The 143408-nt window shown below is 43.6% G+C and overlaps 4 protein-coding genes and 1 long non-coding RNA gene across 6 annotated transcripts; 3 read left to right on the top strand and 2 right to left on the bottom strand.

Annotated features, from left to right (window-relative positions):
• Nucleotides 1–25090: 25090 nt before the first annotated feature.
• On the bottom strand, nt 25091–39252 carry HIF1AN (hypoxia inducible factor 1 subunit alpha inhibitor). Its single transcript, XM_022569048.2, has 8 exons — nt 39061–39252; nt 38520–38770; nt 35759–35907; nt 33279–33424; nt 32381–32487; nt 31897–31960; nt 31559–31669; nt 25091–30706 (listed from the first exon to the last, which is right to left on the bottom strand). Exons 1-8 carry the CDS (start codon nt 39235–39237, stop codon nt 30662–30664), a joined length of 1050 nt encoding a protein of 349 aa, XP_022424756.1. The 5' UTR covers nt 39238–39252; the 3' UTR covers nt 25091–30661.
• Nucleotides 39253–39376: 124 nt separating this feature from the next.
• Nucleotides 39377–46098, top strand: NDUFB8 (NADH:ubiquinone oxidoreductase subunit B8). 2 transcript variants are annotated; one of them, XM_089898052.1, is made up of 5 exons: nt 39377–39535; nt 41315–41441; nt 42930–43029; nt 43482–43637; nt 45915–46098. In XM_089898052.1, the coding sequence occupies exons 2-5, from the start codon at nt 41335–41337 to the stop codon at nt 46005–46007; spliced, it is 456 nt and encodes a 151-aa protein (XP_089754178.1). In that variant the 5' UTR covers nt 39377–39535; nt 41315–41334; the 3' UTR covers nt 46008–46098. The 2 variants fall into 2 exon arrangements, with proteins under 2 accessions (XP_089754178.1, XP_022424758.1); XM_022569050.3 differs by lacking the exon at nt 39377–39535 and adding an exon at nt 40921–41050.
• Nucleotides 46099–49624: 3526 nt separating this feature from the next.
• On the top strand, nt 49625–83835 carry SEC31B (SEC31 homolog B, COPII component). Its single transcript, XM_089897361.1, is given in 26 exon segments — nt 49625–52184; nt 52509–52647; nt 58581–58776; nt 58979–59074; nt 60042–60185; nt 60542–60684; nt 61540–61566; nt 61568–61622; nt 61742–61903; nt 62450–62584; nt 65521–65684; nt 65686–65749; nt 67916–67990; nt 68241–68344; nt 68457–68487; nt 69696–69926; nt 70640–70813; nt 71326–71403; nt 71405–71494; nt 75452–75629; nt 76052–76360; nt 76598–76656; nt 76946–77092; nt 77391–77507; nt 77963–78029; nt 78243–83835. Coding segments are annotated over 26 exon segments (3234 nt in total). The 5' UTR covers nt 49625–52120; the 3' UTR covers nt 78428–83835.
• On the bottom strand, nt 83212–112418 carry WNT8B (Wnt family member 8B). Its single transcript, XM_089898056.1, has 6 exons — nt 110765–112418; nt 86812–86845; nt 85914–86052; nt 84963–85088; nt 84063–84205; nt 83212–83852 (listed from the first exon to the last, which is right to left on the bottom strand). Exons 1-6 carry the CDS (start codon nt 110830–110832, stop codon nt 83307–83309), a joined length of 1056 nt encoding a protein of 351 aa, XP_089754182.1. The 5' UTR covers nt 110833–112418; the 3' UTR covers nt 83212–83306.
• LOC111172390 (uncharacterized) lies at nt 95504–136666 on the top strand. Its single transcript, XR_016388148.1, has 4 exons — nt 95504–108818; nt 109340–109450; nt 110382–121612; nt 134875–136666. It is a non-coding gene; the product is annotated as an uncharacterized LOC111172390 (long non-coding RNA).
• The last annotated feature ends 6742 nt before the right edge of the window (nt 136667–143408 follow it).

Raw genomic sequence — 143408 nt, 5'->3', positions numbered from 1 at the left:
AAAGGTGAAGTCTTAACCACTGGACTTCCAGGGAAGTCCCCATGCTGTTCTTTCAACCAGAAACTCTCCTTTCCCTACATGTTCCCCTTCCTTTTTTTTTTTTTTTTTTTGCCTTGTAACCCCTACTCATTCTTCTCAAAGCTCAGGCATTGTCTCATACACAGAAGCCTTACTTCACTGTGAGTGCCCCGCCCTCCCCAGCTCAGGTAGGTGCCTTGGTGGACACTATAATGTGCTGTCTGATTCCCTTCAATGAAGGACTTACCCCAGTTGCTGGGAGTGCTAGCAGACAGTCTTCAGCTTTCAGCTCCTGTGGGGGAATGGCCTCAGTTGAAGAGAGCTGCCCAGCCTAAGGTCACACCCATTTCTGGGGCTACTTGCATTCCATGACCCACCAACACAGGGGTATGAAACCTCTGGCCCCAACTTGGGGAAAAACTGAAGGGCCATTCTAGCCTCAGAGTGACCCAAAGGGCTGGGCTCTGCCCAATCCTGATTCTTTCCTCTCCTTCCACAGGTTTTGATCCCAAGAGCTTCCTGATAACACTCTGAGCATTAATCTCTATCTCAGAATCTGCTTCCTGGGGAAGCCCTCAGTACTTATGTCTCCCCAGCTAGGCTCCCTGAGGACTCAGTGATCCAGGGCTAGGGAACTACTGGAGAAAATCAACAGTCTTCATAAGCCCCAGCCCGAGGGGTGCAGCTCTTTAAACGCAGGGCAATAAGTGACAAAACCCTCTCTCTCCATTGATCCACCTGGTCATGGCTTCTTAACCAGATAATTCATCTCCAGGTAGCCCAGGACTTCCTGACCCCAGGTAGCCCTGGACTTCCTGACCCCAGGCAATTTGGTGACTCTTACTGTCCTCCAGTACTCACCTGACCTTCACCCCCCGGAAACCCCCAAACCATAGTGTGAGGCCAGAGCATGGATTTCAGAAGGCAGAGGGTGGGGATGTATGGCAGTGAGGTTGCACTCCCCTGTCACACACTATAACCACTCTGAAAACAAGTTACTCATACTCCAACTGCTCTCAGTCAAGGTAATGTGGACCCCCAAAGTACCAGCACCCTGAGACCTCATATCCTTGAATTGCTAATTCCAAATCCTAAACTCTTGATCCTCAAATTAAAGAAACAGCTCAGTGTCTTGGAAAAGGCACAGCTTTGGAATCAACTATATCTGAGTTCAACTCCTGAATCTTCCCTGTCTTGGTTGTGAGCCCTTTTGCAAGTCACTTCAGCTACCTAAACCCTCATTTCCTTGTTCGTTAAACAGATGTGGTGACAATCCCACCTCACAAGGTTTTTTTGTTTTGAGACACCGCATGTAAGACACTCAGCACACAGGGGCTGCTCAGTAGTTTACAGTTCTCCTCCTCTATACTTGAGAATTCTGAATCCCTAGAGTCAGAAGCAGAATAAAATGAGAAGCAGAACTCTCACTGTTATAGTACCATGTGTCAGGGACTGTTCTAAGCACCCTACTCATACCAAATCAATCCTCTCAACAATCCTGTGAAGCAGGTACCATTATTAATCTCATCTTGCAGATGAGGAAATGTGGCACAGAGAAGTAATTTGCCTGAGGTCACACAGCTAGGAAGAGGTGGAGGCAGAATTACAACCCAGGCAGTCTGGCTCCAGATCTACACCCTGGGGGTGTGGAATGAGCTCACACAGTAGGCTCTCAAGGAAGCTTGTTGACGTTGAGAAGGAAGAGGAGGAGGAAGGGCAGTGGAGGGGAGGAGGAAGGAAAGGTCACTGTCTGGGCAGATAATGAGGAAGGCTGAGGGAACAGGTCAAGGGCCATAACCCAAAAATCATATCAGGGCCTGTCTGGCAAGAGTGGGACCAAGAATATGAAAGGTCTTGGGGATGGGCCATCCATGAGCCTGGAGGAGCCTGGACTTTGACCAGAGCAGGGTAGAAAGCACAAGACATGGTGGTGAAACGTCTACATGATGTTGTCAACATTTGTAGTTGGAGGTCAGTGTGCGTGTATACAAGGGTGTATTTGGTGCCTGTGGTCTGAGCTGGAGCCTCTTGCAGGGGGCGATCAGGGAAGGTTTCCTCAAATAGGTGACATCTGAGTGTGGCTTTAAAAGATGTGGAATGTGGTTGGTGGAGAAGCAGGAAACTGTGGGCCTGTCAAGGAAGGTGGCCAGTCCTGAAGGGCTTATGGGGGGTGGGAGTGAGGGTGTTGGAAGGGGTAGGTTGGGGCCCATTGTGAAGAGCTCTGAATGCCATGCTGAATTGTCTTGGTCAGTGGAGTACTTGCTCAGAGTAATGCTTCAGAAAAAATAATTAGGCAGCAGGAGATGAAGGGCAAAGATGAGGAAAAGGAATACCCTGGGGACCACCCACCCCCTGCATCCCTGTGAAGTCATCTCCCCCCTCCCCTGGTCCTCTGACAGACTGGTTATCCTGGGAGAAAGGAGAAGCGGGCCGCCACAGAGTCATCAATCCCCTGTGTCTTCTGTTCTTGGAAAGTGCCTGCTCCACTTGCTGTAGCCAAAGTGGGCACTGGACCCCGAGAGTGCAGGTGGGTGTGGTGTGGAAAGAGGGCAGAGCTAGAGGAGAGAGAGATGGAATGCATGGCAGATAGTGGCTCCTTTATGATAATTTCTTGATCTACTGACTAAGAGAAAGACAGAGACACCCAAAGAGAGATACACATAAAGGGAAGAAGAAAAACAGAAGATGCCTCCAATAGAGGGACTTACCTTCTTTCCCATTTGTCTCCCACAGCACCAGGTGGCACCTTGTACGCCACAGGAGCTCAAGAATTATTTGTTGAAATAAGAGACTCAAAGGATATTCAGAAAGTGGCCAGTGACTGAGATGGACACAAAAGGTGGAGAGAACTGAGGTTTGGATTGAGGAGCTTGGTGGACCTCCCTTCCCTTGTTGCGTCTATATTTGCCACCGTTTCCTTGCCCCTTAACAAAAAAGCAAGTCCTGAGTCTGCTCCCTTCCCTCAAGCCTTCAAAGTGAACAGATCTCAGAGGAAGACTTCAAAGGCCTAACCCCAGGTTCTTGGAATCTCTGGCAGGGAGCAGGGAGGAAGAGGGGAGTGGCGGTCAGGAAAAGAACCCTAGGCCAGGACTTAGCTGCTGCCTGGGGCTGCCGAGGGTAGGGTGGGAGTAAAAGGAGGTTCTCTGCCTTCCATGGTTCCCATGCTCCTTCACTGTGCCCAATCCAAGCCTTGCTCAGCGGCAGCCTCTGTCACACAGGTAACATGCCTTCTCATGAGAGGCAGAGAGTCAGCTGTGAGTATGGGGACACTTAAAGACAGAAGCAAGTAAGGCACAGGAAGAAAGCAGAGGGGGAGGACATGGGAAAAAGGGAAGGAGAAGACAGGAAAAGAGGGAGAGAGGGAGAGAAAGAGAGACAGAGGGGAGAGGGAAGAGATGGGAGAGAAGGTCAGGGGAGAGGGAGGGAGGGAGGGGACAGAGAGACGGAGAGAATTTTTCCCCAAAATGAACATTACATAGTTAATAGAAGTAAGTAGTCATCTAACAGGTGATAAACATAAACACTGGGGTCAGAGTCTGATTGTCTTCCCAACTGTCTGCTGCCCAGTTTGTCTGTTTATCTCTCTGTCCATCTCTATTTATCCATCCATTCAGTTACCCATTTCTTTTTGCTTTTAAATTTGTCTAACTAGCCAGATATCTACATGTCCTAGGTTTGACTACCTGTCTGTCTTTGCCCATCTGCCTATTTGTTTTTCTACCTGTTTTTGATCTGTCTGTCTGCCAATTTGTCAGTTGATTTGGGTAGCATTAGGATGTTTTTGGCTGCAAGTGACAGATGATCCTACCTACCTGGCTTAGGTACAGAACTGGAACAAAAAATTTCACAATTTGTATGGAAACACAAAAGACCCCGAATAGCCAAAGCAACCTTGAGAACGAAAAATGGAGCTGGAGGAATCAAGCTGACTTCAGACTATACTACAAAGCTACAGTAATCAAGACAGTATGGTACTGGCACAAAAACAGAAATATAGATCAATGGAACAGGATAGAAAGCCCAGAGATAAACCCACGCACATATGGTCACCTTATCTTTGATAAAGGAGGCAAGAATATACAGTGGAGAAAAGACAGCCTCTTCAATAAGTGGTGCTGGGGAAACTGGACAGGTACATGTAAAAGTATGAGATTAGAACACTCCTTAACACCATACACAAAAATAAGCTCAAAATGGATTAAAGACCTAAATGTAAGGCCAGAAACTATCAAACTCTTAGAGGAAAACATAGACAGTACACTCTGTGACATAAATCACAGCAGGATCCTTTTGGATTCACCTCCTAGAGAAATGGAAATAAAAACAAAAATAAACAAATGGGACCTAATGAAACTTAAAAGCTTTCGCACAGCAAAGGAAACCATAAACAAGATGAAAAGACAACCTTCAGAATGGGAGAAAATATTTGCAGATGAAGCAACTGACAAAGGTTTAATCTCCAAAATTTACAAGCAGCCCATGCAGCTCAATATCAAAAAAATAAACAACCCAATCCAAAAATGGGCAGAAGACCTAAATAGACATTTCTCCAAAGACGATATACAGATTGCCAACAAACGCATGAAAGGATGCTCAACATCACTAATCATTAGAGAAATGCAAATCAAAACTACAGTGAGGTATCACCTCACACCGGTCAGAATGGCCATCATCAAAAAATCTACAGACAATAAATGCTGGAGAGGGTGTGGAGAAAAGGGAACCCTCTTGCACTGTTGGTGGGAATGTAAATTGATACAGCCACTATGGAGAACAGTATGGAGGTTCCTTAAAAAACTAAAAATAGAACTGCCATATGACCCAGGAATCCCACTACTGGGCATATACCCTGAGAAAACCATAATTCAAAAAGAGTCATGTACAATGTTCACTGCAGCTCTATTTACAATAGCCAGGACATGGAAGAAATCTAAGTGTCCATCAACAGATGAATGGATAAAGATGTGGCACATATACACAATGGAATATTACTCAGCCATAAAAAGAAACGAAATTGAGTTATTTGTAGTAAGGTGGATGGACCTAGAGACTGTCATACAGAGTGAAGTCAGAAACAGAAAAACAAATACCGTATGCTAACACATATATATGGAATCTAAGAAAAAAAAAAGGTTCTGAAGAACCGAGGGGCAGGACAGGAATAATGACGCAGATGTAAAGAATGGACTTGAGGACACAGGGAGGGGGAAGGGTAAGCTGGGACGAACTGAGAGAGTGGCATGGACATATATACACTACCAAATGTAAAACAGATAGCTAGAGGGAGGCAGCCGCATAACAGGGAGATCAGCTTGGTGCTTTGTGTCTACCTAGAGGGGTGGGATAGGAAAGGTGGGAGGGAGACGCAAGAGGGAGGAGATATGGGGATATATTTATACATATAGCTGATTCACTTTGTTATATAGCAGAAACTAACACACCATTGTAAAGCAATTATACTCCAATAAAGATGTTTAAAAAAAAAGAATATTGGGACAAACCAAGGTCATGTGCCTCCTGATATAATGCACTGAGAAGAACACAGCATCATTCCTGCCAAAAAATGCATAACATGAGGAAATATCAGATAAACCCCAATTGAGAGATACTCCTAAAAAAAAACCTATTCTGTATTCTTTAAGATTATCCAGGACATGAAAGACAAAGAAAGACTGAAGACCTGTTCCAGCTGGAAGGCAACTACAGAAACATGACAATTAAATGCAATTGTGACTCTGGAGGGGATTCTGAACCAGAAGGGGAAAAAAGGTATCAAGGATATTATAGTACCAATGGGCGAGGTTTGAATGGATCGGTGGATTACGTGGTAGAATTATATCTATGTTAATTTTCTGATCTACATGATTGCATATGACTATGTAAGACAGCATCCTTATTTTTTTTAGGAAATACACATTGAAGTATTTAAACTGGAAAAAAAAAGTGGCTTAGGTGGTAAGAAAAATATTATCTCACATAACAAGAAGTTTGGGGACAGAGAGATTCCTAAATTGGTCAATGTGGCCCAGGGGCATCATTTGGCACCCAGATTTTCACAGCTATCCTCTACCATCCCTGGCATGTCAGCTTTTAACTCAGAGGAACCTCAGGGTTTCAAAATGGCTGCAGCAACTCAGCACATTACATCTTCACGTAGGAAAGTCCAAAATCCAGGAGAGAAGAGGGCACATCTCTTCCATCGGTCCTTTTATAAGTTTGAGGTAAAATTTCCCCAAAGTCTCCTTAAGAGACTTCCTCCCACATTTCAGTGGTCAGAATTGTACCACATATCCATTTGTAAATCAATCTCCAGCGAGGGGAATGGAATTACCATGATTTTCCTGGACCAACTAAGATTCACCTCTGGGGCAAGGGAGAGGTTCAACCTTCCCCAAATCACTTGGTCTCCAAACACCAAACAAAAGAACGGGTTCCGCTAGCAAGAAGGGAGGACAGAATGTGGGGCATGGCTATTGGGTAGGCCTATTCTACATGCTGAGCTATACATCCATCTTCTCTGCGCAATCAGCTGTCCATCTAGCTGTCTATCGATGGGTCTGCCTGTCTGTTGGTCTGTCAGTCACTCCTGGAGACTGTCTGCCTACATGACTATCCATGTCAGGCTGTGTCTCTATCTGTATACCAATTTATCTGTGTCTCTATTTGTCTTTTGGTCTGTCTATAAATAAATCTATTAATGAGTTTGTGTGTTTACTCAATATGTCTGTCTGTCCATCATCCATCTTGAACTTCTGTCCACTTCTGCCCGTCTCTTCCTCACCTATTCCATATTTTTTTAATGGATAGCTCATTTCTTTTTTTTTTTTTTACCACAGAATAGTCCGAAATAACTCTTGAAACTCATCACTCTGGACAAAGCACTGACCAGAGGGCCCACATCTCCTAACAAGAGAGACAGCAGCAGGGAGAGACTGCCAGAGTTCCCACCCCACCATCTCATTGTGCACCATCTCCCCTCTTCCCAGGTCCTGCCCAGAGGCTGGGTTGCTCATGGTCTCTACCTGTGACGATCAGGCCCTCCCTAAGCTATCTGAGCTTCCAGAGTGACTTTGTTCATTCATTCATTCTTGAATGAATATTTACTGAGTACCTACTATGTGCCAGGCCCTTTCTTAGGTGATGGAGATACAGAGAGGATACATGGTTCCTGCCCCTATGGGATTTACAGTCTATGCATAGACACAGCCACACATAGCCACACTTACACAGGCTTATACACCACAATGGATGCTCCCATGTGTGTGCACACACAGGTTCTCAAATATACATTTAAAGACCCACACAGCCACATCCGGGCCCTGCCAGCCTCTGCAAACATCTGTTGAGCCTAATATGTATGTGGCACTTAAGTTAGTCCTGTACAAAAGCACATCTTACACACACACACACACACACACACACACACAGTTATATATTTTACTGCCCTGGGACCCTGATAATAGGGCGCAGGGAAGTGGCACAGGATTCTTATTTCTGTCCCCACATCTAGGCTTGACTCCCGTCATGACCTTGAGTAATTACTTCTTGACCATACAGTATCCCCTTGTACAAAAGGGGCAATGCCTGGCCCAGGGATGATCAACCCCCTCTCATTTCCTTGAACTACTCTACTCATGTTCCTTTATAGCATAAAAGTTGCTTCTGACCTGTCACTGGGAACATGTCTCTTTCTTTCCTCCCCTCTCTGCCTGTCTGTTTCTCTCCATGTCTCCGCAGGGTCTCCCCCAACAGTGCTCCTGCTTTTGTGTTTCCCATCAGAGTGTGATTGTGTCTGGGTCTCTGTCTTTGTGTGGTGTTTGAGTATTAGGACAGAGTGTTTGAATTCATGTCTGAGTATATGTTTGAGCTGCTGTGTATTCCTATGTGTGTCTGCCGTGGGTCTCTGTGTGTTTTTATCCAAGAGTGTGTGTATGGATACACACACACAGGCGCGTGCACGCGAGCACATGCTCGGCTCCCCTAATATGTTGAATGGGCCATTACGCCTCTTGTATGTGGGGCTGGGGGTGGATGGGGAGGGGGAACAGAGGGAGGCAGCAGGATTCTGTAAGAACATTAAATCCCAAATAAAGTAGAAAATACTTTTTAAAATCACCAACTTCCCGTTTTCTCCGAAATGGAGTGAAACGCGGCTGGTCCCGAGGCAGGGGCTCCGCGGGGCCAGCCGCTGGAAAGGGGCAGCGCTTTATTTTTTATTTTTGTAATAAGAGGAACTGAATTAGAAAAAACGGGGAAGGAAGAGCAGAGTCAGATTGTTAAAGGATTCAATGAGCTGTGGCCAATGTATTCGAAAGGTGCTTAAGGCAGCAGAGCCGCTCACCAAACATACACTCACGCGCACGCACGCATGCACACACACTGTCATACACAGCCACACCAAGGCACCACATACCGCCATCACACTCACATGACCGAGACAAAGCCACATTCAACCACACTGGCATTGGGACACACACCCAGAGAAACACAGACACACAAACCCATCCCCACACATCCCCCACATGGCCAGTATACACTCCAAGATGCACGCGTCCATCTCAGGTGCCAGGGCAACTAACTCAGATACACCCTGAGACACAAAATCATCTACTGCAAACAGATACACGCAATGATGCAGACACCCAAAGACAAAAACACACATTCACAGTCACACACAGACACTCACACTCCCTACACTTGGATCCACACAGATATTTTCGTATATTTTACGACAACTACCAAATTCACTTCCAACACCTGTATACTCACTCACACAACAAACTTATTGCAAATAAAGTTCACACTTACTATGATGCTTGTTCTCTCACCCATGCACCCACTATGGCTGATACACAAAGACGCTCAGGCCTCCGGACACACCCACACCTTCACACACAGTCGCCCAACGCACCCCATGTGTAGTTATTAATGATACCAAACGTTTATAGGGAGATTTACAGTTGAAAATGTATTTTGGTCTACTTAGGCCCCATAATCATCCTGTGAAACAGATACCCTTATCCTTACTTTAGAGATGAAGCAACAGAGCTCAGGGAGGTTAAATGACCCGCCCAACACCACACACCAGCAACAGGCCAAGCCAGGACGAGAGCCCCCTGTTTAAAAATTTAAATTGCCAACTGCAGAGAGCTGAACAAACACAAACACATAGGGTCTTGGTCTTTCACACGTTCTCATGAACACAGCCTCACACTCATTTACATAGGCAGGTTCAATTTCACACACACACCCCACCCTTGCCTGGCCTGACAGTAACCTGCATGTGCTGTGCCCACATTCTCACACACAGTCACCCCCTTCTACCTCCCTTTCTCGTTTTCTGTTTCTCCAGCTGCTTCCTAATCCTGCCAACCCCTGGTTAGCCTGAGCTAAGGTAAGTTTTCAGGGGACAGGGATGGGGCATGAGCCAGGCTCTTCCTCTCAGCTACACCTATGACCGCATTCCTCCCACCCCACCAAAAGCAACCCCACCTCGTGGCTGCCCCAGCCCCCTCCCCCAGGGCCTGGGAAAGGTGAGCTCCAGCTTCCCTCGCCCTTCTCCTCCCACACACTCTAACCAAGGGGACATTAAAAAGTGCTGACAGGGCAGGGGAGAGGCCACCTGCCTGCTCGCCAGTCGGGCCACTTTCATCTCAGCTGCCTCCTGCTGCAGCCGCCGCCGCCCTGGCCTTCCCTCCCCCGGGTCCCTCTTTATTAATCTGGCCCGTCTGGCCAGCCCAGACCCACCTAGTCGCCCCCATCACCCCTTTCCCCTCCAGCGCCAGCAAGGGCGGTTCCAGCTCCCCAACATCCCAGGGCCGCGCCAGGTGGAGGCTCCATTCCCTGCATCGATCATCCCAGGGGCCACGAAGAGTGCCTCCAACAGTCCGGGGAAGCTCATTCTCCTCCAGATTTACAGCAGGAGATGGGGGTCTCCCGTGCCCCCCACTGACACACAGACACATCACACACCGAGTCTCACCTGCACAGGACATGCGTGCCACACACTGACAGTCCTATATTCACACTGCACAACAACACACCCACAACCTCAGGCACACCCACTGTTGTTCACTGAGTTACACATAACACCCACAATGACAGTCACACACAAGGACCCCAAGGGGAGACATACAACAGCCATATGATAACACAGCCACCCGTAGTAACCATCATTTAGAGCACACGGTCAACACCATCACACACAAGCACCCACACATGACACAGCATCACACACTAGGACACGCTATCACCCAGCTTGTTGTTGCCCATAATGATAATCAAATGGTACCTGGCTCTTAGTGGCACTCAATAACTTAACATTTATTGAATGAATAAATGATACAGTCGCAGTACATTCACACACTACACTGCACATATATACCTTAGAGCCAAAATGCATATGCCATAAAGAGTGGAAACAAGCCCTGCTAAGAACACCCCAAGCAGCACGTGACTGATGTCAGAAAAGCAGACAGAAGGTGATGGAATGAAAGCAACCCAGCTGGGACAGGGTTGGGGACAAGGCATTGTTACCTTTTGGAACTGGAGACATCTTTCTGAAACACAAATCTAGTTCCAGAATAAAGCCCCAGCACTCCTCAACAGTCTGCACAGCCCCGTCTTGTACACACCTGCTGCGTGCCTGCCCAGCCATGGTCCTACTCCCTATGCTCCAGCCATACTGGCCTCCTCTCATTCCTCATCCCACTCTGCTCCCTCCTGCCGCAGGGCTTTGCATATGCTGCTCCCTCCACCTGCAACACTTTTCTCTCCTCTGTTCTCCCAGTTTACCTTTAGCTCTTGGCTCCAGGTCACTTCCTAACTAGGTTAAATCCCTCATGCTATAGACCGAATGTTTGTGCCTGCCCCCATTCATGTGTTGAAACCTAATCCCCAATGTGATAGTATTTGGAGGTGGGGCCTTTGGGAGGCGATTAGTGCCCTTATGAGAGGGACTCCAGTGAGCTCCCTTGTCTCTTCTGCCGTGTGAGGACCCAGTGAGAAGATGGTGATCTATGAACAAGGAAGCAGGCCCTCACCAGATACTAAATCTGCTGGTGCCTTGATCTTGGACTCACCAGCCTCTGAAACTATGAGAAATAAATTTCTGTTGTTTATAAGCTACTCAGTCTATGTGTTTTGTTCTAACAGCCCAAAAGGACTGACATTCCACTTATAAGCCCACCTTATCAAACCGTTGATCTCTCCTTTATGGCACTTTTCACAGATGCAGTTTTTCTGTCCCCACCACTAGACTGAAGGCCGTATGAGGGCAGACAGTGTCTGCTTTTGCTTCCACCAACTCACAGGACTGCTACCTAACAGTCCTGAGGGCCTACTCTGTACACATCGCATAGTAGGTACTCAATAAACATCTAAATGAATGAATGACAATGACGAGGTACACAAAAGAACACTAGAGGGACAGCTTGGCTAGAAGTTAACAAGTCCTAGAATGCCAAAACTGGGAGGGATATCGGGAAACCCTGAGTTTTTGCCCTTGCTGTGTGACTCTGGGCAAGTCTCTTCATCTCTCTGGGCCTCATTTTCCTCACCTGTAAATGAAGGCATCAGAATGTATTCTGTGGAGCTCTAGGGGCTCAGGAGCATCCAAGCTGCTGTGGGCAAGGATGGGAGCAAAGGAGAGCAAGCTTCAGCCACAGCACTTCTGCTTTTATCTGTGTGTGTGTGTGTGTGTGTGTTCAGAATTGAAGGTTCTAAAGTTTAAAATATTATTTGAAATTCCTGAACTAGGTGATCTCTAGTTGTCTTCTGGAATATTACAATTCAACAGAAGCAGAATAGTTCCAAATCAGTAAGATGCCAGAGCACGTGCTACTTTTTATCTGCAAAGTTATCTAAGTGGGTCCTCAAAATCGACAGAGGAAAGGAGCAATAAGAATTGAATGAGCCCAACTGGAGGAGGATTCCTCGAGGAGAGGAGTTTTCAACATCCTCTGCTGATTCCTAACTCTGGTGACAGACTCAAAGAGACCAGGGAGCTGGTGGGGGAGGGATCAGGGAACCACTTCCCAGAAGGGACTGTGACCAAAGCAACAGACTAAAAAAGGTAAGTCCTGCCTGAATATGAGTAGGAGAAGACAATGGGTGGGTGGGGTAGTGGGGGAGAAGGGCACAGGGTGCTCCACAAGCTTTCTGAAAAGGCCACATGCACTGAGGATGGCAAACAGGAAAAAACTCTACAGTCAAGTCACCTTACAGGAACTGAACTTTATCCTGGGAAAGGGAAGGCTGAGGGCGCAGGAGTTGAGAATCACTGAGTATGGAGGGCAGGGTAGGAAAGCCAGATAAATCAGGATAGTTACAGGACACGGGCTATCTGTTTTTCTCTGTGTTCCTTGAGGGGGGCAGAGGAAACAACAGCCTAAACTGGGGGTTAAGAAGGCAGGTGGGGCAGAGAAAGGCCAGAGAATGAAGCCTGGAGAAATCTACTACTTTGTACCTAAGGTGGGGATGGTTCCTTGGGAACCCCTTACCTAAGTGAAGAACTTCTTCTCCTACTCCATCCCCTCCATCAGCCTCAATGTTTCCTCTCTCTCATATACACCCTTTTCAACCTGCCTTGGGAACCTCAATTGTCTCCCTCTTTCCTTGAACTCCCAAGTTTCTCCAACCCACAAGCCATCTTCACCCACTGCCTCCTTCCTGCAGTGGCTCCCCTGCCTGTCTCTGGCCTCCACCCTGCTGCTGTCCTGAAGTCACTTGTTCTGGAAGCAGCCAACCCCTAGGCCTATTCTCTGGGGTACCTGGCGCTGGTGATGCTCTTCTGGAAGCTCTCTGCCCTCTCCTAGTTCTCCAACCTCTCTGATTCTCTCCCAGCAACTCTTCTTATCTGCAGAAGGGGCCCAGGCTCAGTCTGAAGGTTTTCAGTGCTTTCCCCTCCACACTCTCTCCCATGACCAACTTATCTACAAGCAGGACTTCAAATTCAACTAGCAACCCCACAGGAAAGACCCTCAAAGGGGCCCTCTTTTATATGTGTATTGAGTGTACTCAATAGATTTGGCTTAATGACTCCCAAATCGGTACTTCAGTCCACCAACTGGCATCCCCAATTCCTCACCAGATATCTCCTCCCAGATTCCCCATCACTACATTAAATTCACTGTGATCACCTTGAGTCCCAAACCAGCCCACATCTCCCAGAATTTCCTCTCAGGTCATGTGCCTGCTAGATCAGGCCCAGCCCACTCTCAATTCATGAATCTTCACACTGGGAGTTTCCCTTCAAATGTCCCTTAGTATTGCTGCTTATCTGCACATTTTAACCCCAAACCCAGTCCAACTCATGTGCCTTTCCTCCAGGGTTTGGTCTAGATTGGTCCCCCTCACCCAGTGTCTTCCCTGACTGCATGAGTGGTCTTCCTAAATATGCCATGCCCTCATCCAGAACCCCACAGGTCTCCATTTCTCTGCTCAGTGTCCAGAGCTCTCAGTTTGACCTTCTGGGATGTGCTCCCAGGCTCCTCTGCAGCCCTAAGCCTGCTCTTCCCTCCAGGAACACTTGCCTCCAACAGAGTCTAATTCTTCCCAGCCAGACAGGTCTTCAAGCTCCTCCCGACATTTGCTCAAGCTGCTCCAATCTCTGGGATTGCTACTCTTCTGAGGAGTTAAATCCCAAGCATCCTTTCTAGCTGAGTTTCTCCTGCACATTATCAACTGGGACATGACTGACCACTGTTACCACTCCTGGCTCCTGCCCATCAAAAACCAGTAGCTCCTGCCGGCCACATCAACAGAAATATCCCTGGTTGAGAACCACTGGTTGTATACTGTTCTCTCACCTTCCTCCCAACTACTTGATCGTCTCTAAATTACCAGTATGTTCCAAGACCTTCTTTCAACTTCCTCAAAGTCCTTAGCTTCTGGCTAGAGGCTATGAGGATCAATGAGAAATAATAATAAGGGCAGCATCCCCTAAGTAAAACTTTCTATGTACTAGACACTGTTTTAGGTCCTTTACATATATTTACTTAATCCTCACAAAAATCTATGAGCTAGCATTACTATTATCCCCACTTTTCAGATGAGGAAAGTGAGGAAGAAATTAAGTAATTTTTTCAAGGTCACTTACCTAGTAAGTAGTGATAAAAAGGCATAGCAGAAAGCATATGCTTTGGAAACAGAAAAAACATTCAAATACTTAACTCTGACACCAACAGGCTGTGTGACCTCAGCTAAGTTACTTCCCCTCTCTGAACCTTGATCTCATATGTAAAATAATAATAATAGCAGCTACTTAATTCACAGACGGTCCTGTGAGGATCAGTTAATCTAGAACAGTGTTTGGCACAAAGCAATGCTCCCTTTCTGCATCTCCTTATGTTCTTTTCTCCACTCAAATCCTACCTCAGATACTTAAAAAGAGTAACAATGATAATCCTTCACAGTTAAACTCAGGCTCTTGGCCCCCCTACACTGCATGGCCCTGCACTGTTCAATCAAGCCTTCCCAGGCCTGCTCTGGCAGCTGTTCCTCTCTTCCCCAGCAAGGCCCCTCCCTGCCTTCATAGTGTCCTGGCCTCTAGGCTCCTGAGACTGTTGTAATCTGGTCGCACCACGGCTCGCTTGCCCCATCCTGCTCCCAGAAGCAGAGCGTCAGACCTGACCCAAGAGAAAACCAAGCCCGGATCTTCTGCTTCCCAGGTCTGCTGGGCAATATGTCAGATGTCCAGACCACTCCTTTGATTCCACCCCTTCCTCTGTATCCCTCCAGCCCAGCCCCACCCTGGCCACCCTTACTTGAAGGAGCCTACTTTAGGAGGTCAAAGTCTGGGTCCAACCAGAGCTCTACGACTTCACCCCTTTCTTCTCATCTGCGGCTTTGACCTCTTCTAGGCCCTGGCTCCCTTCCCTTACTTTCCTGTCTATAACTTGGCTCTTCCCAGTGTCTGCTCAATCTCTTCCTCTCCAACAGCTCCTTCTCCCCTGTCCTCTGTCCACAGATTTGCTCCTTTCCTCCAGGCTAACAAAGCTTTTCTGTGGCTTCTTTTTCAAACTATAACCCATCTCCAGTCCTCTGTGTATTTCTCAAAGGATAACCTACAATGGTCTATACTTGCTGCCTCATTTCTTCTCCACCAACTCACTCTTTAACCCCTACCATTCTGCTGACCTCTTAATCACCAACTCTAATGACCTTCACTGGGTCCTCACCCCCGCCTCCTATACCAAACAACTCTTCAGAGTTTGAGCTGGTGTGACTGCCCCTCCTGTGTTCTCTCCATCTCAATGACCTCCACTCTCTGGGTTCCACTCCTGCTTACTTGGGAAGTGCTTCTCTGGATGTATGTTCACACTTGTCCCTGGAACCCTCTTCTCTCCTGTCTCCTGGGTGCTCTCATTTGCTCAAGCCTCAACCCTCACCGTCCCTACTGTGAGCCCAACCCTGAGCTTCTTTCCTCTCTCTTCCACCTCACCCCTCCCGCCACAGCCACAGCCCTCTCTCCTTCTCACTTACTCTGCCCTGACAGTGGTCCCAGCCCTCTAACGAAGCTGGTCTCTCTACGGTCCTCCAAACCTCAGATGGATTCAGGCCTCTATAGCTTTGCTCCCCTGCAGACAGAAGAAGACGCCTCACCCTCTCATTCCAGTGTTTTTTCTTTCCTTCATTTTCATAAAATCATAGTCAGAACAAAAGTAACTAAAAATAATTCTACCCATTTTAAGGTGCAGCTTCAGCTGCCCTGCTCTAGGGAGCCTTCCGTAGGTGCTCACCTAGCTCTGACCTCCTAGGTGTTTACTGGCAGAACCCACAAACCCCTACCTGACTCTACTGAGTCTCCCTTTTCCCTAGGTAATGTATGAGTCTTGTCATCCACACCAGGCTCTGGGATCCCCAAAGGCTTAGAAAGCAGGGTGTCCTCACAAGGTCCTCCCCAGAACCAAACTGAGGGAGACTGCATCAGATGGCACCTAAATTCTCGTCCAATTCCAGTTTTCAAGGATTTGAAATTTGAGGATTCTTTCTAGAATGTTCCTCCGGGAAGATCTTCAGAGTTTCTGGAAGGTGTTTTCAGTTAGCAGACATCCACATGCTCATGCTCATGAGCTGACAAGAGTGCCAGCTTTTGGAGAGTTGAGCCCCAAGAGAAACCAGGCAGGTCAAACGTTATTTTGTATGTGAAGGTAGGGGAGAGGAATCCTGGAAACTGACTCCCTCTCCTCAAGTCAGTGAGGAAATCCAGAAAAGGACTTTTTAAAATCTCAGTGCATAAGCTTGCCTTCCCCTCCCCATTCACACACACACACACACACTCTCTCTCTCTCCTCTCTCTCTCTCTCTCTCACACACACACACACTCTTCACCTATACCCTCTGCGACCAGGAAAGTTCCCCCAGAAGCTTAAGGAGCATCCCCCTCCCCTCTTACACCAAAAAAGAGAATAGTCAGAAGCATGGGTTCAATGTCTCACCACAAAACACAAAGCATGGCTGCCCCCGTGGGGCTTCACTGAGCATCGCAGTCTCCACCACTTCATCTTCATGGCCCCATCATGATATAACAAACCTTCATCTCCAGCCCCTCAAGAAGACGCCAGTGTACTCCAACCCATCCTCTCAGCTCCTTCCCCTCCCAGTACACTCTGCCCCTATTTCCTTCAACAACACATTACACTCAGCACTCCAATGCACCAACATACCCCCATCACCCCACCAGTAGCCCCATCCCTGGTGCCAGCATCCCAATTCCTTTATGGCCCTCAGTACATCCAACCTCCCCAAGTCTCAAAACATCCATCTTGGGCTTAAATATTGTGTCCCCATCTCCAGACCCATCGTCCTCCTCCGAACATCTTGGCTACAGGTATCTGGAGAACAAGCCTGTGTACTCTTGATCGCCACACTGTCCTTCATGCGTGCTCTGAGAAACAGAACTGATGCATACTAGGTAGTCTTGTATGTCCTAGGTCAGTTTCTCAAAATGTGGTCAGAGGGCCATGGACATCAGAATCACCTGGGGAGCTGGTTAAAAGATTCCTGAGCTCCATCCAGAACTACTAAATGACTGGTGGTGGAGCCACAAATCTGCACTTTCTACAAGCTCCTCTGGTGATTCCTGTATCAGTTCAGAATCACTGCCCTAGATGACTCTTTCAATCCTAACAACTCTATGAACTTGGCAGTGTTATCCTGCTTCAAACAGTTAAGGAACCCAAGACAAACAGAACTTAGTTTAGGTAAACTGGTGACAGTCATTCAGCCAGCCAGGGGCAGGGGATTCGGGTTGGTCCATGAAATGGAGCTCTCGGTGCAGGGAACCCTCCTGCCATAGGAGCAGCCCTCTGCACCCTGAGCTCCGTGCCAGCGCAGAAAAGAGGCCACGTGCACAGTAGCTCAGGCAGGAATGCTTGGCTGTAATAGGAGACACACCTGAATTCCATGTGTGTTTGTGCTGTGAGTCTTCTTGCCACCCAGAAGTCCCAGGCCAGCCGCACCTAAGCCGAGTGGCCCCGTGGGCTCCCTGCAGTGGGGAGTGTGAGAGAAGTGCAGCCGCAGCCTGGCCGTCCACTGGGCTCCTGCTGTTGACTCAGGATCCCCACATGGAGTGAGGGCGCCACGCTCTGACCGAAGTGGGGACTACGTGTCCTGGGGGAGGGCGCTGGGGAGGTGGTGCTTGAGGTCCAAATTTGCAGATTCCTTCCTACCACACTGCCCCATTTTTCTACCCACTCCCACACTGATCCCCATCCTAGACCCCTTCTCAGTAACCCCTAATCACTCGACTTCAGGAAATCCTGGGATGAAATTCACAGGTCAATGCCTCTGGGTACCTACAGGAAGTGAGAAGTAGGTCCCCCTATTTTCTCCCAAGCACCAGAAGAGTGCTCCAGATACAACTGTCTTTGCCTGGGGTCACTCCTGCCCTTCATCCCAGAACCTCAGCACCATAGAATTTCTGGAAAGTTTCTGGCAGTATTCCGGCCTAATGCCATGCTGGCTGCTTGTCCAAAATATTTTCTCATTTGTCACTGACCTCCTTAAAAAAAACGGACCTCAGAATGGGCCCAGTATTCCAGAGGTGGCCTGACCATCTCAGAAAGGAGTGGGGTAAGTACCTCCCTTGATCTGGCTGCTCCTTTTCGGTTAATGCAGTTTGTGATTGTATTAGAGGTTTTAGCAGTCGCATCACACAGTTGACTCATATTGAGCTTGCAGTCAACTAAACCCCCAGGTCTTTTCTTCATGAACCGCTGTCAAGCTTGGCCCACCCCGCCACCGGGTATTTATGTCATTGATTTTGTTTTAACCTAAGTGCAGGACTCTACATTTATCCCTGTTAAATTTAATCTTGTTGGTTCCAGCCCAGTGTTCCAGCCTGTTGAAATCGTTCTGAATCCTGACTCTTTCATGCAAAGTATTAGCTGCCCCTCCCACCTCGATCACCTGCAAACTTGATGAGCCTGCTGCCTCAGTCAGTTGTCAATAAAAATGTCAGACAAGACACAGGCCCAGACTGAGCCCTAAAACATACTACTGGAGACTTTCCTCTAGTATAGGCTGACATGGATCCATTAATCAACTCTCACTGGGTCTGGTTTTCACCAAGCTTCATGACCATTTGGTTCAGATGTTTCTACTGTGTCTACAGATACTGTGAGAGGCTGTTGGCTGCACTGCTGGAAATTTCTCCTGCCCCAGGCTGTGGCCCCAACACCATGGCCATGCCCCTTTCTACTCTCCAAACCTCCAGTATCATTTACTTAACCCTCACTCTAGGGGATTATAGACTTCCAACAGTGCCCACTCCTACATCTCTGGAGGTGTTAAGATGTTTCTGAGCTTCAGAATCTCCCTGGGAGTCACCAACTATTGCTATTTCCTATCCTATCACCCTATGCCTCCTCTGAGGCCTTATTCTCACACCTGAATTCTCTCTCCGGCTGCCTTCTCCTCTGCCTACAACTATGCTCAGTTGCCTCCCTCACCTAAAAAGCCTTCTACTGGTTGCCTCCTTAAACTGTGATTGGCTTCTGCCTCCATGCTTCTCTTGAAAATGCAAACACTTCCAACCTCACCTCCCATGTCTCCTGAATCTTCAACAATCTTCCATCCCTCAGCTGAGTAACCACACTGCCCAGAGAGTGAGCAGTGATGGTGGAGATGGGGTTGGGATTTGGGAGTCTGAGTCAGAAGATTCAAAACCAAGCCTGACAGACCAGGTATAATCAGGTACAGGAGCTTCATAAAGCAGAGCCTGGGAGCCCTCACACACATGAGTGAGGCTGTGGTCAAATTACGAAGGAAAGCAGGAAGTTCACAGGAACTGAGACATGAGGTCAGAGCCCAGGCAAACTGTCTGGGCAACAGAATCTCTGGAACCAGTGTGGTTATAGACAAGAGCAGCAAACACAGAGAAGTCTGAGCCTGGGAATGTCTTGCATATTTCCTCTAGTGGCTGAAACCAGCCCTGGGGCCAGGTGGCTGGGAAAAGACAGCCTGGACAGAGGGGATGATGAGAATAGAGAGGAGGGCAGGGACTGCACTTTTCCTGAGCCCTTCCCCCAGCTATCAATCTGCTGTTAGGAACCTCAGAAAACCTCTAGTTCAGGGGTCACGTGCAAAAATGTGGGCCAGACAGGTCACAGAGGTGAGATAAACCAGGTATTAGGTACCAAAACGAAGAGTGGTGACTGTGGCAAATGGGAAGGACATGCCCAAAGGGGTGGCAGCTACTCAGCTCTGGCCAACGGCTGTCCTATGGGAAATGGGATCTTACTGTTGCCAGATCTTCTAATTTTCCAGAGAAGCCAAAAGCTTTTGTTTTTATTTAGTTTTTATTTTTTTGGCTGCGTTGGGTCTTCGTTGCTGCGTGCAGGCTTTCTCTAGTTGCGGCGAGCGGGGGCTACTCTTCGTTTCAGTGCGCGGGCTTCTCATTGCGGTGACTTCTCGTTACGGAGCACGGGCTCTAGGCACGCGGGCTCAGGAGTTGTGGCTCGCGGGCTCTAGAGCACAGGCTCAGTAGTTGTGGCGCATGGGCTTAGTTGCTCCGCAACATGTGGGATCTTCCCGGGCCAGGGCTTGAACCTGTGTCCCCTGCACTGGCAGGCCGATTCTTAACCACTGCACCACCAGGGAAGCCCCAAGCTTTTGTTTTTAAAGTTTATCATATATGTTGCCAACCAATTTTAAAAAGTTTCAAAAACCATGCCTGTACCTATGATTTGACCCATGGTGGCCATCTTAACTGCTGCCAGTGCCTGGAGAGCGACTGCTACCTAGAGAGGATGAGTGACTGGGTCTGTGGTAATACTATATGCAGAGTTTCCCCGGGAGGTGTTTGATATCCATGAGGGATACTTTTGTGTGTAGAAATAACTATCCAGAAATTACTTTGGCTTTAAGAATTATATTCAGTTTTCGAAGTTACATATTCAAAATCCTAGTTCTTGTCTAAGCTGTTAAGTTCAGCTTACAAACCTTATTATTTTGTTTATAAAACAAAAGAGTAATGTGAGGTTAATATATTTTATTTCTTAAGTACTTCATTTACCTGACTAAAACAAACTTTCCCAAGTACTTAATTATTATATCGCCAATAGATTACGTTCATAAATACAGCAAATCTCAAATCATTTTAAATGTTCCAAAACAATATAGAGACTTGGCGAGATTTTGACTTAAAATTCAAGTCTAAATAAATTATTCAACACTCTTTAGTTGGTATTACAAGGTAAACCTATCAAACTAAAAGGCAAATTCTCCTCCGTATGTTAAGGATTTAAAAACAAACTGCATAGATTCCTTAGAGCAAATATAGTAGTGCTGCAGGTTCCATGTTCTTAAACATGCCTATCCTTCATTCTAAGTTCTCCAGAGTTAAAAGATGCTTACCTATCAAGGAAACAATTGATGCTGCACATATATTTTGGAGGTTGCCTTCTCAGATGGTTGAGATGGTAAAACAACCAGAAACATTGATTGGGCTACTGACTGGATTCTAAGAAGGGACCCATAAATTCCTATTTGTTGTCTCTGAAAGCCCTATCATGGGGCCTCCATTACCTAAGACCTAAGAAGGTGGTCACCCAGCTCATATCCCTGAGTTTGATGCGCTTCAATACCCAACTACATTTTCTCAGACACCTTGAACCCCACCTAGGCTGTCAGATACCTTGATTAGGTTGTGCATTTCCTTGGCTCTGAAAACACTTAAAAAGTCTTTCCATCTTGAAGATTTCTGCTTTCTTTTTATATTCTTCCTTTCTGGGACGACCACAACTCTCAGAGGTGTTAAGATGACAGCTGGCTGAATGCAGGACTTCTCTCACAACTTTGATTTGTAGTCACAATTCCTAAGGTTCCCCTGGTGGGACTCTGATCTCATCCATAGCTCATTGTCCTGTCCTCCACTCCACACAACCCCTAGACTGGCCTTTCCCTCTAGCACTCAGCACCCACCTTCTTTCTTCAAACTCACCTCTCAACATCACGTGTTCTTCACTCACCCCCACACCAACTAGATGACCAAAGGACCCCTACTCCAGCTCCAACACAGTAGAGTCCTGCCGCCTTCTCCCATGATTCTTCCTCACTCACACTCACACTCCTTAGGACAACCAATCTCACCCTAGACAAGAAGGGAATTCTGATATTACTTGTTCACACTAAGGCGTGGACAACTGAGTCCCTTTTAAACTGAGTAAACTAGCTGCTTCCTAAAGGGAAAAGAAATGAAAGAAAGGGGACTAATATTTATTGGGCACTTACTAGGGAGGCACTAGGCACTGAGATGTTTCACTTGAGCTGTCTCATTCATTCCCAATAGCCACTCGAAGGGGCCTGTTAAGAAAGCAAAGTTCAGAGACGATAAGTAATCTGACCATCTCAACATTGGCAATGGTGAATACAAGATTCAAACCTAATCCATGGGACTCCAAAACTTATGCCCTTTCTCAGCACACTGCTTTTCCTTCTTAAACCAAAACAAAAACCTGACCAAATATTGGCACAGTGAAAGACAGTGTTTGGTGAGAAAAGCTGCTTTACTGCTTCCTGCTGGAAATGTGGGAGGCTCTTATCTGTGAACTCCTGCAATTCTATGACCCACCCACTCCAGGAAAGCTCTCCTAAACCACCACCCAGCAAGTATTACATAGCGCTCAATTTAGACAGCATTTTCACGTATGTTGTCCCATCAGCCCTGTAAGGGAGGTGGTGATAGTACTGACCACTTTTAAAGATGAGGGGACTGAAGCATGAAGACAAATGTGCCCAAAGTCACCCAGCCTGAAAAAACGACATCTAAGATTCACATAGGGGTTCATGGCCCCTGAACCTTGTGTCCTTTCCACTTAGACACACCATGTCCCCCACAGACACCCTCCTGCCCTATTTCCTTCATTCTGGGGATCTGATGGTAAACCAGAGCCTAGGTCTCTGCTTCTGCTCCTTAAGACACCATCCTAGCAAGACCACCTTTGTCCCCATATCTGCCTTTCACAGACTTTCAGTCTCTTCCACAACCTGGTGATCTCTTCCATTTTGCTTCCCCACCCCAAGTCATCTCTTCTGTGATTCCACTTCAAGTGTCATTATCTTGAGTCAGAGTAGGATCAAAAAAGCCCAGCTCTTCAAGCACTAACTAGACACTGGGTCTTCATAATAAACCGTTTCCTGAGTGCCCATACTGAACTGAGTGTTTTTAAAACATCATCACAAACGCTCATAACAATATTGCAAGCCATGCGCTATTTTCCACCCCTCACAGCTGAAGTTGCGGAGGCACAGACTTAGCTTAAGAGGTTATAGTTAGGAAGTGGCCAATAGGGATTCAAACCCAGGAGTCACATCCGATGTCTCCATTCTTGTCAAAACATCACATAAACCCTTGTAAGAACAATGACTATACTGACTGTAAAATGGGTGGGATTTTGCTCAGTCAAAAGCTCACTATTCAAAAACTTGGAGGGAAACTTCACAAGCCTGGGGCCCTGCTGCCTCTAGACTATTGTGTGGCCTCTGTGCCCATCTCCTTGTCTCCTGTGTCCCTGCCTGCTGTGCCTCCTTCACACCTGTTGTGCCACCAGCTCACACACACTTCCAGTGCTTCTTATTCCCGTGGCGACAGCAGGTCTGATGTCTTCTATTTTCACTGACAGTGTTTCAGGTATTTTTAATATTATAAAAAAGAAATTTTAGATCATTCCTCAGCGATGGCAGCATAGTAGATTAGAGTCCTTGTGAGTTGGAGGTCACCGAGAAGGGGTAGGGGTAGGGAATGGTAACATGAGCAAGAAATTTATGCTCCTATCTCTGCTCATGACCTGACAACTAGACTTGCTCTGGGAGCAGACACAGGACCTTTGTCAGAAAGCTACATGGACGAGAAGTAAAGGCTTTAAAAGAGACACGGCTGGGGCCATTAGAAGCCAATGACCATCAAGCTTCTGCTATGGAGCAGTCACCCTGCTGTGCCTTTCTTTACATGCCTTATTCCACATAACCCTGACAAGGTAGTAATGTTATCCTCATACATATGAAGTTGAATGTCAGGTAGTTTGTCATCTGCCCAAGGTCACACAGGATGACAGATCTAGGATTCAAAGCCAAATATGCAAAGTCCTCATTTTCAACCACTACCCTATATTGCACCATACACTATACATTCAAGAGCTTGGATATGGAGATAAGCAGCAGAGCTTCTCTGAAGGGTAGGATTGACCTCAATGACCAAGTAAGTCTTAAGCAAACTGAATAAAACACAGCAACATTTTCTGGGGCCAGAGGGAAGGCTTCCAAGGCCCAGAGCAAAAGAAACCTAGAAGTGGAGAGGTGACTGTAAAGTGACTACAGAATGGCCTGAAGCCCAGAGACGGCTTGGCACCAGCTAGAGGTCTTCTACATCCATGGGGCTGGAGACCAGGGTCAGACCCAAGAGGATATGAGTGGCTAGAGGGGCACTGCAGAGAGGCGTGGCTCATAGTGGGGAGGAGGGGAGTGGCTGAGAGTGGGGGAAGAACCTAAGAGATCAGCCGGATATCAGTGTGGAAGAGGCTGAGAATTCCAGGCAGCCAGAGTACATCTTGGGCTGATGTCTAAGTAACTGGACCAGCATTGCTTCCAAGTAGGGCAGCAGGGTGAAACTCCAGAGGCCAGAATGAAGTCTTTTGCAAAGCAGTCAGGGAAAGGGTTACAACTGAGCAAGTCCAATCCATCTGCACTCCAGGACAAACCTGGGCTGACAATCAAAATGATTTTCAAATGTTTCTGTAGCTAACCAAAGGGTTTTCTTCTTTTGGGGGTCCACTGTCTGGCTCTTTCCTACAAGTGATTCTTAAAACCCTTAAACATGGAGGAACAGAGTGTTTGCTTTGGGACTGGGAGAAGCCAGAGAAGAAACATGCCTTTTACTCCTCCCCAATCCCTGGTTATCTTCCAGGTATCACCTTAGACTATGTGACTTCTTGCAAGAAGCCTACTGTGAACAAAGGAGCTTGTCAGGTGCTTCTCCTCTGCAGACCTGTTAAGTGCCTGCTTGACGCCCCCGATGAACTGAGAGCACATGTGTAGAGACTAGAACTGGGCCTGAAACAAATGCTCCAGGGGCTCCACAGATGGTAGCTATTAAGACTCCAGTCTTATATTTTTCTGAATTCTCTTCGGAATGCCCCTCTGTGCTAAAATAACCTTAACACATATGTAACTTAAATACATGGAAGAGCATGCAATAAAATTGAAACAAGCGGGCCTGATTTGACTGCTGTGGTGTTTCATGGTATGAGGTTGGCAACAGCTTCTCCAGGTGTAATGGGAACTCACCCAGCTGCCCTCACCCCTCACACAGCGAAAGGAGACCGCACACCTGAAAGCTTCTCATGCCGGCCCTGGGCCGATGAGAGCGGTAAAGTCTGGCTGACCAAGTAGAAGGCATCAGACTCTTCCCTGTTTCGCTCCCTCTAGGGTGGATTTAGATACCAAGGCTCTTCTGTCTGTTCCCATCTCAATATGAGTTTCTCCAGCATAATTTCCTTATTCTTCCTTATGCTCTTCTTGAGAGGGAAGGAATCACTGAAATCAAGTTTCTGAATAAGTCACAAAATAAATATAACAACCACTACCACAGCCATTTATTAAGTGCTTGCCAGGCACTGTGGTAAAGCTTTACAAACATTGTTTCGATCAGTCCATCAGCCCTGAGGTAGATATTTACAACACCCACCTTCCCCTACACACATACCATTATAGTTGAGGAAACCTGAGGCTCAGAGAGATCAAGTCAATCAACAAGGTCAAGCCCAGCTGATTAAGCAGCAAAGCTAGAAATCTGAACAAAATACATCTAACTCCCAAACCCATGTTTTTATACACTATACTAGATTGTTAGGTTGTTTCTCATTGGAAGTTAAAGGACACATGCTCCTTCCCAAAATATCACCTAAAGGCTAGATTTCAGGTGGGGAAGAAGGCAAGGCCCAGTTTTTTTTAAACTTCTTTAATCAGCTATTGTACTAAACACCTGGAGGAGTGAAGTGACAGTTGGGGTATATAAGCTGACCACTGGGTCCCCGTCTCCTGCTACCCCAGCTTCCAGGGCGTTTCTCATCGAAGACCTCCACTCCTGACACATGGCTACTCAATATGCTGTTTCCCTTCCAGCAAACACTGAAACTAAGAAGTCAGCCAAATTTGGTGACTCAGAGCATCACCAAAGACACCTGAGAGAAATTAGCAGACATTCCCAAAACACCCACCATCCCTGAACTGCTGGACCCTAAGGCACAGAGATGCATGTATGTGGAAACACAAACTTCAGTTCTTCCCTCCAGGCTTGCCAGGCCCAGCTCCACTCCTGGGGAGTCTCCTGCTCAATTTCCCCTCACTGGTTCTCCACTGTCCATGATTCTCTAGGTTCCCTCCTCTCACCCATCTCCGGAGGCCTCACTAACCACAGACCCCTGGTCCTCAAGGTTGCCAGTGTCCGAGGCTTTGTCCCCCAGAAATGCACCAAAAGTGCTCAGCAGGGCTCCGCTGAAGATTCTAAGTTCTATGAAGATTAAACAGAACTGGCTGAAGACTAGCAGAAAGGGCTCCCAGAGTGAAGCTAAACCAGGACGTACAGAAGTGACAAAGGAATGGCAAGAGAACAGAGCAGACACAGAACAAATGGACTAACCGTGTGTGAACAGAATTATTGCAGATCAGAAATGGAAGATCCTAGAGAAAGTCAATCCAAACACCTGCAGCCAGGGAGCTTCTGAGAAAGCAACTGTTTAGGAAAAAGGACCTTGGTGAGGGGCTGCTGAAGAGCCTAGGCAGGGAGAGTATAAGTAGGAGAAACTGGGGGGACTATGGAAAAGGAAGCTGGAACAGCTCTTTAGAGCAGGCAATTTGAGAGGATACCAGAGAAGTAGGCAGGGACTGGGGGGGCAAGAACTGGAGGTTCCGGAAAAAGGGAAGATGACATGGGCAGAAAGGCCAGGGCCTCTGGAAGCCCATGAGTTCTTAGGAGCATCCCAGTATCCACCCTGTTTGGGTAAAACTGGTCCCTGAGGGCCACTCTCTGCAGCCCTACTAAACCCTGCATTGGAGTTTGAAGGGTAGACAAACCAGAGATAGGAAAGTTACCAAGGAGAGAGACACAGCCCTACCCATGGGAAGTTCACATTCTGACAAGACAACCAACCACCACCATCACCCCTGCCTCCAATCCTTGATGAAGCCACTGATCTAAGGAACCCACCAACATATAAGCCACAAAACTGAGAAACAAGTAACTGGTGCAAATCCTGTCCGTGGTGTTTAAAGAGACAAGAGAGATGAGGTGACACGGAGACCTGAGAAGATCCAAGTTGGGACTCTCCACACCTTAACACTCAGCCTGTTAGTTCATCTCATCACCTGCTCACACATCTGGGCAGGGATCTCAGTGCCTTCCACATAACTACAGCTGCAATGACGTGTGAGGGGGGAGGGACAGAATCAACCTTGCTGGGAGCCTAGGATGAAGAGTCCTCCCTGGGGAGCCCAGGGGCTGGGAGGAGCCTGGAGGTTGAGGTTTGCTCTCTACTGATCTTCCTCCTCTCTCAACAGTCTCTAACCTTGTCCTCATAGGGTGCACCACACATGGCTTCATAACCTCTGGGTGTTTCATGCAGTTTCCTCTCCAACTAAGCAGAGGCTCCTGGAGGATAAAAGAGCAGGTTTTCTCCACACCCTGCAGTGCAGTAATGTAACAAATGCATGTCACAGGTGGGGTATCTAGAGTGTCGATTACAAAAACATTTTCCACAAACAGCATACACATGTCAAAACCATTCTATTTGCTATTCTTTGCCCTATCACTTGCATTTGACACCCTTTGTTGGTTCATGCCTCTAGATGTCTGTTCCTGTATCCACCTCAGCCTGGGGACTGGGCCCACCTAGACTTTGCTAAGAAAATAACAGCTCAGCTTATGGTGGGAACAATGAAAGGGTATGTGGCCCAAGAGTCTCTGGGGGGCAGAGGGAGGGTCTCCTCATTTTGGGTTGGCCCACTAAGGATCCTTCCCGTCTCCTAACAGATTCAGATTAATGATCGCTCATTCCTAATTGTCAAATTTCTTTTCCTTCATCCTGTGTCTAATCACCAGTGACAGAAACCATTACGCAAATGAGAGCAGACGACTTCCCCCAACTGTTCGCATTGGTAAAAACCTTGTAATTTAGAGCTCTGATTTGTAGGGGAAGTTGGTCTCCCCCAGGCATCCTGGGCATCTGCTCAACTGATGCCCAGAACAGCCCCTCCTCCACCCCCCAAACTTCAACCCCCCCAAATATTTGACTTTACAAAAGAGTAGTTTCCTCTGTACCTGCTGGTGTAAAAATAGGATCTTGCAACATGGCTGACCCTCATACAGGCCCAAACCCCCATCTTCCCCTCATGTGTCTGCCTTCACACTGCCAGCTAGGATAGGAGTAAGCAACAGAGCAGAAACGTTCTACTCTGCTACGAGTAGAATTTGAGCCTGAACAGCCCTAACCTAGGTATGTGAAGCGAAGAGCCTCAATCTCTTCACTGGGGGAAACGGAGGCAGCAGAACATGAATCAAAGTTCTTAGTGAATATCTAGATCTTCAATTCTACAGATGCAGAAGCATGCTGGGAAAAGTTATGGGACCTATTCAAGGACACACAAGTAACCAAGGGGATCTAGAACTCAGTTTCCCTGTAACTTCTTCCAGAACTCTTAACTCATAATATGGCTTCCTGGCAGTTTTCCCAAGAAGTCTTTAGCTGGAGCCCAGAAGAGCTTTCACCCTGAGCTGTATCTTCTGTATCCTTTTGGGCTAAGCCTGTCTGTACTAGACACTGCCTGCTGCCTGTAGTCCAAAGGAGGTACAGTAGGAGAAACAATGTAGTTTGGTGGAAAAGAACAGCAGGGGGTTTGCAGCCAAACAGTACTAGGTTTGAATCCTGATTGCCACTAACTGCTTATTCTTGAACTGTAAAATGAGAATACCTACCTTGCACTAAAAGCACCAGGCACACATTAGGTGTCTAATAATCAGGGATCACTATTGGACATGAACCCAGAGACATTACCCAAGGATCAGGACCCAACCTGTGAAGGTCCCTCCCCCTCATGCAGACCTGGGTCAGCACAGCACCCAGAGAGGAGCAGCTGAGAGACCACGCCTCCCTGCTGCACATCACCCATACCTTTAAGGAATGAGCCAGGGATGCAGCAGAGCTGCTGAGAAGGAAAATAATGTGCTGTATTTCAAAGTGTCTTTGTGGTCAATTTATCTTCTGTCTGCCTTGTTTTCTTTGCTGCGTTCCTCTTTCCCAAAAGAGATGGAGGGATGGAGATCACTGCAATCACATTTTCCAGCATTGGCTATATTTGAAAGAACTACACTTGAGAAGGTACCATGTTTGAACACCCACACTGCATCAGAGAACCCCAGAATGGGGTACTAAAAATAAACACCCCTCCCCAAAATACACACAAGTGCGCTCATGCACACACACACATATGCATCCTCTCAGTCCATCAGTGCACTGTAACTGTAAACTGAGCTCTGGGGGTGAGAGCCGTAGCTCGGACACTGGAAGTAAACCTTTGGCAAAAAAAAAAAAAAAAAAAGGAAAAAATGAACCCAGAGACTTCCAACTCCTTTTTCCTTCCAGAGAGAAGGGGCGTGGAGATGGGAGTGGAGGTGAGCAGACGCAGGGCCATCACACTGCCCAATCCCAGGGGCCCCACTTCCATTATACAGGTGTGAATGATGGCCCTTCGAGTTGTGCAGTGCACAGCTGCCCAGCTGTAAGCTGCAGCCCTGAGAGGGGTTCCCAAGAAAAGCTATGAACAGAAAAGGAAATTCCTCTCCATGCTCCACCAGTTGCCCTGACTTCTGAGGGTGTTTGTGGAACATTACAGTGGGGGTCTGGCAGAGGCGCTGGCTTTAAGAGGCAAGGCTACATTTTTGCCCTTGCCATGAGGTGGATGACATGTGGTGAGTTAGCTGCCTAGGCTTGACCCCATTTTGTCTCCTGAGCCAAGAAGCTCCGCAGACACAGAGGACGGGGCCTGGGCAGGGAGGGTCGGTCATAGGACCTGGAGGCTCCAGCCAGTCGGCCTCAGGCAGGTTGTAGCGAGGCCTGACCAACATCCAATGGCTAAAAATGAGTTTAAAAGCTTTAGACCAGGTCAGGCAGCACTGCCTTGGGGCTCCTGCTGTTATGTCCCACTGGACAAGGTTAAGCAGTAGAAACTTGGTAAGCAGAGAGGCAGGCCAGTGTGGACACACATGCACACACACAGGCACAAACATCCACACACACAACCACACAGAGGCTTGCACCCCTAGAACCTAGAGAAGCCATTGCTAGGATGACTCCCCTGGCACCCAGGACAGAGAACAAGAGCTGGTGCTGAAAGAAAGAAGCTGTATGTGTCTGTAATTTGTAAGTTATGCACAATCCTTGGTTCCTGTGTCCCAAGGCTCTTTTCTGTGTATGGCTTGAGCTTGAAGGTTCAAGTTGGAACCCTGTCTAATTTACTCTCCTAGGAAGCTATTTAGGCTCTCAAAGGCAACCCTCCCCACTCTCCCTCTCCCCATTAGAGTCTCAGTAGCCATTCCCAACAGCCTAGAGCCTCTCTGTGAAAACTGGGAGGGGGCAGACTGACCTCACGGTTAGGATAGCTGTGGCCCTGTTGCCCAGATGCAATGGGCGTCCAAGAACATCTCCTCTCTCTCAGGCTGAGGCACTGAGATTGCAGGAGACAGAGCTCAGAGCCAGAGGTGGCATCCTGACCCAGAAGGAGGGAGCAAGGAACAAGTACATACACGCGTGTGCAGGCATACACACGCACACACATCCCAAGGTTGACAGACTAACACACGACATGATGACAACCAGAAGCTGGGGACTCCACACACTGAATGCAGGACTTTAGGGGGCAGAGAGGGAAGGTGCTGGGGCACAGAGGCAAGGGTAAGAAGTCCCTCCGAATGGGAGTGGAGTGCCAACCACCCTGCCTTGCCCCAAACACCTGCCTCCAGGGCCATGGCAAGAGTCCAGTCCATTAAGTGCAGCGTGCAATACTAGCGTTTGGAGTCTCCTGTCCTCATCAATGAAGCGGTGTGGACGGGCTAGCAGTCACCTGGCAGGAGGCCTCGACTCCTGGCAGGCTAGTTGTATCGGCCCTTGATCATTGTGTTCAACAAGGGCCCCACCTGTGAAAAGACATGAGGAGCCAGTCAGAACTGCCTGTCCCCTAGCCCCGGAGCCAGATGAGGTGTGTCTGGAGACATCGATGTCCAGCCAAGGGCAAGGACAAGGCTTCCATTCAATCTTGTAAACCCTCTAACCAACTCTCTTCCTAGCGGTCAACCCAGTATCCTGGAGCATGGCCCTCTCCTCTGGGTCCATCTTGTATTACCTTCCCTCTCACAATACCCTACATTTGTAAGCAGAACCAAACTGACAGACAGAAGGTCAGAGGAGCTAATAATCCCAGACACCCCGAGTGTTTACGTGCATGTTTTGTAAATGTGACTTAAGAATCTTAAGTGATTCTATATCCTGAAAAGATCATTTGTAATCGGGGCTGGTGCGATCTCCCAAGCCCACAGGTGCTCTGAATGCTGAGGCTATCCACAGGACAGAGGTAGGAGCATTACAAATAGAAACCTCCCCCATTTACCCAACGGGCCACTGGCACACCTGCATGGGAAGCAGGTCTCAACATTACCTAGAGCAGTCTTGGCACGGCTGGGAGCGTGTGAGTAGATGCTTTACCGCTCGCTTCCCATTCCAAAAGAATCCCCTCGGGGGTCCCCAGCTGGCACACAAGCCCCATGCGGAACATTACTACTAGCATGGAACAGATTATAATTGATCCGCCAGTCAAGCCCAGCTCTCATCAGAAAACAAGGATTTTCTGAACATACCCATAACCTCTATGAAGAAACAGGACAACAGATACTGAAACAGAAGAGCTACAGAGACTGTGACACCAATCCTGACTTTCCCTGGTCACTCTGCCCACTGAGTCACAGGAGTGCCACCTTGGGGCAGCCACATACCTCTTGTGGGTTCCCCAAGGCCTCTCCAAGCATCTTCTCAATGTTTCTCATTATGGCCACTTTCTGATGGGCTTTGAGAGGATATTCAATTCTCTTAGGGGTGGGGGCCCCCTGCAAAGGAAGCAGCAGCTCAGGAAATGTCTATAGCAGGCTTCAGTGTCACCCACTGTTCCTCGCACCATCCTCCCTTAAGAAACCCAGTTCAACCCCACCCTCTCCAGCTCCCCCAAAGATCCAGGAATCACTTCCAGAGATAGCCAACCTCCCCACCCTGCCCCTAAATAATTTATTACACCTACCTCACCCCACTCCCATCTAGGGAAAAAAACCATATTCACCTTATACCAGAAGTTCACAGTGATGGTAATCCCCCCATTTAGTAATGACTCTATGTGATGCCACCTGCAAGAAAATAAACAGGCTCCTGTTTGCTACCAGTACTTCTCAGGAGGGATCCTCTGAAACTAGGTAGAGTCCTGCTAAGGGATATAATGAAGACAGTATCTTCACACTCATCCTATCAAACACACCCTGGGGCTAGAGGGAGTGGTGTTCACCCTTCAAATACCAAAGAGTCAAGAACAGTTTCTCTAGCCTCAAGCCTCTGGGATCTCTTTGGACTTGAGGAACTGTCATCTTGTCTAGAAACAGTATTGCCATTTCCCCCATGTTCAGTAGGCTCATCATCTGGATATGCCAACCTTCCTGTATATCACGTAAGTCCAATCCTGCCACAGCTCAAAAGAAGAGACATGGATAAGGCTTTCCAGGGAATGGCAAAGAACGCTCCCTAAAAGCCCCCAGTCCTAGCCCCATCCTCACCAGTACATTGGGATGTAAAGAACATCACCAGGGCCAACCACTGTTTCGTAACCAACCACGTTCTGGAAATTGGGGAACCTCTCGTAGTCAGGATTGTCAAAGTCCACCTGAGAGGTTCAAGAGAAAAAAAAAAAATCAGTCAATCACCAAATTTTTATCAGTAACTTTGGTAGTCAAGAAAGATGCCTTAAAAAAGTCTTTAGAATTTATATCCAGCAGAAGACACAACACACATTAAACATACACAAACTCTCAGAGAATGACCTAAGAAGATGGGCATTGCTGAATGTTAAATGATAAAGAATACTAGGCCTCAGTGCTCCTGAGGTCAGAAGCCAATCATCACAGTTTAAAGGTCAGAAAACCTACTCATGGCCTGCAGATCTGAGGAATTAGGACTCATCCTTCACCCAAACCTTCAGAAAATTTTCCCCAAATACATATTCTAACCAGCAAAGATTTCTACACGAGGTAGCTAAGCGGTTTTCTCAAGAAAGGAGAGGCGCTCTCTGGTTGGCCACAAAGTCAACCACACACCTCACTGAGATCCAGAAAAGACATTAAGTGACATATCTTAATTCTATTCACCCTTTTTTTTTATCAAAAAGAAGTAGCAACCGTGACAAAAGTAAACAATTATTAAATCCAATGGAGACATACACATTTTGTTCCATGAACTTATAATTCAAACAGAATAACCAGAGTCCACCAGCATCAGTGATGGGGTCTGCCCTAAATATCTGGGGACCACCACAGGGACCTGGAATATATAAACTACATTGTGAAATTGTCCTCTGAGTTTGTCCAAACCTGGCATACCTCCACAAAGAAGGGGAAAGACATGCCAGCCTCGGATCTCAAAGGAGTTCTACACCCTCCTCAGACCACATGAGCTCACCTGGCTCTGTCTGTCACATGGATGATGAACAGGATATGGGTAGAGGCACTCAAACTGATCCGGAGGGAACAAAATGCATCGCTTGTAGCCTTTTATCTGAGCAAAGAAGTTCTGTTGCTCATCATAGTGAGCAGGTGTCACATTTCCTGTAGGAAGACAGACATTTTCTTATTCAGAGCAGTAACTCTATTGCACAGGATGGAACACAGGCCCCAGTGCTGGAGAGAAACCCAGCCTGCCCTCTCAGCAAAGGGTTCCAAATCAAAATTTCAGGCAAGATCAGGGAGACTGTAATTACAACTCTCAGCCAATCAGGTGCTACACTTTTAATGGGTGATAAGTCTAGTAGCAAACATCACTGGCTAAGAGTTCACCATCAATTAGCAAAGCAGACTTTCTTAAATGATGACTGCTGCCCTTATTGGAAGCAACTGCACATCAAAGTGATACAAGTACGGCAAAATAATACGCTCTGCACAGGTACACCCCACTTTTCAAAAGTTAGCTTTACGCCATTTTGCTTTTACAAAAGACCTACATTTGTACCTGTTTTTGCTAACCGAAAGAAATCCAAAGAGGATTTTCATTTTTATGAAAAAAAAAAAGCAAAAATATCATTCAGTGTTTGTTTTGCAGCGAGTCATCACAGAGGCAGCAAGCACAAGCAGTGAGAGTGGCACTGCCAATCTCCTCCCCTGGAAACTACACTCAGCATCTCAGCATCAAGCCACCATAGCTCTGAACTGTGTCTGTGAGCATCTGTGCTTTATCTCGATTTACTTTGTGCAGCCATTAGCAAGATGTGTCCTGAAGTAATTGCTTCTTTGTTTTACATCATCTCGGCTCATACAAGGTTTCACAGGAATGCTCTGCTTTTAGACAGCTGAGGGGAACCTGTACTTGTACTCTTCTCGACTATGGCACGAATTCAAGGGCAGCAAAAAAACGAGAGTTAGAACAACTGAAATGACTGGTATCAGCAACGCATGCATGATCTTCTTTGATGGAGTTAATCAGTCATTTTAAGTTGTACGAATATGTACTTGCTTTGGGTAGCTCTTTTGGAGCTCAAAGATTCTCAACCTCTGCTCCCACTTCATCACACCTGTGGGATTGCAAAACTTTAGATCAACACTGGAGCTGCTGATTCTCATTGAGGGAAGCATATCAGATTCCTGAAGAGAGTTGTATACTTTGAATAAGGCAAATTATTTAAAATGCCATCCTGAATTAGTTCTGCCCTAGCGTATGTATGCTCCATCTACTCTTTGTAAGCGGGGCTGCATCTGATGTTTATCCTTTGCCCAATCCTTGAGAGATCAAGGGACCTCTGTAGGGAATGGAGTTTAGAAAACATTCCCCAGGTCTGCCTGGGTGAGCCAAGACAGCTGCTTTCCTAAGTGCAGAGATCCATATGCATCCTCAGAGGAGACTTGCTCTTTCATCTCTACCTGAGGGATCTGTTTCCCTGCTCTCTACACCACAGGATAGGAAGGCAACATAAAAATTCAGTCAAGTAAACAAGAACTTGCTCCTGGCAGGTCAACCAAGAGTTGGTTTCAAAGGGTCAGGTTAAGGGTCAATTCATAAGTTGCACTGCTGGAAACTTTTATTAACACTGGCAGCAAAAGACCCAAATCTGAAGAAAGGACAATCAAAGGGGAAGAAGAGACTTCAGAGCCTAGTGGTGAATGACAATGAGTAATTACTCTGCTTCCTTGTTCAACCCTATTTACCCATCATTTACTAAGTACCTACTATGGGCCTGGCACTGAGCAAGTGACAGAAATAAAAACAAGAATAAAGAAAAAAAAATTAAAAAAAAAAAACGAATAAGACAGTGACCCTGGCTGGTAAGTAGCTCTCTTTCTCCTGATTGAGTTTAAAGGTTCTTCTTTTTATTTAAAAAAAAAAAAGTATTAATGTATTTGCTTATGTACATGTAAAATCCACTAGCAGGATACACAAGCAACTAATAACATATGGTGCCTCCGGGGAGGGAAGGATACTGAGAGGCTGAGAAATAGAAATGGAAGAGAGATTTATCACTACATACCTATTTACACCTTTTGAATTTAACCCCATTAATGTATTATCTGTTCAAAAGATAAGGTTCAATTTACATTGCAAAAACGTTTCCCTCTTCTACTGGGATAAAAATCTTCTGAATGTAGACAGATCCAATAGAAAACAGCAGAATTTTAGAGATCCCTAATATCTAAATATATATACTCACACAGCAACCAAGGGAATAGGGAACTTTCTTTTTAGAGTACCTGACATAACATACGTTATCTCATTTAATCTTCATAGTTAATTAATTATAAGATATTACTGTGTTCATTTTACAAATTAGGAAACTGAGACTTAAGAACGTTACGTGACTTGTTGAAAGTCATGGAGCGAACAAGTGGTAGGGAAAGGTTTAGAAATCACTTCATACGACCCCAAGCCATGCTGCTTTCTGAAAGATTTCTTACCTTCCATGCCAATAAGCAGCAGGTTAGAGGTCAGCTGCCCCCAGCCACGCTTTCCCTGTTGCTTATTAATCCAGTTCCAGTTAAAACCCAAGAAGTCCATGACAATCTTCCTGCCCACAGTGTCATTGAGTGTTTGCTGCAGATACAACCTATGTTCCCCAAGAAGAAAATCCCATTAGTGCATGTACACACTGTCCCTGGCATGGCCTCTCATACCTGGAAATCCAAACCCAAACCCATACCAACATCTCCCACAAAGAACAGCTGCAGTCATGGGACTCTCACAGAACTGAATCCTTACCTATCCTTCTCTGAGCTCTGTTCAACACCAAATTTTATATTTTAGAGAAGTGATTCTTAACTTCTTCTGGGTCACAGTATGACTCCTTTAAGAATCCAAGAAAAAAAAAGAATCCAGGCAAGGTTCCCCATAAAAATGCACACACTGAACTTTAATATAATTTCATAGATTTCCTTGAAGCCTACCCAGAGACCCTAGAATGATGACTCAGCCTTGTTCCAGAAACTCTCGGGGCGTGAGACATCCCCTTTGGCCCTTGATGGCCATTTCGGCAGCTCGTATTATTGTTCACCAAGAACTAGTTCCCTCCCTGTGAGAGAGATTCTTCCTCACCTCCTTGAAGCAAGGCTTGCTTATATAACTTGCTTTGGCCAATGAGATGTCCACAGAAGTGACTGGTACTACTTCCAAACTGTAATTTTAAGAACCAGTACACACTACCACATCACTTTCCCTCTGCCACAGCAATTGCAAAGTTTCCAATGGCAACTGATGGAGCAATCTGTGTCCCAAAGTGCAAAAGATGATGTAAGTAGAGTATCCAGGTGACCTGAGATGGACATGTAGCATGAGTGAAAAATAAACCTTTGTTGCTTCAAGTCGCTGAGCCCTGGACTGAAGCCTAGTTTATCTTAACTGATTCAGCCACCTATCTGTAGCAGCCATCTATAGCTGAAGAAAAATACCTCACTAAGCTTTCCACAGACCCAGGGCTCCTAACATGCCTGAGGAAGGTAAGCAGTTACTTAATAGATATGAAAAGCCAAACACACTTGATCAAGCCCCGAAAGAAACATTATTTAGGGGGCAAACATGAAGAAAAAGAAGTAATGGTCCTGAGAGCATTACTTCAAAAGCTCAAAGGTATCCCAGTGCCTGGAATCACAATGTTTAAGGCAACATTAATTAAAAATCTTGATAAGTTGGCAACAGCTACCTGTTTGGGGACATGGAAACCTCAAGACTCCAATGCAACCTTGGAACGTTCCCCAGAGATTATGATGTACATATGTTCATACAAATATTTCTCAAGTAACTCTGAAAGAGTCAGGAACACTCCCCAAACAGGAATCTAAGCAATTCCTGTGAAACCTTAACAGTAAATCCTCAAAAGAGCTCAAAGAGGATCCTAACACCCTTCACCTTAGAATCATAACAAGCTGTACAATTATACAATAGAGTTGGTTGGTGCTAAAGTCAGCTGATAGGGCAAATCTTGCAAATAGTAAAAAATTTTCCTTAAATCACCCATAAAGTACAGACTACACTCATAGTTCAGACTTAGGCAAAATGCTCTCACTACAGGAAGCAAGAAACTTAAAGTGACTGAGGAACCAGAGGACTCATGTGTCTTATCTCACGCTCGTTCCATGCATATGTTCAATCAATAGCTTTACACTCCACAAGCATCATTTAAATCAATCTCTCTTCTCAACGTTGGGTGTATGTGTGTGCGCACGCGCGCAGGCACTGTGGTAAATTTGAGGACATCATGCATGAGATGATTCAACTGAACCAGTCTCTATAAGACATAAAGAACAAATCAACCATAGTTCAGATTCTGGAAACTCTTCCGGTCAAAGTTCCATCATTATGACAATAGCTAAGAGTCAAAAGCCAAAAAAAAAAATTAAAAAGTATGTTTCAAATCCTTTCACTCTGCCACATACTACTAACAGAGTCAAGACGAGAACTGAGGCTGGAGAGTGAAGAAAAGCCCAGGGGTGGGCACCAAATGTGAGACGGAGATAGTCATTCACCATCAAGTACTCAATGACAGCAATTCCCCAGAGGCAACGTTATTCTGTGGGACTGAATGTTGTCTGGGACCTACCTAAGAGGCTCTCTACCTAAGGTAGAGAGAAAGAGTCACTCCCGTGTGTGTGTATATCTTGTGTTTGCTATCATCAATTCAACGCAACACATCAATATTCTCCCCACCCTCACCTATACAACTTTTTAGCCTGCACTGCCCCCATTCAAATATTTTAGGACAAAGGCTGCAAACCCATAATCTCAGGAAATCTACTAACACACATTTTAAATTGGCCTCTTGCAGCATTTTTAAAAATATGAATTAGCTGCCCACATTTAAAACTCAAAAAGATTTTAAATAAAAATACTGATTTCTGGTTTCTCTTGAAAAAAATCAGACTATCTGGCAACCCTGGGTCTGCACTCCAAAATGGAAACAAGAGTCAAGTAATGACTTCGCACTTTGAATAAGGCATATGCCTTCAGCTTCATCATAGCTTTCACCCAAACAACTTCACTCACTTCATTCACCTACCTGACTCTGCTAGGCAAGTGTGACTCTCACTTTATGAAGACAACAAACTTGAGAATCACAGTTCAAGTCTAGTCATTCCATCATTCCTCAAGCTAGAAAACTCATCCTCAGATAAGGAAAGGAAAATAGATGCCCTAGATCCAACGGAAAACCACGACCTGGGAATTTACCTCTCTTCACCTCCTCGCTCCTGAATATCCTGCAGTTTCTCAACAAACTCATGGAATTTCATTTCTTCCCTATTGGACCTCGGCTTAAAGTTCTGGAAATTAGCCATCTTCTTCTCATCATAGTACAAAAACTTGTGGGTGCTGGCACTGTACACAGAGAAGTCTCCATTGCCAATATTTTCTTGCAGGTATTCAAGGTCCCATTTTAGGGCAGGATACACAAGATTTGTGTCGGTCAGCACCACAGGCTCCTAAGTGGAAAAAACAAATGAAGTCGTCCCAAGGAGCTAGTGGGTTCTTGTCCCAAGATTCCAATACTTCCCAACTTCAAAATTACTTCTCCTGTTAACCAGCACGAACCTCGCAAGTTCCATTTTTCCTTGCTTCCCTCTCCATCTCCCCTTAGGCCCTAGTCCACAACCCGGCCTAATCCACAACCCCTCCCTTCCATCACCACTCGCCTTTGACCTCTCCTCCCAATCTGGTCCCTTCCCCCATCCCCCACCCCCCACCCCCTCTTCGACGCGGCCCCGCCCCCTACCTCATTCTCGATGAGCTCCTCCGCCCGGGGGTCGCTCTGACTCAGACGCGGGATGGGCCGGGTCGGGAAGATATAACTGCGCAGTTGGGACTCATCCCAGGCGGGGCCGGGGGCTTCAGCCTCTTCCCGGGGTTCTCCAGAGCCCGAGGCCGCAGCCTCAGCCGCAGTCGCCGCCATCTCCGCCGCTAGGGACGGCCCCACCGGAAGCGGAAACTCTGCGTATCCCGGGGAAAACACAACGGAAACCATAGAGCTAGGCTGCGAGAGAGAGAGTTCCAGACACTAAGAACGCGGGGCCGAGCCTTGGGCGAGCGCCTCCTAATGGTAACCTATAGCTCTACACCCTACGCTCCGCCCCCCGAAGACCCGGGACTAGACTTTAGTCCCACTGAATAGGGGTGATCATCGGGTTAAGCAATTCACAAATTATTGCTGCCTCAGTGTGCCCAGGCCTACACAACAGGCAAAGAAGGAGGTAAGTTTAGTGGGGCATTAAATTTTACACTGATGAATGGGGAGAGACGCAAACTTGACCCACCTAAGGAAGTCGGAAGGAAAAGCAACTGGCCGATAGATAGACGTTGGGTAAAGATTGCTCCGAAAGCCTCGGCAAAAGATATATGGCAACTTGAGTTCTTTCGAAATCAAAGACGGTTTTCTTTTGCTTGGCACCATTTGATTTTTCTGCCTGTGTCACCATCTTACCTACTTAAAGGCATTTTTGTCTATCTTGACCGAATTAGATCAGTGTTTGCTATTGATTGAATGCAGATGTTGTCCAACCATTCTGAACACCCATTCGACGTTCGTTTACAAGAGGGCAAGTTGCTGTAAAGTAGTTCTCCCCAAATTCATATACTGAATAGTATATATCAGTTTTTATTGCTCTGATATATATTTGGTAATGTCTATAATAATGGATTCTACTCCAAAACAGTGATCACCCTAAAACTTCCTGGAAATATGTGTATATTTGTACTGTAAATTATTCAAATCATACTTGTGTAAATAAAATGAACACATATTCATATGCGAACAATAATGCCCCCCCCAATTCTTTTGTTAGGCTAGTGTTCGCTAATTGTGGTTCGGCTTGAAATGTATTTATCCAAGTCCTAGTAAATCTGAGAGAATTCTAGCAAATCTGAGGTGGGTTCAGATGATAGGATTGGTTTTACATTTGTTGGGTTGAGGTGACTGGGACATTCGGATGTAAACACGAGGCTGAAACTGAAGAACCAGTTTGGGGGAATTCCCTGGTGGTCCAGTGCTTGGGACTCAGCGCTTTCACCGCCAAGGGCGCGGATTCAATCCCTGGTCGAGGAACTGGGATCCCGCAAGCCGCGCGGCCAAAATAAAACAACAAAAAAAGAACCAGTTCGGGGTCAATTTGTGTGTTGCACCGTGCATCTAACTGAAGGAGCTAACTAATTTGGAAAACAAAACAAGAACAAACAAGACCAAGGGCTGAATTTGAAGAATGATCACGTTTGCGGATGGAAGGAGGAACTGCCAGTGAAGGAGAGGAAAAAGGCAAGCAGTCAGAAAAGAGATTGACAGGCTCCTTTTACTTGTACCGGTCCTGGGGTAGGTGGGTCAGCTGTCCACCTGAGATGCTCAGGTTCTGAGTGCCCGTTATCCCTGGATGCGTCTAAGTCATTTGAGGTAGAAAAGGGACATAACGATCTGAAATGTCAAAGCAGTGACCTGCTTGTTTTTCTCCCCTTCCCGCTTTCCCTCTCTGCCTCTATCCAACCGCTCATCTTCCCTCTGGCTTCCTAGCACCGTTTAAGCCCCGCCCTTATTGAACCTTTAAGACTTTTCTCCCTTGTCGCGTTTGGCCCGGCTCGGCCGCCGTGACAAGGTCTTTGCGCATGTGCGGGGTGAAACGAGAAGAAGGTGAAGATGGCGGCAGCCAGGGCGGGGGTCTTGGGAGTCCGATGGCTGCAAAGGGCATCCCGAAACATGGTGCCGATGGGTGCACGGACAGGTCCGCGAGAACGGGCGAGGCCTCAGTGTGGGAGAGGGGTGCCGGAGGTTTGGTATGTCGGACGGAGGGTGGGTATTGTGGATACCGCGGCGGGCGAGTCCGGGCAAGGGCAGAGGTGGAGTTGGTGTATTCAGAAAAACAGGTGGAGGGTCTGTTCGTCCCTCGAAGCCTCGGGCTCCGGTGTCTGCAGCCACCGCAGCTTGAAGCCTTCAGAGTGGAAGGAGGAATGGGGTCGCTTCTGACGTGCCCTCATCTGCTCTCCAGCCTCCCACATTACCAAGGACATGCTCCCGGGACCCTATCCCAGGACCCCAGAAGAACGGGCTGCCGCAGCCAAGAAGTATAATATGCGGGTGGAAGACTACGAGCCGTACCCAGATGATGGCATGGGGTGAGATAGGGTCTGCTCGCACCTGGGTAGTGATGGGAGAAGTTCGGCTGGGTTGGGTAGCTCAACTCTGACCCTTTTCCCCGAACCTTTTCGTGACCCCTCAGAGTCAACGGTGTGGGCGCTTTTCTCCGTGGAGGGAGGTGGGAGGGGATGGGTGAGCAGCTGCAGCCGAGAGGACTTCAATTTTCTCCTTGGCTCAGGCTGTTTCCTCAAATGAAGAAGCTGAGGTTTTAATAGCTCCCTTGAGGACCCCTGAATAGCAGGAACCTTCTTTGGCTCCATCCAGAGCGCAAGGTTTCATTTAGATTGAGCATCTGCTGGGCTCAGGTGCTGTCATCCAGGCACGTGACCAGGCTGGAGCTGGATTCCTGTCATGAGAACCGTATTTTGTAGATGGAGTACTCTATATCATGTATATCTCTCTTTTAAGAAATATTTTGTTGTTAGCACTGTGGAAGTCGTAGTAACTTTAAAGCAGATTAAATAGCCAACTCCCTTAACTCCAGTTGATGGTTTTGCCCCCGCACCCCCGTAACATCCCTGTGGTTAATTGTCTGAGTTGATTACCATCACCCTCATTTTCTGTCCTAGCATCACTCTTTCAGCCGCGGTTTCAGCAGCTCCTATTCGTCTTGTTGTTTTCCAATCACTTTCTGTGACACATGTCTAGTTGTCATCATTTCCTATGTCTTTTATTGTGTTGTGGACAAGAGCAGCCTCGGTAGCAGTCTGTATAAGTTGAACCTGGTTTTGTTGGGGAAAAATCCAGCTTATCATGAAGACCCATGAGGTGTTTGAGACTTGGAGTTGTATGTCAACTCTGTGGTTGAGAAACACAGTTGCTATGAAAAGTGCTTTTCTAATCTGTACCCTTTTGTTTTTATTCCAATTAACTGGGCGATCTTAGGTTCAGACTCTAAACTTCAGTTTCTTTTTCCGTCTAATGGGGGAAACAGTGATTGATTGTTAAATTCCCTTCCAGCACTAACATTATAACATTGCATGACTTTTCTTCTTTCTGTTGAAAGAAGATAAGAAAAGCTTACATATGTTAAAATGTTTCAGAGTTTGACATAAATTTTTAATGAAAATTTGTGGACTTCCTCGGTTATTCTGTGCTTAGTGAGTAAAAATTGAGATTTTTTTTCACTTATCAAATAACATTTTATTTTATTAATGATAAATTTGGTATTGGAAGGCATTCAGGAAAATGGATCTCTTTTATACCGTTTGTAGGAATGTAAACTGGCACAGTCTTTTGGGGGGGGGAAATTTGGGATATTTACCAGTGGCCCTTTAACTCAGCATTTCTCAATATGTACACCTCAGGGAAAAAAATTGAGATCTTGATTTGAAGGTCAGTTCCCCTGTCCTTAGGGGAGGCAGTTATCTCTGTCACTTGGTTTTTCATCTCTGAGATGAGGAGACTGTGAATTGTCTGAGTGAGGCTGCTCAGAGCCCTGTCCAGAAGTTCTTGCTGTCTCTCAGGTATGGTGACTATCCAAAGCTCCCTGACCGCTCACAGCAGGAGAGGGATCCATGGTATGACTGGGACCACCCAGAGCTGCGATTGAACTGGGGTGAACCGGTGAGAGAACCATATCCCATTTCACCTTCCTTCCTTTTCCCTATGTCTTCTGTAGCTCTAATGGCACTTTTCTGCCCAAGCAACACTAAAGTTTTTCTGCCCAAGGAAGCGAGGTCCAGCAATCTGAGATCTGATGTTCCCTGTGTGGTGTGTGGAATGGGATGTCTGGGAGTAATCAAAGCTCTGTATTGTAAGAGTCAAAGCTCTGTATTGTAAGAGTTGTGAACTTCTATGATTGAGCTGTCTCTGGTCAGCAGAACCTAGACATAAGCCAGCCTCCAGTCCTGCGGGCCACAGTATCTCAGATGTGGCTCTCAGAATATTGCCCAGGACAGTAGAATGCCTTTGCAGTAGAATGCCTTTCAAGCCTTCTATGAGGCTCTAATCACTCTGGACTGCATGCCTTTTGTAGGAAGAGCAGAATGTGACAGTGATCTGCCTTTTTGTCTCAGATGCACTGGGACCTAGATATGTATATCAGGAACCGTGTGGACACATCCCCCACTCCTGTTTCTTGGAATCTCATGTGTAAGCACCTCTTCGGCTTCGTGGCCTTCATGCTGTTCATGTTTTGGGTGGGGGAGACTTACCCCACCTACCAGCCTGTGGTGAGTATCTGAGAAGTGCTCCGTCAGCCACACTTACTTAGCCTTGTTTCCTGAGGGAATGAAGTCTCTGGAGTAGGGATCCAGCCAATACCAAGCTTGACTTCCTGGTAAGGCCTATAGAGGGTCTTACCCACTGGCCTGGTACAAGTACCAGAGCATTGCTCCTGCCTGCATCTTGGATCAGTCTGAGTGAGAAGAAACTGTAGGACTAGGTGAGGAATGAGAATGGAGAAGCCAGCTAGTCTTTAGAGTTGCCATTTTGGGAACTGTACTTAACAATATTTCAGCAAGTGATCGTTTAAGGTAGAGTCAAGGAATCTCGAGTTGAAAGCTTATCCTTTGTTGGTGTGAAGGGCACTTCCTGTAGGGTACTGGAAGCAATTAAATGTTTACTGCAAGCATGGACAGTTAGATTTTAGAGAATGTAAAGGACATAGAAAATATACTGTCTGTAGAGAACAGACTTGTGGTTGCTAAGGGGGGTAGGGGAGGTATGGATTGGGAGTTTGGGATTAGCATATGCAAACTAGTATAAATAGAATGGATAAACAACAAGGTCCTACTGTACAGCACAGGGAACTATATTCGGTATCCTGTGATAAACCATAATTGAAAAGAATATGAAAAAGAATGTATATATATGTATAACTGAATCACTTTGCTGTACAGCAGAAATTAACAAACAATGTAAACCAACTATACGTAAATAAATTTAAAAAAAGAAAGAAAATATACTGTCTAGCTTTAAGGACATTTAATTTGGATAAGAAGAAAATTTAGATACATGACATGAGCAACATTGGAACATACATGTAGGAATTTGGCACAGTTTTTGTGTATATATGTGTGTAGTGAATGTGTATGCTGGGGGTATCAGGTGCTGTTAAGGAGAAGGATTATGCTAGATGCTAAAATACATATATTTTAGATGGCGGGGAGAAGTTGAAGAGAACATTTGGGGCAAGAGAAAATAGAATAAAGGAAGAGGACAGTGAGTTAGCTGGAGTGGAATAGGCTTATAAATAGTTCCTAGATAACCAGCTGCATTGGTTACCTGGAGAGCTACTAAAAATTCAGATTCCTGAGCTCTACTGCTTGGAGAGCCTAATTCAGTAATTCCAGAATGGGGTTCTAGAATCAATATTTAACAAGGTCCCAGGTAATTCTGATGTCCTGGGAAATCAGTTGTCGAAGCTGTGTTAAAAAAAAATATGGTGAAGTGAGTTTGATCAGTTAGGTTGCGTGGCTAAGGGATCTGGACTTGATGGCATAGTAATACACTAATTCAGTAAATATTTATGAAGCCCCTATCATGCACCAGGTACAGAAGGTGCTAAGGGTTGGGGGTACAGGGATGACTTGGTCTGCCTCTAGGCAGCAGGGAGCCATGTTGGGTTTCTGAACAGAAGAATGCCATAATGAAGCCTAGGTTTTTAGGAAGATTAATTTGGGAGTAGTCTACAGGATAGATTGTGAGGAAAGGAACTGAAAGCAGGAGGCTGGCGTGTTTGCAGTTGGCTGCACAGTGCTACCTGTGCTGAGATAATCAATGTCCTAACGGTAGCGTCTGTGTCTGTGTGCACTGACACAAGCCTTCCTACCAAGCCCCCAGGGGCCCCAGGCTGGAGAGTGCACATAGGGCTGGTGTGAGCGCTAACTTCACTTCAGGAGAGCAAGAAACACAGTGTGGCTCTTCCATTTTTCAGTTCTGTAAGCACATCACCCTTTTCTCCTCCCCTTGAGCTGTGTTCTCTGACAGCTGTTTGTTGGTAAAGCCAGCAGCCCCTAAAGCACGTCCGAGCCGTGTCTCCTCTGTGCTTTCCCCCACTGTTGCTCCTGCACGCCTCATTTGCTAGGCCACTTTAGTGGTGGAACCATTAGAGGCTGAGTGACTTAAAGGAGATTGAGTCTGTCTCGACCCCGAGAGAGAGTGGGATGGATGGATGCATCGTCTCATTTAGAAAGCTCTCCCTCACACTCTCCCTTTCTCCCTCTCTCTTTCTCCTTTCTCCCTCTCCCTCCCTCCCTCTCTCTCTCACTCTCACACACACACACAAACAGTTTAGGCACCACTTCTCTTACAATCTAGGCTTTCTCTCTGCCTTGGGCTGAGCGGGGAAGAGGAGTGGTGTCCCTGCTGTTCTAGCCCAGCTGGGTCTGACCAAAGGCTACCGTGTACCCATTTACTGTGTGTGATTCTTCACTCAGAGTGGGGTGTAGCCAGGTATTGGCTACATAGATATATGTTGTTCTTGCTGACCTGTGTTTTTTTCTTAGGGACCAAAGCAGTATCCTTACAATAATCTGTACCTGGAACGAGGTGGCGATCCCAGCAAAGAACCTGAGCCGGTGGTTCACTATGAGATCTGAGGAGGCTTCGTGGGCTTTGTGCCCCCTAACTGACTCCCTCAATCCTAGAGATTTTACCTTAATGAAATCGCTAATAAAACTTAGTACTGTGGTATCTGTGCCTCATTTCCCCAGGAATAGCCATTGCTTAAGCACAAGAAGATGTTGATTTGCTAATTTCACTGGGAAAAGTAGTTGAGGGTTCCAGTTGTACAGCAGGTGGTAAGGGTAGCTCCTTTCCCCATCTACAGGGTTGTGGAAGAAGGAGGATATGTTCCTGACTTCACAAGTTGGAACAAGATTTATTTCCCATAAAAAACCTTTTTAATAATAAGTGGTTAGCTAAAAAACAATCCTCTAACATGTTTCAAGTATATTATAGGATAAATAGGTGTTTTGGGACTGGCCTAGGGCTGTGATTGCCTCTAATCTTATATCTCTTATAAGAATATGTATTTGGGACTTCCTTGGTGGTGCAGTGGTTAAGAATCCACCTGCCAATGCACGCACAGGACACGGGTTTGAGCCCTTGTCTGGGAAGATCCCACATACCACAGAGCAACTAAGCCTGTGCGCCACAACTACTGAGCCTGCACTCTAGAGCCCGTGAGCCACAACTACTGAGACCGTGTGTCACAACTATGGAAGCCCATGCACCTAGAGTCCGTGCTCTGCAACAAGAGAAGCCACCGTGATGAGAAGCCTGCACACCACAACGAAGAGTAGCCCCCGCTCGCCGCAACTAGAGAAAGCCCGCATGCAGCAATGAAGACCCAGCGCAGCCAAAAATAATTTTTTAAAAAGTATGTATTTATTAAAAAAAAACATTGTAAATCAACTATACTTCAATTAAAAAAAGAAAGAATATGTATTTATTCCAAAGCAACTTCTGAATCCTAGACTCTTATAAATTGATAAATTGACATTACTTATGTTTATTAATTAGAGGATAGTCATTGACTTATTACTGAACCTATACATGGCTTTCACTACCTTAATGATTCATCCAAGCTCCTATAACAGCCTTAGAAAGAGAAAAACCATGTTTCTGAGGGTCTGTTTCCTTTTTTTTTAAATGAAGTGTTTTTTTTAATTAATTAATTAATTTTTGGCTGTGTTGGGTCTTTGTTGCTGTGCGTGGGCTTTCTCTAGTTCTGGTGAGTGGGGGCTACTCTTTGTTGCGGTGTGTGGGCTTCTCATTGTGGTGGCTTCTGTTGCTGAGCACGGGCTCTAGGCACGCAGGCTTCGGTAGTTGTGGCACGTGGGCTCAGTAGTTGTGGCTTGCGGGCTCTAGAGCGCAGGCTCAGTAGTTATGGCACACAGGCTTAGTTGCTCTGCAGCATGTGAGATCTTCCTGGACCAGGGCTGAAACCCGTGTCCCTTGCATTGGCAGGCTGATTCTTAACCACTGGGCCACCAGGGAGGCCCTGAGGGTCTATTTCAATGCACCTGTTTAAAAGAGAACCAATTTATGTTCTTTTCTTCCCTTTAGGGACATTTTCTTAAATTACAATGATATTGCCTGAAAACCTGTCTCAAAAAAGCATACATTCAACGTGATCTGTAGAAGCAAGTCCATTCATGCTAGATAAGGGGTCCTTTAGTGGTATTCAGGCAGTGAAAGACCTTTATGATATCAGGGAGTGGGTACTTCTACTGAAATGCCTCTCTTAGAAGGTCTCCACTGATTTTTTTTTTTTTTTTGTGTGTGTGTGGTACATGTTCCTCTCCCTGCTGCGGCCTCTCCCGTCGCGGAGCACAGGCTCCGGATGCGCAGGCCAGACGGCCATGGCTCACGGGCCCAGCCGCTCTGCGGCACATGGGATCCCCCCGGACTGGGGCACGAACCCGCGTCCCCTGCATCGGCAGGCGGACTCCCAACCACTGCGCCACCAGGGAAGCCCCTCCACTGCTTTTTATATGTTTTCATTCTCTGTCCTTTAAAGCATTTGATAATTATTTAACAAACGTCTGTCTGCCTAATATATATCAGACACTGATAGGTCCTGGAGATATAAAGTTGAACAAGAAAATAATTGCCTTCAAAAAGTTACCTAGAAGAGAAGACTGGCATTTGTAAAACGAGGTGAAAAGAATTTCAAAGTGTCTGAGTTGAGAGAAGGGTGCACTTTTTTACTTTACTTTTTTTGTTTGTTTGTTTTAATCATGTCCTACTTGAAACTGTGACCTTATGCCTTTGGTTCAGATTTCTTTCAGAGCACTCCAGTGACACCTCGGCCTCATTCCCTACTTCGAGGTGTTGCCTGAAGTTCAGTTTTCAACCCTGTTTCTCATCCACTGTTGTGCTAAGAAGTTCAAGAAATACTTAGTACGTAGAGTGGGCAGGCACCACCAATGCCCTAAATTCTTTTCTGTCCTGAGTTCAAAACTCCCATGTCCACGTGAAAAGGAAATCTAGAGCTGTGTCACAGTGACTTGGGGCCACGTCATAAGTCATAAGATAACCAGCTCACCATCTTTGGGGGTATATCAGGCTGGAATATGGTGGTAGAACTCATGCATTAAATTAAAATTTTAAATCAAATAACTTAGGTCTAAGATCTTCAGCTGCCTACAGAACATTTTATTTGGAAATGCCATAATTCCCTCAATCAATATGAAAAATATATATGATCACCCCCCCCTCCAACTTTTTATCAGTCACAAGAGCCTGTCCAGCTTTCTTTTACAATCATTGCCACTATGTTAATCCAGGCTTTCATCACCTGGTACCTGGATTGTTCTCTTAGTCTAATTTGATTCCCTGCCTCCAGCTCTGTTCTCTGTGCATGGTGATCCATATTGCTAGTCTGATGTAATCTTATTGCATATCTGCCCATAATTTTCAGTAACTCCCAATTACCTGCAGAGTTGAATTGGTATTCCACAATCTGAATCCAGCCCACTCCCCCAGCTGTAGTCCCTTTCATTCATGGTATGGGAAACACCAGGGCGCTATTAGCCGGTTGGGCCCCTTCTTCCTCGCTGGGAGTCCACCTATCTTCTTGAAGCCCCAACGTATGACACCTGTCTCGTCCCTGAAACCTTCCAGGAAGCCCCTGGTACCTTGCCCCCCGCCCATCTATAGCTTTTAATTAGTTCAACCAGCGGTTGGGGGCACCAGTTGTTGCTGGGCTGCAGAAAGTCACTCACCGCTCTTTATGGCCTAGATTGCTTTTTACCTTTTCAACTAAGTGGATTCCACTGAGAGCACCTGGAGCTAGGTCCGGGTCTTCTCCGCTTCAATAAGCAAGTAATGAGTTATTTTCCCTTTTCAGAGGCTGCCCACGGAGCCTGACTCAAATTGAATAGACCAGAACTTACTGGTCGCGGGATCTGACCCACTGCGCAATCACAGGACAGGTGAGGGAGGCCTGATTAAAAGCTCTAATCCTATTAGGGAACGTTCTCCGTGGGTCAGCGGGGTGCTGGGCCCTGCGCCTGGCGGCGCGTGTGGGAGGTGGGGCCTGCGGGCCAGGAATACTTTTGGTCCTCCTCAGCCGCCATCCACGGCGCCCCGCTGAGCTCCGAAGCCCTGAGAGCAGACCGGCTCCGGCTCCGGCTCCGGTTCCGGCTCCGGCTCCGGCTCCTGCTACGCCGCGCCAGACCCCTGGCCTGGGCTCTCTGCGCAGGTTGGTTTTCCCCGCCTGTACGGGGCCGCTGAGAGGGGAGGCCGTGCCGGGGACCCCGAGCGCCGCCCTTCTCTCGGGAGGGTGCCGGGGCGCGCTCGCCCTCCGCTGGCGCTGCGGCCCGCCCCGCCCCCGGGGCTCCTGCCGGTGTGCCTCTCAGGGGACCCTACGATGCCTGCCCTGCTCTCGGCCGCACTCGGCTCGTTCTCCCTGCCGCGCCTGGGTGCCTCAGCCCGAAGACGGTCTCTCTCCAGCGCTGCCCTGGCGCCTCCCCCATGAGCCCTGGACCCTGACCTGGCCTGGGCCCAGTGTCGGCAACGGGTCTCTGCGTCTGGCCTGGGCGGGAAGGCCTGTCAGTCCTGACGCCGGCGCGCCGCGGGGGAGACCGACCATCCTCCGGAGGGACTGGACAGCCAAGGGTAGCTGGCGTCCTCTTTCACTGCACGAGCGTGTCCAGCTCTTGGTTGAGTGGTCATAGCTCTCCCACTTTTAACGCCCCCGGCATTCTGACCGCAGCGGGGACCTTTTTTGTGAACAGATGTCTTTGAACAAAGTGGATTAAAAGCCCATCTTCCCAATTTGTAGGCTGGGGTTTAAACACTTCATGGAGTTTAGACTGGTGTAATGGTTAAAAGCACTGGGCTCTGGAGGCTGTTGGTGTGCACAGCTTGGTCTAGCCAGTTTTCTTCTCTGTAAAATGCGGATAGTATCAGTACTGACCGCCCAGAACCATTGTGAGAATTAAATGAGATATGCATGTCAAGTGCACACGGCTAATTGCAGCTCCCGCTTAAGAGACCTTTCTCCAGAAACGTGAAAATGGTATTGACCAGCAGGTGGCACTGGTGACCGTGTAGTATGATGTACAATCTTGTCCGAATATTCCTCAAGTGTTTAGAGGTCCCCGGGAAATCTCGGCTGAGTTGGCAGCCTTAAACTTTCTTCAAGCTGGAGAGTACATTTGATATTATTAAGTAATAAAACTTTTGTTTTGGTAAGTCAAGACTAAGCTGGCTGTGGCTTGCTCAAGCAGGTCACAGTGGTCCCAAGTTTACTCCATCAAGTTCAGTGTTAACTTTTTTTTTTTTTTTTAACTTCCCTGCCGCTTTAGCCTGTTGGGATGACACCTTGAGTATGTGTTAGAATTGGTTTGGAAACTACCGAGTTAAAATAGATGTCTGCATTCATTCATAAAGTATTATCGAGCACTTACTATGTGCCAGACATTGTTCTGATGCTAGTTATAACATGGAGAACAAAGCAGACACAGTGCTAGCTCTCATGGAGTTTACTTATTAGTGGACAATGTAGATGTAAGTAAATATATAATTATAGATTGCTAAGAAGAAAAAAAGGAGTCTGTTTTTGATTGGGTGGATGACCTCATTGAGGTAAGAAGCTGAGCCCTGAAAGATGTGATAAGGAACCAGTCATGCAGAGAACGAAACAAAAAGCCATCAAAGTATAGCAAACAGAATTTACAAAGCTCTAAAGTGGGGAAACGCCAGGAAATGAAAAAAGGCTAATGCAGCTGTAGCACAATAAGTAAGGGGGAGAGTAGGAAGAGATGAAGTTGAAGTGGTAGGCTAGAGCCTTTGAGCAGGGATCAAAGGGGTTCGCATTTTATTCTGAGTGTGATAGAAGCCACTGAAAAATTTTAAGTGTGGAATGCCAAAATCCAATTTTTGATTAAAAAGTTTACTCCTGCTGCTATGCAGAGAATGAATTGGGTGACAGGGATGAGTAGCAGGGAGAAGACCAGTAATCTAGGTGATAGATGACAGTATCTTCAGATAGAGCAGTGGTGAAGATGGAGAGAAATAGACAGATTAAGGTATATTTTGGAGGCAAAATTTGGAAGACTTAATGATGGATTAGAAGGGAATAAGGGCGAAGGAGGGATCTACTGTGATTTTCAGGTTTGGGGGTTAAGCAGTTGTCTGGGTGGTGGTACCATTTACTGAAATGAAGAAAACTGAAGGAAGAACAGATGGGTGGACGAGATGGGGAAATAGAGAATTCTGTTTTAAACAGACTAACTTTTAGGTATCTTTACTATATTCAAGTAGAAATATTTGATTAGCAGTTGTATATAAGAAACTTGTAGCTCAGAGGAGAGGTTTGTATTGCCGATATAAATTTGGGAGTCATCGACATATGGATGATGTTTAAAACCAAGGGATTGGATAGGGTCACTGAGAGATTATTTGGTTTGATGGTTATCATCACCCTCGGGCCTGTGGCAACTAGTGTATTTGAATATCTTTTAGGGTTTAAAGCATTAGATTTCAGTAACTGGGAAAATGAACTGTCATTACAGATCTGCAGACGGTCATGTATTTGTTACCCTGTGTTGCCCCAAAATGCCCCATTCTTTGGTGGTGAGAGAGAAACAAGCTCTCATGTCTGCAGGTGTTCCCCTTGATCTGGCCCTTAAGCTTGCTGGTTTCTATTTTCAGTAGGCTGAGGAAAAGGGTCACTTTTCTGCCACCTACAGGACAGACCATGAAGCTGAAGGAACTTGAGCGGCCCGCTGTCCAAGTGTGGAGCCCAGCTAGCCACTACTGTGGATAAGGATCCACTGAGTACATAGGTTGAAGGGAAACATAGTATCCAGGGCTCTTTATTGTGCTTCAGAGAAAGTTTTAGAGTCATGGAAATCTGGGGTTGGCTAGCAGTATATGCAAAGGGATATTAGGAGTTTCTGGTATCTGGGGGCAACCTTGGACTCTGGCTTAAGGCTAAGCACCTCATGCTTTCTTGTTTTCTTTGGAGCTACCATTTGAAAAAGGGTATATCCAGCCCTCTCCTGTTCCTCCTCTTCTCTACTGCTTAACCATTTATACCCCAAATCCATGCATATATTGTTGCTCATATGCTGCCTCTTCCTGACTTTTCTTGTGCCTAGGAACATCTGCCCAGCAGCTAGATGCCTCCTTTAGTACAGATGGCATATTGGAAATCTTTGAGGTTGATTTCAGGGACCCCTCTCTGGACTTGAAATGCAAGGGAGTCCTTTCTCCCTCCAGCAGGTACTATGTCTGAACTTTTGATGGGTATGCAGGGCAGATCCTGATGTAGACCCTGGTGGGGAATCCCGGGAGTAGTATGTGCTTCTCAGGGCTCATGAGGAGACAAGTGAGGGGAGAATGGTCTTTTAGTAGGAGAGAAGTTAACTCTGGGTTTATTTTGCAAGAGGATTTTGAAAACACCCACTCCAACCTTTGTGGTCAGCAGCAGCAGCGTCATGCAGAATCATGTGATAGAGACGCCTCACAGAAGCCTGGACCCACAAGTACCTGATCTGTCTCTGAACGCAGAGGAATTGGCTCCTTCCTCCCTTGGCTCTTGTGAAGATAACAGCCTTACACAATATTTCCTTGTCTGCCAGTGGGAGGTGAAAGAATGATCCTCTCCTCATTGCTGTCAGGCACCGATTGGGCACTCATGGATTTCATGGCTCTGGCAGGCTTACAGGGTTGGGTACTAGCATTCACCAAGCACATGTATACATTCCAGGCACTATGCTAGGGGCTCTGTATAATATCTTATTCATTCCTCAAAACGAGCCTAACCAAAAAATACCATTATTCCCATTTTACATAGGAGAGAACCAAAACTCTGAGAAGCTAGGATTTAAGTCTAGGCCTGTCTTACTCCAAAACCTACCTTCTTTCTATTATTCAACTGTTCTTTTACAGGTTGTGTAAAGATGAGGCTTACAGTCTGAATCAATGATCTCTAAATTTTTGTACAATCAGGAAAAATGTGAATATTCACTGTACTCAAGTGTATATTTAGTATAAATAATATACATGTATTACTGTACTACTATTTAATATTAAAAATATAAATCTTTTTCTTACAGCCCAGAGGATTATCTTGCCCATCCACTTTAGAGATTGCTGGTCTAGAATGCAACTCTCCATCTTCTTGTGCATTTTTTGGTCCATCTGAGTGATTAGATTAAGATATTTAGACAGAAGTACCCTCTTCTTTCTTTTCATGGTTTAACCTAATAATGAAAGTTAGTTTTCGTTCTCCTTTTCTTGAGCTCCTATATCACTTTGTTACAGTATCCCTTATTTTGCAGTTTTTAACATGTCTTTGTATTTCCAGTACCTTTACCTTTTGAAGAGCAGGCCTTGGCGGGTTTACCAGTAATGATGAGATATTCTTAGCCTCTAAGCAAGCATTTCAGAAAGGGCTGCTGAAAGGAGTGAGCTAATTTAATAATGTTTATACTCCTGAAGATAAGAAAAGGGGCAGTGAGCGCAAGGACTCTTTTCTTTGACCAGCCAAGCAGCAGCTTCAGCATAGTAGTGGCTCCTTAGGGCTAGGAGTTCCTAAGAAAGAGGCAATGTAATTGCTTAAGAGACCTTGAAACTGAATCCTGAGATCCATGTAGGCAGAGATTTTTGTCTGTTTTATTCACTGCTGTATCTTTAGCATCTAGAACAGTGCCTGTCATAAGGTGGTTAAAAAATATCTGTGGAATAAATGAGTGATATTAGAACCTTCTGGATTTCCAAACGGAGCATTCACGTCCACCAGTTCAGTTAGTTATAGTTAGTCTTCAGTTAGTCTTAGTGCCTTAAGAGCTTTTCAGGGGTAACAATCTGTTTGTTTGGCAGCCAACTAGGTTGAAGGGACACTTTTTGAAATGTTGGTACTGTATTCAGGAATCATGAAGCATCACCTCACACCCTGCTCTACCCTGCAGGAATTTGGGGACTATAATCAAAACAAATATAGTACAGTTAGCTTCCTTTTTCCACCTCTATAATTGTGTCTAAAGATTGAGTCTTATTCTCAAAGACCTAAGGGATTACTTTTGACACAGTTCGGTTGGGGCCTTTCTGAAGAAATCATCTTAGACCCTCCAGGGTTTAAGACACCCACTTCTTTCCGTTCCAGCCTGGGTTAGGTCACTTACTCAAAAGTCAGCATCACAGACAGTTGACCAAGATGATCAGGGTAGACGAAGGGCAACCCATCCTTTGCTTTATGCTTTCCTCTTTTCTGTATCATCTTCTGCTTGGTTTAATGGAAAGCACAGTTGTGTTGGGTTGCTACCTTGGCTAAAACTATGTGACTTTGGGCAAATTGAATTCCATCAGTGATCTTAGGTTTCCTCACTTATATGTAAAGAAGAGGTTGTACAAGATGACTTCTAAGAATCTGCTGAACTCCAAATTTAAGTCTTCAATCTCTCCTTCCCTTTTTCTAGTTTAGTCTCCTTCCTTTTTTCCTTTTTTTTTTAAACAAATGCCTCTCTGTATCTCTTTATTCTTAACTAAACATACTCTTCAAAGTCTTCCCCCTTCCATTGCCTGCCCTTTTTACCAGACCCATGCCTCAACCACATTTGAATCCTGAAGATCCCCTTATACTCAACCCGTGATGTATCAGAGAAATATTATCTATTTAGAAATACCTGACTGAAAGAGAAATGTTCTGAAACACTGGTATGGGTGTAGATAAGGGACAGCCTTAAGCTATAAATAGAGTGAACAGAGTGTGTGAATTAATGCCGCTGGATGCAATCAGAATCAATATGGATTAGCATGTGCACTGAAGCAAGTGATGTTTGGTTTGTTAGGTGAATCTCACTCAAGAAGAAAACTATCTGGGAGAATAATACATTGTTTATGTATTGACTTTTGAGTTGAGGACATAGCTGCTGTGGCTGAGTGAGTTCAGGGGTCAGTGGGTGATTTGCTGCACTCTACCTCTGTCTACACTGATGTTCTAGATCTCTGAGTGGCCACTGTAACCTATGTCTGACCCATCCTCTAGTAACATGGAGGAAGTAGGTGATCTATCTTCCAATACCTTTATCTCAGTTCTAGCTACTTGGGGAGCACTGTGACCCCTCTTTAGGTGCCTTTGTAAGGGACAACACTAAGCAGTAAAAGATCGTTTTGGTACTACTCCTAATTTTCTTGTTTCTAAGACTTGCCTTCTCTCTAGAGACATTAAGATCACAGAGGAGAGAGCATGGGCTTTGTTGTTGGACAGACTTTGGTTCAAACCCCAGCTTTGCCATCTACTGTCCTATCAGACACATTATTTAACTTCTCTGACCCTGTTTTCTCTACTGTAAATTTGAGTAACATAATTGGCACATAGTAGCCTTGTGCATACTAGGCATTCAGAAAAGTAGTTCTCCTCTCAGACAGCCATCGCTCCACCCCAGTGTCTTTATTCTCCAGCTTGGAGCACTGCCCTCATCTCTCTGACTTTTAAGGAAACTTGGATTTCCTCAGTTATTTTGGCCAGGATGTGGACAAACTCATTTTCACTTAAATCCACTAACATGAGGTTGGGATTTTTCATAAGGAACTTCACTAAGCAAATAAAATCAAAATCCAAAACAAAGAAGTACAGAAATCATGGGAGCAAGAATTTATACAGCACATATTCCTAATCATAGGGTAGCTGAAGCTTGGCCTCAGATGAGCTTAGCTGGTGCGACGTTCTGATCTCACAGGTCTCAGTTTATTCTCTCCAGCCTTGTTTTTCTCTTTTTGCCAGGAGCATAGCCATGAGTTGATTGTTGGGGCTGGTTCTATCTTTATGCATTCAACTTCTTCCCATTGTTCTATGCTGGTGTGCAGTCTGATGTATCTAGTACAGAGGTTCCTAACCTTGGCAGCTTATTAGAATCACCTGGGGGGCTCTTATTAGAAACGTAGATTCTGAGGGCCTGTCTCTGGAAATTCTGCTTCTGGGTCTGGGTGGGAATCCGGAACCTGTATTTTCTTTAGGTGCCACCCCTCATTCTGTGATGCCATGTGGTCTCCATCATTATCCTGAGAAGCTCTTTAGCAGAGAATTCCACGTGTATCCTTATGTTTTCAAAGTTCCCACCTTCCTATACAAACTCGTCTCCCTATACCTTCTACTTAAATCTCTTAGTTCCTATTTGCAGGCCAAAGGCCATCTTTTTTGTTTTATAACTTTTTATTTTTAAAATATTCGAACACAGAAGTTGCACAATAGCACAGTGAGCAATCATACCTTCATTTAGACTCATCAGTTGTTAATGTTTTGTCACATCTCACATGCTTGTGTGCTTTCTCTTTGTTTACACACACACACACACACACACACACACACACACACACACACACACACACACACACACACACACACACACATGACTGTCCATTTGCAGGGCAGAGATGATTGATCAAGTCTCCTTCCTTGCCTGACTCGTCCCAGGTGTTCCCCCTCTCCCAGGTGTTGTCTATCACAGCTATTCGGGCTCCAGTTTCACCCTTACTAGTGAAGTGTTAACAATAGGAACATACTTTCTGCATGCTTACACAAAGAAAAATCATTTTGTCACACCCCGTATTCTGCATTTCAGCCACTCTAAAGTAACTGGGCCCTCTTCTCCGACCCTTTGGTGACTCCCATGTGGTCTCAGGTACCTTTTACTCTGATTTTATATGTCATGTGCTCTGACCATACCGCGGTCACTGCATTCCCATGTGAGTTTCCATGGCCATACCTACCTCTGCTTCCTGTGTGACCTATTAGAGGCTTCTCTGGCTAACCTATTGACTTGCCCTCTGCCCATGCTGAGCTCTAGCCCCTGGATGACATGGCTGGCAGCCTCTGGAGCCAGCGTGGAACACATTCTTCTGTCCTGTTAAGGTCAGCGCAACCTTAGAAAATATAGCCTTTCTGACAGTAGCTTTAGACCCACCGTTTGTTCAGCTCTGCTGTTTTTGTTCAGATGCTGACCTGGTCTGAACTAGTGCTCAGCTCTTCACTTTTGACAGGTTGGCTCTGCTCTAATGACTGGCCAAACAGGTTCCTGCCTGGTTACCCCATTCAATTTCTTTGCTGATTGTTCCCAGGGTGTGGGAACATTTAATTTCAGTTGGAGATCTTACGACATCATTCAATGTGAAATCTGGCTTCTCGGAAGGCTGCGGAAATATCCTTGTCTAGTAGGATAGCCAAGTGAAATGGAGGACAGACCGCCTGTGAGCCTTTGGGGATTTCACATGCCTTCCCTAGGGGCTTTGCAGGGGACCCATACTTGTGTGCAGGGAGCCCAGGGTCCATCTCTTTCTTGTATGAAAGATGCTCAGAAAGCCAGAAAAGTGTTCCCCAAACGGTGCATTTATTCTTTGTGCCTCTGTGTCTCTAGGGCTGGCCCACTGAATCCACATGGTAGTTCCAGTGGACTAAACACATGGGAGAGGCATGGGATGGGAAAGTCCTTAGATCTTTTCTCACTTCCAGTTTAAGAGGGAAGAGGGGACAGCAACTGTTGGCCTAAGGAACCTGCTTCTATTCAGGTGCAGAAGAGTTTGGATCTTGCTCTAAATAGAAGACAATATTTTATGATGGTTAAGAGCTCAGGATTTGGCATAAGATGGGCCTAACTTTGAACCTTGACTCTGTCACTTCCTAGATGTCAAATGGGAGTAAAATTACTAACTGTATATACAGAAGTTTCACAACTTCTCTGTGCCTCGTTTCCTCAATTGAAAATGGAGTTAATACCTCATGGGGTTGTTGATCAGCTAAAACATGTAAAGCACTTAAAACGTACTAGTGCCTAGTACGTTGGAAGTTATCAAAATAAGCGTTAGTTGTTATTTGAGTTGGGAGGATTAAGAAGTAATTTATTTGAAGTGTTTATCACTGGGTTTATATTAAACCCAATAATGTTAACAAAAACATTAAAAGCACCCCTCCCCCAGCTCCGTGGCAGTGGCCTCCTGGCTTCTAGTGTAACATAGACGGAACATTTTTTCAGCCAAAGGGCAGGAGGACCAGGCAGAGGAGACCTCTGTTCTGTGTCTGGGAAATGAGGGAGACAGGCAGGCCCTGACTAAGGGTGGGGATGCCTGCGTAATGTCAGAAGCTGGCAAAGATGCCCATTCTCTACTTACTGACGTGGACCTGAGTTGGTGCTGATGCCAGTTCCTCCTCTTTGTAGGTTTCACAAGCTGATCTGGGGGAGCTTTGGCAACGGGCTTCTGGAAGGCTCCGGGGTTATTGCAGGCAGCGGGGATGATGGCATGCTTACTCTATACAATGTGACCCACATCCTGTCTTCGGGGAAGGAGCCTGTGATTACCCAGATACAGAAGCACATGGGGGCTGTCAGAGCCCTTGACTTTAATCCGTTCCAGGTACTACATTTCAGTTAATCAGACACGGCTGACAGATCTGAAGGGAAGCGTTTGCTTGTGACCTGTGGTCTCTAACTCTGAGCCCTTCCCAGGTTGTTGTGGGGGTGGTTTTGGAAGCCCTGCATGTGGGTCTCCTTCCCCCTTTTCTGCTCTCATCTCTTCCTGGGAAGGCGTGTCTCCAAAGGCCTGTTCCTTCATACAGGGCAACCTCCTGGCCTCAGGGGCCAATGATTCAGAAATCTTCATTTGGGATTTGAATAACCTGAGTGTGCCAATGACCCCAGGATCCAAGTCACAGGTGAGGAGCCTTCTGGTGCTGCTGCTAAGAGTGTGCACCTGATTTTCCCAGGGAGTGTTGGATTATGGAGGCAGCCAGCACACAGGAGATTTCCGTCTTCACCACTGGAGGGCACTAAAGCTCCACAGACTAACGTGCTGCCTACCAGCCAGATAATAGAGAGTTGGAGTCGGGTGGGGACGGGTTGGGGGTGGCTTGTGGTCATTAACTGACCCAGGGGTTTCTGGAAGGCAAATGAAGAAGGGTGAGGGGAGTAAAAGACATTGAGAGAAGGCATGAACGTACTGTTTATCGTAGTATAGCTTAGGCAAGCTTGGGCCCTGAGCTTAGCTGAGCAGGGGCAAGAGTAGGACACCCAGATACACCCTTGTCCTTTTTGTGGGAGGATCAGCGGCGTTGTCTTTGTATCTGGTTTCCCCATGTGGTTGGGGGACTCGTGTGTCTCTGTCTCTGAGTGTACCTATCTTGTCAGTCTGTAACGGGGCCCATCTTTTTCTTCCTCACTTTTGTTTCTTATGCTTACAGTATCGTGAGGTAAGTTCAGTATGAATTTGATAGCACCTTGTGCCCTAAAAGTATCAATGGCTTTTCTCTCTGCTTCATTCTCTCTGGGGGTCTTGGGTGTCTATATTTCCCTCCCTCCCTCCCTCACCTTTTTCCTCTCCCTCTCTCTCTTGTCAGAGACGAGAGGGCTGTTTTAAAATCTTGACTCTATCCTCTCAGGAGCACTTTGGGATAGGAGTAAAACCCAAGTGCATCTGTTCTTCTCTCAGCTTCTACACCAGTTTCCTAAAGCATCCTCTCTGGAAAACTCCCCTCCCAGCTTCCCGAGACTGGCTTGGTTTGGATAGCCCCATGTCTACTCTTGGCCTTTCTGTGGGTGGTTGGGAGCAGTGGAAGAGCAGCTGTCTCTTGGTCCAGGGGTGACAGGTTGTCCTCAACCTGCCCCCCACACATCCTGCCTCAGCAGCCCCCAGAAGACATCAAGGCACTCTCTTGGAACCGTCAAGTTCAACACATTCTGTCTTCTGCTCACCCCAGTGGCAAGGCAGTCGTGTGGGATCTCAGGAAGAATGAACCTATCATCAAAGTCAGTGATCACAGCAACAGGGTGAGTTGAATACAGGCAGAATATAGGCTCGGGCTCTGCTGTCTCTCTCAGGCCTAGTGTTGGAGCTGCTCTCCCCCAGGCGAGGGTTCTGTTTTCGGCTGTTACACCTGTGGATTCAGCCTCAGCAGATTTCCATTTGAGAGTGAAAGCTTAGGGAAGCTAAACTGAGCTGATCTGGAGGCTTCTGGTGCTCCTTGCTATGGTCATCACTCATTCCCCGATGGCTGTGGTGTTCCCAGTCACATAGGAGAGACACAAAACCTACCCTCAGAGAGGTCCCATTTCAGCTGGACAAAAAAGGTTCATAACCAGAAGAGTCAGGTTACATGGCCCATTGGGGTCTGCTTTGTTCACAGATGCACTGCTCAGGCCTGGCCTGGCACCCAGACATTGCCACCCAGTTGGTGCTCTGTTCAGAAGATGATCGTCTTCCAGTAATTCATCTGTGGGACTTGTGCTTTGCCTCCTCACCCCTGAAGGTGCTGGAGAGTCACAGCAGGCAGCATCTCAAACCCCATCCACATCCTTGTTGGAGGGCGGGGGCATAAATGACCTGGGTAGAAGGCAATGCATGCCTCACTTTGGCTACCAGACATTCTCCCTGGCTTCAAAGCTATCCCAGTGAACACATAGTTACCCAGTTCTAGTTCCAGGTCCAATCAAGAGGAATTCCTTTAGACCCAGAGGTTATGGAAAAGAGCCTGAGTTTCCATCTAACTTCCAGAGATGGGAGTGGGGATAGGGTATGAGAAATACTGGAGCCAATGTTTAGTCCCCCTGGGAGAGTCCCCAAGCTCTGATCTGAGGACAGTACTCATTTCTTTAGGTGATTAGGTTGCCTCCTTCAAGAGTTCTTAATAAGGGAACCTTGGCTCCTGTCTTTTCTGTGAACAGGCCTGCCTCTGAAGCTGTAGCTCTTGGGCCTACAGCAGAGAAAACAGCCCCATAGTCTGTTCTTTCTAACTCAAGGGCCATGCCCCGTGGGGACTTTTGAGCGTTAGGTCCTCACTACCCTCCTGGGCTAAAAGCACCCATAGGGATGGGTGCTTGCCTGATTCATGTTGATTCATAATTCCTACCCTACAATCAGGGAAGAGAAGCAGGCCATCCTTCAGTGACCTGCAGGAGGCAGAGTGGTATAGTGCATAGTGCACAGGCTCTGGGATTTGACTTGGGTTCTGCCTGCTTGACTGCTGAAAGTTCCTTAATTTCCTCCAAAGCCTCATTTTCCTCATTTGTAAAATGAAGCCAGACTGCTCATTTTTGGGGGATGAGATTTATCCAAGATACATAAGGCACCCTGCTCACAGTAGGCATTCAGCAAACGTTAGTTCCTCTTTCCTTTCCTTTTTAGGGGGATCCTGCCAGTGTCATGGAGTCAGGCTGAGTAGTGCCAAGGACAACCAGATCTTGTGCTGGAACCTGGAGAGCAGCGAGGTAGGCTGGCCCTTCTGTGGGCATGCTGGGATGGTAGGGGAGTCCCGGCTGCACCTATGTGTTCTGGGTTTCCTTACCTAAGTCAAGGTCTCCTTAATGGTTGTGTTCCCTCATGTTAGGTGGTGTATAAGCTGCCCACACTGAGCAGCTGGTGCTTTGACGCGCAGTGGTGCCCTTGGGACCCTCCAGTGTTCGCTGCCGCCTCCTTCGACGGCTGGATCAGCTTATGCTCTGCGGCGGGTAGGAGCTGGGAAGTCCGGCAGATGAGGCAGGCTGACAAGGCTTGAAGGGCTTGGTGGAGAATGCTGGAGGGAAGGGACTGCCTCTGTTTGGCGGGAGAGGGAAGGACATAGCCTGGGAAGAAGTGGGGACTATTGGAGACTTGGGAGACCAGAGCCCTGGGTTTGGGAAGGCTGAACCTTTGCTCCAGTGCCCATCTTCCCGGAAGGATGTCTGTTCCTGCCCAATATAAAGGAGGCCTTTACCTTGACTCTTGCTCTTGGATGTTCCCAGCGGTACTTCGGGGAAATTGGACCTCCATGCTAGGACCCTTCACTATTTTGGAAGTATGAGCTGTCTTTCCTCCCTGCCTCCTATAGATCCGTTTTGTGCCACACTCCACTGTAGACGTTGGATGCAGTAGGCTTTCCAAGAGCCTTATTGCATGGGAGTCCCATCCTCACTACCAGTCCCCTGGAATATGAGAGTCCTGCCTTTGTGGGCCAAATTGGGTGTCTCAAGGATCCCTCCCAAAATGGAGTTTGTAGGTAGAGTTCCTGGCTAACCACCACTCCACACTGGTGATGCAGGTGTCCTTTTGCCCTCAGACCTCTTCTTCCTTTAGCAAAGTCCAGCATCTCCCACCATTGCAGGTGCCAGAGCAAGTGGCCCAAGCATCATTGATATCTCCCCTGAAAACAAACCCCAAATGGATGAGAAGGCCAGCAGGTGTCTCAGTTGCTGTAAGTGTAGTGTGTGTGTGTGAAGCCTACTGTGTGCCCAGCATGGAGCTGTGTTCTGTAAGAGGTTTATTCTCACTGCCTGTGTCTGAGATCAGGTCCCACTTTACTGGTCAAGCAGAGAGTTGCTGTAGCTTCCCTCTCTACCCCTTCACCCTGCTTGCTGTGCCAGTCCTGTCTGAAAGGAATTGATTGCTTTAGAACTCTCATTTATGGAGAACTGCCTGAGATTCCATCTGATTTTTCTCCACATCTACATACCTGGACTGGTAGTGAGTCCAGGCATAGTTAGAATACAAAAAGAACAGGATAAATACAAAGGAGGAAAGAAAAAAAAATGTAGATTTCATCCTCTCCCTCCTCTGCTCAAAACCTTTGACCCCCCCGCCATTGCCTTATAGACTCAAGGCCAAATGTACACAGCCCCATTTACCTCCAGGTTTTTTTGGGGGGGTGGGAGCACTGCCTTAAACATCAAGTTTATTGTGCCGTTCTCACATTCCAAACCCAAACCCCACCTCTCCCCAGTGGTGGACAGCAGAGGGAAGGATTTTCACAGTACCTGCAGACCTCCCCATCAACATTCCCCTCTTAACCCTCAGTCCCTCTATCTGTGGTCCACTGAGACACAGCTAGGACAAGGGCCGAGGAGAAATGGGAATCTCTCCTTGGGACAACAGGAGCAAGAGGCTAGAGAACTTGATACCCACCACCTCCCATGCCCCAGGAGAACAGAGGTCAGCAAACCGTCCATGCCATCCAGCCCAGTGGAGTGCGGGAGAGGAAGATGATGGTGACTCCAGCACAGCCGGGCTTGCTGCTTAGGTGCCAGAGATGTAGGGAAGAGGCTGGGGCAGCAACACAGGAAAGGCTTTCTCTGCAGATCCAAGAGAGGAAACTATCTTTGGAGCCAGAAAGAAAAGACCTTGGGATACTTTCCTCTTCCCCCAGGTCCTTTGTAGCAGCAGGCAGCTTCTTCACACTGTCTGTTCAGGAGGCCACTTAGTGGCTGGGGGGATGGGCCTTGTGGAACAGTTACAGGGCAGGACACTGGAAGTCTTTGAAGGTGTTGTGGGGTGTGGCCACAGGCTCCTAGCTGGAGGACCCCGCCTCTGGGGATGTCAGGTAGGAAGTGAACTGCTCTGGCTTCAGCTGAATTTGATGATAGTTCTCGTAGATTGGTTCCATGAGAGTCTTTCTCTTGCTGTAGGATGACCAAGGCTGGGGCTCCAGGACCAGGATGCCCCTAGGATGTAGGTGCCAGTAGATCTGGCAAAACACGCACTTCAGCCCCTCGTCTGTCCAGTTGAAACGCACCACCTGTTGAGGCCGAGGCAGAGCACCACGTCTTATGTGAGCGTTTGGGCCTGCACCAGCTCATCTCGATCCAGCGCAAAGTTACCTGCCCTGGAGAATTCTCTGCTGAACTAAAAAAAAAAAAAAAAGACACTAAAACAGGCGATGTTGTCCAACTTCCACTTCCCCCAAAATGGCCAAGTCCTGCTCCAGTTTTTGTTCCCACCTTATTCTCATGTGTTCGCTCTACTCCAGTTATATATGTCTACTTTCTGTTCTATGAATAACTCAACTCTGCTGCCTCCACCTGTACCTTACCCTTCAGCTTCTCTCCTGAACATTGAATCCTACTGCAGCCTTTCAAGGTCGCTTGCTTAAATACCACCCTCCTCCATGGTGCCCGTCTTTAGCCCCATCAGAGGTGAAGAACTCTGAGGTCAAGGGGCCTGAATTCTTATCATAGCTCTGTCTCTTACCAGCTGGGTAACCTTGGGCAAGTCACTTAACTCAGGACTTCAGTGTTCTTATCTGTAAAACAGGGATAGTAGGACCTGCTGAGCTTCTATTTGTGAATTGACATGAAACTCAAATAAGAATATATGTAAGCACTTTGTAAAACTGTCGAGTATTATACAAATCAAAAGTTAAGATGGTTCTGTTTAGCACAATCTGTAATGTAGATTTTGTGCTGTAAGAGTGGAGAAGAATTCTGGCTGGGAACATTCATTAAGGAGGGGGTAGTAGTGAATGGTTGGGGACTAGAGCAGTAGTTGTCAAGCATGGCTGCAGTTGGAATAACCTGAAGAACTTAAAAAAAATACTGATGCCCAGTACCACCCCCAGAGCTTCTGATTTTTTTGTCTGGGGTACAGCCTGGTGACTTTGGATAGCTCCCCAGGTGGTTTTAATGTGCAGCCAAGGTGAAGAACTGCTGGAGTAAAGGAACTTTCCTGGGCTCTGCTTTTGTTCCAGGTGCTTTATATAAAGTACCTCATTTGGTGAGAAGGATTCTCAGGTGGGGTTGTTGTGGTGGTTGAAGGCACAGAAGCAGGAATGAACTGGGCACTTTGGAGATGCGGAGTGATCACATGAATGAACAGAGAGAGAGGTGCCAGAGACGCAGGTCTGGCCCTGATTTTGAAAGATTTTGTGCACTCTAGGCAGAGGAGCTTAAGCTCTCTCTGGGGCCTTGTGAAACCAGTACAGGCTCCTGAATGGCAGCAGGGATAGGGTTGTAGTCTAAGGCTTGGAATGGAGGAGGAAAAGACCAGTGCTAGCACTGGGCATGGGAGACATTGAACAAGAAGAGGGAAGGAAGACTTTGTTGTTGCTCAGCTATTGTGGGTAAAAAGACTGTAATAATTCCAAGGAGTTTAGTCCAGGTGACTGGGAGAAAGGTGGTACCAGGACAGGTGAGGAAAAGATGAGTACCATGTACTGAAGTTTTAAGTTGGTGGTGCTGAAAGTGCAGGAGTGGTTTTGGGGTGGGGGTACATTCACTACTGAATTCCTGGTCCTATTCTACCCCCAGGAGTTCTCTTATTATTGCTTTCCTATCCTAGGGTCGACCAATAGATAGCCTTCCGTATGATCCTGACTTGGTGTTAATTTTTGCCTTAACCCTTCTTGTTTTTTCTCACCAGTTTGGGGGGAAGCTGGTTACCTTTGGCCTCCCCAGCACCCGTGCCCATCAGGTGCCACAGCCTTGCCTCCGCCTAGTCTTCATCAGTCAGGTCACCACAGAACCTGAATTCCTCATGCGGTCAGCTGAGCTGCAGGAGGGCCTGGGATCAGGAAATCTCCTGAATTAGTCAGAACAAGATCCAGCAAGCATCACTGGAAAGCGAAAAGATGCTCTGGCAGTTCCTGAAAGTAGGAAGCCTGAAGGCTGGCTGCTCAGAAGTGTTTCTCCAAAGCCGGGCACCCCAGCCTCTGTCAACAACCACCACGTGGCCCAGATTACAGAGGCCCTAACCTCGCTGGGATTTTTCCTACATGGCACCCACGCCGGGCACAAAGTCTTCTCCCTTTACCCGAGGCTCAGAGACCATTCATGGCTATAGGGAAACTGAGGAGTACAAGCAGCATTTGCCTTTTTCCTACTGTTGCTGATGTCCTGGCTACTTTACCAGAGCCAAGATGAAGGCTTTCACAGTGCCATGCCACAGGGCAGTTAAGGTGATGGGAATGGAGAAGAAAGAAAGGGAAAGGAAGGGAAGAGGATCAGCTGGAAGGCTTTGAGTTGTTTCAGGTAACCCAAGGCAAGTCATTGTGGTGGGACTCAGGGCTCAAGTCCCACTCTACTCTGGAGGCATGGTTTCAGTTGCAGCATCAGTTTAATTTCAGGTTGCTTATGACACCATGATGAGTGCTTTATGTGTCAAAGGAAGTGAGCATGTGAGAGGAGAGAGCTGAAGAAAGAAAGAAATAACTGGACAGACAGTGAGAGGATTAGTCATATCTTTGGGATTATAGAGTAGAATGCAAAAAGAAGGACAGGGCCTGTCCTGGGGGGTCTGAGAAGAACTTGGAGTCTGTGCTTCAGATATACTAGAACTTTTTGCTTTGTTTTGTTTTTGTGGTACGCAGGCCTCTCACTGTTGTGGCCTCTCCCGTTGTGGAGCACAGGTTCCGGACGCACAGGCTCAGCGGCCATGGCTCACGGGCCCAGCCGCTCCACGGCATGTGGGATCTTCCCGGACCGGGGCACGAACCCGCGTCCCCTGCATCGGCAGGCGGACTCTCAACCACTGCGCCACCAGGGAAGCCCTATACTAGAACTTTATGAAGGTCGATACCAGGAATCTGAGGAGAAAAGGATCTGAGGAAGATCATCAACCGTAGAATGAAGCTAGAAAGAGATGTGGGAAGAAAATAGTAAGAAATAATGCTATTGTTATAAGCAGGATACAGGTAGTAGCTCCAGGAATGGTGGAGTTGGAAAGAGTAGAGGGAATAATTGGGAGTTCAGCCTTTACTCTGCTGAACAAAGGAGGCATTGGTGCCCATAGGACAGAGGGGAGTCTGATTTAAAAGCTACAAAAGAGCTGTTCATGATGATGGTCCTGAAGCTGAGTGTGGATGAACATTTCCAGGAGAAGAAGATAGAAGAAGGGGGCCCTGAGAGACTATGAGAAAGATCATGGTAAGAATTCATGGTTCAGTGTGGGATAAATGAAGGGCCCAGGCCTGCTAACCCATTAGGGTAGGGCTTCAGGAAGCCTTGGCCCTTAGTATCTGGAACACTGAGTGGGTAAGCTGACTTCGTTTACTATATCCATGCAACTTCCACTTAGGAGTCTTCTCACCTAGCCATTTAGACTCATAAGACTACTGAAGGCTCACTTGGCATCAGTCTCCTCAGAAGGATAGGGGACAGGAACCACAGCTTGTCAGCAGGGCAGCATCAGGGAGCATCAGGTGGTTCTCTTCTGTGGGAGTCCTTGTTACAGTCCATGAGGCAGCTTAGAGTTCTCTCCTTCAGCTCCCCAGGTGCAAGAAGATGAGATATACATCAGGCTGGTGTGCTAGCTGCGCTGGCTTGGAAGCTCCAGGCCCACAAGAGCTAATATCTCTTGTACAAACTCCAAAAGCATAGCTTCTAGGGTCCCTGCAAGGGATCTGTTTAGTACAGGAGTCCTTGCTATCAGGGAAGCCCATAGCATGGTGTCCACATCAATTATTTATAGTTTACATAGTTCTGGTCCAGATGCAATTTACCAGTCACAAGCTGTGTTGCCTAGAAACATAGCTGACATTTTACTCTTATCAGGTTACCAGGGCAATAGATCTAGGAAGTCAACTGAAGGTCCAGTTCTCATTGCAGAAGGGGGAAAGGGTTTGTTAACACATCTGCCCACACCCCAACAGGAATCAAGTCTGGGGAGAAATAGGGAGAGATGGTGTTGGCCTCAGTGAGCACTTCTGGTAGTACAAAGAACTACATTTGAGGGTACACTGGCACAGATGTCCAGCTGGTGCAGGAGAGCGTCTTTCACATTCATTTAATGGAGACTTCTATGTTCTGTGGCTCCTTAGGTGACCTTAGAGAAGGACTCCAGAATGAAATTCCTAAAACTATTAGGATACAATAAAGGTGAACTTCAGAAGAAGGTAAGCTGCTTTCACATCAGAAACGTGCTTGATGCAGAAAAGAGAATCCTGCCAGTGGAAACTGTCTCAGAATACCTCTTCCATTAATACATATACGAGCATTTTACCTCCTGAAGGTAGTCTCTTTCCCAGGAAAATACCTCAAGGATCTTAGCGAGTCCAGTTGGTGGGGTATGGAGGTGGGAAGAAAGCATAATGCTTATTTGACCCCGTGCTGGGAAGAGTGGTACTCATAAGTCTCTCCCTCCAGGTGGCCACATGGTTGAAGAGTGATTTGGGGCTGGGTGAGAGCCCTCAGCCCAAGGGAGTTGACCTCAACAGTAACAGACAACAGGCCTTTTGCATCCAGGTGCGGTAGGAGCACAGCCAGCCTAACCTAGGGTAGCATAGAAGATCTGCCTTTAGGGTATCTTCCCCTTCCTAGCCCTAAGCTTTGCTCTCAGTAAGTGCTCAGCTTCTGTGGAAGTCTTCAAACTCCTCATTCATTTAAAACCAGAGTGAGACACAGAGACCTAAGCTTTTAGGCTAGGGGTAGAGTTGTGTTTTAACCATGAAGTAGAGCACTTTCCAAACCATACCTGGTTATTCTTTTAGCTTTACCCATTAAGGGCCAACTCTTTTTTTTTTTAATTGAAATATAGTTGATTTACAATGTTGTGTTAATTTCTGCTGTATAGCAAAGTGATTCATGTATACATACATTCTTTTTTATATTCTTTCCCAGTATGGTTTATTACAGGATACTGAATATAGTTCCCTGTGCTATACAGTAGGGCCTTGTTTATCCATTCTGTATGTACTAGTTTGCATCAGCTAATCCCAAACTCCCACTCCATCCCTCCCCCACCCCCTCCTCCTTGGCAACCACAAGTCTGTTCTCTATGTCTGTGAGTCTGTTTCTGTTTTGTATTGATAAGTTCATTTGTGTCATATTTTAGATTCCACATATAAGTGATATCATATGGTATTTGTCTTTCTCTTTCTGACTTACTTCACTTAGTATGATCATTTCTAGGTCCATCCATGTTACTGCAAATGGCATTATTTCATTTTTTATGGCTGAGTAGTATTCTACTGTATATCTGTACCACATCTTCTTTATCCATTCATCTGTGGGTGGACATTTAGGTTGTTTCCACGTCTTGGCTATTGTGAGTAGTGCTGCTGTGAACATAGGGGTGCGTGTATCTTTTTGAATTATAGTTTTGTCTGGATATATGCCCAGGAGTGGAATTGCTGGATCATATGGCAACTCTATTTTTAGTTTTTTGAGGAACCTCCATACTGTTTTCCACAGTGGCTGCACCAGCTTACATTCCCACCAACAGTGTAGGAGGGTTCCCTTTTCTCCACACCCTCTCCAGCATTTGTTATTTGTAGACTTTTTCTTAAAATAAATTTATTTATTTTATTTATTTATTTGTGGCTGTGTTGGGTCTTTGTTGCGGCGCACGGGCTTTCTCTAGTTGCAGCGAGCGGGGACTACTCCCACGCTGAGGGAGGAGACAGAGGAGCGGCCTGAACTCTGGGAGGTCAAGGCATGTTGTCAGGGACTAGAGTGCATCCCTCTACGTTTAGTAGAGGGCATTTATGGTCCTCTTTTACTTTTTCTTGTCACATCTCAGTGCAAGAGCTTTGCCCTTCACTGCAGAGCAGGATTAACCTCACTGTTGTCTTAAAGCCACTGAGACTACTTGTTCCATAGCTCATGGTCCCCCACCTGTTTTCAAACAGGAGGAGGAGGAGCACAGGGAAGCTGTGCCATTTAAGAAGTTTCTGTCTCTCTACAGACATGCTGGGAACTCACATGGAGCAGGAGGGTGGCAGGGCACTAAATTCTGAAGCCAGACTCTGTTACGTGTGCTCAGGAAGTGTGGAGCGGCTGGTGGAGTGCTGGGCAAAATGCCCCCGGGCTTCATCCCCCATGGCTCTACAGGTACCCCTTCTCTGCAGGGCCCTGGTCCCCCACATCAGGCCTTTAGGAGGGGCTAGCAGTGGAGGTTGCAGGGACATCAGAGGTGAGTCTTCTGAGTAACCAGGCTGGAATCAGGGTATTAGGGAAGAGATTAGGGCCCCTAAAGTCTGGGGCCTTTTCCATGGGTAAGCTATCATCTTCCTTCTTTCTCAGTCAAGGGAGACGGAGCAGTAGCTGCTTAGATGTTAACCGTCATAATTTTTTCCCGCTTCAGGTTTGGGTGTATAAGTTTACATGATATTTGAGTAATTGCGAGCTTGGGCCTTCTATTAGCTTCTGTGAAAAGTCCTGTATCTAAATTGTACCAGATACTCTGTGGGTACCCAGAGAAGGTGGGGGTCACAGACTCATGCGGAGACAAAGTTACACATGAAATAAGAGTATAACAGGATCTGAAGTTGATGATGTATTAGCATAAAAGATAAAAAATCCAAAAAGAAGAGGCAGAAATGTATAAGAGTGTAAGACTCAAACGGCTTGGGAAGTGAAGCCAAGTGGCCCTTCTCTGACTGTCATGTCTCTTATATATCATATATCATCACCTGCTACCTGCACCTGGCTATGGCCAGGTGCCTTCATACCCATAGCAGGGAAGTCCTTGGTTGAGCTGCCTGGGCTTGGAGAGCAGGATGTGCTTTGAAGAGGGCTGACTGCCCTTATCCTTGTCCCTATAGGACCTGATGGAGAAGGTGATGGTCCCTAACAGGAGCTTGAAGCTACTGCGGGGTACTGATGGGGTGAGCCCAGGCCCTGCCACAACCTACAGAATCGCTCAGTATGCCAACCTCCTGGCAGCCCAGGGCAGCCTGGTCACTGCCATGAGCTACCTACCCAGTGACAGTGCTCAGGTGAGTGGGGGCATGTGGAGAGAGCATACCATTTCATTCAGTCATCTAACACTGGCTGAGCACTTCCATGTTCCAGGCACTATGCTAAATGCTGAAGCTCCCAGGATAAATAAGATCGAGTCCCTTAGGAGGTTCACAGTCTCTTGGGGGAAAATGAGATGTCAATAATTTATCCTGCTATAACAGAAGCTTATGCTAAGCACTGTGGGACTTCACAGGCAAGGGGCTGGCTTTGTCTGGAGAAGTCAAAGAAGGCTTCCCAGTGGTTAAAACATTTGAGCTGGACCTTCAAAGAGAAATAGCTTACCAGAAGATGTCAGGCATTCTAGGCAGAAAGAACAGCAAGAAGGAAGGCTTGGCAGGAATTAGAGACCTTTTGAGTCCTCTAAGGTGGCTGAAATGTAGAGGGTCGGCTGAAGTTTGAATGCTATGTGGGGCCAGGCTTGTAAGAGGGGTTGTTTGCTTGTTTTAACTTTACTTAACACAGTTCTTCATGATTATAACTTTTATAGCCACCAATTCAGCAGCTGAGAGATTGGCTTTTTCATGCCCAGGGTTCTGGTGTCTTGGGCCAGCAGTCTCCCCCTTTCCCCTTTCCCCTTTCCCCGGGTTATTGTGGGAGCTGCTCCCCACTCTCAAGAGACATCATCTCCCAGACTGGGATTCCAGTCTTCTCACCAGGTAAGATCTTGCTTGTTCATTCATTCAAAAATACCTGTTAAGTGTCTACCAAGTGCCAGGCATGATTTTATAATATATTTATAATATAATATAATATATTTATAATATATTAGTGAAAAAAATGATGAAAATTCTTGTCTTCATAAAGTATAGATTCAGTTATTTTTCTAACAACTGTTTATTGAACAACTACTAGGCACTTAGAACAGAAAGGTACACAAACCATGATCCTTGCCCTTAATTAGCTCATAGTCTAGTCTAGGAAAGATAGGTAAAAATTAACTACAGTAAAATTCATAAATACCATGATTGGGATATGATTAAAGATTAAAGAGCCATGAGATCACGCAGAAGAAAGCAATTTACTGGGGGATGGGGGAAGTTCAGGGAATGTTTCAGAACGAGTATGATGTTTGATCTGAGTCTTGAAGGTTAAAAGTTATTTAGGCAAAGGAAGAGGTAAGGAAGGCTATTTCAGGCAGAGGGAATGGCATCTACAAAGGCAGTGAAGGGAAAGTAAGCAGAGCCCATTTGAGGAATGACTAACATTTTAATGGGGCTACAAAACAGGTGTTTGTGGCAGTGGACTGAGTTAGATGAAGCTGGGGTAACAAGTGGTAGTTAGATCAGGAGAGACCTGGCATTCTGTGTTCAAGAGTTTAGACTTGAGGGACTTCCCTGGTGGCGCAGTGGTTAAGAATCCTCCTGCCAATGCAGGTGACACGGGTTCGAGCCCTGGTCCGGGAAGATCCTACATGCCACAGAGCAACTAAGCCCGTGCGCCACAACTACTGAGCCCACGTGCCACAACTGCTGAAGCCCACGCACCTAGAGCGCGTGCTCCACAACAAGAGAAGCCACTGCAGTGAGAAGCCCATGCACTGCAACGAAGAGTAGCCCCCGGGCTCTCCGCAACTAGAGAAAGCCGGCAGCGCAGCAACGAAGACCTGATGCAGCCATTAATTAATTAATTAATTTAAAAAAGAGTTTAGACTTGACCCTGAAGGCAGGCAGGAGCTATTGAATGGTCTTATGCAGGGGAAGGACTAGCTATGTGTCTAGGAAGGGCAAGGCTAGAGGTGGTTAGGAAGCTATAGCAAGAGATAATGAGGGAATGAAAGACCTGAAACTAGAGAGTGAGGTTGGATTTGAGATATTTAGTAGGTAGAATTGACAGAAACTGGTGATGGTTAAGAGGAGTGTGCTAAATGGGGGGACTGACCGCAGTGCCCAGATGGATAGGATGCTGTTAATTTATGAGACCAGGAGCCTACTAGAGGGGAATAAAATCCAGGGAGATTGTAGATAAAGGTATCAGGTAGAAAAGTTCTGATGATTCATCCTGTCCCACCTTTAATTCCCACCCTAATTTTCTTTCCTCCCTCACCTTCCCCCTCCCTCTTCCTCCTCCTCCTTCCCTACTTGCTGGCGCTCTCTCCCTCCCTCCCCTCTCCCTTTCCTCTCACTCTCTCTTTTCTATAATTACAGATTCACAGTAAGATACAATGAAATGTATTGGGAAGTCTCATACATCCCAAGCCCACCACATCCCATGCCAGTGTCCCACACAACCACAATACAATATCAAGGCTGAGATATTGACATTAGTATAATCCACAAATTCAGATTTCACTGTTTTTACATGTATTCATTTGTGTGTGTGGTGTGGGTAACCATGTAAGAATTTTACTTTTCATCTTTTTAACAGAGTACTTCACAGAGCAAAAAAATTTAATTTTATAAGGGCCAGTTTATGAAGTTTTCCTTCTATGGATCATGCTTTTCATGTCAAGTCTAAGAGCTCTTAGCCTAGTCCAAGGTCCCCCAAATTTACTACTGTGTTTTTTCTAGAAGTTTCATAGTTTTATGTTTTACATTTAAGTCCATGTTCCACTTTGAGTTAATTTTTGTGCAAGTGTGAAGTTTGGGTCAGGTTTCATTTTTTTTTTTTTGCCAATGGATGTCCAGAATCATTTATTGAAAAGGCTGTTCCTCTTCTGTTGAATTGATTTTGCTCCTTTGTCAAAAATTAGTCAGACATATTCGTATGGACTTATTTCTCAGTTCCCTGTTCTGTTCCACTTATCTGTGTGTCTGTCCTTCTGCCAGTACCACTCTGTCTTGATTACTACCTCTGTATCAGTAGGTCTTGACATGGGGAATAGTAATTCCTCCTACTTTATTTTTCTGTTTCAAAATTGCTTTGGATATTCTAGGACCATGTTCTTTTCAAATAAATTTTAGAGTAAGTTTGCCTATATCTAAAAAGAAACTTGCAGAAATGGACAGGAATTGCATTAAAACTATAGATTAATGTAGGGATAGTTGACATCTTTACTGTATTGAGTCTTCCCGTACATAAACATGGTATGTCTCTCCAGTACTTTCTCCATCAGCACTTTTATAATTTTCATCATACAGCTCCTGACATGTTTTGTTCATTTCAAACATAAGTATTTAATTTTCTCTTGAGCAATTTGAAATCAAATCGTATTGCATTTTTAATTTCGGTTTCCACTTGTTTATTGTCAGTGTATAGAAATGTAATTGGTTTTTATGTGTTAATCTTGTATCACGTGACTTTTCAATGCTCATAAATGAGATTCCTGAACTCATTTATTTGCTTTAGGAGTGTTTTGTGGATTCCTTGGGAATTCCTATGTAGATAGTTATGTCATCTGTGAATAGAGACAGTTTTATTTCTTTTTTTCCAAATTGTATGCCTTTAATTTCTCTTGCGTTATTGTAGTACTAAAATAAGAATGGTGAGTGTGAGCACCCTAACCTTGCTTCCAGTCTTAGAGGGAAAACATTCAGTCTTTCACCACTAAATATGATGGTAGCTCTAGGTTTTTTGTAGATGCTCTTTATGAGGCTAAGGAAGTTTTTCCATCTATTCCTGGGGTACTGAATCATGAATCAGTGTTGAACTTTGTCAGATGTTTTTTCTGCATCATTTTATATGATCAAATGATTTTCCTTCTTTAACCTGTTGATACGGTGGATTACGTTGATTGATTTTTAAATATATCATGATATACATTGCATGACCTGGGGTAAATCTCATTTGGTTGTGGTATATTATTTTTATATACATTGTTGGATTTGATTTGCTAAAATTTTGCTGAGGATTTTTGTGTCTAAGTTTATGAGAAATATTGGTCTGTAGTTTTATTTTGTGGTGTTGGTATCAGGGTAGTACTGACCTCATAAAGTGAGTTAGGAAATATTCCTTCTTCTGTATTCTGGAAGAGATTATGTAAACTTTGTGTTAATTCTCTGAATGTTTGGTAAAATTCTCCAGTGAAACTATCTAGGCCTCGAGATTTTTTTTGGTGGGGGGGGAGCTTTTTAATTATAAATTTAATTCCTTTATTAGTTATAGAAATATTCAGGTTTTCTATTTAATTTTGGCTGAGTTCTGGTAGTTTGTGGTTCTTGAGGAATTGGTCCATTTTTTCTAAGTTGTCAAGTTTATGAATGTGAAGTTATTTGTAGTATTCCTTATTATCTCTTTAATGGCTGCAGGGTCTGTTGTAATGTTCCCTGCTTCATCCTTGATCTTGATGAATTGTGTCTTCTCTCTTTATCTTTGTCAGTCTTTATAAAGGTTTATCAGTTTTGTTGATTTTTTTTTTTTTTTTTTTTGTGGTACGCTGGCCTCTCACTGTTGTGGCCTCTCCCGTTGCGGAGCACAGGCTCCGGATGCACAGGCTCAGCGGCCATGGCTCACAGGCCTAGCCGCTCCACGGCATGTGGGATCTTCCCAGACTGGGGCACGAACCCGTGTCCCCTGCATCAGCAGGTGGACTCTCAACCACTGCGCCACCAGGGAAGCCCTTGTTGGTTTCTTTTAAGAATTAGTATTTTGTTTCATTTTCTTTGTTGTTTTTCTGTTTTCAGTTACTTACCTTTCTTTTCCTTTCCAAGTGCTGACCCTTTTTTCTCTTCCATCAGGTTTCATCTCCATCTCCAAGGCCAAGGATTTTTACACCTCAGTCATCACTTGTGATGCCCTTGACACCTTCCCGTCCTAGCCCTTATCAGGGCTCCAGAATGCAGAATACAAGTGACTACAGGCCATCTGGGTTCCAGGAAGCCCAGTCTTTGCCTGTGGTCCCTGGGGTAAGGCCTGGTGAGTGACTGAGTGGAGACCTGTCTAGGCAGAGCACAGAGGAAAACATCTGGCATGGCCAGAATGGATTTGGGAGGCAGTATGTCTATCTAGTGAGAGGAGCTTAGAGTTTGAAGTCTGAATTCTCAGTACTGTCAGTTACTGGCTTTGTACCTGTGGGCAATATACCTAGCCACTTTGTTTCTTTTGAAAATTGAGAGTGGTTGTTATGTTGGTCATTTCAACCCCACAGGATTGTTCTGAGGGTCAAATAAGGAATATAGTTAAAAGTACTTTGTAAATGATAGATCTCCATACACATGTATTAGTTATTTTTTATTATTATAGTTTTTTTAATTGCTGCTTTATTCCTCTCTGATGTGCTCTGAGTCTCTCCCAAATTGAAATTTGGTGGCAAATGACCTGTTTCTATCCCATTTCAGCTTTATCTCAGCCGCAGCTGTCGGGAGGGCAAAGGGTGCAAGCTCCTAACCCCGCGGGATTCCCTGGAACATGGCCTCTTCCTGGTCCACCCACGGTACCCCCAGACATTATGCAGGCTGGTTCTGCCTCCCTGCCTGAGACTCCTCGAAGGCTCCCTCTGCTTCCTGTGAGAGCACCAGGCCTCAACCCTATGAGCTCCCAGCCGCCAGCCCCTCCTGTCACCTTCTCTGAAGCACACCCTCCAGGAGGGCCAGGTGCTCCATGCGCCGATACCTTCCCAACCACTGGCATCTTGACTCCTCAGCCAGGTCAGTCTTCTCCCATGGCCTCCCTCTCCTCCCTCTCCTCCCCTCCCCACTACCACCTTGGGAGTCTCTTTCCTCAAGCCAATGAACTGGGGTTGGAGAATGTCAACTCAGAGTGTGGCTGGTCTGTGGAGGGAGGTGTGGCAGACTCCAACTAAAATAATTTTCCTGGTCTTCAGACCAAAAATTACAGTGTTTTTGATCATGCCCCTAAAATACCTCTATATTTATACTATTCAGGACCTCAAGATTCCTTGGAAAATGCTCCAGTGCCCAGGGGAAACCTCCAGAGGAAAGAGGTCAACACATCTCCCCCCCACTCAACCCCTTATACATTCACCGATGACCCACACTCTAGTTCCGTACAGAAAGCAGCCTGGTCCTTCCCGTTCTGCTTTCCCCACTCACTCTTCTCCCCTCAGCTCCCTCCTCTTTCCTTCTTATACACATTCACCATCTTCTCACTTCCAGGTTCCCCACGCACTATTCTGTGCCCTCGTTCATTCATAATTTCTGCCACTCCCTCAAAGTAGGGCCGAAGGAGTCTTTCAGCTTAGACTCACGTGCCTTTCTTTTCTCTCTCTTTAGTTGCCAGAGACATTCATGCCCCCAGCACCAATTACTGCTCCAGTTATGTGCCTCACCCCTGAGCCACGAGGGGTCCTTTCCTCACAGCCTGCTGTCCCCAGTGTGAGTCATGCTCCCCCTGGAGCCCCAGGAGAACTTAGCCTGTAGGTGACAGGAATGATGTATTTCCCTCCTCTTGGAAACCTTCTTTTCTTGGGTATAGAAAAGCAGGGAGCACGGTAGATGGCTTCATTCCTCAAGTTGGAGGCAGACTCTGGGCTGAAGGAGATGGGGTGGGGGGCAGATACCAAGTGTCTCTACTGCAGACAAGGGAGGATGCCCCTCCTCAGCTCTGCTCTGCTCTAGTGGGAGCAATGTGACCCCCAAGTCACTGAGGACTAGTCCTGAGGGGAGCCATGAGCAGGACAGCTTGCCTCTCTCTCCTGTGTCCCTGCTCCCTCTTCAGCAACTTCAGCTGCCACCTGCGAAGATGGACAGGAAGGAGCTGCCCCCTGAACATCAGTCCTTGAATATCAGCTTTGAGGCGCTTCTGCAGCGCTGCTCCCTGTCTGCCACTGACATAGTGAGTCTGAACCTTCCCCATGATGCTCCCCTCCTACCCTAGCTGGTCCCAGGACCCCTTAGCTGTAGACCAGTTCCTTGTGTGACTCTTCTTACTGTCCCTGGACATGCTGCCTGTATCTTATACTTGTTTGATGTCCATGTGGAGTTGGGGAGGACTTGTCTGGTCTGGAGGTTATCTCCTTGGCAGCAAGACCAAACAGCACTGAGACTTAGTGCTTGGAAAGGCCGCAGGGAGTACTGCAAGGAGGGTGAGACCAGGAGTGAGGAGACCTGCCATTCATTCCTGGCTGCGTCAGCTTGAGTGAGTCACTTGGCCTCTTCAGGTCTCCTTTTTGTCCTCCGTGAAATGAAAGAGCATTAAGCCATTCTAGCTCTAAGGTACCGTGATTCTTTATGGTTCTGTGTAGTGTTAGGCATAGTAGCTGGAATCAGAATCCATTTCCCTCCCTGCAGAAGACAAAACGGAAGCTGGATGAAGCAGCCCAACGTCTAGAATGTCTATATGAGAAGCTCTGCGAAGAGACAGTAAGTACAGGCAGTGGTGCTCCTCTGCCTCCTGCTCTTCCACCTTCACCCATGGCCAAAGGGTGCCCAGTGTCCCTTCCTATGGGCCTCACCGACCCTGGGTTCCTTACAGAGTATAGACATCTTGCCTGGACTGGGCTCTAGAACTTAAGTCCTCTCTTCTCCCTTCCATGCCTCCAGGGTAGGGGCGGGGTTGGGCTTACTGACTGCGCGCTCTCGCCTCCTGTCCTGACTGGGCTCCACGAGGTTGCCCAATGTGTGGACGCAGGACGCTTTGAGCGGGGCCTCGCTGTGCATGCTCAGGTGGTGAGCTGCAGCAGCTTCAGCGAGGTCTCCAGCTTCATGCCTGTCCTGAAGTCCGTCCTCACCATCGCTTATAAGCTACACATCTAGACCAGGCAGCTCCTCTTGCCAGGAGGCCACTTCTACTTTACTTAACTCCTTCCTGCAGGAAAGGGGAATTTCGGAACAGATTCCGTTTGTTTTTCCTAGCCCTCTTCCCTTGCTGCCAGGTATATGATGCTGTAGGCTTGGCTCCAAACAGGCAGAGTGCCTGCTCTCCGCCCCTTTATGCGTGGCCCTCTGGGATCTGCTCAGGGCTCTCTCAGCCTGTTCTTCTTCACTTTCCCTAAAACTGTACTCCAACAGGGCCTGGCGCAGTGTGTCTTCTCCCCCAGGGATATTCTAAGTGGCTTCTGAGAGGGTGAGCAGGATCGTTACTTCCAAGTCTACCTCGACTGTACCCATCTTTTGGGTCTTTTGTCTTTCCCCTTCTGTGGGTTATGAGCCTGACTTTACCTTTTCCTTGCCTCTGACTTCATATTTCCAGGTTCATACTTCTCTGAGCCACAGAGGCTGGGGTAGAGTTGACTGCTGTTCACCCTTTGAACAAGTCATACACATGAGGGATGGGTGCTGAGCACAACGAAGAGAAGGAACTCAGACCCTTTTAAGAAGGGACCTCTCAACTGCCAGCATTGTTAAGGGTGGGCTAGGTGAGGTGGAGGGTGGATGGCATACCTTTTGCTGAGAGCTGTCTTAGGCTATGGGATAGGAGCAGAGGGACCACTACCTGTGTGGAGTGGCCCCTGACTCAGCCTGCCTGATCCCTGGCCCAAGGCCTAGACCACTCATTCTGTGATTAGAAGCCAGGTTCTGGAATAGGAGCCATATTAATGAAAGAGTCTTCTAGCACTGTTCTTCAAGGCTTGGAGGCCCTCTTCCCACAGCCCCACACTTCTCAGGGCTGCCTTCTCTGGCTGCGCTTTCATGGTTGGACTCTGCATTTGAAGCACTGATGTACCTTATGTGCAATAAAGCTGCTTTAGTTTGGTTTCCTCCCAATTATTATCTCCTCTAGGTCCTATTTTGCTCTTATGTGTCTTCCCAGTCCTTTTTGTTCTTGTTCCCTATACCCTAATAAGGCAGGGGAGAGACTTGGGGACAGATAGGAAGTCAGGAGAGTTGAAGAAAGAGGTGGCACTGAATTAGGCTCTCCTTGCAGCATTTATGGTCACTCTGCTGTGTGTGTGTGTGTGTGTGTGTGTGTGTGTGTGTGTGTGTGTCTCCATCCATGCCTGACATTCAGCTCCAGGGTTTTCCCCACACCACTTCAGGGCTGAGCTCAGCTACACAAAAGGGGCTGGGTGTGAAGCCAGGGGTACGATCTCTAATCCTGTTGTAGATCGCATCATGTCTGCGGGCTAGATGTGTGTGTTTGGGAGGAAAGGATTGTTAGGCAGTATTTGTTTGTAAAGCCACTTGCTCTTCAGATAATACTTGCACTAACTTCTATTGATGAAGCAGTGTGAGCCCCAGCAAAGTCCTTTCCCAAAGTGTCTTTGAAGCCAAGAGCCCATTGAAGGGAAGAAAGGCCGGGAGAGGGGATTAGTTTGTTCAGCAGCTGTGAATTTCAGTGGGAGGTTGATGAACTCTGAAGTCTTTGTTTAAATTAAAGGTGGGGAGAAAAAAGCCGCTGCTGGAGCGAGAGCCTCACTTGGGGCCCTGAACTAACACAAGGAGAAGTCTGAGCTGCGGGGAGCTGTGTACTGACTGCGAAGACTTTTCCCAAACACTTTTCGGGAAAGGTGTTATGAGAAGAGAAGGGGGCGGAGTGGGGGATTAGCATGTGAAATGAAGTTTTCATTGACTCCGTGGGGGTAGAAGGCTATTTTAATGGCATTTTGTTCTCTTATTTTCTCTTCTTGAGCTCTTTAGAGATATTGTTTTGCTAAGGCAGGCTTTCTTCCCCCTTCTTTCCAGTCTTCGGATTGCCTCTATGGGAGCCAACATAAATATTTCTCCTCCAGGAATGCGGGTTAATTAAAAGGAAATGAATGAGTGGAAGCATCCAATCCAGACCCACAATAGGCGAGTGCCCTGGCCTGCCCTTCCCTCCCACCACCACCAGCAACGCCAGCGCTGAGCACGACCCTGTCTCTGTCTTTGCCCTAACCTGCTGCTGAGGCCAGTTGAGGCTGCGATTCTTTCAAGAAAAGAAAGCCCTGCCTGTGTGTAGGCTCACAGGCTAGGGACAGGAAGGAGACAGTGTTTTGTCCCCTCCACCCAGCGTCCTTGTCACTTCTCAGGACCTCCCTCTGCTTCTGTCCCCTGGCTGAGACAGATGGACTCCTAAAGAGCACACAAGAGGAGGGAAGGGGCCTGGGTTCCAGGACTCACCCCACGGTACCTTACTAGTTGGTGGAACAAGCCACACATCTTTCTCAGCATCAGTTTAAATCTGTAAAACAGAAGGTTTCACTAGCTGACCTCGAAGGTGTCTTCCCAAGCAACCGGTCTGGTTGTCCACATTTATAAAGGGGAACACAGCACTGGTGATTGATTATAAGAGAGAACCTACACTCCATGAATGCAGAAGGTCAGTGTGTTGTTCACCACTGTATTTCCACTCTGGTGTTCATTGAATGAATAAATGAATGAATAGATAACGCAAGAGGGGGGAAAAAGCAATCCAGATCTAAGGTAGCTCAGTATTGTTTTCTTTATAGATGCAAATGAATGTGGTATCAATCATATCCATTTGGGAATACAAAACAACGTATGAAGGAACTTTCTGGCTGCATGACATGTTTCAAGTACTGACCTGGAGTTATCAAATGTGGAGCACAATAGTTCTCCTACTAGTATGCTGAGAGACCTCCTGGAGAATGTCGCTTTCCTTTAGAACATTGTACTTTTATATTTAGCTGCCTTGCCAGATTTTCTTACTGTACACTATCAAGTAATTCTGCCAAGTGAGACAGCCAAGTTAGTACATGCTGCTGCTTCATTAGGGACGAAGGGTGAGTTGGGAGATTCAAGAGGCCCAGATCAAAGCTGAGGGAAGGAGCAAAAGGCCTTTTGCTGATGGAACTGGAAATGAAGCACTAGGAGACCCTGAAGGGAAGCATGTCCCCTGTAAGGAGGGAAGGGGAACCTCTCTCCTCAGTAAGTGTTAGTGGGACCAGAAGATGTGTAGGGATGAGGCCAGGGATTTGAGGTCTGACCTGGCCATTGTGTCAATTTGGAATATGGGAGCCTTTCCACTGTCACTGGTCAGCCTTTAGAGCCTCCACCCATTTTACCCACTTGGAGCCACTCCTCCTCTGTGCTTTCTCCTGTTCTACAAGAAGTGAGATGAAGTTGTCTAGCATTTGAGCAGTTCTGCTCCGGAAGGGCTGCGGGGCTACCTGGTGCCTATGACCCAGGACCAGCCTAGGGGAAGGGGGATGACTGGCAAGCTCCTTGGGCTGCAGAGGGTCTGTCAGGGATTAGTTCTTCCCTTCCCAGAGCCCTATTTCACCAAGTCCCTCTTGTACTACTGCTTTCTGAGAAGAGAACCAGAAGACTCAAGCACAACCAGCAGCAAGGTCTTAGCTACTGAGTGAATGTATTAGTGGAAGATTTATGGGGCTGATTCACTAATCCTTTGCAGATTAACCTCTGTCAGGTCAGGATAACTACTTAGGCCATCAGGGAAGTGAGGCTCACAGGAGGATAGTATCCTGGCAAGGTGGGAGGGAGGAGAGGACCTAGAGGTTATATCTTATACACGCTCTTCCCCATATCCCCAAGAATAAGTTCAATACCTGAAAAAAAGGCACATGTCACAGTGACTGCAATAAATTAAGGTTCAAGGTGCTGAACTTCCTATTAACAGTTTCATTACAGGAAGTTTATGTATTGAAGGAAAGTATCCAATGCCTGAATCCTGCCTGTTTGAGAACCAGGTTAGTGAAAAGGAAGGGTCCCAGCTTCTCCTTCCTCATGACCTGTTTTCAGAGGTGCAAACCAGGGTCTGAATGGGAAATTAGCTTTATTTATCTCAGTCTTGGCTCAGGGGAATAAGATCCTTTGGGGAAAGAGAAGACGTAAAGTTGGTTGCTAGGAGGCTATAGGTTAGGAGCAGGGAGGAGGTTACTTTAAAGGGTAGGAAATGACTGGCAGTCTGCCCTTACATCATTCCTAGATGTCGTGGGTATGTGTCTGGAGCACCTTGGGTGATTGTCTAGGAAGGTCATTGCCCCACTGGCAAAGTCCATTAGAGACATGGTATCACAAGGATGAGTGGCACCCTTGGTTTTCAGCAAGTCAGCATTCTAGGGTTCCCATTTCCTCCATCTTCAACCCCTGCCTCTAGGAACCAACCTCCAAAGACATGCTTTTTCCTGGGTCAGTTTCCTCAGTATCCCTTCAGGGAAGGAAGGAAGGAAAAGGGGGAGAGAAAGAGATTCCTGGGGAGTCTATGCCAGCAGTTAGGGAATCAGAAGCACAGGAGGGCCTCTGCAGAAGGAAGATGAGGCTATGGCAGAGAGCTGGCAGCAGAAAATTGAGGGGGAGGGGGTGGGGATGGGGGGGGAAGACGGGTAAAAGAAAAAAGCCGTGTTTTCCCTGGGCCCTGCCTATCTCGGAAGGGTTCTTCCAGTTCCTAAGCTTTCCACAGGCTAGGCCAGGCATTAGGGCAGCTGGGACTGGGAGGAGGAACGCCTATTCTCTTCCTACTCCAAGGAAGATCAATAGCTCAGAATCTCAGAACAGAGGTTTCTCAGACCTAAGTGGTGAGCAGACGATGCAGACAGCGCGAGGAGAGAGCAGAGGAATTGTGGAAACAGGTTGGGAAGTGGCAAGCACAGGAGAGATTGCAGCGTCTCTCTCCCTCTCGGGATCCCTGGCCTTGGTAGTGTGGGGTCCCTATTCCCTAGATTCCTCTACTGCTGGGGTCTCTAAAAGAAGCCAAGGACAAATTGGGAAAGGAGAGTGGGGAAGGGGACCCTTAGGGTTTTCTCCCGGCTTTGTGCGCCGCGCCCCCCCGCGGCCGGTCCGCGCGACTGCAGAAGTACTTGGTGACCCGGCGGCGGCACTGCTCGCAGCGGACCGCGCAGCACCAGTGGAACTTGCAGTTGCAGCTGGACACGGTCTCGGCGCGGCGCTCCTCCACCGCTAGCCCACAGTCCCCGCAGAGCCGACGGCAGCTTCGGCGCTCCCAGCGGCCCAGGGCCCGGCCGCGCCGCAGGCACTCTCTGCCTTCGGTGCCCAGCAGTCCTAGCGTTTTGTTCTCCAGGCAGTAGTCTGGGGAGTCCTCCAGGTGCACCAGCTCCCTCGTGGAGATGGAGCGAAAGGTGTCTGCGATGGCGCCGCGGCCCGCCGCGCTGTTGCCAGCACCCTGCAGCAGGTCCACCTTGAGAGCTGCGTGGTACTTCTCTTTCAGGTGCGCGCCCACCTCTCGGAACTCAGGCAGCTGCAGCCAGCAGGTCTGCGTGGTGCAGCTGCCAGACACGCCGTGGCACTTACACGTGCGTTTCATGGTGCCCTTCACCGCCTGGGAAGAGAGCTAGGAGTGAGCGGGCCAGGGATTAAGCGCCTGGGGAGTGTCACCCTCTGGCGGATTGCGAGGATTCTAGCTAGTCTACGTGCCAGCTGCCTCGATGCCGCATTTTCCCAATCTGATGAATGAATTGAAGAGCCGTCCGCACCTAGGGCTGGTAGTGGATGGAGCCAGCTGCCTGACCCCCGGAGCTGCAGGACTCACCTTGCGGCCAGCCTCGTTGTTGTGCAGGTTCATGGCTGCCCGAGCATCCTGTCCTGTCTCCAGGGCATCGACGAACTGCTTGGATATTGCCTCTCCGAAGCCCACGTTGTCGCTGCAGCCTCCCCACAGCCAGCCTTGGCCCCCTGGAAAAAAGGCAGTGGGAAGAAGGGACGGCCTGGAGCCTCCTGGGCTGCTGGTTCTAAGTGGGTTTGGGGGATCTGAGGTGGGGAAGGGTTCAGGTGGGGCGAGTGCCCTGTCTCCAAATTAGTTTCACCCTAGATTTGTTTTTGCCACCTTTGTGCTCCTACTTCCAGCTTCAGCCAATCCCGTGTCCCAGGACATAAGTAGCTGCCAAGTGAGGCAGGTGCCTGCTCACCCCGTTACTATGTTTCTGGCCTTTGGGCAGAGTATGCAGACCTCCGCCAGCAACTGACGTCTGGAAGGGACATGATGGTGCAAAAAAGGTGAGGAAAGCACAGCATTGAGGGGGAGAGAGAAGGGCAATTGAGATAATACAGAACAGCAGTTGGCAGTTGAGCTGCAGGGCAGAGGGTTGGAAAGGATAGTGGAGGTAAACAGTGGAAAGGAGACAGGGATAAGCAGCATGGAAGGGCATTCCCCCTATGTTTGAGACAGTAATAGGAATGATTCTGAAGGCAGGGTTCTTCCTTTATCATTATTGTGTTTAAATTAAGGAAACCACCCAGTCAGAGAAGGGTCCCCAGCTACATTTAGCCTGGTTTGTCACTGTAGGGTTTGGGCTCAAACTGGTTCGCCCTGATTTTCCTCAGATTTAGAAGAATACAACTCTTTTTCACCCCACCAAGTACCCACCAAGCTTTTCACTACTTAAGTGAACTTCATTGGGCTGCCCTACCCACTCTCAAGATCACTACTCACCCAGTTGCCCATTGCGGGAGTCATCACAGCCACAGTTGTCAAAATCCCCAAGGCTGCAGTTTCTAGTCAGAGTGTACATAACCCCAGCAGAACTGATAGCATGTACAAATGCTGTCTCCCGATTAGCTGACAGGAATCAAAAATGAGTGAGTTAGAGGGAGGAGTTACAGCCCAAAGACATACCTTTAATACCATCATTACACCCGCCTCTCCCTGCTCCATTCTATTTCCCCACCTTTATAATGTACCTTACTCTCTTCCAGGGTCTGCTCTAGCCCTGGTGTCAGCCCTGCTCTTCTTCCTTCCCATCTTTTCAGGTCACACATTTTATGACTGAGTGGCTAGATTATTTGATATGGGTGAGATTTAGGTGGGAACGAGCCCAAGAAAGAAATGGGGGAGAATCTGAATGTCAGGTTGTAAAGAACCCATCCCCACTTCCTCCTGGAACATTGAAGTCTGAGAGGCAGGTGCTAGCTAGTCCTGAAAAGAACCACTGATTGGCAGCTCTTTCACTTCCTTGCATGGCTGCTTTTTATCTTCTCCATGGGAATCTGGGCTCCAAGTCAGTTCCCACTTGCCCTGTACCTCTCTGCTAAGCCTGCTGAAGGAAGGGGCTAAGAGGCATGAAGATTTATGACCCCTACCTACCTTATTTATATTTTGAGGAAGACTTTAGCCAGCCAGGAGACTGAGGGTGGTATAGGATTGGGGGTGAGGCAAGGTCCATTTGTTGAGCAGTGAGGGTGTTGGGGAAGAAAGAAAAAAGCTCTATAGGTAGGAAAGAGGAGCTGGAGAAGGAACAGAGAAGATGCTGGAGAGGGAGATGACCTGAGAGCAGAGACCAGCTGAGGAACAAGGGTGTAGAAGAGGCAGGGGGCCATCCCTGGAGAGTGGGGCTCTAACCTGTGGCCAGGGGGTCCAGGGAGCTGTGGCCGAGGCTTTCCTTACCACTGCGAAGGCCGCCATGGCTGGACAGCTGCAGGGCTCTCTCAGGGCAGTTCCAGCGGTCCCAGGCAAACTGGTATTTGCATTCTTCAATTCCACTCTGGGCACCAGCTGCCACGCTGCTGGAGTAGATCAAGTAAGCCTGCAGGGACACAGGGGTCAAACTTCAGACTCACAGCAACTGAACTTGTGAGGCATTTGCCCTAAAGTGGCCAAGCACCTCTTTTCCTGTGCACTCCTATCCCTCCAAAATAATGACAGAGTAAGCACTTTAAATATGCTTTTAACATCACAAATAACATCACAAATAAACTTAAGTAGAAACCTAAGCCTCAGAGAGGTGATGTAAAACAGTTTGCCCAAGGTCCCACCACTAGCAAATGTCTGAAGTAGGAATGAAAATCAGTTTCATTAGACTCTAGACCTCACTGCCTCTATTCATTATACTATTCTGTCACTCCAGAATGAGCCTCAATTACATAATTCATGAATTTTCAGCCATTTTCATCCTACTGCTAGCTTAGAAGAGAACATTTTGTAAGCTGGTAATGTCCTTAGAGATCATGTAGTACAATGCCAGCACTTGAAAGGTGGAAGACAGCCTCCCACCCTGCGCTGAGAAGGATGGGTGACTGTAGCCTGACACTGAGAAAGAAAACTTTTCTGGCTCTGGAAATTCTGGTCATAAATTCAGAGTCAGTATTCCTGAGTTCTTGTCCTGGCTCTGACACTAGTTTGCTGTGCGGTTTGGGGTGTGTCTGTAACCATTTCTGTGCCACAGTTTTTCTGCCTATAATATATACAGCATAATAAAAGATATAATAAAAGATATTGATATGTGTAGTCTTCAGTCAAGAAGCTGAGTGAAATCCAAATAAATCGAAGGAATTTTTTTTCTTACCTTTGGACCAGTCATCAGGAAATTGTTCACTGACCTGGAAGAGAGAAAAACCACAGAACATAACAGAGATACACCAATTCATTTCTGCTGCCAAGAGTTGTGAGAATTACTTCAGCAAACATGCAGGCACACCTCAGAGATATTACTGGTTTGGTTTCAGACCACTGCAGTAAAGTGAATATCACAATAAAGCCAGTCACGTGAATGTTTTGGTTTCCCAGTGCATATAAAAGTTATGTTTACACTATACTGTAGTCTGTTAAGTATGCAATAGCATCATGTCTAAAAAAATACAATGTAAGTGCCTTAATTAAAAAATACTTTATTATTAAAAGTGTTAATCGTCACCTGAGCCTTCAGCGAGTCGTAATCTCTTTGCTGACAGAGGGTTTTGCATCGATGTTATGCTGCTGACTGACCAGGGAGGTGGTTGCTGAAGGTTGGGGTGGCTGTGGCGATTTCTTAAACTAAGAGTAAATTTTGCCGAATTGATTGGCTCTTCCTTTCATGAATGATTCCTCTGTAGTAGGCAATGCTGTTTGATAGCATTTTGCCCACAGTAGAACTTCCTTCAAAACTGGAGCCGATCCTCTCAAACAGTGCCACTGCTTTATCAACTAATTTATGTAATAGTCTAAGTCCTTTGTTGTCATATCAACAATACTTACAGCCTCTTTACTATGGGTAGATTTCATCTCAAGCAACCACTTTCTTTGCTCATCCATAAGAAGCAACTTCTCATCCATTCAAGTTTTATCATGAGATTGCAGCAATTCAGTCACATCTTCAGGCTCCACTTCTAACGCTAGTTCTCTTGCTCTTTCTACCACATCTGCAGTTACTTCCTCCACTGAAGTCTTGAACTCTACAAAGTCATCCATGAAGATTGGAATCAAGCTCTTCCAAACCACTGTTAATGTTGATCTTTTGACCTCTTCCCATGAATCATGAATGTTCTTAATAATCTAGAATGGTGAGTCCTTTTCGGAAGGTTCTCAATTAACTTTGCACAGATCCATCAGAGGAATCTATCTATGGCAACTATAGCCTTATAAGATGTATTTCTTAAATAATAAGACTTGAAAGTGAAAATTACTCCTTGATTTATGGGCTGCAGAATGGATGTTGTGTTAGCAGGCATGAAAACAACATTAATCTCACTGAACATCTCCATCAGAGCTCTCAGGTAACCAGGTGCATTGTCAATGAGCAGTCATATTTTGAAAGGAATCTTTTTTTTTACCTGAGCAGTAGGTCTCAACAGTGGGCTTAAAATATTCAGTAAACCACGTTGTAAACAGATGTGCTGTCATACGGGCTTTGTTATTCCATTTATAGAGCACAGGCAGAGGAGACTTAGCATAATTCTTAAGGGCCCTAGGATTTTCAAAATGGTAAATGAACATTTGCTCCAATCTAAAGTCACTAGCTGACTTAGTCCCTAAAAGAGAGTCAGCCTGTCCTTTGAAGCTTTGAAGCCAGGCATTGACTTCTCCTCTCTAGGTATGAAAGTCCTAGATGGCATCTTCTTCCAGTAGAAGGCTGTTTCATCTACATTGAAAATCTGTTGTTTAGTTTCGCCTCCTTCATTAATTATCTTGGCTAGATCTGGAATCTGGATAACTTGCTGCAGCTTTTATATCAGCATTTGCTGTTTCCCCTTGCATTTTTATGTTATGGAGATGGCTTCTTTCCTTAAGCCTCATGAACCAACCTCTGCTAGCTTCAAACTTTTCTTCTGCAGCTTTCTCACCTCTCTCAGGCTTCATAGAATTGAAGAGAGTTAGGGCCTTGCTCTGGGTTAGGCTTTGGCTTAAGGGAACGTTGTGGTTGGTTTGATTTTCTATCCAGACCACTAAAACTTTCTCCGTATCAGCAATAAGGCTGTTTCACTTATCATTCTTGTGTTCACTGGAGTAGCACTTTAAATTTCCTTCAAGAACTTTTCCTTTGCATTCACAATGCAGCTAACTGTTTGGGGAAGAGGGCTAGCTTCCGGCCTGTCTTGGCTTTTGACATGCTTTCCTCACTAAGCTTAATAATTTCTTGCTTTTGATTGAAAGTAAGTGACCCTTGTTTTCATTTGAACACTTAGAGATCATGATGGGGTTATTAATTGGCCTAATTCCAATATTGTTGTGTCTCAGAGAATAGGGAGGCCCAAGGAGAGGGAGAGAGATGGGAATGGCTGGTGGGTGGAGCAGTCAGAACCCCCACATTTATTGTTTGCCATCTTATATGGGCATTGTTTGTGGTGCCCCCAAATAATTACAATAGTAACATCAATTTTTTTTTGGCCGCGCTGCACAGCTTGCAGGATATTAGGTCCCCGACCAGGGATTGAACCCAGGCCCATGGCATTGAAAGCAATGAGTCCTAGTCACTGGACCGCTAGGGAATTCCCACATCAAAGATCACCATGACAAATATAAAAGTAATGAAAAAGTTTGAAATATTGCAAGAATTACCAAAATGTGACACAGAAACACTAAGTGAGCAACTGCAGTTGGAAAAATGGCACCAATAGATTTGCTCAATCCAGGGTTGTCATAAACCTTCAATTTGTAAAAAATACAAGATCTGTGAAGCACAATAAAGCAAGTCTGTAATTGAGAGGAAGAAAGGGAAAATGGTTTTTCCAAGGAAAAATTTTGCATAAGGAATCTACTTAATTTAGTTTTAAAAAAAAAAGAACATGTACAAAAGGAGCTAGTATTATGCTTTGCTTGGATTTTTAAAACTTCAAATACCAAAAATGTTGGGAGTAATATTTGATCGTTATTTTGCCATGGAGTGGGAAGAGAGCTAGCATTAACTTGCTGCTGTCTACCAGACACTCTACTCTCAGTATTTTACATGTTGATGTTGTTAAATCCTTACTATCTTGGGCATTGTTATCCCTAGTTTTCAAATAGGGATTCTGAGACTCAAAAAAGTTAAATATATTGTTCAAGCTCACCCAGTTAATTAGTGATTGAAGTAAGATCTGAATCCAGGTCCATCTGACTCCACAGGACTCTGAGAAGGATAGTTCTCTAATCAGAAAGAGGTAAACAGTGGAATAACTTTCTAGGGATTGAGTCATAATTAAATTCGAAAAATAAATAATCTGATTCTGGAAAATAGTTTGGCTGTTCCTTTCAAAACTAAAAATGGACTTGCCACACTACTTAGCAGTTCCACTGTTGGGCATTTATCCCAGAGAAATGAAGACTTATTTTTACTCAGGACCTTGTATTCAGATGCTCATAGCAACTTTATTCAGAAAAACCAAAAATTGGAAACTACCCAGATGTCCTTCAAAGGGTGACTGGTTAAAAAAACTGTGGTACATCCATACCATGGAGTGCTACTCAGCAACAAAAAGGTATGAACTGTTGATACACACAAAAACTTGGACGAACCTTAAGGAAATTAAACTGAGTGATCAAAGCCAATCTCAAAAGGATACATACTGCATGATTTCATTTATGTAGCAATGGTTAAATATGTAATTATGGAGCTAAAGACTAGACTAATGGTTACCAGGGGTTAGGGATAGGGGATGGATACCACTATAAAGTGATAACACCAGACAGTCTTGCGCTTATGGTAAAGTGTCTTGATTGTGGTATGGTTTTGCAAAGCTATACATGTGGCAAAATTGCATCGAGCTATACACATACATACATATATACATACACACACAAATAAGTGTATGTGAAACTGGTTGAAGTCTGAATAAGCTTCATGGATATTGTACTATAGCTGTAAGATGTTAACACTGGGGGAGGCTGGGGAAAGGGTGTGTGGGACTTCCCTGCATGTTTCTTTGCAACCTTCTGCAAATCTATAATTATACAAAAATTTAAAATATACATACAGGGGCTTCCCTGGTGGCGCAGCGGTTGAGAGTCCGCCTGCCAATGCAGGGGACACGGGTTCGTGCCCCGGTCCGGGAAGATCCCACATGCCGCGGAGCGGCTAGACCCGTGAGCCATGGCCGCTGAGCCTGCGCGTCCGGAGCCTGTGCTCCGCAACGGGAGAGGCCACAAAAGTGAGAGGCCCGCGTACCGAAAAAAAGAAAGAAAGAAAAAAATATATATATATACACACACATACATACATACATAATCTAGAGTGCCGGAGATTTGGCAAATGGACTTCAGCATAGGCATTTGAAAATTAATCCAAATATATTACCTATTATCTTTCTTTTTCCATTATAATGGGAGAAAGTAACATGGGAATCGTTATGTATTATTCCATGAAAGTTGGTGTAACCTGCATTTCCAAAGGCCAGTAAGATGCTGGCCATCACAGAAAGTGGGTTGGAAATGAAAAAGGCTAAGAAAGTTCAGTTTCTCATCAGAGGCCAAAATAGCTTGACTGGCATCATACAGAACACACACAACACCTAAAATACAGGTAGTTTTTGACAAACAGTATCAATAAACTGAGATGCTGCCATATGAGAGAAGATGGAAAAGGTTCAGAAAGGAATATAACAGACTTTTAGAAAATCATAAAAGACTACAGAGTCTAGCAAAACCAACGCCTACTTTTTAATGCTTGGCAAGCAAAATTAAAGAAGCAGTAAATAAAAAGAAGCAGTACTCTCTTGGGGACAGTAGTACCAGCAAAGCATAAAAATAAATTCAAAATGATGTGAATGAACTCATAATTGTCAAAGCCAGTATGGGTTTGGAGATAAATTTCTGATCCTTAAAGACTAGTGTCAGACAAGTCAGCCAGTTCCTGTGCCTCAGATAAAGAAGCCTGAGCTTTCTGTGTCTCAGAGCGGCAATCTTTATGTGAGGGATAACTTTTGAAGACTTTTATACGTTACCAGGCCAGACAGAGGCTAGTTCCCATTCCACAAGACAGACAGACAGTATCAGGAAAGAAAACAAAGCAACAAAATGAAGACTGGGTGGCAGCCAAAGGAGAAAGCTTAACGGTGAGCCTGGGTCAAGAGACTTCCTTTGAGAGGACACTGAGTTGAAGTCACAGAGAGTGATGAGCAGAGATGCTAGAAGATTCTTCTTTCCTCGAAGATCCTACAGTATGTAGAGATTTGTATGATATGCTGGTATAGCCTAGTTGATTAATCAATCAGATGTAATTGAGCACTTGCCATATGACACAACTGTAGGCCTTATTTGGACAATATTCCCGTAAGTTGACTTGGGTTGTTAACCCCCGAGGTATTTGCAGATATATTTGAACCACATGGCAGGGGTTACTTGTATCCAGTATGAAGAAAAGACTCCAGTATGTCCTTGCGCTCCGCACCAAAGGAGGAGGGTCTTGTCCTTGATTAATGAGATGATGGCAAGGTGTCCTTTTGAGGAGTAAAATAGAATATGGATTACAGAAAGCCTGGTGAGTGTGTAATGTGAGGAGAGCAAAAGAGGAAAGAATTTAAGCGTTTGTATGGGTGCCACCTAGGGACAGTAATATGATTAAAGGAAAGATGCTAACAAACAGTGGAAGACAGAGACAGCTTTACAGAACATGGTCCAAGCAGCATACTACTAGACGAAGGTGCAAGCTTCCCATTCCCTATACGTACAATTGCTGATGACACTGCACAGGTTGGGTGTCAGTCAAAGGGTTTGTGTCTTTCTGGACCCTCCCAACTCTTCTCAGACCTTTTGTTAAACTCCAGACTTGCATATCCAACTATATTCCTTTTTTCTAAAGAACTAGGGTTTGAGTCCTAATTTTTTTTTTTTTTTGGCCATGCTGCACTGCACGGCTTGCAGGATCTCAGTTCCCTGAGCAGGGACTGAACCAGGGTCCCCTGCAGTGGAAGCACGGGGTCCTAACCACTGGACCACCAGGGAATTCCCCCAACTGTATTCTTGACATCTCCACTTCAATCTTTAATAGGCAGCTCAAACTTAACACGTCCAAAACTGAACTCTTGATCTTCGCTGCCACCATTTCAAACCTGCTCCTCCCATTGTCTTCCCTATCTAAGGAATGGACAGTTCTTTCTTCCATTGGCCGGACAAAAATCTTGGAGTCATCTTTGACCTTTCTTTCTCTCACATCCTGTAGTCAGTCTGTCATCAACTCCTGCCAGCTCCAGATCAAATTATATCCAGACTCTAACAGATTCCCAATACCTTCACTGCTGTCACCCTGGTCCAAGCTGTCATTATCTCATGCCTAGATTATCATTAAGGCCTGCAAACTGATCCCCTTGCTTCCACCCTTATTCTCCCGTAATCTATGCTCAAAAATGATTGGTCCCTTTAAAAAGTGATCCACTTAAACTATAGATCAAATTTTGCCACTCTCTGCTCAAAATCCTCCAGTGGTTTTTTATCTCACATAGAGTGATAGCCAAATTCTTATTGTGGTTTATAAGATCCTATACAATCTGACACCCAGTTAGGCCTCTGGCCTAATCTCCTACTACTCTCCCCTCACTTACTCTGCTCCAGCCACACTGGTCCCCTTGTTGTTCCTCCAACACACCAGGCACTCTCCAGCCTCTGGGCCATTGCACTTGCTGTCTTTTCTGCCTGGAATGCTTTTTACTCAGATAGCCACACAGCTTGTTACTTCACCTGCACTGGCCTTTTAATCAAATGTGTCATTCTCTCTGAGGTTTTCCTGGATCATCTATTTAAAAATTCCCCCACCCCTTTCTCTGCTCCATTTTTCTCCACAGCACTTTTCATCATCTGAACCCTAGGTTTTACATCTTTATTTGTATATTCTCCTTCCACTAGACTGTAAAGCTTCATTAGGCAGGTTTTTTTTTTTTTGGTCTGTTTTGTTCACCAAGTATTATCAGTGCCTTGAACAGTGCCTGAGGATAGTAAGCATTTAATAAGTATTTGTTGAATGAAAGAACAAAGGAACTCACATTTAGGGGTAGGAGCAGGAAGAAGTATCATCTGAGGAAACTCAGAAGAAACAGCAATCTAGAGAGATGGGGGAAAGGAGAGAATCCTTCATTCGTGCCCAAGGTCTTACCACCATGATTATGCAATATCTCCCAAATCTTTACCTCCAACCCTGACTTCCATCTTGAGATCCAGAGCTGCATTTCCAAATGAATGCTAGACTTCTCTCCTGGGAATGTATCAAATTGTGAGGACAGTATGTTTATTTTTTTTAATTTTAACTATTTAATATTAAAACACACTTTTCAAATAACTCCAATGCCTATTCCAAAATATTAACAATGATAATATGATATGAACACTTATGGGATATGGTTAAAACTTGCATTTTTTCTTACAAGGGAAGCACACAGCTATTAGAAAGCACTCTCAATAACAGTATAATCCTCAAAGGTTGGGGTGGGGTGGGCAATTGGTGCAAGAGACAAGAAAATAGTAGATTATCTGTGAAAAAGTCTTCCTGGAGATTGTACTTAGCCTCCCTCCCCACTCTCATGCTGGTTGAAAATCACTGTTATATTGAGAGAAAAACTCTCCTTTTTTTTTAAGAATTAAAAAAAATTTACTGTGTGTTCTTTTGAAATCAGCACAGTGAACCTAAGAAAAATAGGTAACGTAATCAAAAAGGTAAAAGCAAAAGTTAAAGAATTAGAAGACAGAAAAACAGTAGTTTTATAGAGCTGTCTTTGAAAGATAATAAAACAGCAAATCTCTAGCTAGAGTCACCAAGAAAAAGAGAAACACAAATACATACAATTAAGTTGATTCATGCAAAGAAAATACTATAAAAGGTTTCAAGGGACTTCCCTGGTGGTGCAGAGGTTACGAATCTGCCTGCCAGTGCAGGGGACACAGGTTCGAGCCCTGGTCTGGGAAGATCCCACATGCCACGGAGCAACTAAGCCCGTGCACCACAACTACTGAGCCTGCATGCCACAACTACTGAAGCCTGTGTGCCTAGAGCCCATGCTCCACAACAAGAGAAGCCCCCGCAATGAGAAGCCCGTGCACTGCAACCAAGAGTAGCTCCCGCTCGCTGCAACTAGAGAAAGCCTGCACGCAGCAATGAAGACCCAATGCAGCCAAAAATAAATAAATAAATATATTAAGAAGAAAATAGATTTCAATATATCCTTCTATTTTCTTTAAAAAATTTTAAAACTACAGATGATTTTCTAGGAAACTATTACTAAATTTGCCTTATTATGAGTCAGAAAACCTGAGAGAGGAAGTTCTAGAGCCAGAGGGTCAGTGTCCCAGCTCTGCCACTACTAGCTATGTGACCCTGGGAAGAGACTAGTCTGTGCTCAGTCACCTCAACCATAACTAATGTGGGGATGGTGTGGTAACCTCAGAGGGTTGTTGAGAGGGTCAGATGAGGTAATACTTGTATAGGACAAATGACAAACTGGGGGAAATGCTTACAATATATGACACATGAAGAGCTCTTACATATTAATAAGAACAAAACAAACACAGAACTTTAAAAAAAAATAAAGGACACAAACAACACAAATCCCAAAAGAAATAAAAATGGCCAGTAAACAAAGGAGGAGAGTATGTTTTTTTTTTTTTTTTTTTTTTTTTTTTCTGCGGTACGCGGGCCTCTCACTGCTGTGGCCTCTTCCGTTGCAGAGCACAGGCTCCGGACGCGCAGGCCCAGCGGCCACAGCCCACGGGCCCAGCCGCTCCGCGGCATGCGGGATCCTCCCGGACGGGGGCACGAACCCGCGTCCCCTGCATCGGGAGGCAGACTCCCAACCACTGCGCCACCAGGGAAGCCCAAGGAGGAGAGTATGTTTAAAAGTTAACTCATCTTCCCTGCCAAACTAGCCACTTCTCCTGACTTTACTAGTTTTTTTTTCCCCAGTCTCTCTCAATCCATTCTCAACATCCAATCAGTTATTACAACCTGTGTGTATTTTACCTTTTTTTTTTTTTTTTTTTTTTTTTTGCGGTACGTGGGCCTCTCACTGCTGTGGCCTCTCCCGTTGCGGAGCACAGGCTGCAGATGTGCAGGCTCAGCGGCCATGGCTCACGGACCCAGCCGCTCCGCGGCATGTGGGATCTTCCCGGACCAGGGCACGAACCCATGTCCCCTGCATCGGCAGGCAGACTCTCAACCACTGCACCACCAGGGAAGCCCTATTTTACCTTTATAATATTTTTCACATACCAGTTCTGTCTTTTCTTTCTCGCTACCTCGGTGACTCTCATTGTCGCAGCCTTAGTTGTGGCCTCCGACCTAGACCACTGTAGAAGCTCAGCTAATAAGACTTCTCTACATAACATTTTTTATCCCATTTAATTCAATGTAGAGTCTGTAGCTAGATCAATCTTCTGAAAGCCTGATTCCGATGTCATCCTACTCAAGAATCTTTTGTAGTTCTCCAACTCTGGACACTCAAGGCCCTCCATAATCTGACCCTACATACCTTTCCAACCTCATTTCCCATTAAATAACCCTACTTCTCCAGTGCTCTAGTCAAGCTGAACCAGTTGCTATTCGTGGAATCCATGCATTCATGCCTCTGTACCTTTGCTCATGCTGTTCTGTTAAATCTTACCTATTCTTAGTATTTTCAACCAATAGTGCTGAGACAACTGGATATCCACATACAAAAGAATGAGGTTGGATCTCTACCTCACACCATATAAAAATTAACTAAAAATGGATCATAGACCTAAATGTAAGAGCTAAAACTATAAAACTCTTAGAAGAAAATACAGGTGTAATTTTTCATGACCTGGAGTCAGGCAATATTTTTTTAGATATACCAAAAGTACACATAACCAAAGAAAACAGATAAATTGGACTGAATCAAAATTAAAATCTTTTATGCTTCAAAAGACACAGTCAGGAAAGTAAAACGACAACCCACAGAACGGGAGAAAATGTTTACAAGTCATATATCTGGTTAGACACTTGTATACAGAACATATAAAGAGCACTTACAACTAAAGAGTAAAAAGGCAAATAACCCAATTTGAAAACAGACAAAGGATCTGGATAGACATTTCTCCAAAGAAGATATACAAATGGCCACTAAGTACATGATAAGATGCTCAACATTGTTAGTCATCATGGAAATACAAATAAAAAACACAACAAGAATTCTCACCCACTAAACTAAAATTAAAAAGACTATAACAAGTGTTGTCAAGGATGTGGAGAAATCAGAACCTTCACACATTGCTGGTGGGATTAAAAAATGGCGCAGCTACTTGGAGAATAGTCTGGCAATTCCTCAAAAGGTTAAACAAGGAGTTACCATATGACCCAGCAATTCCACTCCTAGGTATTTACTCAAGAGAATTAAAAACATGTGTCCAACAAAAACTTGTACATGAGTGTTCATAGCAGCATTATTCATGATAGCCAAAAAGTAAAAACAACCCAAATGTCTATCAAATGATGAATAGATGAATAAATTGTGGTCTATTCATACAATGGAATATTATTCAGCTGTAAAAAGTAATGAAGTACTGACAAATGCTACAACATGGATGAACCTTGAAAATATCATTCTAAGTGAAAGAAGCCAGACACAAAAGGCCAAAATTATATGATTCCATTTATACAAAGTGTCCAGAACAAGCAATTCCATAGAAACTGCAAGAAGATTAGCAGTTGCCAGGGACTGAGGGATGGAAGAATGGGACGTGACTGCTAATGGATAAGGGGTTTCTTTTTAGGGTGATGAAAATGTTCTAAAATTGATTGTGGTGAGGGTTGCACAAATTTGTGAATATACTAAAACCCATTGATTTGTACACTTTAAGAGGGTAAATTTTATAATATATGAATTATATCTCTATAAATATGTTAAACACCTTACTTATTCTTAAATTAGTATCTAGCTCAAAAGCCACAGTCAGAATTTTTCAAGACTCACAGCATCATTTTTCTGCCTCACATAAAGGTTTTCCTTTATTCCCTTATAATCAACTATAAATGGAGCCTGCCTTAATTATCATTGTATCCCTTCCAGCTCCTAACATAGTTCCTTGAGCATAGCAAGTACTCTATAAAAGCAAATTAAAGGGTTTTGAAAAAATAATCGGAGGGTCATCAGAATCAACAGAAAATTCTAGGATTAAAGGGACTGAAAAAGGATTTGGGGGACTATGAGAACGAAGTTTGTGGCAAGCCTGTGTTCCCACTAATTTTCTAGCATTGTGAGCAGGTGAGCCTGCTACATTCACAGAAGATTATTCCACAAGAGCAACAGACAATGAACACTGAGCAGATGTATACAGAGGTTGATGTTATAATCAAAACTTTTAGCAAAGTCAATCTGACACGCTTAATGCTATATATAATTGTTATTGTGCTTCATAGTAATTAGGCATAAGTAGTAAGCAATTTACATAAATAACTGTAGTTAGTTTTGCTTTTACACTGCCAAATAAAAATTTTATAATTGTTTCCTCTCCTTTGGTTAGTTTTCCAGTGTATATACTGGTAACATATAAAATTTAATTTCTATCACACAAATAATAGTTAACGTTTATTGAGTATGTAAGGAACTCTCTGAGTGCTTTACCTGTAACATCGTTTTCAATTTTTATAACAACCCCATGAGGTAGGTACTGGACTACTTATTGAGTGTTTATTCTGAGAACACAAAATACTATTTTTACTGCTTTACATGTTTTAAACTCACATAATTATTACAACAATTATATGAGGTAGAAATTAGTATGTCTTGCATTTTACAGACACAGAAACTGAAACATAGAGTGGTTAGCCAGCGTCACGCAGCTAGTTAAATGGTAAAGACAGGGTTGGAACCTAGTCAGTCTGGTTCTGGAGCATGTACTCCCTTACTGCTGTGCTTTTCTGTAATCCATATTTCTCTTGCTCTTATTCCCACATACTAATCCAGGACTCCTGATCCCAAAAAGTTCTTGATAAGTATTTCCTGGAGGTCTCAGGGATGTTTTGCACACAGTCAGAAAAAGCTCAGTTAACTATCACATTGTCTCTGCTGCTTTTCTATTATTCCATTGCTCCAGCTCTTCCTTCTGCTTCATGCCTACCAGGCACCCATATCTGCCAGGCTCGGCTTTATCTACCACCACATCCCCTGGGCACATTTTGGGGGTACTGTTGCTGCTCACATTGGGTTCAACGCATAAAAAAGTAGGGATAAACAAATGTACCACACTAATGCAAGATGTTAATAATGGGGGGAATCTGTGCAGGGGAGAAGGGGAGGGGATATATGGGAACTCTGTACTTTCTGCTCTAGTTTTCTATAAACCTAAAACTTCTCCTTTAAAAAGTCTATTTTTTTTAATGTAGGGGCAAATGTCTTTTAACCCCTTTTAGAGTTTTACTTTTCCACTTGAGTATCAAAACTGCCATTTGTGTATAAGTTCTTACAGGGTTTTAGCAAAATAGTTCTTTTGTTTTTGCTTATAACAACCCCTGGGAAAGAGACTCCTAGTCACCCTCCAACCTCCTTCATTGAACTGAAACTGAGGGGCTTGCTAACAAATTCCAGTGACAAGCTTTATAGCTGGATCTTCTCAATTCCCTTCCTTTAGAGAGAATCCTCTCCTGGGAAGACTCCATAGTCACTCATTTAGATAAACCTCTGGGGCCTGAGCCTTACCAATTTTCCTGATCTGCCTATATATGCTGGATCCAAGTGGTGGACCCAGCCTGGATCCCCTTCAAAAGGTGGCCCTTTCAAAGGGTGCCATCCTTGCAAGGAAATGAGCAATTTTAAAAAGTATTAACTAGAGACTCTGTAGTGTTCTGTTCATACCTTTCTTGGGATCGGCTTTCAGGGACCTCATGCAAAAAGTGCCTTTGCCCACCCAAGAGCAGTGTGCTTAGTCTTGACACCCTGGCCATTATTGATTCACCTACCCTGGACCTCTTCCACTCCTATAATGACTCTCAAGAATAAGCACCAGTGAACTTTCTGATTTTAGGGAAGACTCTTTATTACCTTGGAAGCTACAGTTCCAGTGGCTCAAAAGCAAACACATGGAGACTAGGGTCTGACCAGATAAGCAGGATAATTTCTCAGTAAGACTCTGACTGAAGCTCTAGCCCTGCCCCTGTCCCCAGATGCCTGAAGAGGGTTACTTTGGTGTCAGCATCTCCCCAGTGGAGGAGGGTGTAAGCAACAACCACACTCCACCAATCCCCTTTAATTGTCAGGTGGCCATAGTGCCTGGCCTGGACAGGACTGGATTCTTTCCCTACCTCCTGTCTCCTACCATCTGTCTTGCTTTGGCATTCTTTTAGAGGTGTTCCATTAGTCTAGGACAGTGAAGTGCAGACTTGGAGTATGTAAAACTGGTGAAGTCTGAATGAGCTTTATGGATATTGTACTACAGTTGTAAGATGTTAACACTGGGGGAGGCTGGGGAAAGGGTGCATAGGACTTCCCTGCACATTTCTTTGCAAACTTCTGCAAATCTATAATTATGTAAAAATAAGAATGTAACATACGTACGTGTATACATAATCTGGAGTGCCGGAGAATGGACTTCATTACAGGCATTTGAAAAACAATCCAGATGTATTATTTGTAGAGCGCATGAGAATCTTCTGGGGTTTATTAAACATGAAGGCCCCCAGCTCCAGAGACTCTTGTTGGGTGGTGGTGATGGGGGAGTGGGTCAGAATCTGCATGTACACGTTCCCGAGACGGTTGTATTGCAGATGATCCTGAGAGTCCACTTTGAGAAGCACTGGTCAGTGGGAGAACAGGGAGGTGCCAACAAGCATCTGATACCTGGGTATAATTTGAGGGCCTGGGAGACTCAAATTATTGCCTCAATCTTCTGGAAAATGGCTGCTCCAACTGCAACAGTAACAAATAGGTGGACATTCTCTTCTGTTGTGTCTGGATGGAGCACCTTCTGGTTTCGGTAGTTCCCAAAGCTCTCACTGGTCACTGCCTTGAGGTGCTGAGTCTCTGATTGCACTGAGTGTTAAAACCGTGGATCTCATTCCTTCCCTGCCATTTTTTCTTGGTATTGGTGTTTTCCTGGTGATTACAGCTGCCCTGTTTATGCCCACCTTCCGCATTCCAAGGCTAAAATATCTGGGGGGGATGGAATATGCTCACAAGGATTCTGAATCTTTATCTAGACGCCCTCTGTCCTCTAAGAAACAAGCTAACTACTTTCACTCATGGAAGTCTTTAATGCCATGACTATGATTTTATATTCTTAGACGACCTCCACACTCTTGTCTTCAACCTTGAAGTGAGTCTTTACTCATTTTTTGGCCTATGCTTTTTCCTACAAGCTTCTAATGCTATTTCATTCTTCTCCCAAGTTAATTTACCAACAGTAAGAATTTGAGAGAGCAATCAGATCTCTCTCTCTCTTTCTCTTTTTCCATCAGTCATCCTGAGCTCTCACAGTAATGTTTCACTCAAAGTAACCTCTGCTGATACTGGCTCCCATCTGGGCTTGTTGGCCAAATTGTGTCCTTTTGCTTGTCTTTACTACCTTTTGCGACGACTTCTCTAATATCAACGTTAACAAGTTCCTTCCCCTTCCTTTTAAGTCCCTGCTATTCTCTTCATTACTAAATATCTTTTCAACACTTGTTAAGCAGCCATCCACACATACAGATGCATTAGTAGTTTTGAGGTTGTGGGTAACCGCTAAAGCGGAGCCCTGTGGACTTTCTGTCATTTCCCCATTGCTTCTCTGCTCTAGGGACCTTCTAAACTTGCAGCACCTCAGTGGCTGTACTCTGGCCATAATCTAACCACAATTCAAAATTCTTTGATCTAGGGCACAAACACCCACACCTTTCAACATTACATATCTTTTCTTGTGGCCTATATGGCCTCCTGAATTGCCTATTCCATACTCAACCTGATCACCAGCAAAAAATTTTCCCAGGGATCTGGGACAGGAGGGGAGGGACTTTAGATCAACCCAAATACAAATGCCACAGCTTCTCTTTTAGCTCTTGGAAAGTCTCCAAGTTTCTTTTGTTTGTTTGTCTTTTCTTACCTAACATTTGTTATCCATAGATCCATACACTCAAAATTTTAAAGCTCTCTTCACCTGATACCATTTGAAGAAATTTACTTTATTTTACCCCCTTAGGAAGTTCTAGAAAATTACAAGTTCCCATTCTCTGTTAGCTATGTCTCATTGTGGACAAGCGGTTGCAGCCATTATCCAATTAGTTGTACCCATTTCTCCCTATTGCGGGCTTTCTCCAAACTAGGGTAGCCCATGAGGCAGTCTGTAGCCCATCACCTTGTACCGTGAGTGGTGCAGCCGCCCTGGTGAGGACACATGCCTGGTTCTGTATAGTTCCATGGCATAGGACCGGGAGCACCCAGCACTATGCTATCTGCAGACTTGCTTCTCCCTTTGCATGACCAGGACGTTGTTACTGGGCTAAGTTTGTGCGCATGATTCCCTCTCCCCTCAGTATGAGAGTTCCCTCCCAGGAAAGAACTCAGTCTCACGCAGAAAGCCTTGCCGGCCAGCCTCACTAGTTTCCCAAGTGTGCCCAGATACATTTGAATCCCAGTGGTTGATATGGCTTTGATTTAAGTTAGGATTCCCTTTTTCCCTTCTGCACACATGTTTTTAAAAAGCAAAGGTTCTAAATATAATTATAACTCTCCAGAATTTGGTGTTTTCCTCTCAATGCTAAGGACTTTCGTCTCAATGCCCTCTCATCCCCTCCTTTCTTCTGCCTCCTTTCACTTTCCCCACAAGTCTTTGAATAACAGGTTTGGTTTCTCCCTGCCCTTTGAGGTCCATAGAAAGTCTTTGGGTCATGAAGCTCTAGTTGGCCTACTTCAGGAGAGACCATCGGTTTATAATAACTTTGGGTGATGGCCCAGGGAAAAGAAGAAGTGGTTGTAAATGAACATAGATACAGATCTCCATCTGGTGATTTGGCAGAGAGAGTACAGGGGAAAGGTTAAGGGGAGGGTCCAGAGTAGGGAAGCTGCTAGAAGATGCCCCAGTGAAACAACTTTCTCTTAGAATGAATGTCTGAAGGCCAGGTTTTTCACCTCATAGAGCTCATGAGATGCACTGGGCCGTGGAAAGCCCAGAGACAGCAGTTTCTGAGCAAACTTCATCGTTGACTCTAGCCTCTACAACATCAGACCCACAGAGCACACACGCACCAGCCCATACACAGAAACGTACGTACATACACAATTACGTATATAGAAAGTGAGCCTTACTAGTGACTGTGACATAATATCTCATTGGTCCAAACACTTTCACTGCCTTTGCTGACAATACCTGAGGATATTTAAGCTAGAAATAATTCACTGTACGATTAGAGTTAAGTTTAAAATGCAGCTTTTTCTAAGAGTGACCAGCATGACTAATTCTTATCCACTGTAAAGTAGAAATAATTGAAATCAGGCTCTTTCCTATTTAGTTATGGGGAGGGATTAGGAAGTAGAAGGCACAAGATAGCTGAAGTCTTGAAGGGAAGAGAAGGATTCAGAATTTCAAAGGCAAGTTTCCTCCTACTTAAAAATTTGTATTTCAGTAGATTGAATAGAACAGAGGCCAGATTACAGTGAGTAAACAGTTATGAAATGAAAGTAGCTAGTATAGATTCATTGAAGGAGTACGGAAATGAAAGGAAAGAGAGAAAGAAATGTTGCAGTGAAGATTGGGGCCAAGTGAAGGTTTTTTTCAAGATATGTATAAAAGGAAAAATTAACAAATGTGTAGTTTTGGCCATATCCCCATATCTATTTCACGGATTTAAACTCCCTCTCTTTTTTCAAGGGGAATTCAGCCCTGTAAATAATTCTCAAACTGTTTTATATAAATGTGAATTTTCTATATTATAATGCAGTGCCCCAAAATATTAGGGAAAAAAAAGTCTTGTAAACCACTTGGCAAGGAGGAAAGGAAGGAAGGAAGGAAGGAAGGAAGGAAGGAAGGAAGAAAGAAAGAAAGAAAGAAAGAAAGAAAGAAAAAGTAAGGAAGAAAGAAAAGTTAAACAGATGCCTCAGTTTTAGCAGTTGTCCTTAATATTTATATTAAAATCCCACAGTATCTCAGATCTAGCCCTTGCCAACTAAGTAGTGGCAAAGATAATATAATAGCCCAAAGACAACTGTGTGTCATGGGTCTATGCAAAACAATCTCAGGTTTCTTCCCAAGCAAATCACAGATTTTCAAGGGATAATCTTTTCCCTTGAAACTGAAAAGTCATTTGTATTTCAGGATATTTTATAGAGTGATAGGCTCTCTTTCCTTGTCCTCATTTCCTTCCTTCTTTATGTATTGTAGCAAACTCTGCTGAGAAACACTGAGATACAAAAAAGCACTTCAGCATTCAGCATGTAAATGAGGACTGTAGCTGGGAATAAGCTGTACTCATTCTCCATTCTGTGGTCTCTAAGTGAAAGCTGCTAAGGTACAGCTCAAACCACTGTTCCCAGAAAGCCTGGGGTTGCAGGAACCTCTTCCAGGATTGTTATGAAGGCAAAGAATTTTGTTTTGTTTTATGATCTTGTAACGTTGGTCCCCGTAGTGCAGCCTTTAGAAAATATTCATGTTCTCAGTTGCATTGATGGATCAGTCAATCAGTTTATATCAGGATCAAGAAGGGAGGTATGCATGGTAACTATAAAAATTATCCTACAACACAACTAGGTGACCAGTTCAAGGCAGGAAAATTGACAGGTGTTGGCACTTTGGTACCATTTTCATTACTTAATGGAACAAAATCCAAATGGATGGTAAAATTTTCTTTCCTCAATCTGACCCATTTATCAATTTCTGTTGCCTTTGCTAACCAGCCACAGCTCAAATAGAAATAAATTCAAATATTTTTTGAATAAATTTTCTCTTTTTACTCATTTGTATTCTTGATTTTTCCCCCAAGGGCAGTCATATCTATCTGTATGATGTTCCCCAAGATTCACTCTAATTACTGGCTCAAGATCTCTCAGACACAAGATTTCTTTTCCTATCATTCTTTTTCCTATTTTGAACCATGGTAGTATTTGGAAGATTTAAACAAAGAGAAATGTATGCAGTTGACAATGTTACAAGAAAGTATAGATGAAGCAAGAGGAGCTTGCAGTTGATAACTGTTGAAGCTGAGCTATGGGGGTTCATTATGTATGCTGTTCTCACTAGCTTTGTAAGAAAATGAAAATGTTCATAATATAAAATTAAACAACAGAGTGAATAATCCAAACAAAACCAATCATCTATGCAGTCTAGGCTCTACCAGATGCCTTGGATTCACATGAAGAAATGCCAGACACGATAAAATGGTTCACTATCACTATTTATTATCTTGGGTAGTATGGAAAGGAACCTTCAAAGTCTGATATGGAGAGCCTGAGTAAAGCAAAAGGACTGTGATTTATGGTAGCAAGAGAGAATTATAGTCTTGAATGAAGGGGAATTTTTCCTCATGCAGGATGGTTTAAGCTTGACCTAGTAAACATAAGAATTTCATCTATGGAGTTGCATAGAAAGATTGAACTATTGGCTCACTTACAGGGTCTTATTGAAACTACTGGCACATAGCCTCATACTGTGCTGGTACTGCAGGATGCTGAAGTTGGAAAAACATCCTATTAAGACGAGTGAGTTTGAACTGGTCAGATAAAGGTAAGTTTAAATGATACCCCTATGGTCTGATTTCTCTTGGCCTGGAGAAAACTCTGACCTTAGAAGCATACGGTGAAGTGATATGATCAATAACAAGAGCCGACAATAAAGATTGAGAAAAACAAACCATAAAAGTTTGGCTTATAATGAGGCTACAGAGTCTGTCCAAAGTGGATGGTAGTTTCTTTCAAGAGGCCCTCCGAGTATAGGTATATTTCAAATGGGAGGCAGTGGGAAACGTTATTTATGTGAACCAAGCTCAGAGTTCCCCCAACTGTTAACCCAGCATGATCTTTTACCTAGGAAGAAAAATCTGCTTTCTGAAAAATGAGGGTTTATCCTAAGAAATATTGTACTGACCTCTCTCTCTAAGCCCTATGAATTCTCCTCTGCCTTTCTGATGGAAACAGGAAAGAGCGTTTTTTTCTGTTTGCGTTTTTTTTTTTATGATGATCAACACTATACATTTATTCTACACATCTCCCCATCATGTGCTTGAATTAGGGATATTGGGAAATTTGTTTTTACCATTGGCTAGTTACTTTGCTAATCAAAAGGCGAAAGAGCTCTAAAGATTTCAAGTGTTTATTTAAAAGCTGTTATGAAATGAAATGAAATTAAAAATGATGAAATGAAGGACACCCACAATAATTCTTGAACTCCTGGAAATCCTAACAGATGCTGCAAATATAGGTCTTTATTCTTAGGAAAATATAGTCAGAACTAGCTTCCTTATGCTATACATAAACTTTTGACATCAGAGGCAGTACAGATAGTACAGAAGTTTTTGAACTGATCTCCAAACAAACGCAAACCCACTATGTTGAAAAGAACAAGTAATTTGAGATTTAGGGCAAAAGCCCTAACTTCACGCATCTAATCCAAACCAAAGAGACTGCAGATAGTTTTTGGTGGGATGAAAGGAGTGAAATAAAAATAAATTCTATGGGTAAATAAATATAAGAGACAATTTAAATAAGCTAACAGAAGAAATACATTAAAAACTAAAAATACTACCCAGGTACAAGCTTTTGTTTCTCAATGCCAGACTTCTGCATCTTTGTCAGACTAAACTGTTAATATCATTAAAAACTCCCAGAAGAATTGGAGTGCCAGACAGAGAAAGAAGTCCGGCCACAGGATGAAGGAGCATGGTCCAGTATTCTGGCTACTGAGCTACAAATCATGGGCAGAGGAAACAAACCAGAGTCTTGTCTGACACAGGATAGTTTAGTGGCTCAGAGTAGCAAGTGGTGTAGAGTCAAATTCCTGTCTCACTACTGACAAGCTGTGTGTCTTTGGCCAAGTTACATAGTGAACGCTCACTAAATGTTGGTTCACAATATTATTATTCCTGAGTATAGATTGTGTCCCAGGATATGGGGCAGAGCCGAAGCTAATCATAACTTACCCTTTCTCAGGAGTCTATAGCTATATAACAGTAAGAACTTCAGTAAACCAGGCAACTTTCTACTTTTAAGCTACAAAATGTGAAAAAGGGGAGCAGAGAACAGAGGTAGCTAATTTAACCTGGGAAGACTTCCTGGAGGAGGGACTACCTGAACTAAGTCTTTAAGGACGAGCAGATGGCAAAGTTCTGGTGGAATCTTTGGACTCTTTTAGCCAAAAAACCATTTCACCCACATGTGAGCAAATAAAATCCTTTGCAAATGTCCTGATTTATAATAATAATAATAAAATCAGCCAGCAGATTAAGAGAATTTGATCATATCAATTGGATAAAAAAAGAAAAGAATAAATGGAGCCCAGGAAAAAGGGATTTTATTAATAGTCCCAGAGAGAATTAGCATTACCCAATATAGAGCAGCATTAAACCAATTGTCCCAGCTGGGAAAAAGAAAAAAAAAAAAGTAAATTCTTTCCACGGAAGAGAGAGGATTTGGAATGAAACTCCTTTTCTTCTAGCCTTTTAAAAAATACCCCCATTTTTCTCTATATAATATCACAAAAAGGAGATCTTTCTTTGTGTCATATTATCATCTACGCACACAGAAATGAAGATGCACCACGGAGCGTCCTCCTCATTGTTTATACAAACTGGTTTTGTAAGAAAAGCTGTAATGAAGTGTCTCCTCCCAGACCTCACAGCCTTTGTAAATGATAATAATAATTATTGTATTAATATTATTATCTATGGCAAGAGATATAGAGACACTGAAAGGAAAAATGCAGGGCTCCACTATTGAGAAATCAATGACAAAATGGGAAAGAAATTTCAGTGATCATGTCTCAAGCCCTTAGAGGGACTTCCTACGGTGCAGCTGCCAACCTGATCCACCTCCGAGTTACTCCACGAATACCAAGCCTTTTTTTTACGGACTATAAACTTTTTTTTATTGAGAAGGGAAGCGATTAGGTATGTGAATCTTTTATATTGGCATATTATTTTCCTAATTTCAAAGCAATTTCACACACCTTACTTTTTATTTCCCCAACTTTGCAGATTCCCAACCTCTGTGAGGATGAGAATCCCTTTTTAATCTGACAAAGTTTAGTGGATTCTCACCTGTTCTTTTTTTATCTGTCAGTGGGAAGAACTCAACAAAAACTTAATATAACAACAAATTACCATGAATTCAATAATTTTTAAATGAGTGTGTATTTTATTGTTCATAATATATGTGAAAAATAGTTTCACATGTATGCAGACAATAATAAACTATAGATGATGCTTGGTGAGAACATGGACTCATCCCCCCCCCGCCCCCACCACCACACACACATGGTAATTGAAGTGCTTGCTAATCAGGGGTTCTGCATGTCATTATCAGATGAAATTTCAAGAGCCATAGAAAGGTTACCCTAAAAATGTACCTGGAGAGAACGAAGGAATTATGTATATCAAAAGCTGCCTTAAAACCCAGAGATTTCAGATAAATTCTTGCTCTACTGCAGAAGGGAGAATGACCCTATTTAACTCCTTTGGAAAGAAGGAGAGGCAGTGATCTCTGTTAAAGAATGAGGACAGAGCCAGCGTTAACCTCTATGTCCCAGTGCATCTTTCTGATTTGGTGATTGAGTGGAGCAGAGAGAGAGAGAAATGGATAGAACTGAGCAAGACCCAGTATCATTGTGAGACATCATTGGGAGTAAAATAAAGGTAAGAGTTAAGGAAAAACATGTTCTAGGCCTGTTCATGCCAGATAAGAAAGTATATTGGAAGTGAAAAGTCAAATTGGTTTATCTCTGGCCACCATTACAACTGTCTCCATCTGCTTGACTGTATCATGCATTCATGCGTTCCCATTCTCTCTCTTGTTTTTTTTTTTTTGTTGTTGTTGTTTGTTTTGTTTGTTTGTTGGAGCCATTAGGATTAAGAAAAACAAATTCAAAGGAAAGATTTTTCTCAAGTTACTAAAGGGAATTATCCCCAGAAGTATCCCAACAAGAAGAAACTGTGGAGAATTCTTCCCCCCCACCAACTCCCACCCAATTATCTTGTACTGAGATACCTAGTAAAACTGCATGTTGTAGGTGAATGTCATCTTTATTCTCTCCTTTTCAAGCCCAGGAATTTCTGTTGATGGACTCTTTTAGACAGTAATTTCAGGAAAGCCTACAATTGAACAGCCAAGCAGAAATTGTGGTTCTATATTTGTTAAATGCTTTTGAGGTCCTCACATAAAAGGTTGATAATGAAGTATTAAGAGAAACTCTGAAAGGCTGCGGTTGGTCAAATTTCTCTGCATGGCACAAAGGGGAGGATGACCTTATGCAAAACCCTGATAGTTCCATTATAAGAATAACCAAGATTTAATGTGAAGTTTAAAAATCACTTTCAAATGCTACCCAAACCAGACTCTTGGCAAAGTATAAATGTTTCATTCAAATTGGGGCTTATGGGGAAAAAGCAATTAAAATCTAATTGCATTATACAGGAGATTTGTACATTTTCTCCTCAAAGTCAGGCAAGGAGAGAAGGGGTTCTTAAACCCTGTTTTTAAATTAGAACTTTCTTTCACATCTCTTTTTTTCTTGTCTCCTTTTGAATCAAGACACTTGAATTTGGACAGACAAGCAGCCCAGCCACCTTTCAGTGTGTCTGTGTCAGTATCGGAATGAAATGAACATGACCCCCTCCAGCAGGGAAGGAACACACAGTAAAGGTATTTTTTATAGAACAATTCTTCACACTGCCCTGGTGACTGGGGAAAGGAATCTCGTGTTTCTCTTTTGCTGATACTGAATCAGCTGAAGAATACCATGAACGTCAGTAGAAATGCTCTGAAATAGTCTGCTCTCCCTTTTGTCTTTTTGTTCTCATGAAGGAGAGAGAAGACAGATTTTTTTTTAACATGAAATATTTAACTAAAATGCCAATTAAAAATCGACCAGTTATTCGGTGGTTCAGTTTATAATCGGCGATGTTGCAAATTATTGCGTTAACTTGCAAACTGTATTAATTTGGCATACTTCTGTTCGACTCTCTAATAAAGATGGCTATACTCACTAAAGATAAGAATACATTCTTAACTAGCATAGGAAGCTGATTTCAGCAAAGAAATTCCTATTCTTGTTTTCTCGATAGTTAATGTAGCAATTGGATTTATATCTTGGTTACACAGATGGGCAAAATTAGAACTGATAGAGAAACTGAGTTTATATCTTAATTGGAGAGAAATTCCAAACACCTTAGCAACATGCATCTCCCAGGTCTTACTTCTGTATGTTATTGCATACTTGCTTATTAACATTTCCATATATAGATCCTTATACGGTTTCCAAGAGCTAAATGAAAATGATGATAATATCATCTATCATTTGTACAATGGTTTATAGCTTACAAAGCACTTTCACACACATTTTCTCAGCAATTTAGAAATTTGTGTAAATGGAATAAATTAAATACATTTGTAGAGAAGTTTAGATTTCTAAAACAGTTTATTTCAAACACGTTTATTAACCCACTAGCAACTCGGTAGCTCGAGCAAATTTTTAGTCCCTAGGAAGTGTCAATATGGGCAGTTACTTAGAATATTCCGAAAAAAATTAAAGTCAGAAAATGCAAAATAAGATCCAATTGAATTTTGTCTCCAGCCTTCACCTCAAAGATCAGATTCAGCAGACGGTAGAACTTGCTTTGAACCACCTTCTTCTTCTCCACAATGCGGACATCAGGATTTGGTAAAAAGGGGTACTGTCCATTTCCCCCAAAAAGACTTCGAATATTTGTGGTCCAGCAACTTATAAAAGTAAGAACCCCTCCCCCCATCTGATCATCCATTCCTTTATTACCTGGGGTCCTAAAGATTTACTAAAACCGGCCATAAATTTAGGAAGAGCCCTACTCCACGGAACAATTTTTTTTCTAGGAGCGATCCCAAGGCTTCCAACAGTTCTGGAAATGAAAATAAGCTCTCTCCAATAGATTACATACATTTACCTATTCCCAGTTCCAGGTAAGAGTCCAGGTTACTTACCAGGTGTGGCTGAGTTGGAGGACACAGGTGAAAAGAAAGATGCACACAGAAGGCTTCGTAAGCAACATAATCCTCTGGAGTGAGAAGGATAGAAAATTCTAAAAACTTGGGAGACAGAGAGGTAAGATGGGAAAGTATTCTCCTCAGTGGTAGTGGGGTGGAATTCTCCTCAAGCCCCAACTTCCTTGGTGTGTAAGCGATCCCAAACAGAGTTAAGGGGAGGTGAAATGGAGCTGCCAAACTTCCAAAGAAGAGATTATCTACTTAATTAAAGTTTTTTTCCCCGCTCTAAGTCCTTCAGCCAATCAGAACTCAAGTGCCAGAGAAAGATTGAGTCGATCAAAAGAACACTCCAGGATCCTCCCAGACAAATGCAGAAGAAGGGGACGAGGAAAAGGGGACAAAGAGAGGAACACGGAGAAAGAGGACAAAGAAAGAAGGTGGGGGGAGGAAGAAAGGGACATAGCAAATCCCCACCACATAATCACTGCATGGAGTCTCTCTCCTCCCTCCCGCCTCTGCCCTCACCCCCACCCCCAGCCTCCCTCACCCATGCACACTCACCACAGACACAGACACACCGAGAGGGAAGCCTGGTCCCCAAGGGGATTTAGAAGGGACTGTGCTTTCCCGGTTGTCCTTTGTAGGGCTTTGAGGCTTAATTTGCATTCAGGGTAGCTTTCTTCAGAGAAAAATATACCGTGTACTGGGTGAACCTCAGCCCTCTAACCTGAGAATGCAGGGATATGACCCAACCATCTCCAGTATTCTTTAAGTTAGAAAGAAGCTTAGGAAACTTTAGGGAGCCTGATGGTTTCTTCCTTTCAACTTTTCCATTGAACGCTTACTTGTTGAACACCTATTACATTCTCAACCCTACACTAGACATTGTGGACATTTTTTAAAACCAAAACAGGATTTCTGCCCTAGAGACATTTACAACCTAGTAAGGTGATAATACAAGAATGTAATTTAGTAAGATATTGAATTGCTACAAACTGACTATAAATCATATAGGCTTATTTGGGGAAGGTTTTCTGAAGAAGGTAGAATTTCAGCTTCGAAGAAGGGATAAAATTTCAATAGGCAGCCACCTCCCTACGGTGAAGCCAGGAGGGTGCCCAAGTTTCTTGCTCTCACATCTTGGAGCTGCTGTCCCTTCTGTTCTACTAAGAAGGAAGGGTCACCTGAGTCACAATGCAGGAACCCAAAGGGCCCCCAACATACTTCCACATGGTCACATCTGCTTTAGCATCTGCATCACCTTTCCTCAGGGCTCCCCAGAGACAATGGTCTGTCTTCATTTCCTTCCTTTTATCTTTATTTCTCTTGCTTCAGAACCCTCTCTGGCCAGATCTACACTGGCAAAGGGAACTGGAAAACAAAGAATTATTAGATTAATTCATTACTGGATTATTCAGGCCGGAAGATTTAGGGCTCTTGACTTGAATATTTTGACCGTTAACCTTATTGTACATTTTGAATCTTCCAGATCTTTATTTGAGATTCCTAAGTGTGAGATGAGCTCAGTCAGTTTTGACCCCCATACAAACAACTTTAGGTCCTTTACCCACTCTTTGTTTCTCCTCAGCTTTGAGGTGTAATTAACAAATGAAAATTGTATATATTTAAGGTGTCCAATGTGACGGTTTGATATATGTCTCTATTGTGAAATGATTACCACAATTAAGTTAATTCATACATTCATCACCTCACGTGGTAACGGGGTGTGTGTGTGTGTGTGTGTGTGTGTGTGTGTGTGTGTGTGGTGAGAACACTTAAGATCTACTCTCTTAGCAAATTTCAAGTGTCCAATACAGTATTGTTAATTACAGTCAACATGCTGTACATTAGAATTTGTTCATCTTATAACTGAAACTTTGTACCCTTTGCAGGTCCTTCTCTCTTTTGTCATTCAGAAAGGGAGCTGCAGAGTCTATGGAAGACCCAGAGTCAAGTCCTAGGAAACCAAGGCATGATGACTCATGAATTTCAATCTTGACTTCTTCCCTGAGATGAGGACAGGGTTCTCTCCATTTACTTGACTAGGGAATTCTGAGGGGATGGAAAACTTGTAGGAGATAGAACAGACTTGGGTGATTTTTCTGTGAAAAGGGAGAGCTAATTTAAAACTAGTTTCTTGATGCACTTTCCCATGCCCTCAGAATTTTTTCCCACAAAGGAAAGATTTAATACCCTCATTGTTTTGTATAAGGTTAATGCCTTCTCATTGTGAAAACTTAAACATGACAGAAATATATGAAGTAGAGAGCTCACGTCCTCTTGATGACCCACCTCCTTCTCCCCACTCCAGGAGAACAACTTAGTTTTGGATGGTCTTTTGGGTTTTTAACTATACATATATGAATATAAATATGTATATTAACATTTTTCACAAATATGAGATTATATAGATTATATTTTGCAAGTTGCTTTTCTCACTTAATAATATGTTGTACTGCTTTCTATGTTAGGGCCTAAAGATCTCTCTCTTCTTTTAAGAGTGTGATAGTATAAATTATCAGGTGTATAAATTGTCAGCACTTTGCTGAATATTTGGGTTGTTTTCAGTCTAGCAAAGGAATTGGAAACTTTTAAATTCAATTTGGAGTTAAGTATTGCTGTTTTAATCACTTTGATACTGGAGAATAGATTTCTCTCAATGTCTGAGGTACAAAGGATTATACATAAAGTTATGATTTCCACAGTACTTTTGTGTTTGTTCTTAAATTATTGATAATCTTTTTCCAATTGAAATATTATTGCTATACAACATTGTGTAAGTTTAAGGTATACAATGTGTTGATTTGATACATTGTAATATGGTTGCCATTGTAGTGTTAGTTAACACTTTTATCATGTCACATAATTATTATTTCTTTTTTATTGTGAGAACAGATCTTGGTCTCTTAGCAACTTTGAAGTTTATATAACCTTCTTAATATCCTCCCATCTTCTCCAAATCCTAGGTCTGGAGTTTCCTCTTAGTTTCCTCAAATCAAGGGTCCCATGTAAAAATGAACTACATTTACATTATTCCTCTAAAAATGAACTGTATTACATTATTGAATAACTTTCAATTTATAGATATTTGAAAATAAGATGCTCTTAGGTTTCCTGGAATTTTATACCAGCATCTAATATATCAAAGCATTTTATAACCAGATTTCTTAATCTTCTTCTATCCTAGTTTATCTTCTGAAGATGTTTGCTTGATAGTATTCTTTTAGACCTAAAGATGTAGAAATTAAGGCACAGGGCAGAAAAGCAATGTACTGAATATTCTAAATGATACCACCTTTAAAAATGATTGCTATTAATGTCCTGACATTCTGCTATATTGTTTAATCCCTGTTTAAGACTTTTGACAGTGGCATATTTGCTTTGGGTAAGACCCTGCATTATGGTGAGAGAGGAGGCTGTTACTACATTTATAGTCTTCCGGGAGAAACAGACTAGCAAACGCTCAAAAGTGCTTAAGGGAGAGATAGGCATGGAATGCTGTGGAAGCATAGAGGCCGTCTACCTAAAGGAACAGGGGAGAGAGGCTGAAAGGCTTCCTAGAGCATACAAAGACTTGGTTGAGTCTTAAAACAGTGAATAAGAGTTAATCAATAGTGACTGAGGGTTCCATGTAGATGGAATAACAGAAGGTATTACAGATCTGTGAAGCAAGAGGGTACATTTGGAGAACTGTAATTAGTCCATTGTGGCTGGATTGAATGTGACATGAAGATAGAAGGAAGGCCAGAGAAATTCGGTAGGACGCAGGTGAAGAAGGACCTTGTGCTAAGAGTTTGGATTTTATCATGAAGGCAATTGGAACCAATCAAAGGGGGTTAAGCGGATGTGTGATATAAAATGTGTATATCAGAGGGATTATTTGGGGGCAGTGATGAAAGATGGCTTTGATGAGACTAGAGGCAGAGACAGTTTAGGGCCAGTTACAGAAATCCAGGTGAGAAGAGACAAGGGCTGAACTATTGTAGTGAATAAAAGAGGATGGAATTATATCGCTATTAATATAACAGAGGCTGCTATGATTGCATGATTGTTTGGCACTTCATACTCATTAAGTATTCAAGATTCATTTGTTAATATTTAATCTATTCTTCTCCATAGTATTTTTTTAAAATCTACTATTAAAGTTGATATGCAGACAATTTATATTTAGGTAAAAGCATCTTCTTAGACCTAACCAGGCATCCAAAAAAAAAAAAACCACTCTATAAGCAAAATAAAAATACTAATAGAAATAGAAATATTTTCAACATAGATCTTAAAAAGTAAGTTTCATACATATGTAAAGAGCTATAATGAGCCATTAGGATGAAAAAAAAAAAGCCCTATTTAAAATTGGCTAATTCATATGATTAGACTTCAAAAACACAGAAGTAAAAATATCCAAAAAGCAGATTAAAATATTGAGCTTTCTTGATTATAAGAGAAAAGACAGATAAAAACGAGACATCACCTTCATTTATCGCATTGTCAAAGGTTAAAAGAAATGAGACCTAGTATTGACAAAGGGATGTGTTTTATCAAATGGTCATTTATATACTGCTGTTAGGAGTGTGAATTAATCCAATGCTTTGGAAAGCAATTTGATAACATGAATTTAAAACTTTAATCATATTAATACACTTGACCCAATAATTCCCCCTTTAGGAATTTATCATAAGGAAGTAATCAGATAATGTTTATCAGGATATATCTACAAGGATATTTATTGAATTATTATAAATAATAGTTTTAGTAGAAAATTTTGGACTGTCTACCTAGGTCATAGTGACTGATTTTATGGATTGTCTTACTTCCAACGGAGGGGCCTCCAGCAGTGATTTTGTACCACGTGGCAGCCTTCCTCCACCTCCACCACAGTGATCATAACTAAGTTGGTACTCACCCCAGCTGAGCCAGTCAGGTTTCCTTCCCTGGGAATTTAGACGACAGAGAGAATGACAGAGAGGAAATAGTACCTCTGTCAAATTGCGCTTCTCAGTGTCTCCTGAATAGTCCGTGTATTCTTTTTTCAAAAGGAGAAGAATGCTGAGAGCAGAAAGGAGAAGCATGGGATAGCAAAATGCTTTCTAAAGTAGATGACTTAGGGAATCTATACAGTAATAGCTTGTAGACGCATCACTCCAATCTCTGCCTCTGTCCTCCTATGGTGCTCTCCCTGTGTCTCTGTGTCTCTTTTCCTCTTATAAGGACACCAGCCATTAGATTAAGAGCCCACTCTACCCCAGTATGACCTCATCTTAACTAACTACATCGGCAGTGACCTTATTTCCAAATAGGGTCACATTCTGAGGTACTGGGGGTTATGACTTCAAAATATCTTTTAGGGATCACAGTTAAGCCTATTACACATGACTCTAACAAACCTTGAACTCTTATTCAGATGTTGTATAATCTCATATTTAACTCTCTGGACCCTTTTACTTAGGTGGTCAAATCCCACACATCAGATGTTGGAAAGTTCTGTGATTCTAGAGCCTGCATTTTTCATAATGAGCCCTTTCTCATTGTGCCATTATTTTTACTTTGAGAACTCTTTTATTTATTTGCCAGAGGGATAGATGCTTGGCTGATGGAGAGAGAGTGGAGTTGATGACTTGTCTGTTGTGTAAATAGACTTTTAATTAATAAGCATCACATCCCACTTATTCCCTCTGTTGTACCTGGCATTTCCCAGCTAAAAGCTTCTCCGGTATTCTGAGGAACTTGATTAGTGCCCTCGGCTGTATCACTCACCATGTTCTCTGGGCAGTAGCTTCCTCTTACTGGCTTCATTCATTACCCTTTCTTTATCCATTCTCTAACTTCCAAATATTGGTTGAAATCTTTCATTTGCTTATGGGCTCCCTCATTATTTTCACCATCTTAAGTTTTATTTATGTGGATGTTATTTCTCTGTCATCATTTTAATGGGAGGTGGTTCCAATAGGGAATGGGGAAAACTGTGTGTTCATAGCCATCTAAAAATGTGTATATATGTACTTAGTTTTTTGATAGATATTACCAAATTAGTTTTCCTTTTATATTTCTCAATTCTTTTTCTTAGTTCTTGCATTGAAACTTGAATATAATGTTGTTAGTGGTCATCGTTATCTTATCCTATTTAGGTGGAAATGCTGCTAATATTTCATCATTAAATATGATTTTTGTTGTAGATTAGTATCCTTTGTGAGACTGAGAAATTTTCTTAATATTTCTGCTGAGTTTTTAAAAATCTGTGATGGGTTTTGACCTTATTCAGTTATCTTGGTGGTATCTGTTGAGCTGATGGAGCTTCCTCCTTTAATATGTTAATGTAGTGAATTATATTAACATAGTTCCTAATTCAGAATCATTCATGGATTCCTGGGATGAACGTTTCTTGCTCAAGATGTATTGCTGGATTAATTTGCTAACATGTCATTTCAGATACTTCATCTGTGACCATACGTAAATTTGGCCTACCCTCCCCCCTTTTTTTTAGATACCAAATGCCATCCTAGTTTGGTGTTGGTAGCAGGATTATGCTAGATTTTTGGAACAAACTGGAGGAGTTTCGTCCTTTTCTAAATGCTGATACAAATTATATAGCATAAAAATGATCACTTCTTTGAGATTTGTTAGGACTCAGACAAAATTATCTGAATCAGATGCTGTTGTTTTGAGGAGTAGAACTTTTCCATTTCTTTTGTAAATATCAGTCTCTTCAGGTTTTCTACATATTCTTGAGTCATTTAAAAGTATTTAAAATATTATAAAATATATCATTCAGAACTAAAACATAACAAATATATGTATCCATCCTACCTCCATCAAATCCAAACCTTTTTTTACTTGCTTAATTTTTTAAAAAGAAATAAAAGATTAGAGATATACTTGAAATTCCTAACATTCTTCCTCCCAATTCTATTCCTTTCATTCTCTCCCCACACATATCATTATTCTGAATTTGGTGCTTATAATTCCCATGCATGTTTTATACTTTACATACATATGTATTCTTAAATAACATATAGCATTGTTTTGAATGTTTTCAAAATTTATACAAATACAATTATATGCCATGTATTGTTCTGTATCTTCCTTGTTTTCCTCGTCTTTAGTTTTAACCTAGTTTCTTCATTTAAACCACCGTGTAACATTTCTTTCATGAATGTACCAAATTTTTTTTATCCATTCTTTCCTGGTGAATATTTAGGAATTTTTACACAGATATTCATGTCTCCTGGAACTCCTGACACAGATATTCATGTCTCCTGGAACTCCTGTATCAGAGTTTCTATAAAATATGTAACTATAAATGTAATTGTTGGTACCCCAAAAAAGTGCTCTTCAGCTTTGCCAGATTCTGCCAAAAATTCTTCCACAGTATACAAATTTATATTCCCTTAAGCAATATGAGGTTTCTTGTTTCTTCACATCTTTATCCACATTTGGTACTTTCACATTTTTTTCTTTTTTTTATTGAATAGAAGATTCTTTAGAGTCTATAAAGGTTATTTTCACATTTTTAATTTTTCCAATCTAGTGAATGTGAAATGGTATCACATTTTAATTTGCATTTTATTGATCACCAGTTATTCAGATTGTTATTCTATGAGTTGCTTCTTCCCATCATTTATTTTCTATTTCATTTTGGCTTTTATCTTTACTAATTTCATCTACTTTACTTGGATTTATTTAATAAATTTATTTATTTGTTTTTTAATTAATTAATTAATTATTTTTGGCTGTGTTGGGTCTTTGTTGCTGCGCATGGGCTTTCTTCAGTTGCGGTGAGTGGGGGCTGCTCTTCAGTGCGGTGCGCGGGCTTCTCATTGCAGTGGCTTCTCTTGTTGCGGAGCACGGGCTCTAGGTGCGCGGGCTTCAGTAGTTGTGGCACACGGGCTCAGTAGTTGTGGCTCGCGGGCTCTAGAGCGCAGGCTCAGTAGTTGTGGTGCACGGGCTTAGCTGCTCCACAGCATGTAGGATCTTCCTGGACCAGGGCTCGAACTCACGTGCCCTGCATTGGCAGGCGGATTCTTAACCACTGTGCCACCCAACGCAGCCAAAAATAAATAAATAAATTTATTTTTAAAAAATTGTTAGTCTTTAATTTTATTGCATTGTGATTAGGATAAATCATTACTTTTTGAAACTCCTTGGAATTTTCTTTCAATATATATGACTATTTCATTTGTGTTTGAAAAGTAGGTATAAGTCTTACATGTACTATTATATCTAGCTTTTTAAAATTGCTTTTAGATATTAATTAATTTGAAAATAAATTTTATAAATATACATTAAAAATAAAGAAACAAGATACACTGCACACCTATGTAGCTTAATACAAGTAATAGAATAATTCTATTATGTTTGAAATACACTTTATACCTCATCCCAATCTCATCTCCTTTACTCCCCCTTCAGAAATAAATAATACCTTGAATCTTTTTCTTTAGCATGCCTTTGCCATTCACATGTTTTATTCCTAAACAATGTTGGTTTTTTGTTTTGGGACTTACACTAGTGAAATCATACTGTATATATTCTTCTGCAGTTTGCTTTCTTTTCACTCAACATTACATTCCTGAGATTATCCATGCAGCTATGCATAGCTGTAATGAATTTATTTTCACTGTGATAGAGTATTTAATTGTATAAATAGTTTATAATTTATCCATGTTACTGTTGATAGTATTTGGATTGTGTCAGATCTTTTGCTAGTCCATAACAGTGGTGCTGTGAATGTTCTTATACATGTCTTTTGGTACACATGCACAGTGGTTTCTTTAGAATATATACCTAAAGTGGAATTCCATGATCATAGGGTTAGTGCATCTTTCACTTTCCAAGATGATGTTAAATTGTTTTCCAAAACAATTATAATAATTTACACTCCAACTAGCATTTTATACTCTACTGGGCTCTTTATGATGTGTACTTTCAAGCCTTCACCTATTTTTTCTATTGGATTATTTGTCTTTCCTCTTTTAATGAAATATATAAATTCTTTATATATATTGGACTTTAAACTTTTTTCAATTATATGCATAGCAATACCTTCTCCAAGTTTGTGGTATGTTTATTTCTCTTTCTTTATAGTAGCTTTTGATTAATAGAAATTCTTAATTATAATATAATTAATAAAATATAACTTAGTATTATTACTGATAGTAATTTATTCATATTACTATTATCATCATCACTAATGGCTTGTGCCTTTTCTATCTTATTTAAGAACTTCTTCCCTAACCCTAGGTGGTAAAGATAGTCTTTTATATGTGTTGAATTTAACAGATAAGTAAATATATGTGAAGCTCATAGAACAGTACCTGTCATATTAAAGTGTTCCATAAATTAGCTATATTAATATTATCAATTTTATCTTATTTTGTCAATTCTTAGATGCACATTTTTGCATCTGTGGTAGGCTGAATAGTGCTCCCCCCACTCCCCAGCCAAGATATACAGGTCCTAACCTGAAACTAAGGTTACTTTGCAAATGTGATTAAATTAAGGATTTTGAGATGGTGAGATTACCCTGGGTTATCTGGTGGGCCCTAAATTAGCAAGTGTCTTTATAAGAGAGAGGCAGAGGGAGGTTTGACTGCAGTGACAGAAGGGAGAAGGCAATGTGACAATAGAAGTAGAGAGAAATTTGAAAATGCTATGCTGTTGGCTTTGAAGATGAAGGAAAAGGCCACGAGCTAGGGAATACAGCTCTAGAAGATGGAAAAGGCAAGGAAATGTGTTCTCCCCTAGAACCTCTGGAGGGAACATGGCCCTGACCATGCTTTGGTTTTGGTCCGTTGAAACTGATTTCAGACTTCTAGCCTCCAGAAATATAAGAGGATAAATGCATGTTGTTTTAAGCACCATGTTTGTGGTAATTTGTTACAGCAGCCATAGGAAATTAATACAGCCTTATAATTGACAGATTTTATAATCCCTGCCAGCCAGGCCACAAGTCATTATATAGTTATTACCTTTGAATACAGGGTCTTGGTTGTTATTCCTGATCTCATTACTGGACAGCTGCAATCCTTTGACATTTCCAACAATAGACTATTTAAGAACTATATGGAAAATGACTATAAATCCTGGGTATTGTCTGAAATATTCTGTTGACCCTTTCTTGTAACTCAAGGAAATATTAACATCAAAATTTGCAAAATGGATGCCAGTGGCTTGGGAGATATACTGATAACATGGAATACTCTTTAAGAAATGCTTTGATCACCTTTGTTCCTGATGGCAGTGTGCGGACAATAGGGTTGGAGGTCAAGGATGAAGCCAAAAACTCTTTGTAAGATTCAGGCTCTGAATATGAAAACATTTTAGGAATATTTTAATCAGGTTATTTCTCTCAAATTTTCTTCCTTATGCATGAACATGAAATCTGTGTTTAAGTAAGTTTATAATAGTATAAGATTAAAAACGCTAATTAGTAAGAAAACATTGTCCTATAGTTTAATTGGCATGTTTTTCCTGTCTTAAGGTAGTGGTGCATCATAGAATTGTTGGCATCTGAGATTCTCTGAAATTTAGTGTTGTTGTTGTTGTTGTTATTATTAATAACTTGTACCTTTTATGTCTTGTTTAAGGAATTCTTTCCTACCCATAGGTTATAAAGATAATCTCTGGGATTTCCCTGGTGGCACACTGGTTAAGAATCCGCCTGCCGATGCAGGGGACACGGGTTCAGTCCCTGATCCGGGAAGATCCCACATGCCGCGGAGAAACTAAACCTGTGAGCCACAACTACTGAGCCCACGTGCCGCATCTAGTGAAGCCCACATGCTCTAGAGCCCATGCTCTGCAACAAGAGAAGCCACCACAGTGAAAAGCCCGCGCACCACAACAAAGGTTAGCCCCTGTTCGCCACAACTAGAGAAAGCCTGCGCACCGCAACGAAGACCCAACACAGCCAAAAAACAATAAAATAAAAAATTTTTAATCATTAAAAAAAGATAATCTCTGATATTGTGTTCTAAAAATATTATAGTTTGCCATTTAGATTCTGAATTCACTAAGAATTGATTTTTGTAAAGTAGGGGTCCAATTTAGTTACTTTTCATATGGATAACAAAATACCATTTATCAGAAAAAGCTATCTATCCTTTCTTCACTGCTCCTTTTTACCAGCTCTATTGTAGGTCAAGTTTTCATTTATTCATGGGTCTGTTTCTGGGCTATTTTATTTCATTGGCTACATTTTTTATCTCTACATTAGTAAGATACATTTTAATTATTACGGATTTATAATAATTATTTATATTTTGTATGGCAAGTCCTCCCATCTAGTTCTTCAGAATCACCTTGTCAATTTTCCCCTCTTCCCACAACACTTTTAGGATTTTGATTGGAATTTATCAGATCTACAGATTAATTTGGGGAGAACTGGCATCTTCACAGCACTGAGTCCATGACTGTGATACAGCCCTCCATTTATTCAGTTATTCTATAATGTTACTCAGTGAAGTTTAATAATATTCTCCTCCAAGGTCTTAGATGTATTTTGCTAAATTTATTCCTAAATACTTCATATTTTTCATGCTACTGTGAGATCATTTTTTAAATTGCATTTTTTAACATTGTTGCTGACATGTAAAAATTCAACTGATTTTTCTACATTGGCTTTGTATCCAGAAACATAATATTATTCACCTTAATTCTAATATTTTGTGGTATATTCTTTTGTCTTTTCTATGTTAACACATCATATGATCTGAAAATAGTGACTGTTTCTTCCTTCTGTTTCTTGTTTTTCTGTGTCAGCTAAGACCTCTAGTTCCATATCGAATAGAAGTGATGATAGTGGCAACCTTAGTCTTGTTCATAAAATTGCAGGGAATACTTTGAATGCTTCACCATAAAATAAGATTTAAAAAAATTATTTATTTATTTTTGGCTGCGTTGGGTCTTCATTGCTTCTTAAGTTTTGTGGGGTTTTTTTAACATCTTTATTGGAGTATAATTGCTTTACAATGGTGTGTTAGTTTCTGCTTTATAACAAAGTGAATCAGCTATACATATACATATATCCCCATATCTCTTCCCTCTTGCGTCTCCCTCCCTCCCACCCTCCCTATCCCACCCCTCTAGGTGGTCACAAAGCACTGAGCTGATCTCCCTGTGCTATGGGGCTGCTTCCCACTAGCTATCTGTTTTACATTTGGTAGTATTTATAAGTCCATGCCACTCTCTCACTTCGTCCCAGCTTACCATTCCCCCTCCCCATGTCCTCAAGTCCATTCTCTACTTCTGCGTCTTTATTCCTGTCCTGCCCCTAGGTTCTTCATAACCTTTTTTTTTTTTTTTTTTAGATTCCATTTTAGTTTTTTTTTTTTAACATCTTTATTGGGGTATAATTGCTTTACAATGGTGTGTTAGTTTCTGCTTTATAACAAAGTGAATCAGTTATACATATACTTATGTTCCCATATGTCTTCCCTCTTGCATCTCCCTCCCTCCCACTCTCCCTATCCCACCCCTCCAGGCTGTCACAAAGCACCGAGCTAATATCCCTGTGCCATGCGGCTGCTTCCCACTAGCTATCTACCTTACTACGTTTGTTAGTGTGTATATGTCCATGACTCTCTCTCGCCCTGTCAAAGCTCACCCTTCCCCCTCCCCATATCCTCAAGTCCGTTCTCCAGTAGGTCTGCGTCTTTATTCCTGTCTTACCCCTAGGTTCTTCATGACCTTTTTTTTTCTTAAATTCCATATATATGTGTTAGCATACGGTATTTGTCCTTTTCTTTCTGACTTACTTCACTCTGTATGACAGACTCTAGGTCTATCCGTCTCATTACAAATAGCTCAATTTCATTTCTTTTTAAGGCTGAGTAATATTCCATTGTATATATGTGCCACATCTTCTTTATCCATTCATCCGATGATGGGCACTTAGGTTGTTTCCATCTCCGGGCTATTGTAAATAGAGCTGCAATGAACATTTTGGTACATGACTCTTCTTGAATATTGGTTTTCTCAGGGTATATGCCCAGTAGTGGGATTGCTGGGTCATATGGTAATTCTATTTGTAGTTTTTTAAGGAACCTCCATACTGTTCTCCATAGTGGCTGAACCAATTCACATTCCCACCAGCAGTGCAAGAGTGTTCCCTTTTCTCCACACCCTCTCCAGCATTTATTGTTTATAGATTTTTTTTGATGATGGCCATTCTGACTGGTGTGAGATGATATCTCATTGTAGTTTTGATTTGCATTTCTCTAATGATTAATGATGTTGAGCATTCTTTCATGTGTTTGTTGGCATTCTGTATATCTTCTTTGGAGAAATGTCTATTTAGGTCTTCTGCCCATTTTTGGATTGGGTTGTTTGTTTTTTTGTTATTGAGCTGCATGAGCTGCTTGTAAATTTTGGAGATTAATCCTTTGTCAGTTGCTTCATTTGCAAATATTTTCTCCCATTCTGAGGGTTGTCTTTTGGTCTTGTTTATGGCTTCCTTTGCTGTGCAAAAGCTTTGAAGTTTCATTAGGTCCCATTTGTTTATTTTTGTTTTTATTTCCATTACTCTAGGAGGTGGGTCAAAAAGGATCTTGCTGTGATTTATGTCATAGAGTGTTCTGTCTATGTTTTCCTCTAAGAGTTTGATAGTTTCTGGCCTTACGTTTAGGTCTTTAATCCATTTTGAGCTTATTTTTGTGTATGGTGTTAGGGAGTGATCTAATCTCATACTTTTACATGTAGCTGTCCAGTTTTCCCAGCACCATTTATTGAAGAGGCTGTCCTTTCTCCACTGTACATTCCTGCCACCTTTATCAAAGATAAGGTGTCCATATGTGCATGGGTTTATCTCTGGGCTTTCTATCCTGTTCCATTGATCTATATTTCTGTTTTTGTGCCAGTACCATACTGTCTTGATTACTGTAGCTTTGTAGTATAGTCTGAAGTCAGGGAGCCTGACTCCTCCAGCTCCTTTTTTCGTTCTCAAGATTGCTTTGGCTATTCGGCGTCTTTTGTGTTTCCATACAAATTGCGAAATTTTTTGTTCTAGTTCTGTGAAAAATGCCAGTGGTAGTTTGATAGGGATTGCATTGAATCTGTAGATTGCTTTGGGTAGTAGAGTCATTTTCACAATGTTGATTCTTCCCATCCAAGAACGTGGTATATCTCTCCATCTATTTGTATCATCTTTAATTTCTTTCATCAGTGTCTTATAATTTTCTGCATACAGGTCTTTTGTCTCCTTAGGTAGGTTTATTCCTAGATATTTTATTCTTTTTGTTGCAATGGTAAATGGGAGTGTTTTCTTGATTTCACTTTCAGATTTTTCATCATTGGTATATAGGAATGCCAGAGATTTCTGTGCATTAATTTTGTATCCTGCTACTTTACCAAATTCATTTATTAGCTCTAGTAGTTTTCTGGTAGCATCTTTAGGATTCTCTATGTATAGTATCATGTCATCTGCAAACAGTGACAGCTTTACTTCTTCTTTTCCGATTTGGATTCCTTTTATTTCCTTTTCTTCTCTGATTGCTGTGGCTAAAACTTCCAAAACTATGTTGAATAAGAGTGGTGAGAGTGGGCAACCTTGTCTTGTTCCTGATCTTAGTGGAAATGCTTTCAGTTCTTCACCATTGAGGATGATGTTTGCTGTGGGCTTGTCATATATGGCCTTTATTATGTGTGAGGAAAGTTCCCTCTATGCCTACTTTCTGCAGGATTTTTATCATAAATGGGTGTTGAATTTTGTCAAAAGCTTTCTCTGCATCTATTGAGATGATCATATGGTTTTTCTCCTTCAATTTATTAATATGGTTTATCACATTGATAGATTTGCGTATATTGAAGAATCCTTGCATTCCTGGAATAAACCCCACTTGATCATGGTGTATGATCCTTTTGATGTGCTTTTGGATTCTGTTTGCTAGTATTTTGTTGAGGATTTTTGCATCTATGTTCATCAGTGATATTGGCCTGTAGTTTTCTTTCTTTGTGACATCCTTGTCTGGTTTTGGTATCAAGGTGATGGTGGCCTCGTAGAAGGAATTTGGGAGTGTTCCTTCCTCTGCTATATTTTGGAAGAGTTTGAGAAGGATAGGTGTTAGCTCTTCTCTAAACGTTTGATAGAATTCACCTGTGAAGCCATCTGGTCCTGGGCTTTTGTTTGCTGGAAGATTTTTAATCACAGTTTCAATGTCAGTGCTTGTGATTGGTCTGTTCCTATTTTCTATTTCTTCCTGATTCAGTCTTGGCAGGTTGTGCATTTCTAAGAATTTGTCCATTTCTTCCAGATTGTCCATTTTATTGGCATAGAGTTGCTTGTAGTAATCTCTCATGATTTTTTTTATTTCTGCAGTGTCAGTTGTTACTTCTCCTTTTTCATTTCTAATTCTATTGATTTGAGTCTTCTCCCTTTTTTTCTTGATGAGTCTGGCTAGTGGTTTATCTATTTTGTTTATCTTCTCAAAGAACCAGCTTTTAGTTTTATTGATCTTTGCTATCGTTTCCTTCATTTCTTTTTCATTTATTTCTGATCTGATTTTTATGATTTCTTTCCTTCTGCTAGCTTTGGGGTTTTTTTGTTCTTCTTTCTCTAATTGCTTGAGGTGCAAGGTTAGGTTGTTTATTCTAGACGTTTCCTGCTTCTTAAGGTGGGCTTGTATTGCTATAAACTTCCCCCTTAGAACTGCTTTTGCTGCATCCCATAGGTTTTGGGTCGTTTTGTCTCCATTGTCATTTGTTTCTAGGTATTTTTTTATTTCCTCTTTGATTTCTTCAGTGATCACTTCATTATTAAGTAGTGTATTGTTTAGCCTCCATGTGTTTGTATTTTTTACAGATCTTTTCCTGTAATTGATATCTAGTCTCATGGCGTTGTGGTCAGAAAAGATACTTGATACAATTTCAATTTTCTTAAATTTACCAAGGCTTGATTTGTGACCCAAGATATGATCTATCCTGGAGAATGTTCCATGAGCACTTGAGAAAAATGTGTATTCTGTTGTTTTTGGATGGAGTGTCCTATAAATATCAATTAAGTCCATCTTGTTTAATGTAACATTTAAAGCTTGTGTTTCCTTATTTATTTTCATTTTGGATGATCTGTCCATGGGTGAAAGTGGGGTGTTAAAGTCCCCTACTATGAATGTGTTACTGTCAATCTCCCCTTTTATGGCTGTTAGTATTTGCCTTATGTATTGAGGTGCTCCTATGTTGGGTGCATAAATATTTACAATTGTTATGTCTTCTTCTTGGATCGATCCCTTGATCATTATGTAGTGTCCTTCTTTGTCTCTTTTAATAGTCCTTATTTTAAAGTCTATTTTGTCTGATATGAGAATTGCTATTCCAGCTTTCTTTTGGTTTCCATTTGCATGGAATATCTTTTTCCATCCCCTTACTTTCAGTCTGTATGTGTCTCTAGGTCTGAAGTGGGTCTCTTGTAGACAGCATATATAAGGATATTGTTTTTGTATCCATTCAGCCAATCTGTGTCTTTTGGTGGGAGCATTTAGTCCATTTACATTTAAGGTAATTATCGATATGTATGTTCCTATTCTCATTTTCTAAATTGTTTTGGGTTCGTTATTATAGGTCTTTTCCTTCTATTGTGTTTCTTGTCTAGAGAAGTTCCTTTAGCATTTGTTGTAAAGCTGGTTTGGTGGTGCTGAACTCTCTCAGCTTTTGCTTGTCTGTAAAGGTTTTAATTTCTCCATCAAATCTGAATGAGATCCTTGCTGGGTAGAGTAGTCTTGGTTGCAGGTTTTTCTCCTTCATCACTTTCAGTATGTCCTGCCACTCCCTTCTGGCTTGTAGGGTTTCTGCTGAGAGATCAGCTGTTAACCTTATGGGGATTCCCTTGTGTGTTATTTGTTGTTTTTCCCTTGCTGCTTTTAATATGCTTTCTTTGTATTTAATTTCTGACAGTTTCATTAATATGTGTCTTGGCATATTTCTCCTTGTATTTATCCTGTATGGGACTCTCTGTGCTTCCTGGACTTGATTAACTATTTCCTTTCCCATATTAGGGAAGTTTTCAACTATAATCTCTTCAAATATTTTCTCAGTCCCTTTCTTTTTCTCTTCTTCTTCTGGAACCCCTATAATTCGAATGTTGGTGCGTTTAATGTTGTCCCAGAGGTCTCTGAGACTGTCCTCAGTTCTTTTCATTCTTTTTTCTTTATTCTGCTCTGCAGTAGTTATTTCCACTATTTTATCTTCCAGGTCACTTATCCGTTCTTCTGCCTCAGTTATTCTGCTATTGATCCCATCTAGAGTACTTTTAATTTCATTTATTGCGTTGTTCATCATTGTTTGTTTGCTCTTTAGTTTTTCTAGGTCCTTGTTAACTGTTTCTTGCATTTTGTCCATTCTATTTCCAAGATTTCGGATCATCCTTACTATCATTATTCTGAATTCTTTTCAGGTAGACTGCCTATTTCCTCTTCATTTGTTAGGTCTGGTGCATTTTTATCTTGCTCCTTCATCTTCTGTGTGTTTTTCTGTCTTCTCATTTTGCTTCACTTACTGTGTTTGGGGTCTCCTTTTTGCAGGCTGCAGGTTCGTAGTTCCCGTTGTTTTTGATGTCTGTCTCCAGTGGGTAAGGTTGTTTCAGTGGGTTGTGTAGGCTTCCTGGTGGAGGGGACTAGTGCCTGTGTTGTGGTGGATGAGGCTGGATCTTGTCTCTCCAGTGGGCAGGTTCACGTCTGGTGGTGTGTTTTGGGGTGTCTGTGGCTTTACTATGATTTTAGGCAGCCTCTCTGCTAATGGGTGGGGTTGTGTTCCTGTTTTGCTAGTTGTTTGGCATAGGTTGTCCAGCACTGTGGCTTGCTGGTCGTTGAGTGAAGCTGGGTGCTGGTGTTAAGATGGAGGTCTCTGGGAGATTTCCGCCGTTTAATATTATGTGGAGCTGGGAGGTCTCTTGTTGACCAGTGTCCTGAAGTTGGCTCTCCTACCTCAGAGGCAGAGCCCTGACTCTTGGCTGGAGCACCAAGAACCTTTCGTCCACACGGCTCAGAATAAAAGGGAGAAAAAGTAGAGAGAATTAGTAGAAGTATGAGGAAAGAAAGAAGGAAAGGAGGAAAGGAAGGAAGGAAGAAAGAAGCAAAGAAGGAAAGACAGGAGGGAGGGAGGGAGGAAGGAAGGAAGGAAGGAGGGAAAGAAGGAAAAAAGACAGAAAGAAAGAAGATACAGTAAAAATAAAATAAAGTATAATAAAGTTATTGAATTAAGAAATATTTAGAAAAAAAAAAAGGGACGGATAGAACCTTAGGACAAATGTTGGAAGCAAAGCTATACAGAGAAAATCTTACACAGAAGCATACACATACACTCTCACCAAAAGAGGTAAAGGGGGAAAAATCATAAATCTTGCTCTCAGAGACCACCTCCTCAATTTGGGGTGATTCGTTGTCTAAAGGAGGGAAGGAAGGAAGGAAAGAAAGAAAGAAAGTGAAGGTAAAGTAGCATATGGTATTTGTTTTTCTCTTTCTGACTTACTTCACTCTGTATGACAGACTCTAGGTCCATCCACCTCACTACAAATAACTCACTTTTGTTTCTTTTTATGGCTGAGTAATATTCCACTGTATATATGTGCCACACCTTCTCCATCCATTCATTTCTTGATGGACACTTAGGTTGCTTCCATGTCCTGGCTATTGTAAATAGAGCTGCAATGAACATTGTGGTACATGACTCTTTTTGAATTATGGTTTTTCAGGGTATATGCCCGGTAGTGAGATTGCTGGGTCGTATGGTAGTTCTATTTTTAGTTTTTTAAGGAACCTCCATACTGTTCTCCATAGTGGCTGTATCAATTTACATTCCCACCAACAGTGCAAGAGGGTCCCCTTTTCTCCACACCCTCTCTAGCATTTATTGTTTGTAGATTTTTTGATGATGGCCATTCTGACTGGTGTGAGGTGATACCTCATTGTAGTTTTGATTTGCATTTCTCTAATGATTAGTGATGTTGAGCATTCTTTTATGTGTTTGTTGGCAATCTGTATATCTTCTTTGGAGAAATGTCCACTTAGATCATCTGCCCACTTTTGGATTGGGTTGTTTGTTTTTTTTGATATTGAACTGCATGAGCTGCTTGTAAATTTTGGAAATTAATCCTTTGTCAGTTGCTTCATTTGCAAATATTTTCTCCCATTCTGAGGGTTGTCTTTTGGTCTTGTTTATGGTTTCCTTTGCTGTGCAAAAGCTTTGAAGTTTCATTAGGTCCCATTTGTTTATTTTTGTTTTTATTTCCATTTCTCTAGGAGGTGGGTCAAAAAGGATCTTGCTGTGATTTATGTCATAGAGTGTTCTGCCTATGTTTTCCTTTAAGAGTTTTATAGTGTCTGGCCTTACATTTAGGTCTTTAATCCATTTTCAGTTTATTTTTGTATATGGTGTTAGGGAGTGTTCTAATTTCATTCTTTTACATGTAGCTGTCCAGTTTTCCCAGCACCATTTATTGAAGAGGCTGTCTTTTCTCCATTGTATATTCTTGCCTCCTTTATCAAAAATAAAGTGACCATATATGCATGGGTTTATCTGGCTTTCTATCCTGTTCCATTGATCTATATTTCTGTTTTTGTGCCAGTACCATACTGCCTTGATTACTGTAGCTTTGTAGTATTGTCTGAAGTCAGGGAGTCTGATTCCTCCAGGTCTGTATTTCTTTCTCAAGATTGCTTTGGCTATTCGGCGTCTTTTGTGTTTCCATACAAATTGTGAAATATTTTTTCTAGTTCTGTGAAAAATGCCATTGGTATTTTGATAGGGATTGCATTGAATCTGTAGTTTGTTTTGGGTAGTATAGTCATTTTCACAATGTTGATTCTTCCAATCCAAGACATGGTATATCTCTCTGTCTGTTTGTATCATCTTTAATTTCTTTCATCAGTGTCTTACAGTTTTCTGCATACAGGTCTTTTGTCTCCTTGGGTAGGTTTATTCCTAGGTATTTTATTCTTTTTGTTACAATGGTAAATGGGAGTGTTTCCTTAATTTCTCTTTCAGATTTTTCATCATTAGTGTGTAGGAATGCAAGAGATTTCTGTGCATTAATTTTGTATCGTGCTACTTTACCAAATTCGTTGATTAGCTCTAGTAGTTTTCTGGTAGCATCTTTAGGGTTCTCTATGTATAGTATCATGTCATCTGTAAACAGTGACAGCTTTACTTCTTCTTTTCCGATTTGTATTCCTTTTATTTCTTTTTCTTCTCTGATTGCTGTGGCTAAAACTTCCAAAACTATGTTGAATAATAGTGGTGAGAGTGGAAAACCTTGTGTAGTTCCTGATCTTAGAGGAAATGGTTTCAGTTTTTCACCATTGAGAATGATGTTGGCTGTGCGTTTGTCTTATAGGATGGAATGTCCTATAAATGTCAATTAAGTCCATCTTGTTTAATGTATCATTTAAAGCTTGTGTTTCCTTATTTATTTTCATTTTGGATGATCTGTCCATGGGTGAAAGTGGGGTGTTAAAGTCCCCTACTATGACTGTGTTACTGTCGATTTCTCCTTTTATGGCTGTTTGCATTTGCCTTATGTATTGAGGTGTCCTATGTTGGGTGCATAAATATTTACAATTGTTATGTCTTCTTCTTGGATTGATCCCTTGATCATTATGTAGTGAGTGTCCTTCTTTGTCTCTTGTAATAGTCTTTATTTTAAAGTCTGTTTTGTCTGATTTGAGAATTGCTACTCCAGCTTTCTTTTGATTTCCATTTGCATGGAATATCTTTTTCCATCCCCTCACTTTCAGTCTGTATGTGTCCCTAGGTCTGAAGTGGGTCTCTTGTAGACAGCATATATACAGGTCTTGTTTTTGTATCCATTCAACCAGTCTATGTCTTTTGGTTGGAGCATTTAATCCATTTACATTTAAGGTAGTTATTGATATGTATGTTCCTGTTACCGTTTTCTTGATTGTTTTGGGTTTGTTATTGTAGGTCTTTTCCTTCTCTTGTGTTTCCTGTGTAGTGAAGTTCCTTTAGCATTTGTTGTAAAGCTGGTTTGGTGGTGCTGAATTCTCTTAGCTTTTGCTTGTCTGCAAAGGTTTTAACTTCTCTGTCGAGTCTGAATGAGATCCTTTCTGGGTAGAGTAATCTTGGTTGTAGTTTTTTCCCTTTCATCACTTTAAATATGTCCTGGCACTCCCTTCTGGCTTGCAGAGCTTCTGCTGAAAGATCAGCTGTTACTTATCAGGATTCCCTTGTATGTTATTTGTTGTTTATCCCTTGCTGCTTTTAATATTTTTTCTTTGTATTTAATTTTTGATAGTTTGATTAATATGTGTCTTGGCGTGTTTCTCCTTGAATTTATCCTGTATGGGACTCTCTGCGCTACCTGGACTTGATTGACTACTTCTTTTCCCATATTAGGGAAGTTTTCAGCTATAATCTCTTCAAATATTTTCTCAGTCCTTTTTTTTTTTTTTTTTTTTGCGGTACACGGGCCTCTCACTGTTGTGGCCTCTCCCATTGTGGAGCACAGGCTCTGGACGTGCAGGCTCAGTGGTCATGGCTCATGGGCCCAGCCGCTCCGCGGCATGTGGTATCCTCCCAGACCAGGGCACAAACCCACGTCCCCTGCATTGGCAGGTGGACTCTCAACTACTGCGCCACCAGGGAAGCCCCCCTTTATTTTTCTCTTCTTCTCTTGGACCCCTATAATTTGAATGTTGGTGCATTTAATGTTGTCCCATAGGTCTGTAAGGCTGTCCTCAATTCTTTTCATTCTTTTTTCTTTATTCTGCTCTGCAGTAGTTATTTCCACTATTTTATCTTCCTGGTCACTTATCCGTTCTTCTGCCTCAGTTATTCTGCTATTGATTCCTTCTAGAGAATTTTAAATTTCATTTATTGTGTTGTTCATCATTGTTTGTTTGCTCTTTAGTTTTTCTAGGTCCTTGTTAAATGTTTCTTGTATTTTCTCCATTCTATTTCCAAGATTTCGGATCATCTTTACTATCATTATTCTAAATTCTTTTTCAGGTAGACTGCCTATTTCCTCTTCATTTGTTTGGTCTGGTGGGTTTTTACCTTGCTCCTTCATCTGCTATGTGTTTCTCTGTCTTCTCATTTTGCTTCACTTACTGGGTTTGGGGTCTCCTTTTTGCAGGCTGCAGGTTTGTAGTTCCCATTGTTTATGGTGTCTACCCCCAGTGGCTAATGTTGTTTCAGTGGGTGTGTAGGCTTCCTGGTGGAGGGGACTGGTGCCTGTGTTCTGGTGGATGAGGCTGGATCTTGTCTTTCTGGTGGGCAGGACCACGTCTAGTGGTGTGTTTTGGGGTGTCTGTGACCTTATTATGATTTTAGGCAGCCTCTCTGCTAATGGGTGGGGTTGTGTTCTTGTCTCGCTAGTTGTTTGGCATGGGGTGTCCAGCACTGTAGCTTGCTGGTCTTTGAGTGGAGCTGGGTCTTAGCTTTGAGATGGAGATCTCTGGGAGAGCTTTTGCCATTTGATATTATGTGGAGCCGGGAGGTCTCTGGTGGACCAATGTCCTGAACTCGGCTCTCCTACCTCAGAGGCACAGGCCTGACACCTGGCTGGAGCACCAAGACCCTGTCAGCCACACGGCTCAGAAGAAAAGGGAGAAAGAAAGAGAGAAAGAGAGAAAGAGAGAGAGAGAGAGAGAGAGAGAGAGAGAGGGAGAGAGGGAGAGAGGGAGGGAGGGAGGGAGGGAGGAAGGAAGGAAGGAAGGAAGAAAGAAAGAAAAAAATAAAGTTACTAAAATAAAAAATAATTATTAAAAATAGAAAAATTTTAAAGTAATAAAAAAAGACAAAAGAAGAAAGAAGAGAGCAACAAAACCAAAAAACAAATCCACCACTGATAACAAGTGCTAAAAACTATACTAAAAAAAAAAAAACCAACAGACAGAACCCTAGGACAAATGGTAAAAGCAAAGCTATACAGACAAAATCACACAAAGAAGCATAAACATACACACTCACAAAAAGAGAAAAAGGAAAAAAATATATATAGAAAGGAGGAAGAGAGCAACTAAATCAATAAACCAATCTACCAATGATAATAAACTCTAAATACTAAACGAAGATAAACCTAAAGCCAGGAACAAATTAGATGCAGGAAGCAAACCCCAAGTCTACAGTTGCTCCCAGAGTCCACCATCTCAATTTTGGGATGATTCGCTGTCTATTCAGGTATTCCAGAGATGCAGGGTACATCAAGTTGATTGTGGAGCTTTAATCCGCTGCCCCTGAGGCTGCTGGGAGAAATTTCCCTTTCTCGTCTTTGTTCGCACAGCTCCTGGGGTTCACAATAAAGCTTTGGATTTGGCCCTGCCTCTGCGTGTAGGTCACCTGAGGGCGTCTGTTCTTCGCTCAGACAGGACAGGGTTAAAGGAGCCGCTGATTGGGGGCTCTGGCTCACTCAGGCGGGGGGGGGGGGGGGGGAGGGAGGGGCACGGAGTAGCGTGACGTTGCACCAGCCTGAGGCGCCGTGTGTTCTTCCGCGGAAGTTGTCCCTGGATCACGGGACCCTGGCAGTGGCGGGCTGCTTAGGCTCCCAGGAGGGGAGGGGAGGGCAGTGACCTGTGCTTGCACACAGGCTTCTTGGTGGCTCCAGCAGCAGCCTTAGCGTTTCATGCCCGTCTCTGGTGTCTGCGCTGATAGCCATGGCTCGCGCCCATATCTGGAGCTCGTTTAAGCGGTGCTCTGAATTCCCTCTCCTCACGCATCCGGAAACAGTGGTCTCTTGCCTCTTCGGCAGCTCCAGACTTTTTCCCGGACTCCCTCTCGGCTAGCTGTGGCGCACTAGCCCCCTTCACGCTGTGTTCACGCAGCCAACCCCAGTCCTCTCCCTGGGGTCTGACCTCCGAAGCCCGAGCCTCAGCTCGCAGCCCCTGCCCGTCCCGGCGGCTGAGCAGACAAGCCTCTCGGGCTGGTGAGTGCTCGGCACCGATCCTCTGTGAGGGAATCTCTCCACTTGCCCTCTGCACCCCTGTTGCTTCGCTCTCCTCCGTGGTTCTGAAGCTTCCCTCCCACCTCCCCGCCCAGCCCCCGTCTCCGCCAGTGAAGGGGCTTCCTAGTGTGTGGAAACTTCTTCCTTCACAGCTCCCTCCCGGAGGTGCAGGTCCCGTCCCTAATCTTTTGTCTCTGTTTTTCCTTTTTTCTTTTGCTCTACCCAGGTACGTGGGGAGTTTCTTGCCTTTTGGGAGGTCTGAGGTCTTCTGCCAGCGTTCAGTAGGTGTTCTGTAGGAGCTGTTCCACATGTAGATGTATTTCTGATGCATTTGTGGGGAGGAAGGTGATCTCCACGTTTTACTCCTCTGCCATCTTGAAGGTCTGTAACTTAAGTTGTATGACATTTTGTTCTCATTCTTGGATCACTTGCTCTGGGGGAAGCCAACTGCCCTGCTGGGGGCACACTCAGCAGCCCTATTGTGATCATCTTCTTTTCAAAATCATTTAATGTTATAAATTTCCTTTCAGGTACTGCTTTAGCTGTGTCACATGTGTGGTGTATTTATGTCACTCAGTTCTACATATTTTTGAATTCTAGAGAATATATACTTTGTAATGTTGGGTATCTTCTAGGTATGTCCATTAGATTAAATTGTGAATTACGTTGTTCAGAATTGTTAAAACTTCTTGATGAATTGATCTTCTTTATCTTAAGTAATGCTTTTTTGCTTTAAAATTTATTTGTCAGATATTAATATAGTTGTTGTTAGTGTTGGCCTGGTATTTTTTTCCATCTTTTTACTTCAAAACTTTTTGTGTCCTTATGATTTATGTCTCTCTTGTAAAACCTCATATAGATAAATTTACTTTTAATCTATCTTTGCTTTAACTGGGATTGTTTAATCCATTTACTATGATTACCGACATATTTGAATTTCCTTCTATGTGATTTTTATCTGTTCCACCTTCCCCACATGTATCTTTTTCTATCTTTTCTTGCCTCTTTTAAAGGGATTGAATATTTTTTCATTCCTTATTTCCCTGTAGTAACTTAGAAATCATACACTTTCTCTATTCTTTTAGTGTTTACCCTTGAAATTTTATTATCCATATTCAACTTTTCAAAGTCCCAAGGTAATCAGTGTAAACCACACCTGCCAATAAAAGACTGTAGAAGGGCTTCCCTGGTGGCGCAGTGGTTGAGAGTCTGCCTGCCGATGCAGGGTACACGGGTTTGTGCCCCGGTCTGGGAAGATCCCACATGCCGCAGAGCGGCTGGGCCCGTGGGCCATGGCCTCTGAGCCTGCGCATCTGGAGCCTGTGCTCCGCAACGGGAGAGGCCACAACAGTGAGAGGGCCGTGTACTGCAAAAAAAAAAAAAAAGACTGTAGAAAACTTTGACTCCAATTATCTTCCTTCCAATTTATATGCTATTATTTTCATGCACTTTAATTCTGTCTTGTTTTATTTAAACCCCATAAGACATTGTCATTATTATTTAATCTAGTTATTGTTTTTTTAGAGTCACCCACGTATTTACCACTTTCTTTGCTAATTATTTTATCTGTGGTCTCAAAAAACAGATCATTTTCCTTCTACCTGCATTACAACCTTTAGAATTCCTGTAGTGTGTTGGCAAACTCAGTTTTTGTTTGAAATATTTTTGTTTCATTCTTGTTTTTGAAAGATAGCTTTACTAAATATATATTCTAGGTTTATAATTATTTTATTTGAGCATATAAATATATTATTGTTTTCTGGCTTCCATTGTTCCTTCTGAAATGTCAGCTGTAAATCTAATAATCTTTCTTTTGAAAGTAGTGACTTTCTGTCTGCTTTTAAGACAGTGTTTTTGTCTTGGGTGTTCTGCAGCTACACTGTGCTGTTTCTAAAGGTGGGTTTCTTTTCTCTTTTTTTTTTTTGGCCACACTACTTGCAGAATCTTAGGTCCATGACCAGGGATCAGCAGTGAAGGTGCAGTGTCCTAACCACTGGACCACCAGGGAATTCCTAAAGGTGGGTTTCTTTTTTAAAAAAATTATTTTATTGACATATACAGCAAAGTGATTTAGTTATACATATTTATGCATTCTTTTTCATATGCTTTTATATTATGGTTTATCACAGGATATTGAATATAGTTCCCTGTGCTATAGAATAGGACCTTGTTGTTTATCCATTCTCTATAGGATAGTTTGCATCTGCTAATCCCAGACTCTCAATCCATCACTCCCCTCCCCCTCCCTTGGCAACCACACGTCTGTTCTCTATGTCTGTGAGTCTGTTTCTGTTTTGCAGATAAGTTCATTTGTGTCATATTTTAGATTCCACAAATAAGTGATATTTGTCTTTCTCTTTCTGACTTACTTCACTCAGTATGATAATCTCCAGGTCCATCTATGTTGTTGCAAATGGCATTATTTCATTCTTTTTTATGGCTGAGTAGTACTCTATTGTGTGTGTGTGTGTGTGTGTGTGTGTGTATATACACACACATATATATATATACACTACATCTTCTTTATCCATTTATCTGTCGATGGACATTTAGCTTGCTTCCATGTCTTGGCTACTGTAAATAACTATGCCACATTCTTGAATATCATCTAGTTTAAAGGTTCCTCAGTTCTGTTTACTTTTTCCCCATCTCAACTTTGAAGAGCTTTACCCCCAAAGCTCACTTTTAGTCTTAATAACTTCTCACTAAACTGTGCTTTCACTGTTATCCATTCAACCTTCTTCTGGGTTGTTGGAATCCTAGACCTTGTGCCTGTAACATGCTTTGTGTGGAGTTTAAGCTAAACCACAGATGAGCCAGTCAAGTTTAGGAGCTTTTCTAGGATCTGTGTCCTTTAGCTATTTCACTTCTCATTTGAACTTACAGATTCTTGAAAAGTCCAAGGATTTTCACAAAAGTCTCTTATAAAAAGACATGTAGAACCTATCAAAAAAGGGATTAAGAAAGAGGTGGGGGTGACATGAGGACTGCTCTTTTTAAGGCAGGTACTTATAAGTTGAGTTTTTCTTATGTAGGCATTATTTCAAGCAGTAGTGTTTGTGTCCAATATTGGGCTCACAGATGAAGCCTGAGACAGAGAATTTGACAAGGACAAAAGAGAACAACAATGTTAGAAAATGTGAAGAGTAAAACTAGTGTTAAGAGGGCCTAATAACAAATTTATTCCTGACTATAAAAAGACAATTTAATGATTCCATTGAGGACCAAATGGGAAAAGACAGCAATTGCTTTAGAAAGGATTTAGTCTGGATATTAGGAAGACCGTTCTGACAACTAAAAGATATTGGATGCTGGAATTCATTTTCAGAAAAATGGTGAGATCTTCTCTGGAGATATTTAAAGAGAGTACAATCTGCTCTCTTTTCAAACTGCTTGAAGGTGGTTCATTCATTCATTCTACACATATATAATGAGTGGCTGTGTTGTTCTGGATGCTATTCTATGCACAAGGGATACAGCTCTCAAAAAGTAGGAATGAACTCTTTGTCATAGGACTTACATTACAGAGGTGGTGATGGTGGGGGAAATGGATAATGAATAAATGACAAAGCAGTTTCAGATGATACTTGCTATAAAGCAAGATAATTAATAAGAAATGACTAGAGACCTACTTTTAGATCAGGTGGTGATGGAAGGCATTTCTGAAGAGGGGATGTATGAAATGACACATGAAAGACAGGAAAGAGGCATCTCGCATGGATCCATGGAGGAGCAGTCCAGTGAATGGAACAGTGGATGCAAAGGTCCAGAGGTAGGAACAAGTTGGGCAGGTTTATGGAACGAAAAGAAGGCCTGTAAGGCTGAAGCATAGTAAGCAAAGATGGGGAGAATAGTTGGAGATAAGGTCAAAGAGGTAGAATAAACTAAATCAGGAAGAGCCTTCAAGATATTTGGATTTGATTCTGAGAGAAATGGGAAGCCGTAGGAAGGTTTTAAGCAGGGGAGTACTGTGATATGGTTTATATTATTGAAAAATGTATTCTGGCTGTTGTGTGAATAATGCATTAGAAGAATGATAGAATAGAAGCAGGGAAAACCATTTAGGAGACTGCTGTGGAGGTCCAGGTGGAAGACGATGGTGGCTTGGCCAATGATGTTAGCAGCAGATGTAAAGAGAATTAGACAGATCCAAAGATTTTTTCCAATACATTGGTTCTATGATTTTCAGAGGAAATTAATTTTTTATTTCAAAAAGAAAAATAATGTAGGCATGCAAGAAATACAAACGTTTAACTTTTAGTGCCTATGATTTCACAATGGCTTGTACACTTAACATTGTTTGCGGATGGGAAAGGCATTCTTTAAAACGAGAGCACTGATGAAATCAGTGTCATACTGGTGTTATGGAATGGTCTCGATGGAGATGCATTCTCTGGTTTGTACATTGACAAAGACCCTTTTCTTCTTCTCAGTCCTCTGCAGTCATAGCATGCTTATTAGTGATAAGGCTAGAAAGATAATTTATGGCACATCATGCAGAACCTTGTATGATAGGCTAAGGACACCATATTTTATTTTGTAGGGGGAGTCATGGAAGATTTTTCTGAACAGAGGAATACTTATGATTAAAAACTTTTGTTAAAAATGTTAATTTGGTAGGCTTCCCTGGTGGCGCAGTGGCTGAGAGTCCGCCTGCCGATGCAGGGGACACGGGTTTGTGTCCCGGTTCGGGAAGATCCCGCATGCCGTGGAGCAGCTAGGCCTGTGACCCATGGCCTCTGAGCCTGCGCGTCCGGAGCCTGTGCTCCGCAACGGGAGAGGCCACAACAGTGAGAGGCCTGCGTACCGCAAAAAAAAAAAAAAAAAAGTTAATTTGGTAAATAATGGATCAAAGCAGAGAGATCCTGGAGATAAGAGAATCACTTATAAAACTCGTGCAATTACATAGGAAAGAAGTGATAAGGCTTGGGCTTCCCTGGTGGCGTGGTGGTTAAGAATCTGCCTGCCAATGAAGGGGACACGGTTCGAGCCCTGGTCCAGGAAGATCCCACATGCTGTGGAGCAACTAAGCCCAAGCGCCACAGCTACTGAGCCTGCGCTCTAGAGCCTGTGAGCCACAACTACTGAGCTCACGAGCCACAGCTACTGAGCCCCTGTGCCGCAATTACTGAAGCTCACGCACCTAGAGCCCATGCTCCGCAACAAGAGAAGCCACCGCAATGAGAAGCCCGCGCACTGCAATGAAGAGTAGCCCCCGCTCACCGCAACTAGGGAAAGCCCACGCGCAGCAACCAAAACCCAACGCAGCCATAAATAAATAAATAAATAAGTTAGGAAAAAAAAGAAGTAATAAAGCTTTACTTTAGACTAAAATAGAGATACAGGCGGGAGAGGGAGGAACTGATGAGATGAGAAACATTTTGGAGGCTGACTTACAGCCTTCAACACAACTTACAAATGGAACTGATTGGAATTAGTAAGTGGAAGAGAAGTAGGCAAAGGTTGTTTCTGAGATTTTGAATCGAATGACTAGGATGCTGTTAAGAGAAAGTGGAGTACAGAAAAGGAGATGGTTTGGGGCAAGAAGAAATAATAATTCACAATGATGAGAATTTACTTAACATTTCTGAACTGTACGCTTAAAATGGTTAAGATGATAAGTTTTATGTTATGTATCTTTTTACCACAATTTTTATGAAAAAAGAGGAAACAAAATAAAGGAAAGAGTAATAAAGGCAAGCTATTCTGTGTCAGCAACAGCAATCTGCCAAAGGACAGTCTGGAGAGACAGAGAAGAATGCCTTAGTTTGGTGAATTATAGGGCAAGTCAAGGTGACCGATGGTGATTATTCAGCTTAAGTCCTGCAAGAGTGAAACATGGTATCTAATGACCATATCAGCCTGTCCAAAAGCCAGCCCTCCAAGAAACCCTGTGGGGTTTTATTTTGCTCTGGACTTTTGAAGAAATATGTTTCATATTTTTAAAAAATAAGCACCAAGCAATACACAAAGCTGTCCTTACTCAAGTGATCATACCTCTGCCAATGTGCTAGAGGAAGAGTGATGAAATGACACCTCACCTATGGCTTTAAGTGGCTTCTTGCCTAGCCACTGCCTGTATTGTTTAGCTACCCAGGTTTTTTGAGCACCAGCCTGGATGGCTCCCTGTGAGGGTGTTTTTTTGGTGTGTTTCCCACTAGTCATGGTTATCCCTTCCTTATCTGTCATTCCCTAGTCTCTCTCTCTCTCTTTTCTTTTTTTTTGTAATTCAGCCATATTGAGGTATAATTGACAAATAAAATTGTAAGATATTTAAAATGTACGTCTTGATGATTTGACATACATATGAAAGGCTTCCTTGAATTCGTTAATTAACACATCCATCACCTCACATAGTCATCTTTTTTGTGTGTGGGAGTACACTTAAGTTCTACTCTCTTAGCAAATTTCAATTATACAATACAGTGTTATCAACTTCTACCCCACCCCAGCTTCCTATCACATTTTATAAGCAACCACTGATCTTTCTATCACTATAGATTAGTTTTCATTTTCTAGAATTTTATATAGATGGAATCATATACAGGATGTACTCTTTCTCTCTGTGTTATTTTATTCAGTATAATGTTTTTGAGGTTCTTCCAAGTTGTTCATTAATCAACAGTTCGTTTCTTTTTTTTTTGCTGAGTAGTATCCCATTGTATGAATATACCACATTTTGTTTACCCATTTACCTGTAGATGGTCATAAGGATTGTTTCCAGTTCTTAGTTTTTACAAAGAAAGCTGCTATTAACATTTAATACAAGTCTTTGTGTGCACATGTACTTTCATTTATTTGGGGTAAATACTTAGAAATGGAATGACTGGTTCACATGGTAGGTGCAGCTGAACATTTTAAGAAACTGACAAACTTTTCCAAAGTGGTTATATCATCTTACATTTCTACCAGCAGTGACCATTTTACATTTCTTCCAGCTACCTGGGAACACTGACAACACCAAATGCTGGTGAAGGTGTAGAGCAGCAGGAACTCTCATTCATTACTAGTAGGGATGCAAAATGGTACAGTTACACTGAAAGACAAATTGGCAGTTTCTTACAAAACTAAACATACTCTTACCATATGATCCAGCAACCCAAAGGAACTGAAAACTATGTCCACACAAAAACCTGCATACAGATGTTTATAGCAGCTTTATTCATAACTGCCAAAACTTGGAAGCAACCAAGATGTCCTTCAATAGGTGAATGGATAAATAACTGTGTTACATCCAGACAATGGAATATTATTCAGCTTTAAAAAGAAATGCACAATCAAGCCATAAAAAGGCATGGAGGAACCTTAAATGCATATTACTAAGTAAAAGAAGCCAATCTGAGAAGGTTACATGCTGTATGCTTCCAACTATATGACATTCTGGAAAAGGCGAAACTATGGAGACTAAAATCAGTGGTTGCCAGGGATTGGAAGGGAGAGATGAATAGGTGGAACACAGAGGCTTTTTAGGGCAGTGAAATTACTCTGTATGATACTATAATGATGGATACATATCATTATACATTTATCCAAACCCATAGAAATCCTGGAGTGAACCCTAATGTAAACTGTTGAGTTTGGGTGATTATGATGTGTCAATGTAGATTCATTTATGTAGATTCATCTCCGATCTGATGGGAGATGTTGATAATAGGAGAGCCTATGCATATGTGGGGACAGGGGCGTATGGGAAATCTCTGTACCTTCCTTGTAATTTTGTTGTGAACATAAACCTGCTCTTAAAAAAATATTTTAAAAAATCACTTAAAAAAAGTTAGAAGACAGCCTATTCTTAGAAGTAGAAGTAGGTATTAGAAGTTGATATGGGCAGAGGTGGATTTCCCATAAGACTAAATTAGAGCCCCTTGAACTGCCATATGTTTTTGTAAAATTTATAAAAATAAGACATTTTTGTATTCTTCTTCTTAGATGGCTCCCCAAATTGTATAAGCTATAGGACACAGAAAATCTAGATCAGTCCAAGATATAGGGGATGGGATCCTTTATCCTGAGTGTTCTTTTTTGAAACTAGCTAAACCATACCTTTCCTGGGAAAGGGGGACTTAGGTTCTAATCAGTGAAAACCTTCAAGATCATTGAATGAACTTGTTATCCTTTTTAGTTTAAGATAAACTAAAAAAGTTTAAAAATTTTAAACATTTATATTCCCAATATAGTTGGGATCTCTCCCAACTATGACAATATAAAGCTATCATCTGTATGTTGGGTGTTCTTAGTCTGTCTTTAATATTTGTCACTTTCTGGGAATTCCCTGGTGGTCTAGTGGTTAGGACTCTGCATTCTCACTGCCAAGTGCCCTGGTTTGATCCCTGGTTGGGGAACTAAAGTCCCACAAGGTGCGCAGTGTGGCCAAAAATATATATATGTTTGTCACTTTCTCTTTGATATTTTAAATTTCCTTTTGGTTTTTAAAATTTCCCTCTTTTTCACCTTCTATTTCTCTTAAGGTGTTATCTGTTATGTTTGTTCACTCTGGTGTTCCTGGTTGTTCAGTCTTTGTTTCTGAATTTTTTTCTTTTATTTCTAATTCTTTCATGAGTTCTGTCACTTTATTTCTGAGTATTTCTATTTCTGATTTCTAGTATTCTTTTATGTCTTGTATCATTTAAAAATGTTTTTTGGTTTGTTCTGAAGCAGAATATAATAGCTTTAATATGTTCTGGTGTGCTTTCATTTTCATTGTCTGTAAAAGTGTTATCTGCTTCTCATTCTCCTTATAATAACTTTTATTGGATTTAA

This window comes from Delphinapterus leucas, chromosome 16, assembly GCF_059928025.1.
Source record: "Delphinapterus leucas isolate spDelLeu-1000000601 "Yukka" chromosome 16, BTC_Dleu_Yukka2, whole genome shotgun sequence".
In the NCBI taxonomy this organism is placed as follows: Eukaryota; Metazoa; Chordata; class Mammalia; order Artiodactyla; family Monodontidae; genus Delphinapterus; species Delphinapterus leucas.
The sequence above is the reverse complement of the archived record's forward strand: the minus strand, read 5'-3'. Positions and strand labels throughout refer to the sequence as shown.

Excerpts from the sequence above, each read along its gene's own strand:
- HIF1AN (XM_022569048.2), bottom strand. The coding sequence starts at position 39,237 with ATGGCGGCGACTGCGGCTGAGGCTGCGGCCTCGGGCTCTGGAGAACCC. Across the intron at positions 35,908-38,519 it reads GAGCGAGGAGGTGAAGAGAG|GTTGTATCTGCAGCAAACAC; the intron begins GTAAATTCCCAG and ends TGGGGAACATAG. Across the intron at positions 31,961-32,380 it reads CTTTACATCCCAATGTACTG|GTGGCATCACATAGAGTCAT; the intron begins GTGAGGATGGGG and ends ATTTTCTTGCAG.
- WNT8B (XM_089898056.1), bottom strand. The coding sequence starts at position 110,832 with ATGTTGCTTACGAAGCCTTCTGTGTGCATCTTTCTTTTCACCTGTGTC. Across the intron at positions 85,089-85,913 it reads CCATGGCGGCCTTCGCAGTG|CTAATCGGGAGACAGCATTT; the intron begins GTAAGGAAAGCC and ends GATTCCTGTCAG. Across the intron at positions 83,853-84,062 it reads ACAACGAGGCTGGCCGCAAG|GCGGTGAAGGGCACCATGAA; the intron begins GTGAGTCCTGCA and ends CTCTCTTCCCAG.
- NDUFB8 (XM_022569050.3), top strand. The coding sequence starts at position 40,966 with ATGGCGGCAGCCAGGGCGGGGGTCTTGGGAGTCCGATGGCTGCAAAGG. Across the intron at positions 41,051-41,314 it reads GCCGATGGGTGCACGGACAG|CCTCCCACATTACCAAGGAC; the intron begins GTCCGCGAGAAC and ends TCTGCTCTCCAG. Across the intron at positions 41,442-42,929 it reads TACCCAGATGATGGCATGGG|GTATGGTGACTATCCAAAGC; the intron begins GTGAGATAGGGT and ends GCTGTCTCTCAG.